This window comes from Giraffa tippelskirchi, chromosome 9 (assembly GCF_054371585.1).
Source record: "Giraffa tippelskirchi isolate mGirTip1 chromosome 9, T2T-mGirTip1v1.2.pri, whole genome shotgun sequence".
Taxonomy (NCBI): Eukaryota; Metazoa; Chordata; class Mammalia; order Artiodactyla; family Giraffidae; genus Giraffa; species Giraffa tippelskirchi.
Window position 1 is genome coordinate 150,138,987 of NC_137283.1, and position 123,500 is coordinate 150,262,486.

General features: G+C 48.4%; 5 protein-coding genes, 3 long non-coding RNA genes and 5 pseudogenes across 23 annotated transcripts; 5 read left to right on the forward strand and 8 right to left on the reverse strand.

Moving 5' to 3' along the window:
* Positions 1-371: 371 nt before the first annotated feature.
* Positions 372-2,596, reverse strand: LOC145521410 (UL16-binding protein 1-like; the record flags this gene model as incomplete). The annotated part of the gene is made up of 3 exons (XM_081529981.1): positions 372-1,230; positions 1,623-1,886; positions 2,569-2,596. Coding segments are annotated over 3 exons (594 nt in total), but the record flags the coding sequence as incomplete, so codon positions are not given.
* Positions 2,597-10,642: 8,046 nt separating this feature from the next.
* On the reverse strand, positions 10,643-19,997 carry LOC145521408 (UL16-binding protein 1-like). Of its 2 annotated transcripts, XM_081529979.1 has the most exons (5): positions 19,814-19,895; positions 14,866-15,129; positions 14,197-14,472; positions 12,958-13,090; positions 10,643-11,862 (listed from the first exon to the last, which is right to left on the reverse strand). In XM_081529979.1, exons 1-4 carry the CDS (start codon positions 19,884-19,886, stop codon positions 12,975-12,977), a joined length of 729 nt encoding a protein of 242 aa, XP_081386105.1. In that variant the 5' UTR covers positions 19,887-19,895; the 3' UTR covers positions 10,643-11,862; positions 12,958-12,974. The 2 variants fall into 2 exon arrangements, with proteins under 2 accessions (XP_081386105.1, XP_081386104.1); XM_081529978.1 differs by lacking the exon at positions 10,643-11,862 and having other exon boundaries at positions 12,896-13,090; positions 19,814-19,997.
* LOC145520861 (tyrosine-protein kinase RYK-like) lies at positions 17,644-19,137 on the reverse strand (annotated as a pseudogene).
* LOC145521411 (uncharacterized) lies at positions 19,142-38,790 on the forward strand. The gene is made up of 8 exons (XR_014065371.1): positions 19,142-19,342; positions 20,706-20,922; positions 21,385-21,576; positions 21,701-21,807; positions 22,541-22,602; positions 26,658-26,804; positions 37,432-38,236; positions 38,322-38,790. It is a non-coding gene; the product is annotated as an uncharacterized LOC145521411 (long non-coding RNA).
* LOC145521409 (retinoic acid early transcript 1E-like) lies at positions 24,898-31,404 on the reverse strand. The gene is made up of 5 exons (XM_081529980.1): positions 31,350-31,404; positions 30,285-30,465; positions 29,231-29,494; positions 28,698-28,979; positions 24,898-27,846 (listed from the first exon to the last, which is right to left on the reverse strand). The coding sequence occupies exons 2-4, from the start codon at positions 30,355-30,357 to the stop codon at positions 28,750-28,752; spliced, it is 567 nt and encodes a 188-aa protein (XP_081386106.1). The 5' UTR covers positions 30,358-30,465; positions 31,350-31,404; the 3' UTR covers positions 24,898-27,846; positions 28,698-28,749.
* A 16,070-nt stretch (positions 38,791-54,860) lies between the features above and the next one.
* Positions 54,861-71,078, reverse strand: LOC145521417 (UL16-binding protein 3-like). 6 transcript variants are annotated; one of them, XR_014065376.1, is made up of 7 exons: positions 66,105-66,300; positions 61,136-61,399; positions 60,469-60,744; positions 59,232-59,364; positions 58,232-58,358; positions 57,974-58,072; positions 54,861-57,662 (listed from the first exon to the last, which is right to left on the reverse strand). XR_014065376.1 is itself a non-coding variant. In XM_081529990.1 (7 exons), exons 2-6 carry the CDS (start codon positions 61,707-61,709, stop codon positions 58,012-58,014), a joined length of 762 nt encoding a protein of 253 aa, XP_081386116.1. In that variant the 5' UTR covers positions 61,710-62,172; positions 70,461-71,078; the 3' UTR covers positions 54,861-57,662; positions 57,974-58,011. The 6 variants fall into 6 exon arrangements, 5 of the variants coding, with proteins under 5 accessions (XP_081386116.1, XP_081386113.1, XP_081386114.1 ...); XM_081529990.1 differs by lacking the exons at positions 58,232-58,358; positions 66,105-66,300 and adding exons at positions 61,682-62,172; positions 70,461-71,078; XM_081529987.1 differs by having other exon boundaries at positions 58,232-58,280; positions 59,251-59,364.
* Positions 64,014-64,861, reverse strand: LOC145521423 (tyrosine-protein kinase RYK-like; annotated as a pseudogene). The gene is made up of 2 exons (XR_014065378.1): positions 64,259-64,861; positions 64,014-64,164 (listed from the first exon to the last, which is right to left on the reverse strand). The product of XR_014065378.1 is annotated as a tyrosine-protein kinase RYK-like (transcript).
* LOC145521427 (uncharacterized) lies at positions 65,413-102,933 on the forward strand. 2 transcript variants are annotated; one of them, XR_014065380.1, is made up of 7 exons: positions 65,413-67,218; positions 67,681-68,117; positions 68,311-68,508; positions 68,825-68,880; positions 69,180-69,345; positions 86,663-90,897; positions 95,597-102,933. It is a non-coding gene; the product is annotated as an uncharacterized LOC145521427 (long non-coding RNA). The 2 variants fall into 2 exon arrangements; XR_014065379.1 differs by lacking the exons at positions 65,413-67,218; positions 67,681-68,117; positions 68,311-68,508; positions 69,180-69,345 and having other exon boundaries at positions 68,619-68,880; positions 90,085-90,897.
* On the forward strand, positions 72,960-75,885 carry LOC145520862 (methylosome subunit pICln pseudogene; annotated as a pseudogene). The gene is made up of 2 exons (XR_014064851.1): positions 72,960-72,972; positions 73,197-75,885. The product of XR_014064851.1 is annotated as a methylosome subunit pICln pseudogene (transcript).
* LOC145521414 (UL16-binding protein 6-like) lies at positions 80,986-94,455 on the reverse strand. 5 transcript variants are annotated; one of them, XM_081529984.1, is made up of 10 exons: positions 94,343-94,455; positions 91,375-91,592; positions 90,616-90,879; positions 89,947-90,222; positions 88,706-88,838; positions 86,142-86,323; positions 85,259-85,522; positions 84,725-85,006; positions 83,734-83,873; positions 80,986-83,127 (listed from the first exon to the last, which is right to left on the reverse strand). In XM_081529984.1, exons 3-9 carry the CDS (start codon positions 90,755-90,757, stop codon positions 83,764-83,766), a joined length of 1,389 nt encoding a protein of 462 aa, XP_081386110.1. In that variant the 5' UTR covers positions 90,758-90,879; positions 91,375-91,592; positions 94,343-94,455; the 3' UTR covers positions 80,986-83,127; positions 83,734-83,763. The 5 variants fall into 5 exon arrangements, with proteins under 5 accessions (XP_081386110.1, XP_081386109.1, XP_081386108.1 ...); XM_081529983.1 differs by lacking the exon at positions 91,375-91,592 and having other exon boundaries at positions 80,986-82,070; XM_081529982.1 differs by lacking the exon at positions 91,375-91,592.
* Positions 102,934-108,780: 5,847 nt separating the features above from the next.
* LOC145520863 (tyrosine-protein kinase RYK-like) lies at positions 108,781-110,760 on the reverse strand (annotated as a pseudogene). The gene is made up of 2 exons (XR_014064852.1): positions 109,611-110,760; positions 108,781-109,516 (listed from the first exon to the last, which is right to left on the reverse strand). The product of XR_014064852.1 is annotated as a tyrosine-protein kinase RYK-like (transcript).
* Positions 110,761-110,764: 4 nt separating this feature from the next.
* On the forward strand, positions 110,765-118,153 carry LOC145521431 (uncharacterized). Its single transcript, XR_014065384.1, has 6 exons — positions 110,765-111,277; positions 112,337-112,553; positions 113,016-113,203; positions 113,332-113,438; positions 114,163-114,224; positions 117,613-118,153. It is a non-coding gene; the product is annotated as an uncharacterized LOC145521431 (long non-coding RNA).
* A 133-nt stretch (positions 118,154-118,286) lies between these two features.
* On the forward strand, positions 118,287-120,744 carry LOC145521935 (methylosome subunit pICln pseudogene; annotated as a pseudogene). The gene is made up of 2 exons (XR_014065762.1): positions 118,287-118,299; positions 118,532-120,744. The product of XR_014065762.1 is annotated as a methylosome subunit pICln pseudogene (transcript).
* Positions 120,745-123,500: the final 2,756 nt, after the last annotated feature.

A 123,500-nucleotide genomic window follows, 5' to 3' on the forward strand; every position in this document is an offset into this window, starting at 1 on the left:
GCAGCACACACAGCTCTCAGGACCAGGGTCCCTGCCCCCATCACTTCCTGGTACAGCCCAGCTGGGCGCCGCCACCCCAGAGATGGTGACATGAGGATGGAGTCCTCAGGAGCTGACAGCAGAGGTGGTATTGACAGATTTCCAGGGGTACAATTGGTGATATTTAAAAGAAGATTCCGGAAAGAGGGTACAGTGAGAAATAAATCCCAGAAATCCAAATGATGTCTACAGGATTGGGATCAGCAAAAATCCATGTTCTTTCATGTAAAGGCCTGTGCTGTGAGGAGAGACGTCAGGAGGTGGAAGAGAAAGGAGGATGCCAGAGCACCCCTGGGTCATTGTTCTCCCAGGACAACTCACTTTTTAAATTATTTTTTTACATTCATTTTATTTTTATTCACACCAAAAACATTGTTAATTGGGGTATAGCCATTAACAATGTTACGATAGTTTCAGGTGAACAGTGACGGGATTCAGCCATAGATATACATGTACACCTTTTCCTCTAAACCCCTCTCCCGTCCAGGCTGGCCCATAACTTGAGGAGAGTTCCATGTGCTATACAGGGGGAGCTTGCTGGTTATCCATTTGACACAGAGCGGTGTGTACATGACCTTCCCAAAGTCCCTACCTATCCCTTCCCCCGGGGAACCACAAGCTTGTTTTCTAAGTCTGTGAATCTCTTTCTGTTTTGTAAGTTCCTTTGTACTATTTCTTTTTAGATTCCACATATACGGCGTGTCATATGATATTTCTCCATCTCTTTCTGACTTACGTGACTCAGTATGACACTCTCTAGGTCCATTCATGTTTCAGGAACAGCTCATGTTCGATGGATCACTTTGCCAACACACACACACACACACACAGACACACAGACACACACAGGCACACACGGGGGGGGGATGTCCATATCACATTGAGTGGACTACCACTTCCTTATACTTGTCTCATCTGCGCTCTTCAACATTTCCTCCCAGCGCACCATAAAATCCTGAAGCCAGGCCCAACAATCTCCCATGCAGACCTTCTTGAAGAAGTCGGTCACAGCTCTGTCATTCTCCCACTTCTCCTTCATGTGTCTCCCTCCAGAATGAACCACTGTCCAGTGCCCATTCTCTGAATCAAAGAGGAGGCACATTTGTCCATTGAAGCCGAACTGCCAGGATCCACTGATGTGTCCATTCTCTTCACACCAGCAGATCATCCTGGCCTGCAGCATCAGAGGGCCTGACCCCACCGAGGAAAAGAAAGAGCTCAGGCTCTGGACTTGACAAATTCTTTGCCTCACCTTGGTCCACCTCCCCTGGGCTCAGCTAATCTGGCCCTGTTCTCTCCTCCAAGGCTCCCTCCTTCGCTGGATTACTAGGGAAGGACCAATGTCCAGTTGAATTTTTTACCCACAAACAATGGATGCAGCTAAGCCCCCAGTGTGCTTCTTCAGTATTTGGATTTCCTAACTCACCCTTAGACTCGATGAACATGAGTTTGACTTGATGGACATGAGCTTGAGCAACCTCTGGGAGTTGGTGAAGGACAGGGAAGCCTGGCATGCTGCAGTCCATGGGGTTGCAAAGAGTGGGACACGGCTGAGCGACTGAACTGATCTGAACTGAACTCACCTCTGGCCGTAAGTTTCTCCGGTATAATGTCAGGCAATTGCTCCTTAAGGAAGTCCCCGATGTCTCTGAGTGTTTCTGTCTGTGTTTCCCAAGTGTTTGTAGTTTTCACCTCCTCTCCCAAAGGACTTGTGGATTGCATCATGGCACCACCACAGTCATAGGAGAGAAAAACATTCCCATCTACCTGGCCTTGAACCACACACCGTGGCTCTCCAGGACTGGGCTGAGGATCGACGGTGAAGTTGTAGCAAAGAGAGTGAGCGTCTGTGAAGGAAAACGCAGGGGAGGGCAGGGTTGGGAGAGCAAGACCCATTACCTCCTCCCCCACTTATGTGAGTGCAAAGTAAAGCTGCAGGGCTGGGTAGGCAGAGCAGGAAGGCCTCCCTTCCCCCCAACACCAGCTACAGGCTGAGCAAGCAGTGAAACCGCATAACATTATCTCTACTCTGCTCCTAAGGCCAACACAGAACCCAAAGCTGCAGAAAGGAGAATTCACAATTAGAGGTCACAGGACTTAGCAAGGCCAGGAGATGCTGCTGATCTACCACTTTGATGGGTCTTGGAATCCTGGAGAAGGCCTGACCCACATGGCATGAAAGAGAAAATCCACAACTTCCGAGGCAGGTGGTAGAGGAGGGGATCAAAGGCTCAGAGAAGTGAATCTGCCAGGGTGGACATGCTATGAAAGGGCAGGAAAGTGTGCAGTCCACCAGGTTCTATGGAGCCCAAGAGGAAAAAATGGATGAGAAGCATCTCCAATAGCTCACGGATAACTTTTGCTGAAGGTCAGTGATAGTGGTACGAGATGGTATTCCTATGGGCTTCCAGCAGGAATAAAGATGGAGAAGGTGGAAGGAGCTGATGCCAGGTGGAGTGCTCTATTTCAGAAACAAAGTTGATGCAGTGGTCAAAGTGTCTAGAGAGTCCCACTGCAGCCAGGCCTGACTGCAGAGAGTTCGATGTTGGCTCATAGCACAGGGTCATCCTAGAGGCAAACAGATGAGCAGTGAGCCCTGTTAAAAACTACACGATTGAAAGGGAAAATTAAAAAAACAACAAAAAAAAAACAAGACAAACACAAGGCAAGATGATGAGGAAGCTGAATGCAGACATCCTAACAAAATGTCCAGATCCTTTGTGCAGCATCCAGCACTGAGTCAGGTCTTATATTCAGAACCGATTACTAGAGACAGAGATGCCAGGCGTCAGCAAGGAGGGCCCTCTTATCACCACAGCAGGTGCAGAAGTCCTTCTGGCCTTTGGAAGCCACATGGCCATTGACTGGGGTAAGTGTACACTTGGCAGAGAAGCCACCCCCACATTCATAAGGACCTAGAGTGGTACTGACATCATGTCCAGCAATCTGAAACATCATCATGGCCTGCCTGTTATCACTGTGGTGCTGAGATCTGTGATAAGGAACACACATCTGTCCCACGTCCTGCCCACAGCAGTGTCACCCATTCACTGATCCTCATAGTGCTCCTTTCACATCCATTGCATTTGCGATATGAATGAAAAATCTTGATAGTAAATTACCGTGGGGTGAGGGCTACCATAGAAGCCATTTCCAAGTTCACACTTCTGACACTGACCTTCATCCCCCAGTAGTATGTGTAAACAATATCATATCCTGGAGAAAATGACAGAGTACCAACCTACAACCTCTCCAGGCCTGCAGGAGTGTCGTCCCTATCCTATCTCCATTTAACTCCCAGTGTGGCCCATAGATTTCTATAATTGTACATATGACATATTTCAAGTAAGGGTCTAGGTGGAGTCTGCCACTTGGGCGGAAGGGAGGCGGCAGTGCAGGAGGGAGGGTGGATGATGACTCCTTCAGTTTTCTAGTAGCTTCTGTCCCAGAGTAGTCCTAGACCTTTTGTGGGCCAAAGTAACTGCTCATTAGAAAAAGTTTGAGGACTGAGGCCTAACCTAAATTTGCAGGTTCCACGTGGAGAGGGGGATCCAGGGCTGCCACCGGGCGCCACCTGGAGGTCTCTTCTGGCTGCTTGTTCTATACTGGTAGCCTGTGTGATCCATTTTCAATGCGTCCAGCCAGCATTGAACGTAACACTTTCACATCTCAGGGCTATCCGCTGATGAAGAGTTAGATGATCCGTCACTCTTTGGGACTGAAAAGACCTCCTAATTCTGGGGAAGTAGGTCTATCAGTGACATTGAGAGATCAACGTCTGTGACAGAGGGCTCGGTCTCTCTGTTATTACGGGGCTCCTGGCCTTTGCTAGCTTCCGGGGTGACTGAGCCCTGACCTCGGAGGGTTGCGCTGACCCGCGGGGCTCAGCACCTGGGGTGCTGAGGGTTGCACCTCAGCACGGGCAGTGCTCCATTTCATGTCTTCTCACTGAGAGAGGCCTGGTTCCCTATTTATAGATTTGGAAAAGGATGTGAGTAGAATTGTAAGGAAGTAGCAAGAGCAATCAAGTGGAGATTCATGTTCTTGGAAGTATGCTTGTTGTCGACACTCATTAAAATCACCTCCCAGTTGATTCCAGTCCCATCTGGGGTCAACTCTGAGTCCAGGTGCCAGGAGCATGCACAGGAGGGGGTGGCCAGGCCTGTCCAGAGAGGCCCATCTTCTCCCACCTGGCTGTCCTGACCAGGACTCTAACGCTGTCCTTCTGTCTTTCTCCTGCTCTCCCAGTCACTTGCCTCTTCACCAGCCTCTTCCACTGGGGCTTCGTGGTCGCCGTGTTGTCTCTTGCCAGAAATTAAACCCAGGGCCCTCTCCCCCAGGCCTATGCATGAGAGTCTTCCCCTGACACATCGATCACCTGAACCCACCAATAGAGGAAAGACAATAGAAATAAATCCACCAATAGAAATAAACCCACCAATAGAGGAAAGACAATAGAAATAAATCAAATTTCTTAATTGAAAGAAATTGAGGCAAGGCTTTATTGGGGCTCCTGCTGCAGCAGAGGGGAGCAAGAACAAATGACAGGTTCCCTGCTTACTCACTCCCCGAGGTGGTGGGGCGAGCTGGTCCCTTCTATGGGGTGAGGGGAGGGGTGTGTCCAGGGGTCAGTCAGAGGGGTGGCGTAGGTGACTGGCTGAACCCTTAAGTGTTGTTGTGTGCTAGGGGCATGTGAGGCATCCTGCTTTTGCTCTGGGCTCTTCAAAAGTGGCAGTTGGGTTTTTCATCTCTTTGTATCTTTTTTCCAGAATAGCTTCAACTACTCCAACTAAAAAACAGTCTATTTTTAAAAACCTTTTTATGTTGTATTGGGTATAGCTGATTTACAAACAGTGTTGGGATAGTTTCAGGTGAACAGCTAAGGGGCTCACCCATACACATACGTGTATCCATTCTCCCTACACTCCCATCCTGACAGGGCAGTCACATAACATTGAGCAGAGTTGTAGGTTCGTTCCTTGGGCTGGGAAGATTCCCTGGAGAAGGAAAGAGCAACCCACTCCAGTATTCTTGCCTGGAAAATGCCATGGACAGAAGAGCTGGCAGGCTACAGTCCATGAGGAAAGAAAGAGTTGGACACCCAGAAAGAGTACACACACACAGACACACCATGTGCCATACTTAGGCCCTTAATGGGCATCCATTTCAAATAGAGCAGGGTGTACATGACCTTTCCATACTCCCTCATGGTCTCTTTCCCCCATCCTGCCCCCAGCAACCAGAAGTTTGTTCTCTAACTAAGTCTGTGAGTCTCTTTCTGAGAATGCAAAACATCCTTATTGCTGATATGAAGAAAGTTTTATAGCTTTGGATAGAAGATCCAACCAGCCACAACATTTTCTGAAGCCAAAGCCTAATCAAGTTCAAAGCTCTAACTCTCTTCGTTTCTATGAAGGCCAAGAGAGGTGAAAAAGCTGCAGAAGAAAAATTTGAAGCCAGCAGTGGGTGGTTGATGAAGTTTAAGGAAAGAAGGCATCCCCATAACATAAAGTGCAGAGTGTAGTAACTAGACCTGATGTAGAAGCTGCTGCAAGTTTTCCAAAAGATTTAGCTAAGATAATCTATGAAGGTGGCTCCACTGAATCAGAGATTTCCAGTGTAGACAAAATATCCATCTATTGGAAGAATACGCCCACCAGGATTTTGATACCTGGAGAGGAGTAGTCAATGCCTGCCTTCAAAGATTCCAAGAACAGACTGATACTCTTGATAAGGACTAATGCAGCAGATTTTTGGAAGTCGATGGTCATTTACCACTTGGAAAATTTCTATGGCCCTTTCGAATTAGGCTGATTCTGTTCTGCCTGTGCTCCGTAAATGAAACAATGAAGCCTGGATGACAGCATAACTGTTTACAACATTGGTGGCCAAGTGTTTTAAGTCCAATGTTGAGACCAACTGCTCAGAAAGAAAGATTCCTTTCAAAATATTACCGCTGATTGACAAAGCATCCAAGAATGTGATGGAGAAGTACAATGAGATTCATGTTATTTTCATGGCTGCCAACACAACATCCATTCCGAAGCACATGGATCATGGAGTAATTATCATGTTCAACTCATAGTATTTAGGAAGTACACTATAGGCTATAGCTGCATAGATAGTTATTCCTCTGTTGGATCTGGGCAAAGTCAACTGAAAAATTCCTGCACTGAATCCATTTTTTTTTTTTTAAAAAAAACGGTATATAGTCTTTTTAAAAAACATTTGCTAATTTAGTTTTTTTGGTTGCATTGGTCTTAATTGAGGCATGGGGGATCTTTGTTGGATCTTGCAGGATCCTTGATCGCAGCACACAGATGCTCTAGTCGTGTGCCTGGGCTCAGTAGTTGCAATACATGGGCTTAGCTGTATGGCGACGTGGGATCTGAGGTCTCTGAACAGGAAGCTCTTTGAACAGGTATCAAGCCACTATTCCTTGCATTGCAAGGGGGATTCTTCATCACTGGACCACCAGGGAAGTCCCTTTATAGTGGATTCATGATTATAGATTCCACTGAAAACACTGAATCATGGGAATATGTTGAAATATCAACATTAATGCGAGTTTGGGAGAAGTAGATTTCTATCTTCACAGATGACTTTGAGGGGTTCAAGATTTCACTGGAGAAAGTAACTGCAGATGCAGTGGAAATGACAAGGAAGCTAGAGTTAGAAGCAGAACCTGAAGATATGGCTGAATTGCTACAATTTCATCATAAAGCTGAAATGAATGAGAGTTCATTTTCATTCTTATGCATGAGCAAAGAAAGTGGCTTCTTGAGACAGAACCTGCTCAAGAACTTCTACTGTGGGTAAAAACACTGTTAAAGGGCACTGCACGCTACAGAGAAATCTGTGAAAGGAAGAGTCAGACAGTGTGGCAAATTTCATCGCTGTCTTCTTTTCAGAAATTGCCCTGCCCACACCAACCTTTAGCAACCACCACCCTGATCAGTCAGCAGCCATAGACCCTGAGACAAGACCCTCCACCAGTAAAAAAGATTTTGACTCTTGAAGGCACAGATGATGCTGAAACTACTTTATTTTAGAAACACAGTGTTGTTAATTAAACTCTGTATATTATTTATTTAGTCATAAATCTATTGCACACGTAGACTTCAGACAGTGTCAACAAAACTATATACATAGCGGGAAATGAAAAACTTGTGTGATTCACTATTATAATATTCAATTTATGGCCCTGGTCTTGATCCCAACCTGGAATATCTCTGAGGTTTTGCAGTATCTACATGGCTTTACATGGCTGTATCTACACAGCTTCACATTTTCTATCTGGAACTAACGCTGGGTTCATTGTGTAGTAGGATGGACAACGATCTACTGTTGAGATACAGTGAAATATACATCTCAAGACAGGATTCCATTTTATTCCTACAAACAATGTAAGAAAACTCCTGTAGTTGCATTTCCTGTACCACTTGATCCTGACTTATTTAAAAGCTGTCAGTTATATGAATATGTGAGGGTATTCCAGCATTTTTTTTGTCAGGTTGATTTTTCAGGATATGTTCAAACTTTTCCCAGGTTTACAGTTGTATGAAGACCTCCATGACCTTCTAGAACTAACACCAAAAAAGATGAGGTTTTCATCATAGGGGATTGGAATGAAAAGTAGGAAGTCCAGAGATTCCTGAGTAACAGGCAAGTTTGGCCTTGGAGTATAAAATAAAGGTGGGAAAAGGCTATTTTGAGCTTTGCCAAAACTCATAGCGAAAACACTCTTCCAACAAAACAAGAGAAAACGCTACACATGGACATTATCAGATGGTCAGTACTGAAATCAGATAGGTTATACTCCTATAGCCAAAGGTGGAGAACCTCTATACAGTCAGCAAAAGCAAGACTGGGAGCTGACTGAGGCTCAGATCATGAGATCTTTATTGTAAAATTCAGACTTAAATTGAAGAAAGTAGGAAAAACCACTAGGCCATTCAGCTATGACCTAAATCAAATCTCTTATATTATACAGTGGAAGTGACAAATAGATTCAAGGGATTAAATATGGTACACAGAGTGCCTGAAGAACTGTGGACAGAGGTTCATGAAATGGTACAGAAAGTGCTGACCAAAACTATCCCCAAGAAAATGAAATGCAAGAAGACAAAATGATTGTCTGAAGAGGCCTTAGAAATAGCTGAGACAAGAAGAAACGTTAAAGGAAAAGGAGAAAAGGAAAGATATATCCATCTGAATGCCGAATTCCCAAGAATAGCAAGGAGAGATAAGAAAGGCTTCCTAAAAAAAAAAAAAAAAAAAAAGAAAGGCTTCTTAGATGATCAAAGCAAATAGAGGAAAACAATAGAAAGGGAAAGACTAGAGATCTCTTCAAGAAAATTCAAGATACAAAGGGAACATTTTATGCAAAGATGGACTCAATAAAGTAGAGACTCGGGAAGGACCTAACAGAAGCAGAAGAGATGAAAAAGGGGTGGCAAAAATAGACAGAGGTCTTAAAGAAGGTCTTAGTGACCTGGAAAATCACGATGGTCTGGTCACTCATCTAGAGCCAGATATCTTGGAGTGTGAAGTGGGCCTTAGGAAGAATTACTAAGAACATAGCTAGTGGAGGTGTTGGAATTCCAGCTGAGCAATTTAAAATCCTAAACGATGATGTTGTTAAAATGCTGCACTCAATATGCCAGCATATTTGGAAAACTCCACAATGGTCACAGGACTGGAAAAGGTCGGTTTTCATTCCAATATCAAAGAATGTTCAAACTCTCATACCATCGCACACATTTCACATGCTAGCAAGGTCATGCTAAAAATCCTTCAAGCTAGGCCTCAGGAGTAGGTGAACCGAGAACTTCCCAACGTACACGCTGGATTTACAAAAGACAGAGGAAGCAGAGATCAAATTGCCAACACCCACTGGATCACAGAATAAGGGAATTCCAGAAAAACATCTACTTCTGCTTCATTGACTATGCTAGACCTTTGACTGTGTGGATCACAACGAACTGTGGAAAATTCTTAAAGAGATGGGAATACCGGACCACCCTACCTGTCTCCTGAGAAGCCTGTATGCAGGACAAGAAGCAATAGTCAGAATTGGACATGGAACAATGGAGTGGTTCAAATTGGGAGAGGGGCATGTCAGGGCTGTATGTTGTCACTCTGCTTATTTAACTTCTATGCAGAGTACATCATGTGAAACGCTGGGCTGGATGAATCGCAAGCTGGAATCAAGATTGCTGGGAGAAATATCAACAACCTCAGATGTCTAGATGATACCACCTGAATGGCAAAAAGTGAAGACGAACTAAAGAGCCTCTTGGGGAAGGTGAAGGAGGAGAGTGAAAACACTGGCTTAAAACTGAACATTCTAAAAACTAAGATTTTGGCATCTGGAGCCATCACTTCATGGCAATAATATGGGAAAAAAGTGGAAACACAGGCAGATTTTTTTCTTGTGCTCCAAAATCACGGTGGAAGGTGACTGCAGCCATTAAATTAAAATTAATTTTAATTAACAAATGAAAAATGCTTGCTCCTGAAAGAAGAGCTAAAGAAAAAAAAATAAACTTACAGTTGCCTCTACATGTCCGAGTGAGAGGAAGAATCACACATCCGTCACTTTAAATCAAAGGGTAGAAGTAGTTAAGCTTTAAGAAATACTTAAGGCCAGAAGCCAGGCCTTTTACACCAAACAGTTGGTCAAGTTGTGAACGCAAAGGAAAAGTACTTAAGGGAAATTAAAAGTGGTCTTCCAGTGAACACATGTATGATAAGAAAGAAAAACTGACCATCAAGGTCAAGTGGTAAAATTGGTTTGAGAAGAAACTAGAAAGATGCTGAGTAGGATGTGCAATGCAAAGACATTACTTTGCAACAAAGCTCTGTCCAGTCAAAGCTATGGATTTTCCAGCAGTGATGCACTAATGTGAGAGTTGGACCATAAAGAAGGCTGAGTGCTGAAGAACTGATGCTTTTGAATTGTGGTGCTAGATAAGACTCTTGAGAGTCGCTTGGACTGCAAGATCAAACCAGTCAATCCTGAAGGAAATGAGTCCTGAATATTCATTGGAAGGACTGTGGCTGAAGATGAAACTCTAATACTTTGCCTTCCTGATGTGAAGAGCCAAGTCATTGGAAAAGACCCTGAGGCTGGGAAAGATTGAGGGCCGGAGGAGAATGGGGCAACAGAGGATGAGATGGTTGGGTGGCATCAGCGACTCAATGGACATGAGTTTGAGCAACTCCGGGAGATAGTGAGAGACAGGGAAGCCTGGCATGGTATAGTCCATGGGGTCACAGAGTTGGACATGACTTAGCGACTGAATATTTCACGTATGTGAACTGCTCAATCAGTTGCCAAAAAGTTACAATTTATCTTATTTATTTGCAGGCATTCATTATCTATTCTGAATATGATCCTCTGTCAATGGGGAAATAAATCTACTTTTCAAAACAGACATAGTTTGTGTGGTGAAGTCCGGCTTCTCCTTCGAGAGGGGGAGGCATAGAGGAACACAGGAGAGTCACCACTGAGGGTGTGGATCTTGATGAAATAGAAAACGATATTATTGCACAAGTTCCAGAATACATCTTTGGATCTGGGTTATCAGGATACTGTTTGGGATCGATAGCTAGCCTGTATGTTACTTTAAGAGCATTCTTTTTATTCTCTGCTTCCACAATAAATGTAGCCGAATCATCAGTTCTATTTAATCCCATAAGGTGGAAAAAGGGTGAAATGTCCTGAGTTCCCTCCTTGATTAGAAAAAGAAACTTGAAGTATTTATGTTTTTTGCAATAGCGAGATACTGACTCAAATATTACCATTACAAATAAAATGACTAAAAGAGACATTCAGACATATTTTGTTCTCTTGAAAATACTCTGAAGTTGTTTCTCTGAACATAGAAAGAATCCCTGAATCCTATAATAGAAGATGGTATTTTTCTCGCATTATCATTTGTAACAATGAGATTGCCCTACTGAGAAGTATCTGATTTTTCACAAACTAAAAGAAGACAGAAAAAAGCAGAGACATTACTTTGTCAACAAAGGTCCGTCTAATCAAGGCTGTGGTTCTTCCGGTGGTCATGTACGGATGTGAGAGTTGGAGTATAAAGAAAGCTGAGCGTCGAAGAATTGATGCTTTTGAACTGTGGTGTTGGAGAAGACTCTTGAGAGTCCCTTGGACTGCAAGGAGATCCAACCAGTCCATCCTAAAGGAGATCAGTCCTGGCTGTTCATTGGAAGGACTGATGTTGACGCTGAAACTCCAATACTTTGGCCACCTGATGCGAAGAGCTGACTCATTTGAAAAGACCCTGATGCTGGGAAAGATTGAGGGCAGGAGGAGAAGGGAACGACAGAGAATGAGATGGTTGGATGGCATCACCAACACAATGGACATGGGTTTGGGTGGACTCTTGGAGTAGGTGATGGACAGGGAGGCCTGTCGTGCTGCGGTTCTTGGGGTCGCAAAGATTCGGACATGACTGAGTGACTGAACTGAACTGAGAAGAAGACAGAAAGTGTGCTATTTGTGGAGATTACTTGTGCAAGTAGTTGAATATTTCATTGCAGGGATTCCATCAATTAGCACTAATAGAAAGAGGTAAAATAGGTTGGGGGAAAAAAAAGAGACTGAGGAGGCTGTTCACCAGATGTGACAAGAGACATGAGACAATGCAGCCACCTTGTCATCATAACTGGAAGGCCGACTCCGAATTCCTGGGTCTGATCTCCTGGATCTAAAGTGAAGAGAAGGAGAACAAAGGCAGCCAATCAAAGACCGAGTCCTGAGGCCAACAGAGCACCTGTCAGGCTTCCTGGGAGCAGCAGCATCTGCAGAAAAGAAAGAGGCGTTGGTCCAGGAGGGTGAGGAACTCCTGTCACTTTCCTGGGGCTGCCCCTCTCTAGTTCCCCCAGCCCCGCCCTCAATGAGGAGCTCCTATGTCCTCTACCCCCTCGCCAGGCCCTGACACCTCCTGCTTAGGCTCAGGACTGGAGCCAGTGAGAAATCAATCTGCTCCTTTTACTCAGGTCCGGATCCTCCCCCTGGGGGGCCTAAAGGAGCAGGGAGCAGGTCCCCGGAGGAGGAGTCTTACTTCCTGACAGCCTTGGGGGCTGCAGGCAAACCTCCTTCCTTCACTCCCCTCCAGCTTCTGAGCCAGCACCACACACAGCTCTCAGGACCAGGGTCCCTGCCAAACATCTCTTCCTGTGCAGCCCAGCTGGGCGGCTCCACCCCAGCTCAGGCCCACCCATCCCCAGGCACCTCTGCTCAAGGCAGGACAGCTCAGTGATGCAGGCTCTGGGTCCCCAGGAGGCCACAGGCTGAGGCAGAACTGCTGCTGCTCCAGGAGCACAAGCCTGGCCTCACTGCTTCCCACAGTCTCTGCTGTGGGGCTCCTCCCTTGCCTGCTTGAACCAAGCCACTTCCTGTGAGAACAGGCCTTTGGAGTTGGGTCTGCAAAGGCTTTCCCACCCCTTCCTCCTGGGATGAGAGCCCAGCTCCTTTCACCTTGGGTCCCCTCCCCGCTGACACATCATGTGGAGCCCCCATGCTGCTCTCGGCCCCCGTGAGTCCTGCCGTTGCCCCGAGTGCCTGCTGTTCTCACACCACCTACCCTGGGCCCTGCCAGCCAGCAGTTTGTGCTCACTCAGGGGGATTTGGTTAAACCCTTTAAGCATCAATAGGCCCTCAGCCTAGTGAAGCCCCCTCCCTTTTCACAATGTTGCCTGACAGTGGGGACTTTTCAGGACTCAGGGCTGAGCTTGTCGGAGTTCTGCTCTCAGGTGATATTGGGTCTTATTCACCTGGTTCATTTCCAGGATGAGGAGTTTCAGTGAGGGGCAGGGCTTGGCTGGGATTCACCTTCCCCGTCCTCACACCAGGCCCTGTGCCCCTGCCTTCCCTCTGAATTCTGCCCTCAGTACCTCTTCCTTGAAAGGACTCAGCTCAGGAAGATAGTCATGATGAAAGTGGCGAGGACCATGGGGAGGATCCAGACTTTGGACTTGATGCCTGTGGCCGTGGACTGGACTGTAGAGGGGCCCGTGGTCGGTGATGCTGCAAGGAGAGTAAGAGTGAAGCCCTTGTCCAGACTCCAAACTCAGCAGATGCCTCCTCACCCCTCTGGCCCAGGTACCCCTAATGTGCAGACAGCTTGCACCCATCACATGGAGGCCCCAGTGACAGATCCTCAGGTGAGATGGGGGCAGGGAGCAGCCTAGTCCTCACAGGGCTCTGACAGCTAATGGGGGAGCAAGGTTTCCAACACAGCCACTCAGTCCTGCTGTGACACAGAGATGGTGACATGAGGATGGAGTCCTCAGGAGCTGACAGCAGAGGTGGTATTGACAGATTTCCAGAAGTAGGATTGGTGACATTTAAAAGAAGATTCTGGAAAGAGGGTACAGTGAGAAATAAATCCCAGAAATCAAAAAGATGTCTACAGGATTGGGATCAGCAAAAATCCATGTTCTATCATGGAAAGGCCTGTGCTGTGAGGAGAGATGTCAGGAGGTGGAAGAGGAAGGAGGATGCCAGAGCACCCCCGGGTCACTGTTCTCCCAGGACAACTCACTTTTTAAATTTTTTTTTTTACATTCTTTTATTTTTATTCACACCCAAAACATTGTTAATTGGGGTATAGCCATTAACAATGTTAAGATAGTTTCAGGTGAACAGTGACAGGATTCAGCCATAGATATACATGTACCCCTTCTCCCCTAAACCCCTCTCCCGTCCAGGCTGGCCCATAACATTGAGGAGAGTTCCATGTGCTATACAGGGGGAGCTTGCTGGTTATCCATTTGACACAGAGCGGTGTGTACATGACCTTCCCAAAGTCCCTACCTATCCCTTCCCCTGGGGAACCATAGGCTTGTTTTCTAAGTCTGTGAGTCTCTTTCTCTTTTGTAAATCCTTTTGTATCATTTCTTTTTAGATTCCACATATAAGGCGTGTCATATGATATTTCTCCATCTCTTTCTGACTTACATGACTCAGTATGACACTCTCTAGGTCCATCCATGTTTCAGGAACAGCTCACTTTCGATGGATCACTTTGCCAAAACACACACACACACAGACACACAGACACACACATGCACACACAGAGGGGGGGTCCATATCACACTGAGTGGACTACCACTTCCTTATACTTGTCTCACCTGCGCTCTTCAACATTTCCTCCCAGGACACCATAAAATCCTGAAGCCAGGCCTGACAGTGTTGCATGGAGACCTCCTTCAAGAAGTCGCTCACAGCTCTGTCATTCTCCCACTTCTGCTTCATGTGTCTCCCTCCAGAATGAACCACGGTCCAGTGTCCATTCTCTGAATCAAAGAGGAGGCACATTTGTCCATTGAAGCCGAACTGCCAGGATCCACTGCAGTGTCCATCTTCTTCACACCAGCACGTCATCCTGGCCTGCAGCATCAGAGGGCCTGACCCCACCGAGGAAAAGAAAGAGCTCAGGCTCTGGACTTGACAAATTCTTTGCCTCACCTTGGTCCACCTCCCTTGGGCTCAGCTAATCTGGCCCTGTTCTCTCCTCCAAGGCTCCCTCCTTCCGCTGGATTACGAGGGAAGGACCAAACTCCAGTTGAATTTTTTACCCATAAACAATGGATGCAGCTAAGCCCCCACTGTGCTTCTTCAGTATTTGGATTTCCTAACTCACCCTTAGACTCGAAGAACATGAGTTGGACTTGATGGACATGAGTTTGAGCAACCTCTGGGAGTTGGTGAAGGACAGGGAAGCCTGGCATGCTGCAGTCCATGGGGTTGCAAAGAGTGGGACACAACTGAGCGACTGAACTGAACTGAATTGAACTCACCCCTGGTCATGTGTTTCTCTGGTATAATGTCAGGCAGTTGTCCCTCAAGAAAGTCCCCGATGTCTCTGAGTGTTTCTGTCTGTGTTTCCCAAGTGTTCGTAGTTTTCACCTCCTCTCCCAATGGACTTGTGGATTGGATCTTGTCGCCACCACAGTCATAGAAGAGAAAAACATTCCCATCTACGTGGCCTTGAACCACACACCATGGCTCTCCAGCGTTGGAGTGAGGATTGACGGTGAAGTTGTAGCAAAGAGAGGTAGCATCTGTGAAGGAAAACGCAGGTGAGGGCGGGGTTTGGAGAAGAAGACCCAATACCTCTTCCCCCTACTTATGTGAGAGCAGAGTAAAGCTGCAGGGCTGGGTTGGCAGAGCAGGAAGGCCCGCCTTCCCCCCAACACCAGCTACAGGCTGAGAAAGCAGAGAAACCACATAACATTATCTCTACTATGCTCATAAGGCCAACACAGAACCCAAAGCTGCAGAAAGGAGAATTCACAATTAGGGGTCAGAGGACTTAGGAAGGCCAAGAAATGCTGCTTATCTACCACTTTGATGGGTCTTCGAATCCCACATGGCATGAAAGAGAAAATCCAGAGCTTCCGAGGCAGGTGGTAGAGGAGGGGATCCAAGGCTCAGAGAAGTGAATCTGCCAGGGCAGACATGGTATGAAAGGGCAGGAAAGTGTGCAGTCCACCAGCTCCATGGGAAAGCCTGATGGACTCTATGGAGCCCGAGAGGAAAGCATGGCTGAGAAGCACCTCCAATAGCTCAAGGATGACTTTTGCAGAAGGTCAGGGATGGTGGTAGGACATGGTGTTTTGTGGGCTTCTATCAGGAACAGGGATGGAAGTTGTGGAAAAATCAGATTCCAGGTGGGGGTGCTCTAGGTCAGCAGAAAAGTAGGTGCAGTGGTCAAAGTGATTAGAGAGTCTCATTGCAGCCAGGGCCGGACAGCCGAGAATATGATGCTGGCTCATAGCACAGGGTGATCCTAAAGGCAAACAGATGGGCAGGAACCTAGATACAAACTGTACCACTGAAAGAGAGAAAGAGAGACAGAACACGAGGCTGGATGATGAGGAAGCCAAAGGTAGCCATCCCTACCAAACATCTGATCCAGGCCCATTTTCCAGATCTGAGCCACTTCTCAGAGCACAGGCACCAAAGACAGAAGCCACAATCTAAAGAAGAGGGCCCTTTCATCACCACATCTAGTGCAAAAGTCCTTCCATTCTTTCCCAAAGAGCCACAGGGTTATTTACTGGGGTAAGTGAACCTGCAGAAGCAGAAACTACTCTCACATTCACACTGCACCTAGTGTGTTTCTAACATCATGCACAGGAACCGTAGTATCATCCTGACGCTCCAATTGTTGCAGTGATGCGCAGGGTACCAGGCCATCAATGGACAGCAGTCCAGGTTCTTCTTACAGTGGTTATCACCGGGTCCACAGACCATACAGCTGTCATTTCACATGCCCTGGACTTGTGACATGCATGGAGACCTGAGTAGCCAGTAAATGATCGTGGGGTGAAGGCTACCGTATTAGTGAATTCCAGATTCAGACTCCAGACCCTACCTCCCCATCCCCCAATAGTATGTGTACACAATATCCTGGAGGAAATACAGAGACAAGTACCAATCTACAATCTCTCGAGGGCTGCAGGGGTGTGGTCCCTATCCTATCTCCATTTAACTACCACTGTGGCCTTAGGTTTCCTGGAATGGTACAGAAGAAATAGTTTAGGCTTCGCAGACTCTAGGTCTCTGCTGCCACCTGCTGTCCCAGCACTAAAGCAGTCACAATTGGTGAATGATGAGCATGGCTGGAGCTGCTTCTTGGGCAGATGACCCAGCAGAACCGGTGACATCAGAGGTATCTGTGGTCAGAAAGGTGCTACATGCCATCTTCTACTTGAAAGCTCACAACACAGACCCTGAGTGTCCTGAAGCTAGGCCATGCCACTTGCAGTGGGGAAAGTCACACCATGTAAACGTGGCTCCCGGTGTGGTCCTGGGGCCTGGCAGAGATGAGGCCTCTGGTCATGGACTGGGGTTGCCCATCGTCATGTGTGCTCATCAACCCCTAATCATTAGTTCAGCTAGGCCAGCCGTCATAGGATAGAAGTGGTTATGTGTTTTGACATAAGCAGGGCCACAGGGAACGAACAAGACCCACCAGCAGCTGGCCTACAGGTGACACTAGAGCTGTTAGACGGCCACTACCCTCTGCTCACGCCTGTGGATTCCCGTATGGCGCTTGGGACCAAGGTAGCTACTCTGTAATAAAGGAGTGGGGGGCATTAGCCCATAACTGCCGGACGGTTTCTGTTTTCCTAAGAAAAGTACTGCATGTTGAAGACAAATCATTCCTAAAACTAGTGAAAAAAAAGCAAAACTTTAAAGGTGAATCAACTGCATTACCTTGTAGAAGTTAAGAAAAGAAAAAGCAGTTGGTAGTAAGATCGTTAGTTCAAATATGTGTGTTTAAACAATTTTAAAACTCTTTTGTAAGAATATACCTATACCTCAAAGGCAACTATGCGTAAAAAATTTACACAAACATTTTCAGCTAAACCTAATAAAAGTGATATTGAGAAAGTATTCCACATCATTAAATATGTCTTAGAAAGTTGAGATGCTAAAGCATTCCTAAGGCACATGTTCTGGAAGACACATGTGCTTCTGTGATGCTGGGTGATGTATGTGACTGGCTGGCTCCAAGTGGGCCTCGACAGGCACCTTCCTCCTGACCCTGGGGGACTGAGAGAGGAGAGTCAGACACAGGCCCCCAGAGCTGCATGGACCTCTGTGAGACACCGGGCCCTTTGCTGGAACTGCACCTCTCCTCTGGATCGAAGGCCCAGCACAAGCCATCACATAAATGGTTCATCAGGACAGTTGAGAGTCTGGGGTATTTGGTAACCCTCTTTCAGGTACTCGGCCACATCAAACCGGTAGATGTCCACTGAAGGGCGTTTGGCCAGAGTCATAAACACGTGGGCTCTTTTAGTAGTAGCATGCTGACTTCTCAGTTGCGACATACAGGATCCAGTTCCCCCACCAGGCATTGAACCCAGGCCCCTGTAGTGGGAGTGTGGAGTCTTAGCCACTGGATCACCAGGGAAGGCTGGAGAACTCATTATTAACCAGACTTTCAAAAGCCATCCATCGATCCTGTGTTTTTGTTGTTCCCTAGACAGTGAGAGTCCAAGGGGAACAAGACTCTGGAGAGGGATTGGCTTTGCTCTTAACTTGAAGTTGTCATCAGTGATAGAGCTCCTAGCTACCAGGTCTTTGTGGAGGACTTCTCTTCTGACCAGGTAGCTCATTCCACAGGCAATCTGAGCAGCCATGTGAACTAGGTTTTGTTGAGAAGTTGCCTGCAGACTATTGGCCTCTATATATTTGCGCTGCCATAAAAACAATTTAAGATAACCCCAGTTCATGCAAGGCAATCCACCATGGGCTTTTCCCCTTCTTCTGTTCACACATGGGTAATAGGAAGATTTCTGTGATGAAGATCTCGTAGCCTACAACTTTCAGGGAGCATCGTTGTCACCTGAATTTCAGAAGCTTGATCTCTAACTGTTTTTACAAATGCTTGTTGCTCTTTATCTGGATCTTTTTCATCTACATAAATCCCATAGAAAGTACACCAAAAGGCACCTTCTTAGAGTACATCTTTTGAGTTCCTCTCCCTGGATAGGTATTTTGATATCATTCACCTTAGCTCTGGCCTCCAAAAGAGTGATACTTCACAAGCCCTACTCCTGTACCCACGAGGTAGGATAACTGGAGATGGGGGTTGTATTGTTGGGTGTGTTGCCTCTCACATACTGAGACATCTGGGAACTACTGGGACTGAGACAGCCCTTGGGAACTACTGCTGGTGCCGATGTCATGTTCCAGTTCAATCCTTTTCATACTATGAAGATGCAAAACAGCTAATACTAGTACTACAAGAAATATAACTGGACAGCAAATCCCTAGGCTGATATAAAACACACGTGCAGACAACGGCTGGAGCTGCAAGTACAGGATCATAAATGGGTTCCTCTGCTGGCCCTTTTGTCCAAGGCTGAAGTTTTACTTCCTCAATTTCTGGATGGCAACTTTTCCTTCGTTTCAACTCGAAGACTGTGAAGCTTTTTGAAGTTACTGTCAAGTTGAGCTGCATTTAGTATCATAACTTCAGAATCTACTTTGCCAGGACAGGACAGCTCGAGCCCAAACACTGATACAGTACGTTGGAGTTCCGGGGGCAGGGGGCCCGGGGCGGAAGGCAGCCTAACTGACCCGAGCGGTACCGGCGGCGGCCGTCAAGATGCGCGTCCCGGGAGACGGGCCCGCACGTCCGTCCGGCTCGGAGCTCCCGCCTCCACCGCCCAGGAGAAGCTCGGCCACCCGCCGCGGGCCACCCCTTTCCGAACCCCGGACGGCCGCCGAGCTCTCCTCGCCCCGGCCGCCCTGCAGGTGCTAACTGATCGGTGATAAAGAGCGCTGGTCCTTCAAGGGCCGACATCAGTAGGGACCAGAAAGGGCGCTGCGCGCAGATCGCGGACTTGCGCTTTTTGGGACAGTTCTGGGTCCCTTCCCCGCGGGGAGGCCGACGGGTCCCAGCCCGCCGGGATCCAGGACTCCCACTTCCAAGGGGCGGGCTGGGCCCTGGGGGGCCTCAACAGCATTCCCTGTAGCGGTTTGGCCCCCTCTTCTCCTAGCGTCACCTCTCAAACTCCCCGCATTACTGCTTCACCCAAGGCACCCCTGTTCTGCCCCGGAGAGCAGGCAAGTAGCTCGGGGGAGGAGCAAAGGACCCAGGGGAAGGAAAAGAGGAGGGGGCGGCGGCGCCACCCCGAAGAAGTTTCGCGAATCCTCGCGCAGGCCGCCCGCCCTGTTCAGGTCGTAACTTCCCCGCGCCGCCCGCGGTTTCATCCCCCAACTCACCACCGGGCGTCCCGCTGAACCAGACAATCAGAAGCGGGACCAAGAAGGCAAGACAGGTCTCGGGGCCACCCATCTCTCCCTTTGCCACCTGGATCCCAGTTTTGCAGGTGTGAAGGATGCCAGGTCAGAGGAGTGGATGCTTTCCTTTGAGGCAGGCTCAGCAAGCACTTCTCTGGCCCCCGGCGTTCCTCCACGCGGAGGTCCCGCCCAGGGCCAGTTCGTCACAGCCGGGGCTTTTGGTACTCATTCCTCCCACTCCTTGGAAGTGTACTTGAGCTGTGCTTGGGCTGATAGCCAGAATCTTCCTAGTTAGATCATTTTGTCATTTTGGTGTCCCTAATTAATAGAAATTGATCAGAGGTCAGGGAAGAGTTTCTGGCAAGAAGGTCATGGAGGGGAGAGCTCAAGGCTTCCTACTTCCCCATCTTGAGCTTGCCTTGGATGATCACTGACCTTTTCATTGTAATGAGTTTCCTTAGGGTTTTCCATACCATCTTATGAAAACTTGAAGGAACTTTTCAGCCAACCCAGTTATTGTTTCCGGTGCCAGTTCGGGTGGGAAACTTAACTGATAAATGTCCTCTGTGTGCTGACTGTTCCACTGACCTGCCCTTCTCTCATTACTCTCCCTCTCCTCGGGCTTCCTGAGTCGCAGAAACACAGCAGTATTGAAATTAGACCAGCATATCACTTGCAAATTTGCTTCGGTCCCATTTGTTTATTTTTCCTTCAAAATTTCAATGCCAATGCATTTTGAAGGATTGTGTGTAATTCGACACTTTGCCTTTCCTTTTTTTTTGTATAATGTACAATCTTTGAAAATTACAGAAGTTATAATGATCCAGTATTATTTGTCATTCAAAAAAAAAAAAAAACTTTCTCTTCCTCCCAGAACCATCCTGGAGAAATTAAAGTTCATGAAAGAAGGCCAATTCAAGATGGCTTCAACTCTGGTAGAAACAGAAAGCAAAAAGCTGAGAAAAAGCAATAAAGAAATGGGGCCTCATCAAACTTATATACTTTTGCACAGCAAAGGAAACCATAAGCAAAACAAAACAGGCAAACTGTAGACTGGGAGAAAAGATTTGCAAATGTTGTCACCCTTGCAGGTAACAAGGGCTTAATTTCCAAATATATGAAAAGCTCTTACAATTCAATAATAAAAACAGGGAGCCCAATCAAAGAATGGGCAGAACATCTAAATAGACATTTCTCCAAAGAAGGCTTACACATGACCAATAGGCACGTGAGAAGTGGCTCAATATCAATATTTATTATTTTTAATTAATTAACATTTTTTATTTTATATTGGAATATATAGTTGATGAAAAATGTGTGTTAGTTTCAGGTGTACAGCAAAGTGATTCAATTATACATACACATGTATCTATTTTTTTTTTTTACAAGTTCCTTTCCCATTTATGCTATTACAGAATATCGAGCAGATTTTCCTATGCCACACAATAAGTCCTTGTTGGTTATCTATTTGAAGTATAGTAGTGTGTATATGTCAATCCTGACCTCCCAGTTTATCTCTCTCCATCACCTATCACCTCTGGATATATGCCCAGGAGTGGGATTGCTGTATCATATGGTAGCTCTGTACCTGCCTGCAATGCAGGAGACCTGGGTTTAATCCCTGGGTCAGGAAGATCCCCTGGAGAAGGAAATGGCAACCCAGTTTACTATTCTTGCCTGGAGAATTCCATGGATGGAGGAGCCTGGCGGGCAACAGTCCCTCGGGTGGATTTCACAGGAGGCAGGTCAGGTGGTCTGGTATTCCCATCTCTTTAAGAATTTACCAGTTTGTTGTGATCCACACAGTCAAAATAATGGGTCAGAGCCATTATAGAAAATGACCCTGTGTTCCCTCCACCCTTCCATAAGGTGAGCGCACCGTGAGAAGACAGCCCTCTGTGAACCAGACATCTTCCAGTGCTTTGCTCTCGGACTTGCCAGATTCCAGAACCATGGGGAAAAGGTTCCTGTTGTTTGTAAGCCATGCAATGTATGGTTACTTGTTATAGCAGTCCCATGGGACTCAGACAGGGAGGAAGGGAGCTCTCAAAAGGCTGGTGTCTAAGACACAGGGTTCAAGTCCCCTGAAAGGCAGGACAGGCAGAGGGGACCCCAGACTTGGTGTCCTTCCACCCTTCCCCCATCCTCACTGGTGTCTCCATTTAACCCCTGATGTTCTGTAGACACTATGGCTGAGGACTTCCCCAGGGTACATGCGGATGCCAGTATAGTAGCCCTAACACACACTGGGGAGAGGAATCAGCTATATGGGAAGGAGAGTGCCAAGGGCAGGACATGTGAAAAAGAAATGTGATCCTGTCTGAATCCCGCAGTTATCAACCTAGCTGAAAAAACAAACCATCCCTTGGAAAGTAGTCGTAGTATTAGGGTGACCTCTTCAGGACAGCAGGGAGGATTTGGCAAGGTGGGCATTGGCTCCAGGGTTTCCTGGAGGGGGGACAAGGGGTAGTGTGGGAGGGGTGGGGTGGAGTGTGGTTGGGTTGGAGAGGGAAAGGGAAAGGGAGGGGGAGGGCGGGGGGAGGGACCGTAGGTTGTATTTGAAAGCTGCTGGGGAGTAGTCTCCAAGGTCACAGCTCAGGCTCCCAAGTCCCCACTTTTCTGTCGAAACTGCTTCTGCTCCTGCTGGACAGAGTCCAGGACACACGGGCCGTAAGTGTCTAAGGGTGGATCTGGGGTCTTGCCATGCAGGCTCCTGGCTTCCCACCTGAGCTGCTGGACAGACCTGGGAACACCTGCGATGAGGATGAGCGGTAAGAGATGAGGGAAGGTGGGGAGAAGGGCAAGGTGGGGAGGAAGGAGTTGGGGGACAGTGAGGGGTCTGGGCCTGGAGAGGTGGGAAGGGCACGGTGGAGAGGGTTGGGTCCCCTCCTCCACCTGTTGCACCCCCCACAGGAGTTCCTCCCCCTGAGCTTAGTAGGCAGGAGGGGATTGAAGGGAATTCTATTGCTCAGAGGCTCCAAAATGGAAGTCACTCAGTCGGGTCCAACTATACAGTCCCTGGAATTCTCCAGGCCAGAATCCTGGAGTAGGTAGCATTTCTTTTCTCCAGGGGATCGTCCCAACCAAGGAATCGAATCCAGGTCTCCCACGTTGCAGGCGGATTCTTTACCAGCTGAGCCACCAGGGAAGCCCAAGAATACTGGAGTGGGTAGCCTATCCCTTCTCCAGGGGATCTTCCTGACTCAGGAATCGAACCTGGGTCTCCTGCACTGCAGGTGGATTCTTTACTAACTGAGCTGTCAGGGAAGCCCCAGGGTGACTAGAAACTGAGGGAGGGAATGCAGTTCAGCCCCTGGGCCTGGGGGAGGCATCAGCTGGTGAAGGCAGGTGACCCCAGTTGACACCTGTCACAAGGCCCATATTTTAGTGTGGTGTTTCAACCTAAAAAAAGAAAGTAAATGACGGCTTCTTCCCTGTCCCTGCCAGTTTTGGCTCCCTTGGAACCTCGGGGTCCAGGCCAGAGGGTCCAGGCCCAGAGAAGGGAGAAGTTGGGGAGCCAGTCACCACTGAGGCCTCTTCAGCAACAGTCCTGACACACTGCTCACCCCACACTCTCCATGCACACCTGTCTCCCCACACTTCAGCCCCCAGAGTTACACACACAAGCCCCCTCACCGTCCACACTGCCCTCCATCACCCACAGCCCACCCTGACTCTCCAGCTTCCCACACAGCCCCCCACACATACACCTGTTCCCCACATATGCTTCATGGTCCTCACTTATATCCTTCTACCCTTGTGCACGTCACCCTGAAATTTTCCATGCAGGTCTCCTCACACCCCCTTCCCACTGTGCACACCCCATCCCCCACCCACCACACACTTTCTTTCACACACAAGGGCCTGCTTGCCTGCCCCACTCGCTCTCCACTCTCTGCAAAGCCACAGCGGGCTCCCCTCCCACAGGGACCCTGGCTTCCTCACAGTCTGTACACCCTCCTTCACACAAAGTTCCACACAGAAGGCTCCCATCTACTTCCACTGCCATCGAGAAACTTTCCCCTCACAGCCATTTCCCTTCACTCTCTTCCTCCTCTCTGGGTCCCCCAGGGCATCCCCTACTCGGCCCTCTGCATACGTATACTGTCCACTCCCCTTCTGTGCCAGGCTCACCTGTCCACAGTCACACACACAAACACACACACATACCAAGGTTCCCAACATTCTCACACACTAGTTGTGGCTGCTCCCCGCATATCCAACACACTCTTTCCAGCATTCCCTCACTCTCTTCCCGTTCACCTTCCTATCACAAATTAGTGTCACTGCCCCACACACCTAAGTAGGAAATGGCAACCCACTCCAGTATTCTTGCCTGGAGAATCCCGTGGACAGAGGAGCCTGGAGGGCTACAGTGCACAGGGTCACAAAGAGTCAGACATGACTGAGCAACTAACACAATCACTCCTCTCTTCTGCCCTCCTCCTCTCACGCATACCCTCTTTCTCCGTCTCTCTCTCTCTCACAAACACACAGTCACACTGGCCAGTTCTCCCCAAGATACTGGGCCTTCCAGCTGCCTCAAAGCCACACACAGCTCGGGGTGGTTCTGGGAAGGGGCTGGCTGCCAGGACTTTGTCCCAGGGCTTAGCCAGGAATTTTAGATTTCTGTCTGGGTTCTACCTGGAAACGTGCCTTCTCTTTTTTAATGCCCCAGCCCCATATCTAAAACTACTCACCAAACGTGCTCCTACTGGCTAATAGCCCTGAGTGCCCACGAACAGTCGCCTTCATGCATTAATCAACCTAAAATGAACGTTTGTGTATTGTGCTAAATAGAAATCCTCTTTTAGTTACAGGATTAGCCAGTTCTCCTGTTGTCATGTATTGATCAGTGTTCCCTTCGCTGGTATTTCTTACCTCTTCTAGTAGGTGTCATGTTTCTAGACGTCCTTGGGTCTGTTTCTTGGCTCTTTTCTAAAACTGCTCTCTTGGCCTTCCTTCTTGCTCACCAGTTCCCTTTGCCCTGGGAATGCAGCCTAAGCCCCTGCAAGCTTGGTTGGGACAGTGAAGTCTTCATAAAAAATTACCACAAACGCTATGGCTTGAAACAACCAAGATTTATTCTTTCAAGATTGTGAGGTTTAGAAGTCCAAAATCAAGCTGTCAGTAGGGCCCTCTCTGAAGGCTCAAAGGGAGGCTCCATCTTTTCTCTTCCTGACTACTGGTGGTTGCATGGAGAAGGAAATGGCAGCCCACTCCAGTATTCTTGCTTGGAGAATCCCCATGGACAGAGGAGCCTGGTGGGCTGCAGTCCATGACACGTAGTACCCAGACACGACTGAGGTACTACGCACAGCACTGGTGGTTGCCAGAAACCCTTGGCATTGCGTAGCTCCAGTGTCTGTTTCTGTCCTTCCATGACATTCTTCTCGTATGTCTTGTTTTCCTATATCCATCTCTTCTTGGCTTGTCCACATTTCTTTACCAGGCGTGCCTCCTGGTAAAGGCACCAGTCACTGGATTAGAGCCAACCCTAATCCACCCTGACCTTGGTTGGATTACATCTGCATACACCCTATTTCCAGGTGAGGTCTCCTTCACCTAATAAGGACTTCAACACATTTGAGCCCCTAAAATAAAGCAGTTTCAATAAACATTCATGTGATTCTCATTGGGCAAAAAAGGTACAATGTATAATTGAATTCTCTGCATCACTGAATATATTCCTGAGAGGAGAAAACTTCAAGTTTGTCTAGACATTAGTGAAAACTGAAAGGTTAAAATTTTTTCTGATGCTCTCTTCTTCTCATCCTGGTATGAATGTATGAGCTCAAACATCCTGTTTGTTTGAGCATTGTTTTTAGGTGTTTCTGAGGTCAGCAGTGTTCTCTGTTAGCCAGTTCAATGCAGTCACCCTTTCTACGTGGGAAATATTAATCCAGGAGCTAATTCTCTTCAGTTTTGTTGTGCATGAGCTAGTTTAGACCACCTGATAAGGATCCATCTAGGTTGTGGATAGTCTTTAAATAATATCTTTTCCAGTATGCATAATTTCCTGGTTGCAAGTCATGCAACATCTAATCTTCATCCATACATTATTGAGATAAGATTTAGAATTAAGCTTAGAATGTCTTTTTAATAATTTGGTGAGGGGCTTCCCTGGTGGCTCATTGGTAATGAATCTGCCTGCCAATGCAGGAGACACGAGTTCAGTCCCTGTCCCGGAAGATCCCTCATGCTGCGAAACAACTAAGGTCACGGGCCACAAATACTGAGGCTGTGCTCTGGAGCGTGGGAGCTGCAACTACTGAGCCTGTGTGCCCCAACTACTGAAGCCCGCAGCCTAGAGCCTGCGCTCTGCTATGAGAAAAGCCATCACTATGAGCTGCTCCTGCACCGTAACTAGAGAGCAGCAGCTAGAGAAAGCCCACACACAGCAATGAAGGCCCAGCACAACCAAAAATAAATACATGTTAAAAAAAACAATCCAGTTAAACCTCACAATAATGTAACACAACACAAAGGAGCACCACAGAGTATATATTCTTTTGTGTCCAGCACTTGCCTCTCAAATCCTTTTTATGAGGCATCTATGTTTTTACTGTAGTAATTTATTCTTTATTTATTGGGTTATAGTGTTCCATTTATGGCTATATCACACTTTATCCTTTCTTCTGTTCTGGATACATTTTTATGCGTTAACATGTCAGTATGTTAATACATATATTAATCTACATGATAATTCAACTGGTAGCCTCACATTTTTGTGTCATGACATCTAAGCAGTTAGCACTTGACTGTGGTTTCTGCATATGTATTAGTCTGCTAGGTCTCTAAAGAAACGCTATTTTTCTATCCTCAGAACACCAAATATGACACCAAAATGTGGGTTTTAGAAACTGTTCCAGGAACCAGGACTTTGACCAAACGTATACTTCCTATTGTATCACAACACAGACTGTGTAACCACACACCACCGACTGAGTGGTTTCAACAAGTCTTCCTGGAGGTAAGGATTTTATCACATGAATTAAGAAGAACACATTCAGCCCATAAAAGCATGCGGTAACTTAACTATACATGTAAGTGAGTGTGAACACATAAATTATGTCTCATTAATCACCTAAGTATAGCCCTAATGCATTATCTTCTCAACAGAATTTTAAAAATGCCAACCTCCGCCCCCTCACCCCGATTCCACCTCATATGAAGGCAAGTCTGATGGAAAGAATAGAACTGGAAGCCTTAACTGATTGTGAGCAAATATTTGACTTTTGCAAACCCTCAAAATGACCAAGTCAATACATCTTAAGGGCCCATCAACAGTTGTGGAAAGTGAAGGAATTCTTAAGCATGAGCTTCTTTAGCTTCTTGTTAAATCCCACTCTGAGTAGAAGGTAGTATATTAGATAAACTGCCAGACTGTCATCAGGGTCAGTTTTTGCCACCCAGAGTCAGTTTAACACTGTACCTTCTCATAGTCCAGGGAGAAACATCCAGATGATGGAATAGCTATTAGGACATTGGGGAAAATGTGGAGCTAGATAACGCTATCATCAGAGAACAAAAGGTTTTTTTTCATCAAAGGACTGGGAAAGCCTGAGTAAGATCTCAGGACAACACCCCACCCCACCATGTCTACATCTTATACCCGGTGCCCCCAAAGGAGAAGACACTTGTCTTCATCCCCACTCCCACTGCACTGTCCTGCTGCCCACACCAGCCTCTTCTACCCCAACAACAGAGTGGTTCCCAACCTACAGGGAAGTGTGGAGGCCCAAGACCAAGAAAGGACATCATGTAGGTAAAGATGGATCCAGTGGAGGGGCTTGGTGAGACCCGAGGCTCACCTCTCCCAAGTCCTGACCAGATCAAACCTGCCCAGGAGCTAGAGGCCAGCCGGCTTCTCACCTGCTGTGGTCCCTGATTTCTTCATAAGATTCATGACGATGAAGCAATTAGAACTAACTGGGTGATGATCAATAGGATAATGCGAGCGACCAACCGGATGGATGCAGACTGGCCGATATCTGGGGCCATTATTAGTGGTTCTAAAATGAAAAAGCAAAAGCCTTGTCAACTCTCAGAATACACCTTCCTCAGCACTTGCTGTCCTTAGATAGCACATGTTCTCCATATAGTTACTGACTCTTGTGTAGCCACGCTTCAGGTCCGGATGTGGAACGATGAATGGGCTTGTGCTGTGTCTTTGCGGAGCTAATATTTCTACTGAGTTGTGTAGTCACTCAGCCATGTCCGACTCTTCGCAATCTCATGGAGTGTAGCCCAACAGGCTGCTCTGTCCATGGGATTCTCCAAGCAAGAATACTGGAGTGGGTTGCCATTTCCTACTTCAGGGAATCTTCCCTACCAAGGATCGAACCCTGGTCTCTTGCCTTGCAGGAAGATTCCTTGCCATCTGATTCACTGAGATAGCAAATGTTGATCTGATTATCTTTCCAGTGGACATGTTTACTGTGAGGAGTCCTTTTTGAGGAGGACACAATTGGGGATCCTTAATTCTGTCTGGGAAGGGATAAGGGCTTCATTAAGTGACATTAGAGTTGGTTAAAGGATCAGTACAACAGAGGGGAGAGAAGGCCTGGAAACATAATGCATATGTAGATTTGGGGACCATCTAGCAGTGCCAGGGGACTGGGTCATTGGTTAATGAGGAAGGGGGCTCCTGTGCTGAGGGTGGTGGGCTGGGAAAGGAGGATGTTGGGAAATCCTATGCAACGCCCATCACTGACTCTCCAGACAGGAAGTCCACCAAGAGATCAGTCACTCCATCCATCCATCATATTTTCAATTGCACAAACATATGTGCTAGGCATGAAGGCACTAGACCTTCGAAGGAAGCTACCACCTCCCCTGCCTCCCACACACCCTACTCAGTTACCTGTGGGCTCTGGGAGCAGCAGGTTCTCCCAGTGTTCCAGGAATTGCCTAAGTCAATAACTGTAGTCTCCCACTGAGATCTTCCTGAAATACTCCGCCAGTTCCTGGTTGTTCTCCCACTCCTCTTTGATCCCTGTGGCTCCAGGATCAATGACTGTCCAGACTATGCTCATGGTGTCAAGTAGGAGGGCTGTCTGTCCATTGAGGCTGAAGTGCAAGGATGCACCAGAGCATTGATCGGCTTCATGCTGACAACACAGCCTGACCTGCAGGGTGGGAGGACCTGTGCACCCCCCACACAAGGAATCTTTCTGGACTGTCCACAGTCCATCCTCCCCAGTCACTCAAGTGTGTCTGCACATCTAGGGGCCCATGATCTTCTGACCATGACTTGCCCCCTCTTACCCATCAGGTCCACCAGGTCTCTAAGGCTGGATCGTGTTCAGTCTTTTCACAGGAAGGACCTCCCCGCATGCACTCCGCCCCTACCCCTCTCTTGCTGTCTCCAGCTCCCCATTCCCTTCCCATACTTACCTCTCATCTCCTTTTTGTCCAGTTTGATGACAGACAGGACCATCCTGAGCTCTCTTCCTGCTTCTCCCAGCGTTTGGCTCAATTCAGTCCACGCTTTCGTGTCATTTACCTCCTTCCCCAGGACACCCAAAGGTTTGACCTTGTTGCTGTCACTGTCATACTGGAGGAAAGGCTTTGTGTCCACGGAGCCGTGGACTTGACACCAGGGCTGTCTAGGTCTGGACTGAGGTTTGACAGTGAGATCAAGGCACAGAGAGTGGGCATCTGTGAGAGAAAACCACAGGCATGGCTAGGAGTTTCCTCCTCCAGGGCCTGGTTGCAGAGGGAGGGGTCTCTATCCCAGACCCCCTCCTCTGCTGCATCCTCAGTCCTGCCACACCTTAAAGTATCTGAGCTTTAGATAAACACTTTGATGCCACTTTGGATCTTTTCCGTCCATATACCATCAGCAGGAAGATTTATCTGATATATGGTGGCTCAGGCAGTAAAGAATCTGCCTGCAATGCAGGAGAATGGGTTTGATCCCCTAAAGATGGAAATGGGAACCCACTCCAGTATTCTTGTGTGGAGAATGGACAGAGGAGCCTGGCAGACTACATTCCAGCGTAGGGTGGCAAAGAGTCAGACACACCTAAGTGACTAAGCAGGCACACGCCAGCTTCTGAGGAAGCAAAAACAGAAGACAATGTCTGCTTTCTAGGGACTTAAAATCTATCTCAAGAGACAAGACTTTCAATAAAATGGGAAGAAAGATGCCATAGGACACAGGCCACATTCATGATGGGTCCCTAGGCATCCGGAAAGTTTTACTGGAGTAGGAGGTGGGACTTGCCAGGAGAGGAAAAGTTGCTACAGGAGCACAGGCCCAGGCACCCTGCCTTGGGCGGGGTCCCGGAAGGCAGGGTGTCACCTCCTGGGCAGCCAGTCCAGCTAAACCACACCCTCACCATTCTAAGAGCAGGTGCACAGCTGCCCACCAGGGTGGAGCCCCTTCCCTCCCCATTTTCTCATGTCCCCCACTCCCCCACCAGAGCCCCAGATCCAGGACACTCACTGCCCAGAGTCTTCCCGGGTTCTATCAGCAGCAGTATCAGCAAAAGATGACCTGTGGTGTGAGCCAGTGACATTCCTCCCCGCAGTTTTAGGAGACTGACCGGCAAAAGGTAGCCTGGGGTGTGTCTATACCTCTTCCTCCTGGCACTGCCCAAAGTCTTCAGTCCTAGACTGAGGAAGCCCTGTTGAAAAACAAGAAAAATAACACTTATATCCAGGAAGTATTTCTTAAGTTTCAAATGTAATTACTCATTTAAAAAAAATAATCATGACATTACAAAGCCAAATTCACTTTGAACAACTATCCTCCCTCCAAAAAAGCCCTTTTCTGGTGAGAGCAAGGAAAGCCCACGTTTTGTTGGCTCTTCTGCTCATTCCATGAGCCACTACCTCCTCTGATCTTTCTTTGAACTCACTTCCTCCCTCACCCCCACCCCACCGCCGCTGCCATCTCCTGCTCAGTTATCCCTTCTTTTCTCCTACATCCACTTTCCATCCTAACTTTCTCTGTAATGAATACCATTCACTACATGTTAGTCACTCAGTCGTGTCCAACTCTTTGCGACCTGCTACTGCTGCTAAGTCGCTTCAGTCGTGTCTGACTCTGTGCGACCCCATAGACAGCAGCCCACCAGGCTCCGCAGTCCCTGGGATTCTCCAGGCAAGAATATTGGAGTGGGTTGCCATTCCCTTCTGTTAATCAAACTAGCAGCGGCCGACCCCACCAGGTCTGTCATATCGGAGGAGGGTGTACAACAGAGTCCAACGGTCCTGTTGGAGCCCAGCTCTAGAACAGCCGGGAATTTATTATCGTTTGTTCACCCGCAAGTTGCAAAGTCCTCCTAGCGCTCCGGAGGAGCAAGCTCACCGCAAAACATTTAGGGATTCTCCCGTGTCCCAGCAGCGGCCTCCTCGGGCCTTTCCCAGCCCCCTCCCCTGCGCTACCCGTCTCCCGCAGGATGTCAGCCAGGCAGGTGGCTCAACCCCGCGGTCTCCAGGCTGGTGGCTCCGGGGTGGCGGGAGAAGACAGAACATTTGGGGGGACGCGTCCTGGGTTCGTACTCACCGCCCGCTCCTTCTCCGCACCCGGTTCCTGCGATCGGCGGGGCGCGGTCCTCGCCTGCCGGGTCCAGCCAAGGTCACTTTCGCTCAGGTTGAGACTGTCTGTCGAGTTCGCAACCACAAAAGCAGTTCCGAAACTCTCTTCGGGGTTTTCAGTTTAAATCGCTCTTGCTCTTTCGAATCTCGGCTCCACGCCCCGCGGCCCCAGCTCGGGGGGTTGGGGGGTGGTGGTGATGAAGAGGCTCCTTCCGGTTGTCAGTCTGGGCGCCGCCGGGGTGACTTCGGGGACCCGGGACCTGGGACGGGGGCCTGCCAAGGAGCCACGGACGACTTCTGGGTCCTCCGGCCGAGTTTCCCAACGCTCAGGCTCCGCCCCTCTCTTCTCTACCACCCTCTCCTGAGTTTCCTAAAGCGATTCTCCCCCGGCCACCTGACCAGCTTCCGCAAGTCAGTCATTCTTGGATAGCATTCCTTAAGGGACTAAATAAAGAGATGAGCTAACTAAGATACATGGCAGCAGGCTGTTCTGGAGAAGGAAATGGCAACCCACTCCAGTGTTCTTGTGGGCAAGCCCTTTTATAGACAGAGGGAGGGGGCTGCCTGCAGAAACAGCAGTCAGCTCCGACAGTCATCTCCAGATTGGTCATGGATGGTCTGACCAGGGTCATCTTGATTGTTTCAAGTACAATTAATCTTTGGTTCCATGGTTCCATGGTTGGTTTGTTCTCATCTCCTGGAGGACAGTTCTTGGAATTGCGGCAGTTTATATCATGGCTACAGTCTGATGATCTTGTAGCTAACTTCTAACTGGTGGGAGTTTATGTATCTATAAGACAGCTCACAGGATAGAGCTCAGAATATTATCAATAGCCCTTGAGAAGGACCTAAGAGTCCTTGACTATGGTTAATGACTACATTATTATTATTTGGTCTCCTTTGACTATTTTCCTTAGTTTTTCATTTTCTCACTTCTCTGATTCAGCTTAGTGTGTGGCTAAAGCTTTTCCACAGACACAAGGCAGGCTGAGGACATGGTGGGGCAAGGGCCATAGGGTCCTGCTCTGTTTCATTGGAATTCTTGCTACAGTTCTAGGGAAGGGAAACAAATTCCCTCGCTCGATCCTGAGGGGGAGAAGCTGGTCCCTTATGTGGGGTGAGGGTGGGGGTGGATCCGTGGGTCAGGCAGGAGGGGTGGCTTAGGTGGTCTGCCCACCCCCTTGGTGGTGCTGTGTGTCGGCTTATACTCAGTACCTTGCTTTTGCTCCCAACACCTCAGTAGTGGCAGTTGAGGTTTGATCTTTTTGTATCTTGTTGCTCATAATTTGTCTCAACTGTGCATGCATGTAGCACTTTTTCACCCTTCATAGTGTCTTTGCATTTTGAAGCTTGATGAGACCTTTGTCCAGGTCCCAGCCTGTCTCAGGAGTGACAGAAGCCGGAGGAGAAGAGGGAATTCTGGATTGGGACTCCCCGGTCTTAAACTTTCCCTTGGTCTATACTCAACACCTAGAAAATGATTTCTCAAAATAACTGAACCCCTTCCGTCTGATTTCAGCAATCTAGTTAATTGGAAGAACTGCTGTATGGAGTTAATTTCACAGTGTGTAGTGAATTAACTTCTCATCCAGACATCTAAAAATGGTTCTGGCCACATGCCATCCTTGTGGGATGAATTGAGGAAATAGTCACTGAACTCAATTACTGTGCTCCATGGTTCAGATGGAGAGTGTGGTTGACACAGAAAGAGATCCTGGTCACAGTGTGTGAGGAGATGGTCAACAGGGGCGGCTGCTGTCTCGATGTCTGCCAAGTTCCCATTTCTCAGCAAGAGTCCAATAAATATTTGTTGAATGAATACATGTTCAGTTACTGCTTGTTTTCTAGTGTTAATGAAAATGTTATCAGTCCAGGATCATCAATAGATGGTAAAATTATGGGCTGAAATGTTGTCAGGGAACAGAATATTCCTGTTTTATAATAGAGAATAGAGAGAGAATATAATAGAGAATAGCAAATATAACCGTATTCCTATTATTATTACTGTTTTATAATAGAGGAATATCCCTCTATTCCAACACAGAAATGAAGTTTCAACCCACATTTTTTTGTCTGTGCAAATGTCAGAATCAAACCCACCTTTCGTTTTTATCATCATCATCATCATCATCACTCTCTAGTCTTTGTATCTTATTGACATTCTGGAGACTTTGGCTTGACCTCCTTTATCCTGACTATTGAAGACTTCTTCTTCCTATGCAAGTTGCTTTGTGGTTTCACTGGTTCTATTTTGAGAAGTGTGACCACCAGGGAAGCCTCCTGACACATCATGTTTATATTCTCAGTAAGAGATAAATGACCTCTAAAGGAGCTTCCCCACCCATATGACTAATATAAATTGAAGAGCTGTGGTCCGTGGAAGGAAAGGAAGAAAGAACGTAAGACAAAAATAGACATCAGGAATCAAAACAGACTTTCATCATCATCCTTTTGTTGTTGTTGTCATTAAGGGTAACCTTAATGTTTCTTTTAGCTGGACTAAACTTGAAATGAAACCTGACCTCATTCCAGGCTCCAGGCCCCTGACTTCCCTTTTCTTAGACTACTTTATTTCAAAATCTTGCCCTTGTCATTTTTTTCTCTTACCAGTTTTACACCTCAGGAGTATGTTCTCAAGGCCCTGGGAGGAATCACTTTCTTTCTTTCTCTTAAGGTGACTTATTAAGGCCATTTATTACTTAAATGTGCTAGCATACTCTATGACCAACCCCACCCAGATGAAAGGAAGAATGAGAACCTAAGACAAGCTACACACCTAGTGGAAAAGGAATCAGTGAAGGATAGTAATTTGCCAGTCTATGTGACATGAGCTTTTCTACTGTGTATTATCTGATAAGGTATAACTTCCTTTGTTGCTGTTGCTGCTGTTTAGTCCCTAAGTCATGTCCAACTCTTCGAGACCTCATGGGCTGTAGCCAGCCAGGCTCCTATGTCCATGGGATTTCCCAGGGAAGAATACTGGAGTGGCATCTGTTTACAGATGTTTTGTTTTTTGATTGCCCTGGGTCTACATTTCTGCGTGCAGGCTTTCTCCAGCTGCAGCTAGCAAGGGCTACTCTCTAGTTGTGGTGCTCCGGCTTCTCATTGAGGTGGCTTCTCTTGTTTTGGAGCACTGACTTTAGGCGTGTGGGGTTCAGTAGTTGTGGTATGGCCTGCAGGCTCTAGAGCGTAGGCCTTGGGAGCCATCTCTTTGAATCTGAAGTATTAAAGGAGATAGTGCTGGCATCTCCCAGTCTCTGTAGGAGGGTAGGAGCCTATATTTGGCTCTCCAAGTAGCTCAGCTGGTAAAGAATCCGCCTGCAATGTGGGAGACCCAGGTTCGATCCTTGGGTTGGGAAGATCCTGTGGAGGAGGGCCTGGCAACTCAATCCAGTATTCTTGCCTGGAGAATCCCTGTGGACAGAGGAGCCTGGAGGGCTATAGTACATGGAGTCACAAAGAGTCAGACAGGACTGAGCAACTGAGCACAGCACAGCACAGGAGCCTGTAGTAGTCAGCTGGTTCTGCCACACAGAGGACCCCAGACTGGATGGCTTAAACAACAAACACAGGTTTTCCTACAGTTCTGGAGGTAGGAAGTCCAAAGATCATGGTGCTGGAGGGTTTGTATCTTCATAAGATCAATGTATCTTATTTTTTGATGCATTTCAAACTTGAAGACAATACAACATTTGCCTCAAACACTTCATCATGTATTTCAGTAACTAATGGTCTTGTCTGCCTTTGAATCTGTACTCTTGTTTCCCCATGTCACCTTGAACTTCCAATTTAATGACTATTGCTGCATTTTCTTTGGTGTACTATATTAATTTTTTAGTTTTAATATTTAAAGTTTAAGGTTTAAAATATAGTTTCCCCAGATAGAAAGTAAGATGCATTATTTTTATTTTTTGGCTGTGCCATGAGGCATGTAAGATCTTGTTCCTTAACCAGGGATCAAACCCCTGCCCCTGACAGTCGAAGCATGGAATTTTAACCACCCAGCCACCAGGGAAGCCCCCTGACACATCAGTTTTATATTCTCAGTAAGAGATAAGTGACCACTAAAGGAGCCTCCTCAACCGCATGAACAGTATAAACTGAAGAGCTCTGGTCCATGGAAGGAAATGAAGAAAGAACATAAGACAAAAATAGACATCAGGAATCAAAGCAGACTTTCATTATCGTCCCTTTTTGTTGTTGTTGTTAGTGTTAGTCCTGTTCAGAACGATCATCTCCAATACATTTTTTAGGGGATATATCAACCAGGCTCCCCTCTAATTTTCAGAAAACGACAGGGACCTCAGCTCCAGAATTTAGCTAGAATGTAGGGGAAAAGTGCAAAAAGGCTAAGCAGGTATTGGCTAACCAAGATTAACTCTGAGCACCTGTGAGAGAACACCTGAGACAGCAGTTGGGGAAGACAAGAATGGAGTGGCCGTGTCTTTCACACAGGAGTCCCGAGCCTGCCCTGCCTGGCCTCTGATCTCAGAGCAAGGATCCAGACTGTTTATGTCTTATCATCATCTCCAGCTCGGTTTTCGCCTCACATTCAAAGGTGGCTGTCTGTATTTCAGTTTTCTGGAAGAAGATTAAGAAAGGGTGAAAGGGCTTAGAGGAGATATCTTTTTAAATGGTCCCTTGCCACACTTCCTTTTTCAAGCCTTTGATGGGAAACTAGTTCGATGGCCACCTGCAGGGAAATAGAGGGGTAGGGGTGTGTGTTTGTAGGAAACAAGATTTTAATCATGCAAGGTCCAGTATCCCACCCCAAACCTGAGCTGTATTACCGAAAAGGAGTGGAAGTCAAATGGTGGGTGGACAACCAGCATTTATAGCAGTGCTTTGCTGTTTTCCAGAGCTGAGATCTAGTGTTTATTTCAGATCCAGACCTAAGAGTGGCAGGGCTGAGAGGTCAAACATCTTAGAAAAGAAAATGAGGGAAAACACTGGCTCCAATCTTTTTTCCTCGCATGGGAGGAACTGTAAAGTGAGAAGTTGGATTTTTGAGTGGCCTGGAGGGTGAAGGATGGAAGCAGCCTCTTAGCCCTGTGGCATGGATTGGAGCATGCTGTTGTGGGGCTGTGTTCCTCTGCCCACAATGGATCCGATTACATGCCTGTAGCTTCCTTAGTGGTAGGAAGCTGGGTAAGAACTCACGGGGTGCCTAGGACACCAGAGGTTAGACTTTTCTAGGAGCAACTTTCACTTGGGGTAAAAATGGCCCCTGAAGGAGTCATTGAACCCTTTGATAATCAGATTATCATAAATCATTAACATCCACAGTTAATAGCAACATATCCACCACTGAATGGGTCTTCCCAGGTGGTGCTAATGGTAAAGAACCCACCACCAGTGCGGAAGAGATGCCAGTTTGATCCCTGGGTGAGGTAGATCCCTTGGAGGAGGGCACGGCAACCCACTCCAGTATTCTTGCCTGGAGAATCCCATGGACAGAGGAGCCTGGTGGGCTGTGGTCCATAGGGTGGCAAAGAGTCAGACACGACTGAAATGACTCAATACGCACGCATACACATCCACCACTGAATATGAACTAATGCTAGTATATTGCTTCCAAGCGTACTGAGCTCTTTCTAATTTCATGCTCACGGTGTTTCTGTGTAGACACACGCCCCAGTGCCGGCCTCTGCAGTTTTGGAAGAAATGGTTGTGAAGAGGGGTCAGGCTCCTGTGCTTCCCTACAGGAGGTGCAGGGTGAGCCGGTGGAGGGTAGCACATCATATACCTGCTCCTCCCCAGGCCTTGGACATCAGATCACGGCTTCTGAGGCCTGCAGACCTGGGCCAGGCACACACCACCACCTCCCCTGGATGGCATGCCTTCAGGTTTGGCCTGGAACCATATCACTGGCTTTCTCGGGCCTTCAGCTTACAGACAGCCGATTGTGACCTCTCCGCCTTCTTAATCATGTAAACCAAGCCCTCAGAGTAGTTGTCCAGATCTATCTCTACCTCTACATATTCTCATGACTTTTGGTTCTCAGGAGAACCCAGAATAATACAGTCTTCTTCGCTTGGTCTCACTTCCAGGATGAGAAGGTCAGATGATGGAGCAGGAGTCAGCTGGGAATTCACCTTTCCCATCCTCACACCAGCCTCCCTGGCCCAGACCTGATACTCTAAAGGATGCGCCTTGGATGAGAAGGGGAAGAGAGCAAGTCAGAACACTGCAGAAGACCCAGGAGCCAGGTGTGATGGCTGTGGCCTTGGGTTGAGAGGTGCCGGGGCCATGGTTGGTGGTGCTGAAAAGGAGATGCAGGAATGAAAGCCCTTGTCCAGACCCCAAGTCTGAAGAGATGCCACCTTCCTCCTACTGCCTCAGGTTATCTTGTGGCGCAGGTGTTTCCTGCCCCTTGACTTTGTGCCAGGTGCACGGCCCTGGGATTGGAACCGAGACAGGGTTTGGGCCCTGACCTCAAGGAGCTCAGAGGGGTAATGGGGGGAGCAGGGGTTACAAAATGACCACTCACTTCTGCTGTGACAAGGAGGAGGTGACACGAATGGGTACAGTGAAGTCTTCTCAGGAGCTGACATTTGAGGTGTTATGAAGAATTTAAATAAATAGGCCAGGTGAGATGAGAAAAAGGTTCTCAGAATGAGAAACAGTGATAAGTCAGTCTCTGGAAACAGAATGATGCCCTCGTGTACACGATGAGCAAGAAAGAAATCCATAGTGAGTGGACCAAGTTAGACACGGCGAGGAGGAGACGCAGGGTGTGAGAAGACAAAGGATGGATGGAGGAACATCCCTGGGGTCGTTGTTCTCCCCAGACACAGTCACCATGGATGGATCACTTTCTCAATGCTTCCTCCTACCCCTCCGCAATACACAGAGGTGGGTAGGTCAGTCTCATTCTCAGAGAACTACCACTTCCTGCCCCTCTTCTCAGTTCCCTGTTATCTCTAGCATTGTCTTCCAGGTCACCACAACTTGCTCAATCCAGACCTTCCAGTCTCCCTTTGGAATCCTTGGGAGGAAACCAGTCACGTCTCTGTCAGTGTCTGTCTATGGAAGTCAGTCTGCCAGGATCCACCCATGTGTTCATCGTCTTCACACCAGCACGTCATCCTGCCCTGCAGGGCCAGAGGGTCTGACCCCACCATGCGAAAGAAAGAGCTCAGCCTCTGGGCCTGACGGAATCTTTGCCCCACCGGGGTCCACCTCCCCTGGGCCCAGCTAATCTGGACCTGTGCTCTTCAAGGCCTGCTCCTTCCACTGGACTATAAGAGAAGGACAATATGCAACTTTATTTTTTTATCCAAATACAGTGAATCTAGCTAAGCCCCCAGTCTACTCCTCCTGCATTTGGACTTTCTCACTCACACCGGCTGTGTGTTTCCCCAGTGTAACGTCAGGCAACTGCTCCTTGAGCAAATACCCAATGTCTCTGAGTGTTTCGGTCTGTGATTTCGAGATATTCATGGTTTGTTTACTTCTTCTCCCAGGGGACGCATGAACATGATGTTAGCATGACCACAATCATAGGAGAGAAAAACCTCTCCGTCCACGTGGCCTTGAACCTCACACCATGGGTGTCCAGGACTGGGCTGAGGATTAACGGTGAAATTATAGGAAAGGGAGTGAGCACGTGTGAAGGCAAAACACAGTGAGGGTGAGGTTGGGAGAAGAAGACCATAGGCCTCCTCCCCCAGTTCTGTGAGAGCAGAGTAAGGCTGCAGGGCTGGGCTGACAGAGAAGGATGGCTCCGCCTGCCCCCCGCAGCCCCCAAACACACCTCAGTTACTGGCTGAGGAAGAGGAGGAAGCCTTGATCAGGCCAAAAACCGCATGGCCCTGGATATGTCTATCTCCTCTCTGTTCAAAAGCTCCACACCTAGCATGAAACGACACAATTTTTTCCAGAGATGGGCCAGGCCAGCTCAAAAGGAGAGGCCTAAATACAGAGGACTGTGAGAATGTCTCCGAGTGTCCTGAGGAGAGATGGGGAGCTTTTAGGGGTTACTCCTGAGGAAGCAGGATCACAGTGGGGGAGGATGAGCACAGAACCCAAAGCTGGAGAAGGGAGAGTTCACAATTAGGGGTCACAGGACTTAGCAAGGCTGGGAGATGCTGCTGATCTCACGCTAGGATGGGTCTTGGAAGCCTGGAGAAAGGCCTGGCCCACATGCCATGAAAGAGAAAATCCAGAAATTCCTGAGTCAGGTGGTAGACGAGGGGATCAAAGGTTCAGAGAAGTGAATCTGCCAGCGCAGACCACCTAAGCCATCTCTCAGGTCCGAACCCTTGACCCACCCTTAACCTCACCCTATATAAGCGACCAGTCTGCCTCCCCCCACTGCCCCCAACCCAAGGGAATGAGCAAAGAAAGTTGTTGCTTGTGCTTGCTCCCTCACACTGCAGCACGTGTCCTAGTGAATCCTTGCCTGAATTTCTCATCTGGCCCCTTATCCACTTCTATTGATTAAGGAGGCTGAGAAGCCTGGTCACTAACATACTCTGTGGCAACCATGAAGGGCTATTGTTACCTTTCTGGGAGAGTATCTGTGCATCTCTGTGGTCTCGGGGTGCCACTTCCCTGTTGTCACAAGTGGCCACATAAACCTAGGCTCAGAGTCACCAGGTTTGGTAAGTCTGCCTTCCTGGCCCCTGGGCCCCTCATTCAGGCATCGCTCTCCCCCTCCCCCTTGGTCCCTTTCCCTCCTCTATTATCTCTCCCCTTCTCCTCTCTCTGGCCTCTTCTATCTCTGTCCTCTCCTTCTGAGAGAGTGGCCCTCAGCAAGGACAGCATCACTCCTCTCGACTTAGGAGACAAAGCCCCTCTGGCTGTCAATGGCTCACCTTGATGAGAGAGACCCACTTCATACCCCGCAGGTCTTGATCCAGCAGGTTCTGCCTCACAGGAGATTTGTGAGAATGATAGAGGTTCAAACCTCTTATTAGGTAGTGGCCACAAGTCTGATCATACCAGTAGTCTCACTTCTATTTTCCTGTTGCCAAGAGAAGCTCCGTGGCAGATTTCTATATGCTAGTTTAGTCATGGGTGAGAATCCCACCTCTGGGCTTCAGTCCCACAGCTGATGTACAAGGGGCTGGTTTCTGGGCTTGATCACCCCAGTGGCCAGTGGACAGGGTGCTCCCTCCTTCACTGGCCCTTTCTGGAAGCCTGCAGGTTGGGGCCTGAAGAAATAGACACCCGCAGGGTACAGGGGTTGAAAAGGCAATGGCTCCCTTTCAGTTTTTCAGTCTTTTCTGTCTCTCCTCCCTTTTGCTCTCCCTTGGTCCTCATACCTACACTCTTGTCCTTTTACATCCAAGAGACTCCCTGTTGGCTCACCTTTTTCACCACCACTTGTTTGTTTTGTGTTCCCACCTCAGGCTTGAGGTTCCCACTGGCCCCCTTGCAGAAGGGCCAGTTGAGACATGAGTTGGGCTGGGCTGGACAAAGTGCCCCAGAGGCCACTTCCCAGTAAGACCCTCTCTTTGTTTCTTGTTTGTTAATTTCCTGTCATTGTTAGGTTCTCTCAGTCAGTGAATTCAAAAGCATCTTTGTTTTATGTACTTTTGTCTGTCCAAATGCTCCTGCAAAGCTCTGCTACAATTGTGGGCATGGGTTACTTGTTGTTCAGTCACTCAGTCATGTCTGACTCTTTGCGACCCCATGGACTGCAGCAAACCAGGCTTCCTTGCCCTTCACCATCTCCTGGAGCTTGCTCACATTCATGTCCATTGAGTCAGTGATGCCATCCAACCATCTCGCCCCCTGTCATCCCCTTCTCCTCCTGCCTTCAATCTTTCCCAGGTCTTTTCCAATGAGTTGGCTCTTCACATCAGGTGGCCAAAGTATTGGAGCTTCAACTTCAGCATCAGTCTTTCCAATGAATATTCAGGACTGATTTCCTTTAGGATTGACTGGTTTGATTTCCTTGCTGTCCAAGGGACTCTCAAGAGTCTTCTCCAACACCACAGCTCAAAAGCATCAATTCTTCAGTGCTCAGCCTTATTTATGGTCCAACTCTCACATCCATACATGACTACTGAAAAAACCATAGCTTTGACTATAGGGACCTTTGTTGGGAACGTGATGTCTCTGCTTTTTAATATGCTGTCTAGGTTTGTCATAGCTTTTCTTCCAAGGAGCAAGCATCTTTTAATTTCATGGCTGCAGTCTCTGTTCACAATCATTTTGGAAGACTTGAAAAACAAAACAAACAAAAAAGGGAGCTTGCATTTTTCCCCTCCAAAAATGTAAGTCTTTCACCTGGGTTCTCAGGAACCATCTGGTCCATCTGTGGTCCCCCAGAGTGAGGGAAAAAAATTAGCATTTTTAAAACCAAAGCAGTAAAACAAGGAGATCTCTGGTTCTGTCTTTACATGGAAATGAATTTGTAATTGAGCTGGATTTAATTGGGTTAAGGGAGAGTAAGCACTATATAAATAAACTCTCAGAAATATCAATAAAGCTCACCAGAACACATTTCTGACACCAGGAAGGACCGAGAGTTGGAATGATTGGCCAGAGATAACCCAGAAACTAACTCCATCACCAAAGAACCTGAGACTACAAGCCATGAGGCAGAGCAGTTCTCCTGGGTTCCCTTACCCTGCTGCTCTCCGCCCTGTACCCCCTTCCCAAAAAAGCCTCTTGATTTGTCAGCATGTGTGTCTCATGGAACAATTCATTTCCCACTGTTAGACAAAAGCCCACTCTCTGACCCTGCAAGGAGTCCCCCTTTCTGTAACAGATGGCGACTCTGGTGGGATTTCGTCACTGCGACTGATGCCCTGACCATTCAGGTACTTAGGGACAAGCTTGTCCGCTGACTGACCCGACCCAGTGGCCCGAACAGGGATTTTCTTTTGTCCCTTGTCACCTCCCGACTCCGACAACTGGCCTGAGTGCCCCGATCTGTTAAGGAACAAGAGACTTAAGACTGATAAGGAACAAGGGGAGGAACAAGAGCCTACAGTTCTCGCTCAGTCGTGTTCGACTCTTTGCGACCCCATGGACTGCAAGACCAACACCAACTCCAGGAGTTTACTCAAACTCATGTCCATCAAGTCGGTGATGCCTTCCAACCATCTTATCCTCTGTCGTCCCCTTCTCCTACCGCCTTCAATCTTTCCCAGCATCAGGGTCTTTTGCAGTGAGTCAGTTCTTCGCATCGAGTGGTCAAAGTATTGGAGTTGCAGCTTCAGCAACAAGAACCTGGCGGTCTCCTATCACCGGCGCAAGTGGAGGCACCGCGTAAGCACGAGTGCAGACGAGTACAGACAGAAACCCCCGCCCCCGCGAGTGAGTGAGCTGGCTTGAGAGCCCCGCCCAAGCCCCGTCAGCCGAGGGGCGGGCCAGGCACTCTGCGTATGAGCGGAGGTCCAGACAGTATTGTGGCCTCACGGGAGAGGATCGCCCATTCTGACTTGGCAGCCTCGCACTCCTGCAAATTTGAGATCCAGGTGGCAAAGGGAGAGATGGGTGGCTCCAAGACCAGTCTTCGCTTCCTCGTTTTGCTTCTAGTTTTCTTCTTCAGCGGGACGTCCAGCGGTGAGTTCGGGGATGACCCTGCGCGGGGCGTGGCGGGGGTACGCGAGGAGGTTGGATGGGTTATGACCCGAAAAGGAGATGGGGGTGGTGTCCGCGGGGGTTCGCGAAACTTCTTGCAGGGTAGCGCCGCCGCCCCCACCTCTTTCCCTTCCCTCGGCCCGTTTGGTCCTCGGAGGCTCCTCCTGGCTTCTTGCCGGCTCTCCGGGTCAGAACAGGGGTGACCTGGGTGAAGTAGTAATGCCAGGAATTTGGGAGGTGACGATGGGAGAAGAGGGGGCCGAGACGCGGCAGGAAATAGGGTTGAAACCCCCAAGGGTCCAGACTGCCCCTGGGAAGTGGGAGCCCTGAAGCCGGGCGGTTTGGCACCAGTCGGCCATCCCGCGTAGAAGAGACCCAGACCCGCCCCGAAAAGCACACCCTCCCGCCCCGACCTGTGCCAAAGAGACCCTTCTGGTCCCTACATCTCCGGCCCTTGAAGGACCAGCGCCCTTTCCTGGCCGTAAGTTATAAACGCAGAGCGGACCCGGGTGCCCAGGAGGCGGCGGCGGCTCGCTTCCTGCTGAAAGGTTCTTGCCTTGCTCTTTTTGAGCCGCAGCTGCTGGCTTAACCCCAGGCTCCCGGGCCCCGGGGCGCGGCTCCACCCGGATCTCTCCCGGTGCGAACCTCTTCCTGAGCGGGGAACCGGTGCGCCGGCTCAGTGGTCTAGATGCAGATTTTTTTGTGTTAGAGAAGTGACCTTATTAGGCACTACGTCTATCCTTTAACCTGTTAGTACCCAGCGAAACAGATGTCCTGCCTTTCACTTGGCTTGCAGAGTCCAAGTTGAATATAAGCAGGTTTCCAAGTAGACAATTTCGTAGACCTGCCCCAGGTCAACATTTCTGCTTGGTGGGGGTGGGGGGTGCGGGATGCACGGGGTAGGGGGATTTCCACGCACTATATCGGCTGTAGCTTTCCTTTTCTGCAAAGTAGATGATGAGGTTATGATACTAAATGCAGCTCAACTTGACAGTAAATTCTTCAAAAACTTCCCTTCTTCAAAAATGTGAAAGGAAGGAAAATGTGCTACAAAAAAGTTGAAATAAAAACTTCGGTCTTGGACAAAGCCACTAGCAGAACTATCTATGATCCTGTTCATGCAACTCCAGCTACTTCTACCCGTGTGTTTTATATCAGCACAGGGGTTTGCTGTGCAGTTATATTTCTTGTAGTAATAATATTAGCTATTTTGCACCTTCATCAGTTCAGTTCAGTTCAGTCGCTCAGTCGTGTCCGACTCTTTGCGACCCCATGAATCGCAGCACGCCAGGCCTCCCTGTCCATCACCAACTCCCGGAGTTTACCCAAACCCATGTCCATCGAATCAGTGATGCCATCCAATCATCTCATCCTCTGTCGTCCCCTTCTCCTCCTGCCCCCAATCCTACCCAGCATTAGGGTCTTTTCCAATGAGTCAGCTCTTCTCATGAGGTGGCCAAAGTATTGGAGTTTCAGCTTCAAAATCAGGCCTTCCAACGAACACCCAGGGTTGATCTCCTTTAGGATGGATTGATTGGATCTCCTTGCAGTCCAAGGGACTCTCAAGAGTCTCCTCCAACACCACGGTTGAAAAGCATCAATTCTTCGGCGCTCAGCTTTCTTCACCGTCCAACTCTCACATCCATACATGACCACTGGAAAAACCATAGCCTTGACTAGACGGACTTTTGTTGGCAAAGTAATGTCTCTGCGTTAAAATATGCTATCTAGGTCAGCCATAACCTTCCTTCCAAGGAGTAAGCGTCTTTTAATTTCATGGCTGCAATCACCATCAGCAGTGATTTTGGATCCCCCAAAAATAAAGTCTGACACTGTTTCCACTGTTTCCCCATCTATTTCCCATGAAGTGATGGGACCAGATGCCATGATCTTAGTTTTCTGAATGTTGAGCTTTAAGCCAACTTTTTCACACTCCTCTTTCACTTTCATCAAGAGGCTCTTTAGCTCTTTTTCACTTTGTGCCATAAGGGTGGTGTCATCTGCATATCTGAGGTTATTGATATTTTTCCCATCAATCTTGATTCCAGCTTGGGTCTCTTCCAGCCCAGCGTTTCTCATGATGTCATCTGCATATAAGTTAAATAAGCAGGGTGACAACATACAGCCTTGACATACTCCTTTTCCTATTTGGAACCAGTCTGTTGTTCCATGTCCAGTTCTAACTGTTGCTTCCTGACCTGCATAAAGGTTTCTCAAGAGACAGGTCAGATGGTCTGGTATTCCCATCTCTTTCAGAATTTTCCACAGTTTATTGTGATCCACACAGTCAAAGGCTTTGGCATAGTCAATAAAGCAGAAATAGATGTTTTTCTGGAACTCTTTTGCTTTTTCGATGATCCAGCGGATGTTGGCAATTTGATCTCTGTTTCCTCTGCCTTTTCTAAAACCAGCTTGAACATCCGGAAGTTCACGGTTCACATATTGCTGAAGCCTGGCTTGGAGAATTTTGAGCATTACTTTACTAGCATGTGAGATGAGTGCAATTGTGCAGTAGTTGGAGCATTCTTTGGCATTGCCTTTCTTTGAGATTGGAACGAAAACTGACCTTTTCCAGTCCTCAGCCACAGCTGAGTTTTCCAGATTTGCTGGCATATCGACTGCAGCACTTTCACAGCATCATCTTTGAGGATTTGAAATAGCTCAACTGGAATTCCATCACCTCCACTAGCTTTGTTCGTAGTGATGCTTTCTAAGGCCCACTTGACTTCACATTCCAGGATATCTGGCTCTAGGTGAGTGATCACACCATTGTGATTATCTGGGTCATGAAGATCTTTTTTGTACAGTTCTTCTGTGTATTCTTACCACCTTTTCTTAATATCTTCTGCTTCTGTTAGGTCCATACCATCTCTGTCCTTTATCGAGCCCATCTTTGCATGAAATGTTCCCTTGGTATCTCTAATTTTCTTGAAGAGATCTCTAGTCTTTCCCAATCTGTTGTTTTCCTCTATTTCTTTGCATTGATCACCGAGGAAGGCTTTCTTATCCCTCCTTGCTATTCTTTGGAACTCTGCATTCAGATGGGGATATCTTTCCTTTTCTCCTTTGCTTTTCGCTTCTCTTCTTTTCCCAGCTATTTGTAAGGCCTCCTCAGACAGCCATTTTGCTTTTTTGCATTTCTTTTCCATGGGGATGGTCTTGATACCTGTATTCCGTAGGATTATATAACAATAATGTATCCTGCCTGAGGACAGTCTCTGGATTAAACCTTCTGGCTAATCCTGTTATCTTAGAGTATATAACTCCACTGCTAACACTAGCAGCTGGGTATCCTTTCTGCCCCCTTCTGATGCCTATGTCAGAAGCTTTCTCTATTTATACTTTCTATTTATATTTAAAGCTTTCTCCTTTATACTTCAATAAAACTTTATTACACAAAAGCTCTGAGCGATCAAGCCTCGTCTCTGGCCCCGGGTTGAATTCTTTTCCTCCGGAGTCCAAGAATCCCGACGTCTTTACGTGGTTCAGCAACAAAACTTTCAGAGAAGCTGAAACACCTTTCGACATCCCTTACATGCGGAATCCAAAAAGTCGTGATACAAGTGCTCTTACTTACAAACCAGAAAGACTCACAGTCTTAGAGAATGAATTTATGGTTGCCAGGGGCAAAGGACGGGGGGAAGGGATTGTTAGGGAGTCTGGGGTCAACATGCATACACTGATTTATTTAAAATGGATAACCAACAAGGACCTACTGTATAGCACATAGAACTCTGCTCAATGTTATGTAGCAGTCTGGGTGGGGATAGGAGGGGCATTGGGGAAGAATAGATGCATGTGTGAAAGTGAAAGGGAAAGAAAGTTACACAATCATGTCCGACTCTTTGGGATCCCAAGGACTGTAACCTGTCAGCTCCTCTGTTCATGGAAATCTTCAGGCAAGGGAGTGCTGGAGTGGGTTGCCATTTTCTTCTCCAGGGGATCTTCCTGACCCAGGGATCGAACCCATGTCTCCTGTGTCTCCTGCGTTGGCAGGCCGATTCTTTACCACCAGCACCACCTGGGAAGCCTTTATAGTGATCCTGAAATCAACATCTCTATATTGCAAAAAAGTTAAGTATTTCATGCCTGTTTTCTAATCCAGGAGAAAAGTCGTGGTATTTCACCATTCCTCCACATGATGGGATTAAATAAAACCAATGATAATGCTTTATTTCTTGTGGAAACAGAGAATTTAAGGATCACTCCTAAAGTAACATGCAGTCCAGCTGTGAAGTGATCCTTAAATTCTTTGAATTTTTAAATGTATATTTCACCATATCCCAACAGTAGGTCATATGTTTACCCTACTACGCAACCATCCCGATGTTAGTTCTAGGCTGGAAAACCTGGACTAAAAGCCATGTAGATACAGGCTGCCCTCAGGGAGATTGTAGGCTGGGTTCCAGACCAGAGCAATAAAGTGAATTTCACAATGAGGGGAATCACACAAATTTTTCATTTCCACTGCATATAATGTTATATTGACGTGGAAGTCTGTTAAGTGTGCAGTACCTTTATGTCTAAATAAATAATGTACAGGCCTTAATATACAACACTTTGTGTCTAAAATAAAATATGTTGAGCATCATCTGAGCCTCCAGGGAGTCACCATCTTTTTGCTGGTGGAGGGTCTTGTTTCAATGTATATGGCTGCTGACTGATCAGGGTGGTGGTTGCTGAAGGTTGGGGTGGGTAGTGCAATTTCTGAAAATAAGACAACAATGAACTTTGCCACATTGTTTGACTCTACCTTTCACAGAAGATTTCTCTTAGCATGCAATGCTCTTTGACAGCGTTTTACCCACACTAGAACTTTTTTCAAAATTAGACTTAATCCTCTCCAACCCTCCTGCTGCCTTTTCAACTAAATTTATTCTAAACTTATAATATTCTAAGTCCCTTGTTGTCATTTCAACAATCTTCACAGAATCTTCACCAGGAGTAGATTCCATATTAAGAAACCACTTTCTTTGCTCATACATTAGAGTCACCTCTCATTTATTCCAATTTTATCATGAGATTGTAACAATCAATCCCATCTTCACATTAGGCTCCACTTCTCATTCTAGCTCTCTTGCTATTTCCACCACATCTGTAATTACTTCTTCCAGTGAACTCTTGAACCCCTCAAAGACATCTCAGAAGGTTAAAATCAACTTCTTCAAATTCCTATTAATGTTGTTATTTCAACCTCTCCTCATGAATCACAAATGTTTTGGGTGGAACTTATCATCGTGAATTCACTCTAGAAAGTTTTCAATTGACTTTGCCCAGACCCATCAGAGGAATCACTATTTGTGGCAGCTATAGCCTTCCAGAAACTATTTCCTAAATACCAGGACTTGAACATCGTGACTACCCCTTGATCTGTGGGCCGCAGAACGGATTCTGTGTTAGCAGGTGTGAAAACAACATGAATCTCATTGTACTTCTCCATCAGGGCCCTTGGGTGCTTTCTCAATGAGCAGTGATATCTTGAAAGGAATCTTTTTTTGTGAGCAGTAGGTCTCAACATTGGATTTAATGTTTTTGGTAATCAGTGTTGTAAAGAGATATGCTGTCATCTAGACTTTGTTGTTCCATTTGCAGAGCACAGGCAAAGTAGATTTAGCATAATTCTGAAAGTCCCTAGGATTTTCAGAAGGTAAGTGAGGCTTGGCTTCAACTTCAAGTCACCAGCTGCATTAGCCCCGAACAAGAGGGTCAGCCTATCCTTTGAATCTTTGAAGCCAGGCACTGACTTCTCCTTGCTAGCTATGCAAGTCCTCGGGGGCATCTTCTTCCAATAGAACACTGTTTTCTCTACACTGGAAAGCTCTAATTTAGGACAGCTGTCTTCAGAGATTATTTTATTAGATCTTCTGGATGACTTGCTGCAGCTTCTGCATCAACTCTCAACGTTCCACTCTGCGCTCTATGTTAGGAAGGTGGCTTCTTTCCTTAAACCTCATGAACCAATCTCTACTGGCTTTCAACTTTTTTTCTGCGCTTCCTCACCTCTTTCAGCCTTCATAGAATTGAAGAGAGCTAGGGCCTTGCTCTAGATTAGGCTTTGGCCTAAAGCAGTGTTGTGATCTTTCGTCCAGTCCACTGAAAGATTCTCCGTATCAGCAGTAAGGCTGTTTTGCTATCTTCTCATTCGTGAGTTCACTGGAGGAGCACTTTTGATTTCCTTTAAGAACTTTTCCTTCGTGTTCACAACTTGACTAACTATTTGGGGCAAGAGGCCTAGTTTCTGGCCCATCTTGGCTTTGACATGCCTTCTTCAAAAGCTTCACCATTTCTGTCTTTGGATTTAAAGTGAGAGAAGCGTGATTCTTCCTGTCAATGGGACATGTAGAGGTAAGGTTATTAATTGTTATTAATTGGCCTAAGTTTGATATTGTTGTGTCTCAGGGACTCAGGAGTCTCAGGAGAGAGATGGACGGGTCAATGGAGCAGTCAGGACACACACACATATCAGATGGCAATGTGCACATGGTTCCTGGCACCCCAAAACAATTACAATACTAACATGAAAGATCATTGATCGCACAAAGGCAAAATCAAGATGGCCAAGTAGGAAGCCCTGAGCTCCGCTCTCCCACGAACACACCAAAACTACAACCACATACACAACAGCTCTCTTTCTGAGAAAATGACCTGAAACCGGCAGAACATCCCCTCTACAAACAACATAGAGAAGGAACCACACTGAGAAGAGCAGGAGCAGAAAAGAAGGGATCTAGTTGGGACCCTTTGGCCAGGTACTCTGAAATGGAGGAGTCATCACAAACTGGGGCATTCTGCCTAAGGAGCAGGAGGTTTGTGCCCTATATCAGGCACCCCAGCGCTTGTGCAGCACTGGGAGAAGCAGCCCCACGCCCACTCCTGTTTTGGAAATGAAGAGGGTTTATGATCTGGAGCACTGGAGGACTGTGGGAAATGGAGACTCCACTCTTAGAGACCATGGGCACAGAATTACTTGCCCACTCCCTGTCCCAGCAGAGTCAGCAAAGTGTCTGGTGCTCTGGTCAACATTTGAAGACCATGCCTTGCATCAGCCAGCAGCGCTCCAGACAGGAGACTCCCAACAACCATCCCTCCCCCCAACATGTGCACACACACACACACGCACGCACATGGAGGACCCAAAGCTTGGCTCTAGATGATCTCTCAGCTCTGCTCCACCTCCACGTGACCCCAGCCCAGGCTAAGACAATCACTGCAGGTCCTTGGGATCCTGATGAGTTGTGTGACTGCGTTGCCACACGCAGGCTTATCTGGTAGAAGCCCTGACTCACACCCAGTCCAGCACCATGCTCTACCTTGGGGCACCCAGCTGCTACCCACGGAGAGCAGCAAACTCTGAATCAACAAGTGCAAAGGAGATAAGAATGTTCTCAACTGACTCACTAGTCTCTGTGTGGGAGGGACCTGTGCTGGGGGGCTGGTTGGAAGACAAGAGACCCACAAGGGTGGGCAGGACTCAGGGTTGTGTGGGATAAGAGCTTGGTGGGGCCAGGTGACCTGTGTGGGGATAGACTCCCTTATGAAGGGCTGGGTGTGGGAGCCCAGGTTGAATCCCCCGGAGGAGGCAACCTGGAAGCCCCTGATAGACTCAGACCACAGGGAGGAAGGACTGGGAGAACAGGAGGAAGTCAGAAGGCTGCCGTCAGAGATGGGCCAGGTCGGCCCGGCATGAGGATCATGGGCCCCGGGGACCTGGGCAACCAGACTCACCCCAGGCATGCCCCTGAACCCCGGCCTCACACCAGATCCCCAGGCTTGAGATTAGAGGTGGAGGGCTGGGGAGGTTGGAATTAACACCTGAAGCAGTTTCACGGATGTGGACTATAGATACCTCCAGAAACGGGAATCTGGACGCAATTCAGACTGTGCTAGGTTCTTCATCTCGCCATGCCTCAATTTACACATTTGTAAATGGAAATGCTACCTAAGGGAAGGAATAGAGGCTAAATATTCATTTAGGACCTCCAGAAACGGGAATCTGGACGCAATTCAGACTGTGCTAGGTTCTTCATCTCGCCATGCCTCAATTTACACATTTGTAAATGGAAATGCTACCTAAGGGAAGGAATAGAGGCTAAATATTCATTTAGGACCTGAGGAGATCATGCAGGTAATCCTAATTTGTATATGCTGAGGACTCACCAACCCCTGTCTCAGGAGTTGTTGTTTTGTCACTAAGTCTTATCTCTGTGATCCTGTGGACTGTAGCCCGCTAGCCTCCTCTGTCCATGGGATTTCCTCAGGCAAGAATATTGGAGTGGGTTGCCATTTCCTCCTCCAGGGGATCTTCCCCATCCAGGGATGGAACAGACATCTCCCACATTGACAGGCGGATTCTTCACCGCTGAGCCACCTGGGAAGCCCCATTATCAGGTGTTAGTGCCACTAAAAAAACACAAGGAACATGGGGATCCAGAGAAGGGGATGGATAGAAGAAAGGTGAGGGAGAGATAATTGAAATTTTGAGGAACAACAGTCCCACAGAGGGTGTGGGGAGCCTGGGGGGAGCCACCAGGAGAGACTCCAGTGGGAGGACTCTGGGGACTCATTCCCTTCTGGCCAACCAGGCTCCTACTCACGGCTGGGTCACCCCAGGACTCCAGGTGGCAAGGGCTGCTGGCTCCAACTTCAGTCTTGCCATCCTGGTCCTGCTTCTGCTGCCCAACTGTGTCCACGATGCGCAGGGTGGTGAGCTCCTGGTGAACCTGCTGGCAGAAGGCGGGGATGATGCATTATAACCAGAGAGCAGGACCTAAGCTGGCCTTGGGTAGAGAGCCTATGGGCGCGGTGTTGCCTCTGCCTCCTCCCTCAATCCCTAGGTGAGCTCCTTTCCTTGTTGGCAGCTGCTGGGCTGGTTGGCCACTTTCAGGCCAGCAAAAGGGCAAGTTGGTTGAAAAAGTAATGCTCAGACAATGGGAGGTGGGGAGGCGAGAGGACAAGGAGAGAGCACGGCAGGAAACACTGCTATCCCTAAGCTCCCAGCCCCTTACTCATCCTTCCAGGAGTGGGGGTCCCCGTGGCAGGGCTGGGACAGGCGACTTCCTGTGAGGAGGAACCCAGACACCCTCTGAAAAGCACACACCACTGATCTCATTGGTTCACACAAACCCTTCTCCTCCACACGACCCCCTGCTCTTGAACTCCCAGGCCACTTTACCAGGCATACACCGTTTGAGCCGCCCTAGGCTCTCACTTCCCCAGATATATCCCCTTAGTGGTCAGAGCTCTTCCCCTGCAGCTCACTAAGTTCATTCCACATCTTGGCATCCCGAGAAGCCCAGGGCCTCCAGTACCTTCCCACCTGTGAAGGGACCCAAATCACACTCTCAACTGGCATCTTATCCCCTTGCGTGAGGACTCACCCCAACAAAATCCACTCAGCCTGGTCCCCAAGAGGGACGGGAGCCCAGTCCCCCAAAGTGTGACATGGGACCTGAGGGTGAGAAGGGGCACCCCCACTTCTACTCTTTGGTCCCACATTCATATCGTCCACAGACTGTGGAGATGGCAGCCTATAATGGTTATTGATTAAAGCAGGATTTGGGGAAATCTTCTATGGAAGACAATAAATCTCTTCAGGCCATTTGGCATCTGTCTCTGTGAAACTCCAGGTTCGTGGTGCGACAACAGGCAAAGATAACGTGAAAAACCAAAGGAAACCTTTGACCCCTGCGCTGGTTTGCGAACCCCAGCACCAGGGGACTCATCATTATCCAGGGGCTGCCTCGGCTGCCTGTTTGTGAATCACCACCCTGCCCGGTCCTGCCTTGTAGCCTCTGGAGGTGGGAATGTGATAGGAGGGTGGGTCCTGCAGTTACAGGCTAACGCCCCCTGCTCTGCTGTAGAGTGGCTTCCTCGGTCCGAGGGGCCACAGGGGACACTGTGTGAAGCCACAGAGGTGAGCAGAGGACAGGGGAGGCACAACAATCCTGGTGTCAGGTCTTGGTCCCCTGCTGGTCATCTTATTTGTTCCCTGAGGCCCTGCTTATGCCAAACCACACAACCACTTCTATCCTATGATAGCTGGCCTCTCAGGAACGATTACCGAGTGGATGAGCCTAGTTCATCAAGACCGGTGGTCCCTTCTCTACCAGACTCAGGACCATATCAGTTCAGTTCAGTTCAGTCGCTCAGTCGTGTCCGACTCTTTGCGACCCCATGAATTGCAGCACACCAGGCCTCCCTGACCATCACCAACTCCCGGAGTTTACCCAAACCCATGTCCATCGAGTTAGTGATGCCATGCAACCATCTCATCCTCTGTCGTCCCTTTCTCCTCCTGCCCCCAATCCTTCCCAGCATTAGGGTCTTTTCCCATATCAGTAGCCATGTTTAAACGATAGGCTTTCCCCACTACAAGTGCCGTGGCCATGCCTCTGACACTATGGGGCTGGGTTGTAATGCTCTGATTAGGATGTCACAAGCTGTCCTTGGGGGAGGGCATGTCAACCCAAACTGTTATTCTTGACCGGAGAATCCCATGGACAGAGGTACCTCGTGGGCTACAGTCCATAGGGTCGCAAAGAGTCAGACATGACTGAAGTGACTTAGCAGGCAGGAAGGTTACCCCTGGCACGATTTTCCCCGCTGATGGACTTCTGTCTCATGGATGCTGCAGGGTTCTAGGGTCCTAGTGGCAGTTCCCGCCACACTCATTCCTTCACGTCCTTTCCATGAACACCTTCCACAGCTGAGCTGAGCAGTTGCAGAGGCTTCTGGTCTGCAAATTCTGAAATATTTAGTGTCCAGCCATCAATAGAAATGCTTTAGGCCAGGCAGATATAAAAAGGAGATGTGAAGGGATCACAGCCGTGCATGCTTTCAGGCTATGATTGTCACTAATCTCTGTCCTTTTACCCAGAAAAAGGTGGTCTTGCAACATTCTATTTGTAGCAAAGGAAAGACAATATGAGAATGTACTCATACTTTTCAACTATGGCAGCCTTCACCCCATTCTTAACTACAGAGACTTTTCCATCACTGGTTCAAATCCGGAGAATGTGAAATAACCACTGTGTAGGTCTTACATATCGTGATACCCCTGTAAGCAGGATGCACGACGGTTATGTATTCAATACCCTGCATCTCATGCATCACATTAATAACAGCGGGGCTGTGATGACGCTTCAGATCCCTGGACATGATGTGAGTCACACATTGGGTCCATATGAACATGGGGGTGGCTTCTGCTTCCCAGTGTGCACTTACCTGAGTCAATGGCCATGTGGCTTCCACGGATGGGGAAGGCCGGAGGACTGCTGTACTGCGCTTGCCATGGTGATAAGAGGGCCCTCCTGCTGGAAACTGGCACTCTCTTTATAATGGATTATCAGTTCTGATAACTGGCTCAGTTCTAGAAACTGGGCAAAGTATCCAGACAAGCTGTTGCAATGGCTGTTTTCAGCGCCCTGATCATCCAGCTTGTGTTTTACTTTCTTTTCATTTCTTGGGGTTTTTGTTTTTTGGTCGGCTGCCTGGCTTTTGGGATCTTAGTTCCCTGACCAGTGATTAAACCCAGGCACCTGGCAGTGAAAGCCGGGAGTCCTAACCAGTGGACCACCAGGGAATCCCTTTGTTTCATTCCTTTCAATCTTGCAGTTTGTATCTAGGTTGGCCGCCCATCCAGGTTGTTTGCCTCTAGGATCGCCCTGTGCTATGAACCAGCATCATACTCTCTGCAGTCAGGACCTGGCTGGCCTTCCCATCTCTCTACTCATATCAACCATTGCACCTGCTTTATTCCTGACACAGTGCACCCCCACCTGGAATCTGCATATGTTCAATCCCTGTTTCTGCTGGAAGTCCACTGGAGACACCAGCTCTGAGCAGCATTCCTGACCTTCAGGATAAATCCTCCTGTGTTACCGACCAGGGTTCTTGGACTTGATCAATAGAAGCTGGTAAAAGGCCAGACACAAATTCAGGGGGAAAAAGCTTTATTTGGATGCATGAGGGAGCAAAAACAAGTAACATGTTCACTTGCTGGCTCCAGAGGGTGGGGTCCCACATATGAGATGAGGGTGGGGGAAGGTCCTGGGTTCAGACCAGAGGGGTGACCTGGGTGGTTTGTTCCCCCTTGGTGGTGCTGTGTGCAGGGATCATGACCAAGCACCTGCTTTTGCTCCTGGCTGCTCTGAAATCACCTTGCGTTTTTGGTCGTTTTGTGTCTTGTTGTTGATTATTTGCCCCAACTGCACATGCATGCAATTACTTTTAGCCCCTTATACTTTCTTTGTATTTTGATGCTTGATGTGACTTTTGTCCAGGTACACTCACTGCACAAACTGTCCCAGCCTGGCTCATTACCCACCGGGGGTTCTACACCCTTATTCTTAACAGTTAAGGGGCCCAAGCATTCTTCTATCAAAACTTCTCCCTGCTGGACAGGGATCACTGAACTGAGCCTCCCCTCAAGGTGCAGAAGTCCCTCACAAGGACCTACATGGGTCTGGGCCACCCTCCACCGGAACGGGCTATATTCCTTGAGCCACCATGAGTGTTATTTCAAACTGGTAGATCCTACAGACACAAAGTCAATCAAAAGGTTAGATAAACAGAGACTAGAAAGGAAAGAACAACAATAGCCATTAAAAGGCCTAGAGAGGGAAGGAACCAGGTCAGCTTTGGGAGGACTTTCTTTCTTTTTAAACTCTTGGCAGAGGCGAGATCTCCCAGGACAAACTTGTGAAGCCCCTCTACCTGGATATTTAAGATGCATATTTACACCTTAATATAAGGTATAGTAATATAAGGTGTATATTTCCTTAATATTGATCTCAGAGAGATAGCAGTCAGCGGTGCTAAAGAGGGATCTTAGTTTCCTGCCCAGGAATTGAACCTGGGTAGCTTGGTGTAAAATGAGGAATTCTAGACACTAAACACCAGGGGCAAGATGCAAAGTTCCCTGGGCTCTTACCGTCTTTGAAAGCAAGAATGTTTCAAGGAGGCAAAAACTGTAAAAGCAGGTACCAAAGTTATTACTGGAGACATACAGAGAAACAGTTTGTTTATTTAAGATGGAAGCAAGGCGGAAATATATACCCAGAGAGGAGTGCAGGCGTCCTGAATGAGCAGCACAAAGAAGCTAGGCTGGGATTTAACATACACATACGTGTCTCTATCCACCCTGGTGGCTCCGTTGGTACAGAATTTGCCTTCAATGCAAGAGACCTGGGTTCGATACCCGGGTCGGGAAGATCCCCTGGAGAAGAAAATGGCAACCCACTCCAGTGCTCTCTTGCCTGAAGATTTCCATGAACAGAGGAGCTGGCAGGTTAAAGTCCATGGGATCTCAAAGAGTCAGACATGACTGTGCAACTAATCTTCTTTCACTTTCACTTCCATACCTGCATCTATTCCTCCCCAACTCCCATCCCATCCCCACCCAGGCTGCCACATAACATTGAGCAGAGTTCTATGTGCTACACAGTTGGTCCTTGTTGGTTATCCATTTTAAATAAATCAGTGTCTACATGTTGATCCCAGACTCCCTAACTAACCCTTCCCCTCATCCTTTCCCCCTGGCAACCATAAATTCATTCTCTAAGTCTGTGAGTCTCTTTCTGTTTTGTAAGTAAGAGCACTTGTATCACGACTTTTTAGATTCCACATACAAGGGATGTCAAAAGGTGTTTCTGCTTCTCTGACTTTGTTGTTCTATATGACAATCTCCAGGTCCATCCATGTTGCTACATATGGCATTATTTCATTCTTTTTGACGGCTGAGTAATATTGCACTGTGTATATGTCCTGCATCTTCCTTATCCATTCCTCTGTCTGTGGCCATTTAGGTTGCTTCCAGTTCTCGGCTACTCTGAATGGCGCTGCAATGAATACAGGGTGCGTGGACCCTCTCAGACCATGTTCCCTCGGAATCACCAGTTACATTTAATCCCGTAAGATGGAGAAATGGTGAAACATCACGACTTCTCTCGTGAGAGAGAAACTTAAATACTTCAAGTTTTCTGGAGTACTGGGATTTTGATTTAAATAGCAGTAGCGTAATAAATGGGCTTCCCCAGTGGCTCAGATGGTAAAGAATCTGCCTGTCAACACAGGAGACACAGGAGACGCAGGAGACGCAGGTTCAGTCCCTGAGTTGGAGAGGTCCACTGGAGAAGGAAATAGCAGCCCACTTCAGTGTTCTTGCCTGGAGCATCCCAGGGACATAAGAGCCTGGCGGGCTACAGTCCATGGGGTCACAAAGAGTTGGACAGAACTGAGTGACTAACACTTTCACTTTCAGTATAATAAATGATTAAGGGAAACAGCCATGACTAAAACGTCGCTCTACTGAAAATAGGCTACGGTAGTTTCTCCAGACACAGAATGAATCCCTGAGTCCTATAATAGCAGATGGTATTTTTCTTGCAATATCATTTGCAAGAACGAGGTCACGAGTCACAGAAGACTCTAATTATCTACAAACTAGAACAAGATGAAAAATGTCCTGTTTGTGGAGATTTCTGCAAGTACTTGAATATTTCAGTGTAGAAATTCCACCACTTAGCACCAAGAGATAGTGGCAAAATTGTTTCTGTCCTTCTTAAAGATGCTGAGTAGGATTTCACCAAATGTGATAAAGGCCATGAGATGATGCATCTACTGCGTCACAGTAACCGGAAAAAAGACTCAGGATTCATGGGGTCTGATCTTCTGGATCTAAAGTGAAGAGCGGGAGAAAGGCAGACAGAGCACCTGTCAGGCTTCTTGGGAGCACCATCTCCTGCAGAAAAGAAAGAGACATTGGTTCAGGAGGCTGAGGAACTCCTGTCACATTCCTGGGGCTGCCCCTCCCCAGCGCCCCACTCCAGCCCCAGCCTCACTGCTGCGGCTACTGCTAAGTCGCTTCAGTCGCGTCCGACTTTGTGCGACCCCACAGACGGCAGCCCACCAGGCTCCGCCATCCCTGGGATTCTCCAGGCAAAAACACTGGAGTGGGTTGCCATTTCCTTCTCCAATGCATGAAAGTGAAAAGTGAAAATGAAGTCGCTCAGTCCTGTCCGACTCTTCGCGACCCCATGGACTGCAGCCTACCAGGCTCCTCCATCCATGGGATTTTCCAGCCAAGAGTGCTAGAGTAGGGTGCCATTGCCTTCTCCGATGCTGTCAGGGGCTTCCTGGGAGCACCGTCTCCTGCAGAAAAGAAAGAGGCCTTGGTCCAGGAGGCTGAGGAACTCCGGTCACGTTCCTGGGGCTGCCCCTCCCCAGACCCCCCTCCAGCCCCGCCCTCACTGAGCGGCTCCTACGTCCTCCACTCCCACACCCACCCCAGGCCCAGCAGCGTCTTGTCACCTCCTCATTCCTTCCTGCATCACAGAGTCAGCCCAGGCCCTGACATCCCCTGCTTAGGTTCAGGACTGCAGCCAGTGAGGAATCAATCTGCTCCCTTTACTCAGGTCTGGATCCTCCCGAGGCGAGCCTAAAGGACCAGGGAGCAGGTCTCCGGAGGGGCCTTGCTTTCTGACAGCCTTAGGGGGCTGCAGGCAAACCTCCTTCCTTCGCTCCCCTCCAGCCTCTGAGCCAGCAGCACACACAGCTCTCAGGACCAGGGTCCCTGCCCCCCATCTCTTCCTGATCCCACCCAGCTTGGCGACTCCACCCCAGCTCAGGCCCACCATCCCCAGGCACTTCTGCTCAAGGCAAGACCGCTCAGTGATGGAGGCTCTGGGTCCCCAGGAGGCCACAGGCTGAGGCAGAACTGCTGCTGCTCCAGGAGCACAGGCCTGGCCTCACCCCTTCCCACAGTCTCTCCTGTGGGGCTCCTCCCTTGCCTGCTTGACCCAAGCCACTTCCTGTGAGAACAGGCCTTTGGAGTTGGGTCTGCAAAGGCCTTCCCACCCCTTCCTCCTGGGATGAGAGGCCAGCTCCTTTCACCTTGGGTCCCCTCCCTGATGACACATCATGTGGAGCCCCCATGCTGCTCTCAGCCCGCGTGAGTCCTGCCCTCGCCCCGAGTGCCTGCTGTTCTCACACCACATACCCTGGGCCCTGCCAGCCAGCAGTCTGTGCTCAGTCAGGGGACTTGGCTAAACCCTTTTAACTTCAACAGGCCCTCAGCCTTCCTGTGCCTCAGCCACCCCTCACTTCCCATTGTCACGTGACAGTGAGGACCTTTCAGAACTGAGGCCTGAGCTTGTCCGAGTTCTGCTCTCAGGTTATATGAGGTTTTATTCCCCTGGTTCATTTCCAGGATGAGGTTGAGTGAGGGGCAGGGATTGGCTGGGATTCAACTTCCCCGTCCTCACACCAGGCCCTGTGCCCCTGCCTTCCCTCTGAATTCTGCCCTCAGTACCTCCTCCTGTAAAGGATACAGGCTATTATGCCCACTATGATGAAACTGGTGAGAACCCCGGTGGTGATCCAGGTGATGCGATTGATGTCTGGGGCCGTGGGCTGCACTGTAGAGGGTCCTGTGGTCGGTGATGCTGCAAGGAGAGTAAGAGTGAAGCCCTTGTCCAGACTCCTAACTCGGCAGATGCCTCCTCGCCCCCCTGACCCAAGTACCCCTACTGTGCAGTTTGCACCCATCACATGCGGGCCCCTGTGATAGATCCCCAGGAGAGATAGGGGGAAGGGAGGAGCCCAGTCCTCAGGGGGCTCCGACAGCTAATGGGGGAGCAAGGTTTCCAACACAGCCACTCAGACCTGCTGTGACACAGAGATGGTGACATGAGGATGGAGTCCTCAGGAGCTGAGAGCAGAGGTGATATTGACAGATTTCCAGAAGTAGGATTGGTGACAATTAAAAGAAGATTCTGGAAAGAGGGTACAGTGAGAAATAAATCCCAGAAATCAAAAAGATGTCTACAGGATTGGGATCAGCAAAAATCCATGTTAAGTCGCCCAAAGGCCTCTGCTGTGAGGAGAGAAGTCAGGAGGTGGAAGAGGAAGAAGGATGCCAGAGCACCCCCGGGTCACTGTTCTCCCAGTACAACTCACTTTTAAAATTTTTTTTTTTCACATTCTTTTATTTTATTTTTATTCACACCAAAAACATTGTTAATTGGGGTATAGCCGTTAACAATGTTACGATAGATTCAGGTGAACAGTGACGGGATTCAGCAATAGATATACATGTACCCCTTCTCCCCTAAACCCCTCTCCCATCCAGGCTGGCCCATAACATTGAGGAGAGTTCCATGTGCTATGCAGGGGGAGCTTGCTGGTTATCCATTTGTCACAGAGAGGTGTGTACATGACCTTCCCAAAGTCCCTACCTGTCCCTTCCCCTGGGGAACCATAAGCTTGTTTCTAAGTCTGTGAGTCTCTTTCTGTTTTGCAAGTGCCTTTGTACTGTTTCTTTTTAGATTCCATATATAAGACGTGTCCTGTGATATTTCTCCTTCTCTTTCTGACTGACATGGCTCAGTATGACACTCTCTAGGTCCATCCATGTTTCAGGAACAGCTCGCTTTCGATGGATCACTTTGCCAACACACACACACAGACACAAAGACACACACATGTACACACAGAGGGGGGATCCATATCACACTGAGTGGACTACCTCTTCCTTATACTTGTCTCACCTGTGCTCTTCAACATTTCCTCCCAGGGCACCATAAAATCCTGAAGCCAGATCCGGCAGTGTAGCATGGAGACCACCTTCAAGAAGTCGCTCACAGCTCTGTCATTCTCCCACTTCTCCTTCAGGTGTCTCCCTCCAGAATGAACCATGGTCCAGTGGCCATTCTCTGAATCAAAGCGGAGGCACATTTGTCCATTGAAGCCAAACTCCCAGGATCCACTGATGTGTCCATCCTCTTCACACCAGCACGTCATCCTGGCCTGCAGCATCAGAGGGCCTGACCCCACCGAGGAAAAGAAAGAGCTCAGGCTCGACTTGACAAATTCTTTGCCTCACCTTGGTCCACCTTCCCTGGGCTCAGCTAATCTGGCCCTGTTCTCTCCTCCAAGGCTCCCTCCTTCCGCTGGATTACTAGGGAAGGACCAAGATCCAGTTAAATTTTTTACCCATAAGCAATGGATGCAGCTAAGCCCCCACTGTGCTTCTTCAGTATTTGGATTTCCTAACTCACCTCTGGACTCGATGGACATGAGTTTGACTTGATGGACATGAGTTTGAGCAACCTCTGGGAGTTGGTGAAGGACAGGGAAGCCTGGCATGCTGCAGTCCATGGGGTTGCAAAGAGTGGGACACAACTGAGCGACTGAACTGAACTGAATTGAACTCACCTCTGGCCGTGGGTTTCTCCGCTATAACGTCAGGCAATTGCATCATGAGCAAGTCCCCGATGTGTCTGAGTGTTTCTGTCTGTGTTTCCCAAGTGTTCGTAGTTTTCACCTCCTCTCCCAGTGGACTTGTGGATTGGATCTTGGCGCCACCACAGTCATAGGAGAGAAAAACATTCCCATCTACGTGGCCTTGAACCACACACCACGGCTCTCCAGGATTGGGCTGAAGGTTGACAGTGAAGTTGTAGCAAAGAGAGTGAGCGGCTGTGAAGGAAAACGCAGGTGAGGGCAGGGTTGGGAGAACAAAACCGATTACCTCCTCCCCCAACTTATGAGAGAGCAGAGTAAAGCTGCAGGGCTGGGTTGGCAGAGCAGGAAGGCCCCCCTTCCCCCCAACACCAGCTACAGGCTGAGCAAGCAGAGAAACCACATAACATTATCTCTACTCTGCTCATAAGGCCAACAAAGAACCCAAAGCTGCAGAAAGGAGAATTCACAATTAGGGGTCAGAGGACTTAGGAAGGCCAGGAAATGCTGCTGATCTACCACTTTGATGGGTCTTCGAATCCCACATGGCATGAAAGAGAAAATCCAGAGCTTCCGAGGCAGGTGGTAGAGGAGGGGATCCAAGGCTCAGAGAAGTGAATCTGCCAGGGCGGACATGGTATGAAAGGGCGGGAAAGTGTGCAGTCCACCAGCTCTATGGGAAAGGCTGATGGACTCTGTGGAGCCCGAGAGGAAAGCATGGCTGAGAAGCACCTCCAATAGCTCAAGGATGACTTTTGCAGAAGGTCAGGGATGGTGGTAGGACATGGTGCTCTGTGGGCTTCTATCAGGAACAGGGATGGAAGTTGTGGAAAAATCAGATTCCAGGTGGGGGTGCTCTAGGTCAGCAGAAAAGTAGGTGCAGTTGTCAAAGTGATTAGAGAGTCTCAATGCCAGCCAGGGCCGGACTGCCGAGCATATGATGCTGGCTCATAGCACAGGTGATCCTAAAGGCAAACAGATGGGCAGGAACCTAGATACAAACTGTACCACTGAAAGAGAGAAAGAGAGACAGAACACGAGGCTGGATGATCAGGAAGCCAAAGGCAGCCATCCCTACCAAACATCTGATCCAGGCCCATTTTCCGGATCTGAGCCACTTCTCAGATCACAGCCACTAAAGATAGAAGCCACAATCTAAAGAGGAGGGCCCTTTCATCACCACATCTAGTGCAAAAGTCCTTCCATTCTTTCCCAAAGAGCCACATGGTTATTTACTGGGGTAAGTGAACCTGCAGAAGCAGAAACTACTCTCACATTCACATTGCACCGAGTGTGTTTCTAACATCATGCACAGGAACCGTAGTATCATTCTGACGCCCCAATTGTTGCAGTGATGCGCAGGGTACCAGGCCATCAATGGACAGCAGTCCAGGTTCTGCTTACAGTGGTTATCACCAGGTCCACAGACCATACAGCTGTCATTTCACATGCCCTGGACTTGTGACATGCATGGAGACCTGAGTAGCCAGTAAATGATCGTGGGGTGAAGGCTATCGTATTAGTGAATTCCAGATTCAGACTCCAGACCCTACCTCCCCATCCCCCAATAGTACGTGTACACAATATCCTGGAGGAAATACAGAGACAAGTACCAATCTACAATCTCTCGAGGGCTGCAGGGGTGTGGTCCCTATCCTATCTCCATTTAACTACCACTGTGGCCTTAGGTTTCCTGGAACAGTACAGAAGAAATAGTTTAGGCTTCGCAGGCTCTAGGTCTCTGCTGCCACCTGCTGTCCCAGCACAAAAGCAGTCACAATTGGTGAACGATGAGCATGGCTGGAGCTGCTTCTTGGGCAGATGACCCAGCAGAACCGGTGACATCAGAGGTATCTGTGGTCAGAAAGGTGCTACATGCCATCTTCTACTTGAAAGCTCACAACACAGACCCTGAGTGTCCTGAAGCTAGGCCATGCCACTTGCAGTGGGGAAAGTCACACCATGTAAACGTGGCTCCTGGTGTGGTCCTGGGGCCTGGCAGAGATGAGGCCTCTGGTCATGGACTGGGGTTGCCCATCGTCATGTGTGCTCATCAACCCCTAATCATTAGTTCAGCTAGGCCAGCCGTCATAGGATAGAAGTGGTTATGTGTTTTGACATAAGCAGGGCCACAGGGAACGAACAAGACCCACCAGCAGCTGGCCTACAGGTGACACTAGAGCTGTTAGATGGCCACTACCCTCTGCTCACACCTGTGGATTCCCGTATGGCGCTTGGGACCAAGGTAGCTACTCTGTAATAAAGGAGTGGGGGGCATTAGCCCATAACTGCCGGACGGTTTCTATTTTCCTAAGAAAAAGTACAGCATGTTGAAGACAAATCATTCCTAAAACTAGTGAAAAAAAAGCAAAACTTTAAAGGTGAATCAACTGCATTACCTTGTAGAAGTTAAGAAAAGAAAAAGCAGTTGGTAGTAAGATCGTTAGTTCAAATATGCATGTTTAAACAATTTTAAAGCTCTTTTGTAAGGATATACCTATACCTCTAAGGCAACTATGTGTAAAATATTTACACAAACATTTTCAGTTAAACCTAATGAAAATGATATTGAGAAAGTATTCCACATCAGTAAGTCTGTCTTCGAAAGTTGAGATGCTAAAGCATTCCTAAGGCACATGTTCTGGAAGACACATGTGCTTCTGTGATGCTGGGTGATGTATGTGACTGGCTGGCTCCAAGTGGGCCTCGACAGGCACCTTCCTCCTGACCCTGGGGGAATGAGAGAGGAGAGTCAGACACAGGCCGCCAGGGCTGTACAGACCTCTGTGAGACACCGGGCCCTTTGCTGGAACTGCACCTCTCCTCTGGATCGAAGACCCAGAACAAGCCATCACATAAATGGTTCATCAGGACAGTTGAGAGTCTGGGCTATTTGGTAACCCTCTTTCAGGTACTCGGCCACATCAAACCGGTAGATGTCCACTGAAGGGCGTTTGGCCAGAGTCATAAACACGTGGGCTCTTTTAGTAGCAGCATGCTGACTTCTCAGTTGTGGCATGCAGGATCCAGTTCCCCCACCAGGGATTGAACCCAGGCCCCTGCAGTGGGAGTGTGGAGTCTTAGCCACTGGATCACCATGGAAGGCTGGAGAACTCATTATTAACCAGACTTTCAAAAGCCATCCATCGATCCTGTGTTTTTGTTGTTCCCCAGACAGTGAGAGTCCAAGGGGAACAAGACTCTGGAGAGGGATTGGCTTTGCTCTTAACTTGAAGTTGTCATCAGTGATAGAGCTCCTAGCTACCAGGTCTTTGTGGAGGACTTCTCTTCTGACCAGGTAGCTCCTTCCACAGGCAATCTGAGCAGCCATGTGAACTAGGTTTTGTTGAGAAGTTGCCTGCAGACTATTGGCCTCTATATATTTGCACTGTCATAAAAACAATTTAAGATAACCCCAGTTCATGTAAGGCAATCCACCATGGGCTTTTCCCCTTCTTCTGTTCACACATGGGTAATAGGAAGATTTCTGTGATGAAGATCTCGTAGCCTACAACTTTCAGGGAGCATCGTTGTCACCTGAATTTCAGAAGCTTGATCTCTAACTGTTTTTACAAATGCTTGTTGCTCTTTATCTGGATCTTTTTCATCTACATAAATCCCATAGAAAGTACACCAAAAGGCACCTTCTTAGAGTACATCTTTTGACTTCCTCTCCCTGGATAGGTATTTTGATATCATTCACCTTAGCTTTGGCCTCCAAAAGAGTGACACTTCTCAAGTCCTACTCCTCTACCCACGAGGTAGGATAACTGGAGATAGGAGTTGTATTGTTGGGTGTGTTGCCTCTCACCTAGTGAGACATCTGGGAACTACTGGGACTGAGACAGCCCTTGGGAACTACTGCTGGCACTGATGCTACGTTCCAGTTCAATCCTTTTCATACTATGAAGATGCAAAACAGCTAATACTAGTACTACAAGAAATATAACTGGACAGCAAATCCCTAGGCTGATATAAAACACACGTGTAGACACGGCTGGAGTTGCATGTACAGGATCATAAATGGGTTCCCCTGCTGGTCCTTTTGTCCAAGGCTGAAGTTTTACTTCCTCAATTTCTGGATGGCAACTTTTCCTTCCTTTCAACTCTAAGACTGTGAAGTTTTTTGAAGTTACTGTCAAGTTGAGCTGCATTTAGTATCATAACTTCAGAATCTACTTTGCCAGGACAGGACAGCTCGAGCCCAAACACTGATACAGCGCGTGGGAGTTCCGGGGGCAGGGAGGGCCGGGGCGGAAGGCAGCCTAACTGACCCGAGCGGTACCGGCGGCGGCCGTCAAGATGCGCGTCCCGGGAGACGGGCCCGCACATCCGTCCGGCTCGGAGCTCCCGCCTCCACCGCCCAGGAGAAGCTCGGCCACCCGCCGCGGACCACCGCTGCCCGAGCCCCGGCCGCCGAGCTCTCCGAGCCCCGGCCGCCCTGCAGGTGCTAACTGATCGGTGATAAAGATCCCTGGTCATTCAACGGCCAACAGCAGTAGCGACCAGAAGGGGCGCTGCGCGCAGATCGCGGACTTGGCGCTTTTCGGGACAGTTCTGGGTCCCTTCCCCGCGGGGAGGCCGACGGGTCCCAGCCCGCCGGGCTCCAGGATTCCCACTTCCAAGGGGCGGGCTGGGCCCTGGGGGGCCTCAACAGCATTCCCTGTAGCGGTTTGGCCCCCTCTTCTCCTAGCGTCACCTCTCAAACTCCCCGCATTACTGCTTCACCCAAGGCACCCCTGTTCTGCCCCGGAGAGCAGGCAAGTAGCTCGGGGGAGCCACCGAGGAGCAAAGGACCCAGGGGAAGGGAAAGAGGAGGGGGCGGCGGCGCCTCCCCGCAAGAAGTTTCGCGAATCCCCGCGCAGGCCACCACCCTTGCTCAGGTCATAACTCACCAAACTTCCGCGTGCCCCACCCCCGCAGGTTCCCCGCCCGAACTCACCACCGGGCGTCCCGCTGAACCAGACAGTCAGAAGCGGGACCAAGAAGGCAAGACAGGTCTCGGGGCCACCCATCTCTCCCTTTGCCACCTGGATCCCAGTTTTGCAGGAGTGAAGGATGCCAGGTCAGAGGAGTGGATGCTTTCCTTTGAGGCAGGCTCAGCAAGCACACCTGTGGCCGCCGGCGTTCTTCTGCGCGGAGGTCCCGCCCAGCGCCAGTTCGTCACAGCCGGGGCTGTTGGTGCTCACTCCTCCCACTCCTGGGAAGTGTACTTGAGCTGTGCTTGGGCTGATAGCCAGAACCTTCCGAGTTAGATCATTTTGTCATTTTGGTCTCCCTAATTAATAGACATTGATCAGAGGTCAGGGAAGAATTTCTGGCAAGAAGGTCATGGAGGGGAGAGCTCAGGGCTTCCTACTTCCCCATCTTGAGCTTGCCTTGGATGATCATTGACCTTTTCATTGTATTGAGTTTCCTTAGGGTTTTCCATACCATCTTTTGAAAACTTGAAGGAACTTTTCAGCCAACCCAGTTATTGTTTCCGGTGCCGGTTCGGGTGGCAAACTTAACTGATAAATGTTGTCTATGTTCTGACCGTTCCACTGACCTGCCCTTCTCTCATCTCTTTCCCTCTCCTCGGGCTTCCTGAGTCCCAGAGACACAGCAGTATTGAAATTAGGCCAGCTCATCACTTGCAAATTTGCTTCGGTCCCATTTGTTTATTTTTCCTTCAAAATTTCAATGCCAATGCATTTTGAAGAAGGATTATGTGTAATTCGACACCTTGCCCCTCCCTTTTTTTTTGTATAATTGTACATCCTTTGAAAATTACAGAAGTTATAATGATCCAGTATTATTTGTCATTCAAAAAAAAAACAACTTTCTCTTCCTCCCAGCAACCATCCAGGAGAAATTAAAAGTTCCTGAAAGAAGGCCAATTCAAGATGGCTTCTACTCTGGTAGAAACAGAAAGCAAAAAGCTGAGAAAAAGCAATAAAGAAATGGGGCCTCATCAAACTTATATACTTTTGCACAACAAAGGAAACCATAAGCAAAACAAAACAGGCAAACTACAGACTGGGAGAAAAGATTTGCAAATGTTGTCACCCTTGCAGGTAACAAGGGCTTAATTTCCAAATATATGAAAAGCTCTTACAATTCAATAATAAAAGCAGGGAGCCCAATCAAAGAATGGGCAGAAGATCTAAATAGACATTTCTCCAAAGAAGGCTTACACATGACCAACAGGCACGTGAGAAGATGCTCAATATCAATATTTATTATTTTTAATTAATTAAAAATTTTTATTTTATATTGGAATATATAGTTGATGAAAAATGTGTGTTAGTTTCAGGTGTACAGCAAAGTGATTCAATTATACATATACATGCATCTATTTTTTTTTTTTACAAATTCCTTTCCCATTTATGCTATTACAGAATATTGAGCAGATTTTCCTATGCCACACAATAAGTCCTTGTTGGTTATCTATTTGAAGTATAGCAGTGTGTATATGTCAATCCTGACCTCCCAGTTTATCTCTCTCCATCACCTATCACCTCTGGATATATGCCCAGGAGTGGGATTGCTGTATCATATGGTAGCTCTGAACCTGCCTGCAATGCAGGAGACCTGGGTTTAATCCCTGGGTCAGGAAGATCCCCTGGAGAAGGAAATGGCAACCCAGTTTACTATTCTTGCCTGGAGAATTCCATGGATGGAGGAGCCTGGCGGGCAACAGTCCCTCGGGTGGATTTCACAGGAGGCAGGTCAGGTGGTCTGGTATTCCCATCTCTTTAAGAATTTACCAGTTTGTTGTGATGCACACAGTCAAAATAATGGGTCAGAGCCATTATAGAAAATGACCCTGTGTTCCCTCCACCCTTCCATAAGGTGAGTGCACCGTGAGAAGACAGCCCTCTGTGAACCAGACATCTTCCAGTGCTTTGCTCTCGGACTTGGCAGATTCCAGAACCATGGGGAAAACGTTCCTGTTGTTCGTAAGCCACCCAATGTACGGTTACTTGTTATAGCAGTCCCATGGGACTCAGACAGGGAGGAAGGGAGCTCTCAAAAGCCTGGTGTCTGAGACACAGGGTTCAAGTCCCCTGAAAGGCAGGACAGGCAGAGGGAACCCCAGACTTGGTGTCCTTCCACCCTTCCCCCATCCTCACTGGTGTCTCCATTTAACCCCTGATGTTCTGTAGACACTATGGCTGAGGACTTCCCCAGGGTACATGCGGATGCCAGTACAGTAGCCCTAACACACACTGGGGAGAGGAATCAGCTACATGGAAAGGAGAGTGTCAAGGGCAGGACATGTGGAAAAAATAAATGTGATCCTGTCTGAATCCCGCAGTTATCAACCTAGCTGAGAAAAACAAACCATCCCGTGGAAAGTAGTGGTAAGTATTAGGGTGACCTCTTCAGGACAGCAGGGAGGACTTGGCAAGGTGGGCATTGGCTCTAGGGTTTCCTGGAGGGGGGCCAAGGGGTGGTGTGGGAGGGGTGGGGTGGAGTGTGGTTGGGTTGGAGCGGGAAAGGGAAAGGGAGGGAGCGTAGGATGTATTTGAAAGCTGCTGGGTAGTAGTCTCCAAGGTCACAGCTCAGGCTCCCAAGTCCCCACTTTTCTGTCGAAGCTGCTTCTGCTCCCGCTGGACAGAGTCCAGGACACACGGGCCGTGAGTGTCTAAGGGTGGGTCCTGGGGTCTTGCCATGCAGGCTCCTGGCTTCCCACCTGAGCTGCTGGACAGACCTGGGAACACCTGCGATGAGCGGTAAGAGATGAGGGAAGGTGGGGAGAAGGGCAAGGTGGGGAGGAAGGAGTTGGGGGACAGTGAGGGGTCTGGGCCTGGAGAGGTGGGAAGGGCGCGGTGGAGAGGGTTGGGTCCCCTCCTCCACCTGTTGCACCCCCCACAGGAGTTCCTCCCCCTGAGCTTAGTAGGCAGGAGGGGATTGAAGGGAATCCTATTGCTCAGAGGCTCCAAAAGGAAAGTCACTCAGTCGGGTCCAACTATACAGTCCCTGGAATTCTCCAGGCCAGAATACTGGAGTAGGTAGCCTTTCCCTTCCCCAGGGGATCGTCCCAACCAAGGAATCGAATCCAGGTCTCCCTCATTGCAGGCGGATTCTTTACCAGCTGAGCCACCAGGGAAGCCCAAGAATACTGGAGTGGGTAGCCTATCCCTTCTCCAGGGGATCTTCCTGACTCAGGAATCGAACCTGGGTCTCCTGCACTGCAGGTAGATTCTTTACTAAATGAGCTGTCAAGGAAGCTCCGGGGTGACTAGAAACTGAGGGAGGGAATGCAGTTCAGCCCCTGGGCCTGGGGGGAGGCATCAGCTGGTGAAGGCAGGTGACCCCAGTTGACACCTGTCACAAGGCAGATATTTTAGTGTCGTGTTTCAAGCTAAAAAAAGAAAGTAAATGACGGCTTCTTCCCTGTCCCTGCCAGTTTTGGCTCCCTTGGAACCTCGGGGTCCAGGCCAGAGGGTCCAGGCCCAGAGAAGGGAGAAGTTGGGGAGCCGGTCACCACTGAGGCCTCTTCAGCCACAGTCCTGACACACTGCTCACCCCACACTCTCCATGCACACCTGTCTCCCCACACTTCAGCCCCCAGAGTTACACACACAAGCCCCCTTACCGTCCACACTGCCCTCCATCACCCACAGCCCACCCTGACTCTCCAGCTTCCCACACAGCCCCCCACACATACACCTGTTCCCCACATATGCTTCATGGTCCTCACTTATATCCTTCTACCCTTGTGCACGTCACCCTGAAATTTTCCATGCAGGTCTCCTCACACCCCCTTCCCACTGTGCACACCCCATCCCCCACCCACCACACACTTTCTTTCACACACAAGGGCCTGCTTGCCTGCCCCACTCGCTCTCCACTCTCTGCAAAGCCACAGCGGGCTCCCCTCCCACAGGGACCCTGGCTTCCTCACAGTCTGTACACCCTCCTTCACACAAAGTTCCACACAGAAGGCTCCCATCTACTTCCACTGCCATCGAGAAACTTTCCCCTCACAGCCATTTCCCTTCACTCTCTTCCTCCTCTTTGGGTCCCCCAGGGGATCCCTTACCTGGCCCTCTGCATACGTATACTGTCCACTCCCCTTCTGTGCCAGGCTCACCTGTCCACAGTCACACACACAAACACACACACATACCAAGGTTCCCAACATTCTCACACACTAGTTGTGGCTGCTCCCCGCATATCCAACACACTCTTTCCAGCATTCCCTCACTCTCTTCACGTTCACCTTCCTATCACAAATTAGTGTCACTGCCCCAGACACCTAAGTAAATGTGCAACCCACATTAATGGCAACCCACTCCAGTATTCTTACCTGGAAAATCCCGTGGACAGAGGAGCCTGAATGGCTACAGTGCACAAGGTCGCAAAGAGTCAGACATGACTGAGCAACTAACACAATCACTCCTCTCTTCTGCCCTCCTCCTCTCACGCATACCCTCTCTCTCCATCTCTCTCTCTCTCACAAACACACACTCACACTGACCAGTTCTCCCCAAGATACTGGGCCTTCCAGCTGCCTCAAAGCCACACACAGCTCGGGGTGGTTCTGGGAAGGGGCTGGCTGCCAGGACTTCATCCCAGGACTTAGCCAGGAATTTTAGATTTCTGTCTGGGTTCTACCTGGAAACGTGCCTTCTCCTTTTTAATGCCCCAGCCCCATGTCTGAAACTACTCACTAAACGTGCTCCTACTGGCGTATAGCCCTGAGTCCCCACGAACAGTCGCCTTCAGGCATTAATCAACCTAAAATGAACGTTTGTGTATTGTGCTAAATAGAAATCCTCTTTTAGTTACAGGATTAGCCAGTTTTCCTGTTGTCATGTATTGATCAGTGTTCCCTTCGCTGGTATTTCTTACCTTGTCTACTAGGTGTCACGTTTCTAGACGTCCTTGGGTCTGTTTCTTGGCTCTTTTCTAAAACTGCTCTCTTGCGTTCCTTCTTGCTCACCAGTTCCCTTTGCGCTGGGAATGTAGCCTAAGACCCCGCAAACTTGGTTGGGACAGTGAAGTCTTCACAAAAAATTACCGGAAACTCTATGGCTTGAAACAACCAAAATTTACTCTTTCAAGACTGTGAGGGTTAGAAGTCTGAAATCAAGCTGTCAGTAGGGCCCTCTCTGTAGGCTCTAAGGGAGGCTCCATCTTTTCTCTTCCTGACTACTGGTGGTTGCATGGAGAAGGAAATGGCAGCCCACTCCAGTGTTCTTGCTTGGAGAATCCCCATGGACAGAGGAACCTGGTGGGCTGCAGTCCATGAGGTCGCAAAGATTCGGACACGACTGAGGTACTACGCACAGCACTGGTGGTTGCCAGAAACCCTTGGCATTGCGTAGCTCCAGTGTCTGTTTCTGTCCTTCCATGACATTCTTCTCATATGTCTTGTTTTCCTATATCCATCTTTTCTTGGCATGTCCACGTTTCTTTACCAGGCGTGCCTCCTGGTAAAGGCACCAGTCACTGGATTAGAGCCAACCCGAATCCACCCTGACCTTGGTTGGATTACATCTGCACACATCCTATTTCCAGGTGAGATCTCCTTCACCTAATAAGGACTGCAACACATTTGAGCCCCTAAAATAAAGCAGTTTCAATAAACATTCATGTGATTCTCATTGGGCAAAAAAGGTACAATGTATAATTGAATTCTCTGCATCACTGAATATATTCCTGAGAGGAGAAAACTTCAAGTTTGTCTAGACATTAGTGAAAACTGAAAGGTTAAAATTTTTTCCAGTGTTCTCTTCTTCTTATCCTGGTATGAATGTATGAGCTCAAACATCCTGTTTGTTTGAGCATTGTTTTTAGGTGTTTCTGAGGTCAGCAGTGTTCTCTGTTAGCAAGTTCAATGCAGTCGCCCTTTCTAAGTGGGAAATATTAATCGAAGAGCTAATTCTCTTCAGTTTTGTTGTGCATGAGCTAGTTTCGAGCACCTGATAAGGATCCATCTAGGTTGTGGATACTCCTTTAAATAATAACTTTTCCAGTATGCATAATTTCCTGGTTGCAAGTCACGGAACATCTAATCTTCATCCATAAATTATTGAGATAAGATTTAGAATTAAGCTTAGAATGTCTTTTTAATAATTTGGTGAGGGGCTTCCCTGGTGGCTCATTGGTAATGAATCTGCCTGCCAATGCAGGAGACACGAGTTCAGTCCCTGTCCCGGAAGATCCCACATGCTGCGAAACAACTAAGGTCATGGGCCACAAATACTGAGGCTGTGTTCTGGAGCCTGGGAGCTGCAACTACTGAGCCTGTGTGCCCCAGCTACTGAAGCCCGCAGCCCAGAGCCTGCGCTCTGCTACGAGAAAAGCCATGACTGTGAGCTGCTCCTGCACCGTAACTAGAGAGCAGCTAGAGAAAGCCCACACACAGCAATGAAGACCCAGCAGAACCAAAAATAAATATGTCTTAAAACAAACAACTCAGTTAAACTTCACAATAATGTAACACAACGAAAAGAAGTACCACAGAGTATATATTCTTTTGTGTCCAGCACTTGCCTCTCAAATCCTTTTTATGAGGCATCTATGTTTTTACTGCAGTAATTTATTCTTTATTTATTGAGTTATAGTGTTCCATTTATGGCTATATCACACTCTGTCCTTTCTTCTATTCTGGATACATCTTTATGCGTTAACATGTCAGTATGTTAATACATATATTAATCTACATGATAATTCAACTGGTAGCCTCACACTTTTGTGTCATGACATCTAAGCAGTTAGCACTTGACTGTGGTTTCTGCATATGTATTAGTCTGCTAGGTCTCTAAAGAAAAGCTATTTTTCTATCCTCAGAACACCAAGTATGACACCAAAATGTGGGTTTTAGAAACTGTTCCAGGAACCAGGACTTTGACCAAACGTATACTTCCTACTGTATCGCAACACAGACTGTGTAACCATACACCACCGACTGAGTGGTTTCAACAAGTCTTCCTGGAAGTGAAGATTTTATCACATGAATTAAGAACACATTCAGGGGGCGGGACGCAGCAAGAGGGGTTTGCGGTGCCTCAGCCAGGTGTCTCAGCGCTCCTTGCAGTAACGAGCTTCCTCAGAAGTTTCCCGCCGCCCGGTCGGCTGAGGGCCTATGGCAGCAGCAACCAGACACCGAGGCTGTGCTGAATGGGAAGGGCCTCGGCACCGGCACCCTTTACATCGCTGAAAGCCACATGTCTTGGTAAGATGGCTCTGGATTAGGCTTCTCCCTGGAATACCCCACCATTAGTTTGCATGCAGTATCCAGGGACCTAAACGCCTATCCACGAGAGCATCTGTATGTTATGGTGAATGCCAAATTTGGAGAAGAATCAAAAGAATCAGTTGCTGATGAAGAAGAGGAAGATTGTGATGATGACATTGAACCTATTGCTGAATTTAGATTTGTGCCTAGTGATAAATCAGTATTGGAGGCAATGTTCACGGCAATGTGTGAATGCCAGGCTTTGCATCCAGATCCTGAGGATGAAGATTCAGATGATTACAATGGAGACGAATATGATGTGGAAGCCCATGAACAAGGGCAGGGGGACATCCCTACATTTTACACCTATGAAGAAGGATTATCCCATTTAACAGCAGAAGGCCAAGCCACACTGGAGAGATTGGAAGGAATGCTTTCTCAGTCTGTGAGCAGCCAGTATAACACGGCTGGAGTCCGGACAGTAGATTCAGTAAGAGATTATGAAGATGGGATGGAGGTAGATACTACACCAACAGTTGCTGGACAGTTTGAGGATGCAGATGTTGATCACTGAAAATGATGGGCGCTGCTTTAGGGTTCTGCTCATGACTGTAGGAGAGAACTTGGCGCCTCTTCCACTGTGGAGTGGGTGTTGATGAAAGTCTTTTTCTTTCTCCAAAACTTACCTGAACCAGTTCTTTCTTGAGACAGAGTATACTGAGACAAGAAGTTGTCAGCAGCACAAGAAACTATGACCTTTATTAACAAAGGTGAATTAACTTAACCAGGAGGGTATTTGTAGTTTATGATTTACCCCAAACCTTTGGGTCTAGGTGTACCCTCTGAGGAGGCCTATAATTCCCACCTTCACTATAAGCATCCTGAAACCCTAGCAGGACTAAGTGGTGGTGTTATAGCCACGCTCTCTGGGAAACAAGCTCACTCAGAAGGACGATGTAGACAGTGAAGTGCAGTTTATTACACTGGCGGGCCCAAGGCAGAGTCTCCTCTTAGCCAAGGACCCCGACCAGCATTTGTGAAAATCTTTTATACCCCATGTATACGTGTCTGAACTCACCACCTCAATTTCTTTGTGACTTACATAAACAAAGGAAAGGTAAATACAATCACAATAACCCCATGTTCAAACAATCAATTATCAATAAGCCCGAGGTGACAGAAAAAAATCTGTGACCTGTCCGGAGGTAGGGGGATTAGTGTATGTTTTTTCTTAGGTGATGAGTAACCTGGATACAATCTTCAAGATTCTCCTGTCCGAAGGGGGTCTTATCCTTCTATTGTCGTTTCCACAGGCACTAAGCACAGAGTTCAGAGTCCATTAGAGAGGTGGCCGAACATGATCAGCACGAACAGGCCTAAGATGGAGTCCAGGCCCCATGAATTCCTTTTTCATTCCCCCCTCTTGATGCTCCTAGTTTTCGTAAGGAGCATCATTTATTGTGATATATTGTACTTTAGCCCTCTGGCCACCCACATGAGAGAACGCTATCAACCTCTGGGTTACAAAGTTCACAAGATATTGTAAGAAGCAGGGCCCACAAAGCAGTATGATTAGAACTATTATGACAACAGTAACAATAGTTTTCCACCAATCTCCCTTTACCCAGGACAGGACCGAAGTCCAAAAGGGAATATTTTCATCAGACATGGCTTTTACTTGATTTTGCATATCTTCCAAGGCAGTAGATACATTTTTAGACAGGTCAGGGGTGTATACACAACATTCGACTTTAATTATGGCACAAGTTCCTCCCTGGGCTGCTGTGAGTATGTCTAATGCCATCCAATTTTGAATTACTGCCTTCCTCATTTGAATTTGTTTTTTGTTTAAGGCTTGAATGGCTTTTGTATTGTCTAAGAGGGCCTGTTTAGTGAAATTAGTTAAGGCCTCCACCTTAATCATGATATCCTTTGTCCCTACAGAGGGTACAAACAAGGCAGCAAGATAGTCATACCATTGGAACACAGATCTTGTCCATCTTGCATGCAGATAGGGCAGGTTTACTGGAGGTTGGTGTAGGCTAGGCTTAATATTGCCATGGGTGAAAGCAAATCCCAGTGTGCAACACCCTACCCAGCCAACATGGTAGCCATGGCCATAAGTTAAGCCCACAGAGCCACTGGGTCCCATTGGGGGCTATCCAACGGATTCCAGGATTATATTTTCAGTCGGAACCGGGCCACTGAACTGACTGATTGGGGTGATAGGTAACTTTTATGATTTGTTTACATTGTTCAGGAGACAACCCATATATTTTAATTTTGGGGGGTCTAGGTGCCGGTCTCCAAATCCAACTTTGTGTTCTTTTTGTTCCCAGCAAATAGTAGCGGGAGCAATCAACTGTCCTTTCTCAGGAGTCATCCAGAAATATTTATCCCAGACCTGGTAATATTGCTCAAGGTACCGGGAGGCCTGTCTCTCTTTTGTAAGGGAGCCCTTCTCTTTTTTATTTTTCATATATGAGGTATAAGCTCTTGTTACCTCCGTAAGACTAGTGTTCATATTAAATGTAACCCCATGTCCCTGGCCCATTGATGGCTTTTTCTTACACCAGGAGAGCAAAGAAAGGTTATGATTGGTGAGAGAAAGGAAAGTTCCCTTTTGTTGTTCCAAGAAGGAGCACAGTGGTATAAAGTCTCCATAACGAAGAGGCAACACCCACTAGGGGAGTCCGTCCATAATTGACAGGGGCATAGCCCCACATACCCAACAATCGGAGGAGTTGTGGAAGTCTGCGTAGGAATGTGTCCATGAGATGAAGACGTTGTCTTGTGCAGGAACAGTGGTCAGGTTCAGAACCGCGTTGGTGAGGCCGAGTAGCAGGAGTCGTTTACCCAGCTCCATCTTAGAGAGGGCTCGTCAGGGACCTCGTTTTTTTTTTCCTCTTCAGAATGATCTTGGTTTCCCGTGGGTCGGTGGGGTCTTTCTGGGTGGTCCACTCTGCGTCTTCCGAGTCAGCGTGGTATGCCTTTTTCACTCTGGTGTGATGGATCCAAGGAGCAATGCCTACAACTTTAACTGCGGTAGGGGTGGTTAAAACAACAGTGTAAGGACCTTTCCATCGGGGGGGCAGTGAGTCATGTTTCCAGTCTTTCACCCATATCTGGTCCCCTGGTATAAACTCATGCATCTGCTCCCCAAAGGGGAACGGTATTTTTTTTTTTTTTTTTTGCACAAACTTAGTTACTTGATTAATTACCTTACCTAGTTGTTCCATCTGCTGTGATATCCCATCTCCCCTTACCTGGAGTATATTAGTTGTTACTTGTCTTATTATGGGAGGAGGCCTCCCATACACAATTTCGTAGGGAGAGTAGCTGTGGGACCGTGGGGTCATCCCGAGTTTGAGCAAGGCCGTGGGAAGTAAATCTACCCAGGAACAGTCAGTTTCTATAATCCATTTAGAAAGTGTCTCCTTTAGTGTCCGGTTAGTTTGTTCTACCATTCCGGAGCTCTGAGGCCGGTAGGCAGTGTGTAACTTTCATTTTATATTTATGGCTTTGCTTACTTGTTGTAAAATTCACTATTTTTAGTATTATATTCATTTTCTAGGGCTGCCATAACAAGATACCACAAACCAAGTGGCTTAAAGAATAGAAATTTATTGTCTCATAGTTTCAGAGGCTTAAAGTCCAAGATCAGGGTGTTGGTAGTATTAGTTCCTTCTGAGGGCTGTTAGAGAAAATCCATAACATGCCTTTTGCCTAGCTTCTGTTAGTTTTCTGGCAGTCTTTTTTGTTCCTTAACTTGTAGAAGCATCACCCCAGCCTCTTTACATCTCCCTGTGTATGTCTGTGTCTATCTCCAGATTTCCTCTTTTTATAATGACACCAATCATACTGAATTAGGGCCCTCCCTAATGACCTCATTTTAACTTGATTAATTTGTGAAGACTCTCTCTACAAGTAAGGTCAGATGCTGAGGTTCTGAGGGTTAGGACTTAACATATGAACTCTTGGGGGACACAGTTCATCCCATAACTAGTTTATATTAATAGTTCTATCAGTATTGACAAACGTTACTGTCCTGTAACTACCACCATGATCGAGGTATAGAACAGCTCCATCACCCAGCAACATTCTTCTGTGCCTTTGCGGTCAACTTTCCTTCAAACCTGGTACCTGGCATCTACTGATGTGTTTTTCTCCTCATAATTTTACCTTTTCCAAAATTTCGTAAAACTGTATACAAGAGTATGTAACCTTTTGAGTCAGCTTTCTTTTGCTTATACGTAATACACATGGAGAGGGCATATCAGCAAAAGAAAGTTGACTCAAAAGGTTACATACTATTGTATACTGGCACCCCACTCCAGTACTCTTGTGTGGAAAATCCCATGGACGGAGGAGCCTGATAGGCTGCAGTCCATGGGGTCGCGAAGAGCTGGACACAACTCAGCGACTTCACTTTCACTTTTCACTTTCATGCATTGGAGAAGGAAATGGCAACCCACTCCAGTGTTCTTGCCTGGAGAATCCCAGGGATGGCAGAGCCTGGTGGGCTGCCATCTATGGGGTCGCACAGAGTCGGACACGACTGAAGCGACTTAGCAGTAGCAGTTACTTGTTGTATCAGATCTGATATGAAGGCTGGGCCGTTATCTGATCCTGTGCTGGTGGGGAATCCAAATCGGGGTACTATTTCCCTAAGCAGGCTTCGAGCTACTTTTGATGCTCTCTCAGTTCGGGTGGGGAAGGCCTCCACCCATCTCGAGAATGTACATACCAGGACCAACAGGTAGCGAAAATGGCGATATGGATTCATCTCAGTGAAGTCCACTTCCAGACGTTCAAAAGGAAGAGTACCTTTTAATTGGATACCTGGAGGTTTTGGCCTGCACCCTGGAGTGGCGTTTTTCTGAGAGCAGGCGTTGCAATTTTGGGATTTCATTCTACACAGAGAGGAGAGGCGAGGAACCAGAAAATATCTTCGGATCAATTTCTCTAATTTGTCATGTCCCAGGTGAGTCATGCGGTGAGCTTGGCTCACCAGAGAGGGGGCCATCTTTTCAGGCACTAGTAGCTTACCATCCGGTAGTTCCCACCATCTTTTTTTTTGTCTTGGTGGCTCCCTCTGCTTCAGCCAGTTGGTTTTGAGCCTCAGTGTATGTTGGGGAGTCTAGGGCCAGCTCCGGTAGCTCAGCTAGGACAAAAGTTTTCATGGGGATTTCTCCAGATTCCTTTTTGTCTTCAGTTGCTCGTCTGGCGGTGTCGTCAGCCAGCCTATTCCCTCGAGCCTGTGGGGTGTCTTCCTTTTGGTGCCCACGGCAGTGGATGACTGCTACCTCCGTGGGACTCCAGACAGCGTCTAGCAGAGTCAGGATCTCCTCCTTATTTTTAATGTGCTTTCCATTGGCTGTTAAAAGGCCTCTCTCTCGGTATAGCGCCCCATGTACCTGGAGCGTAGCAAAAGCATACCGGGAGTCGGTGTAGACGTTCACCTTTTTACCCTTTGACAATTGCAGTGCCCGGACTAAGGCCCATAATTCAGCTCGTTGGGCTGACCAGTGCTGTGGTAAGGAGCCGGCCTCAATAACAGTCTTTTTTGTGACTACAGCATAGCCTGACATTCGCTGTCCTAGCTTTACCAGGCTGATGCCATCAGTATACAGAGTCCAGTCAGGTTTTGAAATTGGCCTGTCTCGGAGGTCTGGATGGCTAGCATAGACCTCCTCTAAGACTTCTATGTAATCGTGAGTGGGTCCACCTTCTCCTGTTGGGAGGAGTGTTGCCGGGTTTAAACCCTGGCAAGGCTCGATACGGAGGTTGGGGTTTTTACATAGCAGTTCCTGGTATTGAATAATCCGGGAATTGGACAGCCATTTGTGGGGATCTCCTCAAAGGAGGGTGTTGACTTCATGTGGGACCTTTACGATCAGGTCCTGGCCGAAAGTTAATTTTGTGGCTTCACGTACCAGTAAGGCGACCGCGGCTACTGCCCGCAGACAGCTAGGCCAGCCGGTGGCAACGTTATCAAGCCGCTTTGAAAGGTAAACAATCGGCCTGTCCCACGTTCCCAAGGTTTGAGTCAAAACCCCCATGGCTGTTTTATCCTTTTCAGTCACCTATAAGGTGAATGGTTTGGTGAGGTCTGGCAATCCCAAGGCGGGGGCGGAGGTGATTGCTAGTCTTAGCCCCTCAAAAGCTTTTTGTTGTTTTTTAGTCCAACTTATTGGATTTTTTTCAGGCCCTGTCAGGAGCTCATATAGGGGTTGGGCTATTTGAGAATACTTTGGAATCCAAATCCTGCAGAATCCAGAGGCCCCTAGGAACTCCCTGACTTGTCGCCACGTCTTAGGCAAGGGGAATCTCAGAATTACTTACTTCCTAGATTGATCTAGCAATCTTGTGCCTTCTCTTAAGATAAACTCCAAATACCTTACCTCCTCCTTGCAGATTTGTGAGAGGCAGCATCCAGGATGGTAGAGTCTGGTGGGCTCATTGTCCCTCCAGCTGAGGCTGGAGCCTGCCGAGTGGGCGGCTCTACAACCTGTGGAGCTGTTGGGACTGCTGAGGAGTCCGGGAGGCTTACCGGTCTCGGGCTGGTTCCTCCGGTTGGGCCTCCAGCGGCCGCGGTGATACTAGTTGGCGGGACCATCATCTAATACGGCAGTGGGGGAAGTTCATCTTTCTCAGGGTCTTGTAAAATTTCCTCCTCGTCTTTGGTTACCTTTTGAACCATCAAGATTTTTCTTTTTCCGCCATGAGCATAAAAACGGGCCCATTTTGGGAGGGTCTTGGGCTATTCCCAGCCAAGAGTCTATGTACGGGAACTGATCGGGGTGTCCGGGCTTTCCCGTAACTATAGCATAGTCTGTCTTTGTGAGATTTAAGTCCATAGCTCCCTCTGGTGGCCAGCCAACTCCCACGGAAGGCCATTCGACTTCACAAAGGGTACGGAGCTGGCTGGGTGTCATTTTCTTCCCATAGTCTCCATCGAACCCTTTCTTAAAATTCTTAATCATATTCTCCAATACAGTGGCCTTAGATCCGCTTCCTCCCATTTTTTTACCTCTGGATTTCCCTGTCCCAGGGCCTTCCCGAGAAGCCAATCTACCTGTTTCCACTGGTAGGGATGATGGGTCACACAGCAGATGGGTACCTCTTGGGGGAGGGCAGAATACGAGCACACGGAATTTAATATCTCCTTCCTAAAACCCTGTGGCGACCGTTCAGCACATTCCCTAAGACAGCGTGGACACACCTCCTAACTGGCTTTTTTAAACCCTAAGTTCTCATTCTTTATCTTTGGCACAGCCGTCAACCCGAGTGCCGAGTAGCTATTGTCGCCAACGTAAACCAGTTTCTTATGTGTCTCCCTTCTGGTCCCTCCCAGGGGGGTGATCAGGCCCCCTCTTCCACCCTACCGGGTGGGTTTCTCCCTACTTGAGCGCTCAGTTTCCTTGTTGCCATTCACTACCTGCCAAAGCGAAGAAACCGGGTGTTGAAAGGCCGAGTTCTTCCAGAGGGGCGAGGCGCCTTCCCCCCTCTAGGAGATTCAAGCTACAAAGCCTCGGGGTGGCCTCAAACAAGACTTGTCTCCTCAAAGTGAGGAGTTTCCCGGCCAACCCACCAAATGTTATAGCCATGCTCTCTGGGAAACAAGCTCACTCAGAAGGACAATGTAGACAGTGAAGTGAAGTTTATTACACCGGCGGGCCCAAGGCAGAGTATCCTCTTAGCCAACAACCCCGACCAGCATTTGTGAAAATCTTTTATACCCCATGTGTACGTGTCTGAACCCACCACCCCAATTTCTTTGTGACTTACATAAACAAAGGAAAGGTAAATACAATCACAATAACCCCATGTTCAAACAATCAATTATCAATAAGCCCGAGGTGACAGAAAAACATCTGTGACCTGTCTGGAGGTAGGGGGATTAGTGTATGTTTTCTCTTGCTACTGCTAAGTCGCTTCAGTCGTGTCCGACTCTGTGCGACCCTATAGACGGCAGCCCACCAGGCTCTGCCGTCCCTAGGATTTTCCAGGCAAGAATACTGGAGTGGGTTGCCATTTCCTTCTCCAGTGCATAAAAGGGAAAAGTGAAAGTGAAGTCGCTTAGTCGTGTCCGACCCTTAGCGAACCCATGGACTGCAGCCTACCAGGCTCCTCTGTCCATGGGATTTTCCAGGCAAGAGTACTGGAGTGGGTTGCCATTTCCTTCTCCGATGTTTTCTCTTAGGTGATGAGTAATCTGGATACAATCTTCAAGATTCCCCTGTCCGGAGGGGGTCTTATCCTTCTATTGTCGTTTCCACAGGCACTAAGCACAGAGTTCAGAGTCCATTAGAGAGGTGGCCGAGCATGATCATCACGAACAGGCCTAAGATGGAGTCCAGGCCCCATGAATTCCTTTTTCAGTGGAAATGCACTGGTGTTTGAAGGTGTAGGTAGACTGCCTGGGAAAGAGAGGCTGAATCTAAGCTATACTCCGTAGGGCCTAAGGATACCCTTAACTCCTTAAAAAAGGGAAACAGAGGTCTCAGAGAAATCCTGATCTCTGCACTTTCCACAGGGATAAAGGTCTTTTTACTAATTGGGAACCCAGGTCAGTTAACTCTAGGGAGCCTCTTCAGAAACAGCCCAGCCACACGTACTACCACTAACGCAAGTGCTCCTGCCTAGCCTTTGCTCCTTTTACCATGTTTCATCAGCCTGTTCTAACTGCTTAGGTTGTATCCTTTCATTTCCAGCCTCTCAGGTCAGTTTCTGTAAAAGAACAAGTGAAATTGGGATGAAGTTCTCAAAGTATTTCAGATAATTGTTTCGTCTTTGTGATAGCTTAACAGATAAATTTAGGTTTTCTAAAAAAAAAAAAAAAAAAAGAACACATTCAGCCCCTAAAAGCATGCGGTAACTTAACTATACATGAAAGTGAGTGTGAACATAAAAATTACGTCTCGTTAATCACATAAGTATATCCCTAATGCATTATCTTCTTAACAGAATTTTAAAAATGCCAACCTCCACCCCCTCACGCCGATTCCACCCCACATGAAGGGAAGTCTGATGGAAAGAACAGAACTGGAAGTCTTAATTGACTGTGAGCAAATATTTGACTTTTGCAAATCCTCAAAATGACCAAGTCAATACATCTTAAGGGCCCATCAACAGTCGTGGAAAGTGAAGGAATTCTTAAACATGAGCTTCTTTAGCTTCTTGTTAAATCCCACTCTGAGTAGAAGGTAGTATATTAGATCAACAGCCAGACTGTCATCAAGGGTCAGTTTTTGCCACCCAGAGTCGGTTTAACACTGTACCTTCTTATAGTCCAGGGAGAAACATCCAGATGATGGAATAGCTATTAGAACATTGGGGAAAATGTGGAGCTAGATAATGCTATCATCAGAGAACAAAAGGTTTTTTTCATCAAAGGACTGGGAAAGCCTGAGTAAGATCTCAGGACAACACCCCACCCCACCACGTCTACATCTTCTACCTGGTGCCCCCAAAGGAGAAGACACTTGTCTTCATCCCCACTCCCACTGCACTGTCCTGCTGCCCACACCAGCCTCTTCTACCCCAACAACAGAGTGGTTCCCTGTTGTGGTCCTTTAATGGACGCAACTTGGGGGTACAGAGTCGACCGATAAGAAAAGAAGGAAGAAAAGAGGCTGGTATTCCCTGGTTTACACAGTATGCCAATATAACTCTAGGACAAAGACCTAGCACCATCTACGTAGGCTCAGGGCGTCCTCTCGAAGAGGTCTTGAAAGCCTGGGCAAATAAGTAGACACAATGGACACCTGTGCTCCGTGGAGGCAGCCTGAAACGGAGAGAGGGAGAGAGCAAGAGAAAGAGAGAGAGAGAGACAGAAAATGAGGAAAGACATGGTGACCAGTGCTCTGGTGGAACAAAGGCATTTATTTAACATATTGTGGGCATATATATACTCTCTTACCAGATAGCCCTTTTTAGCAGAGATAGGGATCAAAAATCTAACAAGTCATCTAGAAAGCTGGAGGCTAGAATTATTCTCTAGAGAGGGGGTTGTAAAAGTAACTTTACATATCAGAAAGGAGACTTGTAAATGGCTGCTGTTCACCGTATGGAATTTCCAAACGAATGAGATACATGAATTTCTATTGTCCCCAAAAGCCGGCTTGCCAGCTCTCTGGCACCTGTATTCAGGTGCTGTTAAAGAACATAGAATTCATGCAAGACTGAAAACAGCACACAGGAAGCCTCCTGTTAAATGTATCCTGACAGTTCCCAACCCTACAGGGAAGTGTGGGGGCCCAAGACGAAGAAAGAACATCATGTAGGTAAAGATGGGTCCAGTGGAGAGGCTTGGGGAGACCCGAGGCTCACCTCTCCCAAGTCCTGACCAGAACAAACCTGCCCAGGAGCTAGAGGCCAGCCGGCTTCTCACCTGCTGTGGTCCCTGATTTCTTCATAAGATTCATGACGATGAAGCAATTAGAACTAACTGGGTGATGATCAATAGGACAATGCAAGCGACCAACCGGATGGATGCAGAGTGGCTGATATCTGGGGCCATTATTAGTGGTTCTAAAATGAAAAAGCAAAAGCCTTGTCAACTCGCAGAATACACCTTCCTCAACACCTGCTGTCCTTAGATAGCACATGTTCCCCATATAGTTACTGACTCCTGTGTAGCCACGCTTCAGGTCCGGATGTGGAAAGATGAATGGGCTTGTGCTGTGTCTTTGAGGAGCTAATATTTCTACTGAGTTGTGTTAGTCACTCAGCAATGTCCGACTCTTTGTGATCTCATTGACTGTAGCCCAACAGGCTGCTCTGTCCATGGGATTCTCCGGGCAAGAATACCGGAGTGCGTTGCCATTTCCTACTTGAGGGAATCTTCCCAACCGAGGGATCGAACCCAGGTCTCCTGCCTTGCAGGCAGATTCTTTACCATCTGAGTCACTGAGATAGCAAATGTTGATCTGATTATCTTTCCGGTGGACATGTTTACTGTGAGGAGTCCTTTTTGAGGAGGACACAACTGGGGGTACTTAATTCTGTCTGGGAAGGGATAAGGGCTTCATTAAGTGACATTAGAGTTGGTTAAAGGATCAGTACAACAGAGGGGAGAGAAGGCCTGGAAACATAATGCATATATAGATTTGGGGACCATCTAGCAGTGCCAGGGGACTGGGTCATTGGTTAATGAGGAAGGGGGCTCCTGTGCTGAGGGAGGTGGGCTGGGAAAGGAGGATGTTGGGAAATCCTATGCAATGCCCATCACTGACTCTCTAGACAGGAAGTCCACCAAGGGATCAATCACTCCATCCATCCATCATATTTTCAATTGCACAAACATATGTGCTAGGCATGAAGGCACTAGACCTTCGAAGGAAGCTACCACCTCCCCTACCTCCCCCACCCCACTCAGTTACCTGTGGGCTCTGGGAGCAGCATGTTCTCCCAGTGTTCCAGGAATTCCCTAAGCCAATAACTGCAGTCTCCCGTTGAGATCTTTCTTAAATACTCCACCAGTTCCTGGTTGTTCTCCCACTCCTCTTTGATCCCTGTGGCTCCAGGATCAATGACTGTCCAGACTATGCTCATGGTGTCAAGGAGGAGGGCTGTCCGTCCATTGAGGCTGAAGTGCAAGGATGCACCAGAGCATTGCTTGGCTTCACGCTGACAACACAGCCTGACCTGCAGGGTAGGAGGACCTGTGCCCCCCCCCACACAAGGAATCTTTCTGGACTGTCCACAGTCCATCCTCCCCAGTCACTCAAGTGTGTCTGCACATCTAGGGGCCAATGATCTTCTGACCATGACCTGCCCCCTCTTACCCATCAGGTCCACCAGGTCTCTAAGGCTGGATCGTGTTCAGTCTTTTCACAGGAAGGACCTCCCCGCATGCACTCCGCCCCTACCCCTCTCTTGCTGTCTCCAGCTCCCCATCCCCTACCCATACTCACCCTTCATATCCTTTTTGTCCAGTTTGATGACAGGCAGGACCATCCTGAGCTCTCTTCCTGCTTCTCCCAGCGTTTGGCTCAGTTCAGTCCACGCTTTCGTGTCATTTACCTCCTTCCCCAGGACACCCAAAGGTTTGACCTTGTTGCTGTCACTGTCATACTGGAGGAAAGGCTTTGTGTCCACGGAGCCCTGGACTTGACACCAGGGCTGGCCAGGTCTGGACTGAGATTTGACAGTGAGGTCGAAGCACAGAGAGTGGGCATCTGTGAGAGAAAACCACAGATGTGTCTGGGAGATTTCCCTCCAGGGCCTGGTTGCAGAGGGAGGGGTCTCTATCCCAGACCCCCTCCCTCCACTGCATCCTCAGTCCTGCCTCACCTTTAACTGTCAGGTTTAATCTCTTTGATGCCACTGTGGATCCCTTGGGTAGAATACTGTTGGCAGGAAGATTTATCTGACACATTTTTACCATCATGTACCAACATCTGAGGCAGCAAAAACAGAAGACAATGTCTGCCTTCTAGTGACTTAAAAATCCATCTGAGCAAACAGGACTTTCAACAGGAATGGGAAAAAAAAAGACCATAGAACACAGGCTACATTCACAATGGGCCCCTAGTCATCGGAAAGGTTTTTACTGCAGTAGGAGGTGGGGCTTGGCAGGAGAGGGAAAGCTGCTACAGGAGCACAGGCACAGGCACCCTGTCTTGGGCGGGGTCCCAGAAGGCAGGGTGTCACCTCCTGGGCAGCCAGTCCAGCTAAACCACACCCTCACCATCCTAAGAGCTGAAAGACAGGCCCCCACCAGCATGGAGCTCCTTCCTTTCCCCTCCTCCCATGCTCCACCTCCCCTGCCAGAGCCCCAGATCCCAGGACACTCACTGCCCAGAGTCTTCCTGGGTTCTATGAGCAGCAGTATCAGCAAAAGATGGCCTGCGGTGTGAGCTAGAGACATTCTTTCCAGCAGTTTTAGAAGATTAAGGGGCAAATCGTAGCCTGGAATGTGTCTATACCTCTGGCTTCGCCCACTGCCCAAAGTCTTCAGTCCTGAGGCTGAGGAAGCCCTGTTGAAAAACAATGCAAAGAATAATTATACCAAGGAAATATCTGCAATATTCAAATGTTATTCCTCATTAAAAACAGCAACAACAACCACCAAAAAACAGCGGTGACATTAAAAAGCAAAATTCACTTTAAATACCCCACCCTCAAAGACCCCTTAACTTTTGTGAACAAAATGCCCCAGGTTGTGTTGGCTTCTCCCCTCCTTCCCACAAGGGCTCCCCCCACCCCAGTCCACCTCCCAGCTGCCTCTGTTGCTTCCTTTTCCGTCTTCTGTTTAGTCATCCTGCATTTTTTTCCTACTTCTTTCTCCATCCTAACCTGTCGGACTTTGTCTTCAGTGATCAAGATTCACTCTTACCCAGTGCTCCCCAGTATTAATCCGAAAGGCCACAGGTGACCGTACATGGTCTACAGCGGAAGGCCTGGGTACAAGAGTTGTGTTGGAGCCAAGACTCCAGAGAAGCCGGAAGAAATGACTAAAGAACTGTAGCTAAATGTAGCTAAATGACTTGGCATGCTGCCACCTCGACAGCTAGACCGCATGTTACTTTAAGAGCGTTCTTTTTATTCTCTGCTTCCACAATAAACGTAACCGAATCATCAGTTCTATTTAATCTGATAAGGTGGAAAAAGGGTGAAATGTTCCAAGTTCCCTCCTTGAAGAAAAGAAAGCTGAAGAATTTGGTTTTGCAATAGCAAGATACTGACTTAAGTATTTGTACTAGGAGATAAAATGACTAAAAGAGACATTCAGGCATGATATTTTGTTTTGTTGAAAATACTCCGAAGTTGTTTCTCTGAACATAGAAGGAATCCCTGAGTCCTGTAATAGCAGATGGTATTTTTCTCACATTATCATCATTTGCAACAATGAAATTGCCATACAGAGGAGAGTCTGATTTTTCACAAACTAGAGGAAGACAGAAAGTGTCCTATTTGTGGAGATTTCTTGTTTGAGTAGCTGAACATTTCATTGCAGGGATTCCATCACTTAGCACCAAGAGTTCAAATAGGTTGGAAACAGAAAAAGAGACTAAGGAGGCTGTTCACCAGACGTGACACAACACACGAGACAATGCAGCTACTGCGTCATCGTAACCGGAAGTCAGGCTCGAACTCGTGGCTCTGAATTCCTGGCTCTAAAGTAAACAGACGGAAAACAAAGGCGGCCAAGAAAACATTGAGTGAAAGCAGCACAGCACCTGTCAGGGGCATTCTGGGAACACAGTCTCAGGCAAAAAAGAAAGAGGCCTTGGTCCAGGAGACTGAGGAAATCCTGTCACTTTCCTGGGGCTGCCCCTCTCCAGCCGCTCCTCCAGCCCTGCCCTCACTGAGGGGCTTCTATGTCCTCCGCCCCCACCCCCACCCCAGGCAAGGCAGCTTCTTGTCACCTCCTCCTTCCTTCCTGCATCACAGAGTCACCCAGGCCCTGACACACCCTGCTTAGGCTCAGGACTGGAGCCAGTAAGAAATCAGTCTGCTCCCTTTACTCAGGTCCGGATCCTCCCGAGGCAGGCCTAAAGGACCAGGCAGCCGGTCCCCAGAGGAGGGGCCTTGCCTCCTGACAGCCTTGGGGGGCTGCAGGCAAACCTCCTTCCTTTGCTCCCCTCCAGCCTCTGAGTCAGCAGCACACACAGCTTTCAGGACCAGGGTCCCTGCCCCCATCTCTTCCTGGTACAGACCAGCTGGGCGCCGCCACCCCAGCTCAGGCCCACCATCCTGTCATCTCTGCTCAAGGCAGGACCGCTCAGTGATGGAGGCTCTGGGTCCCCAGGAGGCCACAGACTGAGTTGTAACTGCTGCTGTTCCAGGAGCACAGGCCTGGCCTCACCCCTTCCCACGGTCTCTCCTGTGGGGCTCTTCCCTTGCCTGCTTGACCCAAGCCACTTCCTGTGAGAACAGGCCTTTGGAGCTGGATCTGCAAAGGCCTTCCCCTTCCTCCTGGGATGAGAGCCCAGCTCCTTTCACCTTGGGTCCCCTCCCCGCTGACACATCATGTGGAGCCCCCCATGCTGCTCTCAGCCCCCGTGAGTCCTGCCCTCGCCCTGAGTGCTGGCTGTTCTCACACCACCTACCCTGGGCCCTGCCAGCCAGCATTCTTTGCTCAGTCAGGGTGATGTGGTTAAACCCTTTTAGCATCAGCAGACTCTCAGCCTAGTGAAGGCCCCCCTTTCCCATTGTCACCTGACAGTGGGGACCTTTCAGAATTCAGGGCTGAGCTTGTCTGAGTTCTGCTCTCAGGTGATACGGGGTCTTATCCACCTGCTCATTTTCAGGATGAGGAGGTTCAGTGAGGGTCAGGGGATGGCTGGGATTCACCTTCCCCATCCTCACACCAGGCCGCGTGCCCCAGGCTTCCCTCTGAATTCTGCCCTCAGTACCTGTTCTTGTAAAGGATCCAGGCTACGATGCCCATTATGACGAAACCGGCGAGAACTCCAATGATGATCCCGGTTTTGAGATCGATGGCTGTGGCCATGGGCTGCACTGTAGGGGGGACCGTGGTCGGTGATGCTGCAAGGAGAGTAAGAGTGAAGCCCTTGTCCAGACCCCAAACTCAGCAGATGCCTCCTCACCTCCCTGATCCAGGTACCCCTAATGTGCAGACAGCTTGCACCCATCACGTGGAGGCCCCAGTGATAGGTCCTCAGGTGAGATGGGAGGAGGGAACAGCCCAGTCCTCACAGGGCTCTGACAGCTAATGGGGGAGCAAGGTTTCCAACACAGCCACTCAGTCCTGCTGTGACATAGAGATGGTGACATGAGGATGGAGTCCTCTGGAGCTGACAGCAGAGGTGGTATTGACAGATTTCCAGAAGTAGGATTGGTGACATTTAAAAGAAGATTCTGGAAAGAGGGTACAGAGAGAAATAAATCCCAGAAATCAAAAAGATGTCTACAGGATTGGGATCAGCAAAAATCCATGTTCAGTCGTCCAAAGGCCTGTGCTGTGAGGAGAGACGTCAGGAGGTGGAAGAGAAAGGAGGATGACAGAGCACCCCCAGGTCACTGCTCTCCCAGGACAACTTACTTTTAAAATTTTTTTTTTTACATTCTTTTATTTTTATTCACACCCAAAACATTGTTAATTGGGGTATAGCCATTAACAATGTTACGATAGTTTCAGGTGAACAGTGACGGGATTCAGCCATAGATATACATGTACCCCTTCTCCCCTAAACCCCTCTCCCATCCAGGCTGGCCCATAACATTGAGGAGAGTTCCATGTGCTATACAGGGGGAGCTTGCTGGTTATCCATTTGACACAGGCCTGTGTGTACATGACCTTCCCAAAGTCCCTACCTATCCTTTCCCCCGGGGAACCATAAGCTTGTTTTCTAAGTCTGTGAATCTCTGTCTCTTTTGTAAGTTCCTTTGTACTATTTCTTTTTAGATTCCACATATAAGGCGTGTCATATGATATTTCTCCATCTCTTTCTGACTTACATGACTCAGTATGACACTCTCTAGGTCCATCCATGTTTCAGGAACAGCTCACTTTCGATGGATCACTTTGCCAACACACACACACAGACACAGACACACAGACACACACATGCACACACAGAGGGGGGATCCATATCACATTGAGTGGACTACCACTTCCTTATACTTGTCTCACCTGCGCTCTTCAACATATCCTCCCAGGGCACCATAAAATCCTGAAGCCAGGCCCGACAGTCTCCCATGGAGACCTTCTTCAAGAAGTCGCTCACAGCTCTGTCATTCTCCCACTTCTCCTTCATGTGTCTCCCTCCAGAATGAACCACGGTCCAGTGGCCATTCTCCGAATCAAAGCGGAGGCACATTTGTCCATTGAAGCCGAACTGCCAGGATCCACTGCTGTGTCCATCCTCTTCACACCAGCACGTCATCCTGGCCTGCAGTATCAGAGGGCCTGACCCCACCGAGGAAAAGAAAGAGCTCAGGCTCTGGACTTGACAAATTCTTTGCCTCACCTTGGTCCACCTCCCTTGGGCTCAGCTAATCTGGCCCTGTTCTCTCCTCCAAGGCTCCCTCCTTCCGCTGGATTACTAGGGAAGGACCAAACTCCAGTTGAATTTTTTACCCATAAACAATGGATGCAGCGAAGCCCCCAGTGTGCTTCTTCAGTATTTGGACTTCCTAACTCACCCTTAGACTCGAAGAACATGAGTTTGACTTGATGGACATGAGTTTGAGCAACCTCTGGGAGTTGGTGAAGGACAGGGAAGCCTGGCATGCTGCAGTCCATGGGGTTGCAAAGAGTGGGACACGGCTGAGCGACTGAACTGAACTGAATTGAACTCACCTCTGGCCGTGGGTTTCTCTGGTATAATGTCAGGCAATAGCTCCTTAAGGAAGTCCCCGATGTCTCTGAGTGTTTTTGTCTGTGTTTCCCAAGTGTTTGTAGTTTTCACCTCCTCTCCCAATGGACTTGTGGATTGCATCATGGCACCACCACAGTCATAGGAGAGAAAAACATTCCCATCTACCTGGCCTTGAACCACACACCATGGCTCTCCAGGATTGGGCTGAGGATCGACGGTGAAGTTGTAGCAAAGAGAGTGAGCGTCTGTGAAGGAAAACGCAGGTGAGGGCAGGGTTGGGAGAACAAGACCCATTACCTCCTCCCCACACTTATGTGAGAGCAGAGTAAAGCTGCAGGGCTGGGTTGGCAGAGCAGGAAGGTCCCCCTTGCCCCCAACACCAGCTATAGGCTGAGCAAGCAGAGAAACCACATAACATTATCTCTACTCTGCTCATAAGGCCAACACAGCTGCAGAAAGGAGAATTCACAATTAGGGGTCACAGGACTTGGCAAGGCCAGGAGATGCTGCTAATCTACCACTTTGATGGGTCTTGGAATCCTGGAGAAGGCCTGGCCCACATGGCATGAAAGAGAAAATCCACAACTTCCGACGCAGGTGGTAGAGGAGGGGATCAAAGGCTCAGAAAAGTGAATCTGCCAGGGTGGACATGCTATGAAAGGGCAGGAAAGTGTGCAGTCCACCAGGTGCTATGGAGCCCAAGAGGAAAGAATGGATGAGAAGCATCTCCAATAGCTCACGGATAACTTTTGCTGAAGGTCAGTGATAGTGGTACGAGATGGTATTCCTGTGGGCTTCCAGCAGGAATAAAGATGGAGAAGTTGGAAAGAGATGATGCCAGGTGGAGTGCTCTATTTCCGAAACAAAGTCGATGCAGTGGTCAAAGTGACTAGAGAGTCCCACTGCAGCCAGGCCTCACTGCAGAGAGTTCGATGCTGGCTCATAGCACAGGGTCATCCTAGAGGCAAACAGATGAGCAGTGAGCCCTGTTAAAAACTACACGATTGAAAGGAAAAATTAAAAAAAAAAAAACAGAGACAAACACAAGGCAAGATGATGAGGAAGCTGAATGCAGACATCCTAAAAAAATGTCCAGATCCTTTGTGCAGTATCCAGCATTGAGTCAGGTCTTATATTCAGAACCCATTACTAGAGACAGAGATGCCAGGCATCAGCAAGGAGGGCCCTCTCATCACCACCGCAAGTGCAGAAGTCCTTCTGGCCTTTGGAAGCCACATGGTCATTGACTGGGGTAAGTGTACACTTGGCAGAGAAGCCACCCCCACATTCATAAGGACCTAGAGTGGTACTGACATCATGTCCAGCATCTGAAACATCATCGTGGCCTGCCTGTTATCACTGTGGTGCTGAGATCTGTGGTAAGGAACACACATCTGTCCCACGTCCTGCCCACAGCAGTGTCACCCATTCACTGATCCTCATAGTGCTCCTTTCACATCCATTGCATTTGCAATATGAATGAAAAATCTTGATAGTAAATTACCGTGGAGTGAGGGCTACTATAGAAGCCATTTCCAAGTTCACACTTCTGACACTGACCTTCACCCCCCAGTAGTACGTGTAAACAATATCATATCCTGGAGAAAACGACAGAGTACCAAGCTACAACCTCTCCAGGGCTGCAGGAGTGTTGTCCCTATCCTATCTCCATTTAATTCCCACTGTGGCCCATAGATTTCTATAATTGTACATATGATATATTTCAAGCTCTACAGACCATAGTTTTCTGTTACAACCACTGTCCTAGCACAAAAGCAGTCACAAATGATTGCTGAATGATGACCTGCTTCTTGGGCAGATGACCCAGCAGAACCTGTGACATCAGAGGTATCTGTGGTCGGAAAGGTGCTATGTGCTGTCTATGGCGTTTTACCTGGAGGTTCACAACACACACCCTTTATGTCTTGAAGCAAGGCCATGCGATTTGCAGTGGGGAATACCACACCATATAAATGTGGCTCCTGGTCTGGTCCTCGGGGCTGGTAGAGGTGAGGCCTCTGGTCATGGAATGTCAACATTTTCCATCATGATCTGGGCTCATCAACCCTTAATCATTAGTTCAGATAGACCAGCCATCATAGGATAGAATTGAGGATGTGGTTTTGCATAAGCAGGGCCACAGGGAACAAATAAGATGTATCTGCAGGTGGCCTAGGCCTGACATCAGAATTGTTGTAGGACCACTGTTCTCTGGGGCCTTACCACGTGGCTCAGCAGTAAGGAATCCTCCTGCAATGTAGGAGCTGAAGTAGATGTGGGATCTATCCCTGGGTGAGAGAAGATCCCATGGAGGAGGGCATGGCAACCCACTCCAGTGTTCTTGACTGGAGAACCTCTTGGACCGAGGACCCTGGTGGGCTATAGTCCATAGGGTTGCAAAGAGTTGGACATGACCGAAGCCACTAAGCATGCACATGCCATTCTCTGCTCGTGCCTGAGGCTTCATGCAGTGTCCCTTATATCTCCATGGACCAAGGAAGCCACTCTAGAGCAAAGAGGGTCAGGAGACATTAGCCCATATGTGCTGGACCTACATTCCTTGCACATTCTTGCCAACCAGAACCTATAAGGCAGGACAGAGGAAGTTTCTGGTTCATAAACAGGAAGCTAAGGTACTCCTTGGATGAGTCCCTAGGGTGAGCCATCCATTACTGTGGTGTGACCCAGGGCAGCCACTGGGTTGTTTTGGTTTTTTCCAGTCGTCTTTGCCTGCTCTTGTACCACAAATGTGGAGATGTACAATGCAGACAACCACCAAATGGCCTGTGGAGACCAACAGATTTACTGTCTTTTGAAGAAAAGGTTCTCCAACTCCTGTCTTCATTAATAGCTATTATAGGCCACTGTCTCCATAGTCTTAGGGAATATGAATGTGGGACCGAAGGGTAGAAGTGGGGGTGCCCTGTGTCACACACTTTGGGAAACTCTTCTCCCATCTCTCCTGCTTTATGCCCTTGGGGGCAGGCTGGGAGGCTTTTGCTGGGGTGAATTCTCAGGCAAGAGGATGGGGTGCCAGTTGACAGAGGGCATGTTTAGGATCCCTTCACAGATGGGAAGTTGTTGGAGGCCCTGAGGTTCTTTGGACGGGGAGAGATACAGAAAAATAGTGTTGTAACCAGGCAGGACTCTAAGGAGGCTTCCTAGGACAGACTCCACCCATCTCCCCGCCCCTCCCTCCTGCACTGCCGCCCCCCTTCCGCCCAAGTGGCGGACTCCACCTAGACCCTTGCCCAAGTCCCCCGACCTCCCTGCGGCCAACGCAACTGGTCAGACTCCACCCAGCCTTCCCCGGAACCCCGTGGGTTCCGTTCCTCCGGAGCGGCCGCCACCTGTCCTGCACCGGCTCCAGTGGCTCCGAATTCCCGAGGGGCGGCCCGAGGCTTGCAGCAGCATTTCCTGCCGCCGCTCTTGCTCCCACTTCTCCCTGCTTCCCCTCCCTTGCTGCTGGGATTCCTTTTTCACCCAGATCGTGTCTTTTACATGCCAGGGGGCGGGGGTGGGGGAACGGCAACCAGCCGGGGAGTGGGGGCGGAGGAGCAGGAGCCCAGCGGGAAAGGAGCGCGCGGAGGTCTAAAAGCAGGCAGGCGGCCCCGGCGCGGCGTTCCCCGAACCCCGGCGGACACCCCCATCCCTCTCGGGGTCTTAAGGCCCCGTGTCCGCTCCCCGCAGGTTAATCCCCGAACTCACCGCCTCGCGCCGTGCAGAAGCTGAGAGGCACGAGTAGAAGCAGGGCCGCCAAACTAAGACGCGCTTCGAGGTCAGTGGTCCAGGCCATCAACGCGTACAAAGTGCTTTGATCTGACTACGCGGGGAAAGCGGAGCTATTTATGAGAGCCCGCCCCTTCCTTCCCTCTCCTCCTCGCCCTCGCGTCCAGTCCCGCCACTTCCCCGCCGTGTCACTTCCCCGCCGTGTCAGCTCCTGGGGGAGCCCGGTGTCTCCTTCACCGGCACGGCCCCACCCAGCCGCCCCCGCCTGACTCACTCCTTGCTCCTCCTGTCCCTCAGCGTTTCTTTTCTCCTCCGAATCCTTCTGGCCCCTCAACCTTCCTCCCCTTTCCCGCTTGCAGTCTTCCTGCGGTGGTGGTTGAGTCGCTCAGTCGTGTCCGACTCTTGCGACCCCGTGGACTGCAGCCCGCCGGGCTCCTCTGTCCATGGGGACTCTGCAGGCAAAAGTACTTCAGTGGGTCTCCATGCCCTCCTCCTTGGGATCTTCCTGACCCTGGGATCTGAGCCGGATCTCCTACGTTGCAGGCAGAGGCTTTACCGACTGAGGTAGGAGGGAAGCCCTGCTTTTCTTAAAAGACTCAAGATTTCCACGCCACCACCCCACAACCACCCACACCAAACAACTCTGCGGATCTCTTGAAAGGGCCTGAAACAGCCCTTAACTGCAGTGTCAGTGAAGGAGGATGTGGTTTTGCGTAAGCAGGGCCACAGGTAACAAATAAGATGTATCCGCATGTGGCCTGCGCCTGACATCAGAATTGTTGTAGGACCACTGTTCTCTGGGGCCTTACCACGTGGCTCAGCAGTAAGGAATCCTCCTGCAATGTAGGAGCTGAAGTAGATGTGGGATCTATCCCTGGGTGAGAGAAGATCCCATGCAGGAGGACATGGCAACACACACCAGTGTTCCCTGGAGGGACCGAAGCCATTTCATGTCTTCGCTCCCGAGGGACCGAACCCACGGGGTTCAGGGGAAGGCTAGGTCGAGTCTGACCAGTTGCGTTGGCCACAGGGAGGTCGGGGGACATGGGCAAGGGTCTAGGTGGAGTCCGCCACTTGGGCGGAAGAGGGGCGGCAGTGCAGGAGGGAGGGTGGCTGATGACTCCTTCAGTTTTCTAGTAGCTTCTGTCCCAGAGTAGTCCTAGACCTTTTGTGGGCCAAAGTAACCGCTCATTAGAAAAAGTTTGAGGACTGAGGCCTAACTTAAATTTGCAGGTTCCGCGTGGAGATGGGGATCCAGCGCTGCCACCGGGCGCCACCTGGCGGTCTCTTCCGGCTGCTTGTTCTACACTGGTAGCCTGTGTGATCCATTGTCAATGCGTCCAGCCAACATTGAACATCACACTTTCACATCTCAGGGCTATCCGCTGATGAAGAGTGAGATGATCCGTCACTCTTTGGGACTGACAAGACCTCCTAATTCTTGGGAAGTGGGTCTACCAATGACATTGAGAGATCAACGTCTGTGACAGAGGGCTCGGTCTCTCTGTTATCACGGGGCTCCTGGCCTTTGCTAGCTTCAAGGGTGACTGAGCCCTGACCTCGGAGGGTTGCGCTGACCCGAAGGGGCTGAGCACCCGGGGTGCTGAGGGTTGCACCTCAGCACGGGCAGTGCTCCATTTCATGTCTTCTCACTGAGAGAGGCTGGGTTCCCTATTTATAGATTTGGAAAAGGACGTGAGTAGAATTGTAAGGAAGTAGCAAGAGCAATCAAGTGGAGTTTCATGTTCTTGGAAGTATGCTCGTTGTCGACACTCATTAAAACGACCTCCCAGTTGATTCCAGTCCCATCTGGGGTCAACTCTGTGTCCAGGTGCCAGGAGCATGCACAGGAGTGGGTGTCCAGGCCTGTCCAGAGAGGCCCATCTTCCCCCACCTGGCCTTCCTGACCAGGACTCTGATGCTGACCTTCTGCCTTTCTCCTGCTCTCCCAGTCACTTGCCTCTTCACCAGCCTCCTCCACTGGGGCTACGTGGTCCCCGTGTTGCCTCTTGCCAGAGATTAAACCCAGGGCCCTGTCCCCCAGGCCTATGCATGAGAGTCTTCCCCTGACACATCGATCACCTGAACCCACCAAGCTGGTCCCCACCCAGGCCTGCGTCCTGTCCTCCTCCCAGCCCCCATGTGTCTCTTATCCCCAAATTGTTCACACCAGCCTCTTGGCCTCCTTAATCAATAGAAATCAACTAGAGGAAAGACAATAGAAAGAAATCAAATTTCTTAATCGAAAGAAATTGAGGCAAGGCTTTATTGGGGCTCCTGCTGCAGCAGAGGGGAGCAAGAACAAATGACAGGTTCCTTGCTTGCTCACTCCCCGAGGTGGTGGGGCTCCCCGAGGTGGTGGGGCGAGCTGGTTCTCTCTATGGGGTGAGGGGAGGGGTGTGTCCAGGGGTCAGTCAGAGGGGTGGCGTAGGTGACTGGCTGAACCCTAAAGTGTCGTTGTGTGCTAGGGGCATGTGAGGCATCCTGCTTTTGCTCTGGGCTCTTCAAAAGCGGCAGTTGGGTTTTTCATCTCTTTGTATCTTTTTTCCAGAATAGCTTCAACTACTCCAACTAAAAAACAGTCTATTTTTAAAAATCTTTTTATGCTGTATTGGGTATAGCTGATTTACAAACAGTGTTGGGATAGTTTCAGGTGAACAGCTAAGGGGCTCACCCATACACATACATGTATCCATTCTCCTTACACTCCCATCCTGACAGGGCAGTCACATAACATTGAGCAGAGTTATGGGTTCGTTCCGTGGACTGGGAAAATCCCCTGGAGAAAGAAAGAGCAACCCACTCCAGTATTCTTGCCTGGAAAATGCCATGGACAGAGGAGCTGGCAGGCTACAGTCCATGAGGACAGAAAGAGTTGGACACACCCAGAAAGAGTACACACACGCAGACACACCATGTGCCATACTTAGGCCCTGATGGGTATCTATTTCAAATAGAGCAGGGTGTACATGACCTTTCCATACTCCCTCATGATCTCTTTCCCCCACCTTGCCCCCAGCAACCAGAAGTTTGTTCTCTAACTAAGTCTGTGAGTCTCTTTCTGAGAATGCAAAACATCCTTATTGCTGATATGAAGAAAGTTTTATGGGTTTGGATAGAAGATCCAACCAGCCACAGCATTTTCTGAAGCCAAAGACTAATCGAGTTCAAAGCTCTAACTCGCTTCGTTTCTATGAAGGCCGAGAGAGGTGAAAAAGCTGCAGAAGCAAAGTTTGAAGATAGCAGCGGTGGTTGATGAAGCTTAGGGAAAGAAGGCATCTCCATAACATAAAGTGCAGAGTGTAGTAAATAGACCTGATGTAGAAGCTGCTGCAAGTTTTCTAAAAGATTTAGCTAAGATAATCTATGAAGGTGGCTCCACTGAATCAGAGATTTCCAGTGTAGACAAAATATCCATCTATTGGAAGAAGATGTCCGCCAGGATTTTGATACCTGGAGAGGAGTAGTCAATGCCTGGATTCAAAGATTCCAAGAACAGACTGATTCTCTTGATAAGGACTAATGCAGCAGATTACTGGAAGTCGATGTTCATTTACCACTTGGAAGATTCTAAGGCCCTTTAGAATTAGGCTGAATCTGTCCTGCCTGTGCTCCGTAAATGAAACAATGAAGCCTGGATGACAGCATATCTGTTTACAACATTGGTGGCCAAGTGTTTTAAGTCCAATGTTGAGACTAACTGCTCAGAAAGAAAGATTCCTTTCAAAATATTACCGCTGATTGACAAAGCATCCAAGAATGTGATGGAGAAGTACAATGAATTCATGTTATTTTCATGGCTGCCAACACAACATCCATTCCGAAGCACATGGATCATGGAGTAATTATGATGTTCAACTCAGTATTTAGGAAGTACACTATAGGCTGTAGCTGCATAGATAGTTATTCCTCTGTTGGATCTAGGCAAAGTCAACTGAAAAATTCCTGCACTGAATTAATTAAAAAAAAAAAACAATATATAGTCTTTTTAAAAAACATTTGCTACTTTAGTTTTTTGGTTGCATTGGTCTTAACTGAGGCATGCGGGATCTTTGTCGGGTCTTGCAGGATCCTTGATCGCAGCACACAGATGCTCTAGTCGTGTGCCTGGGCTCAGTAGTTGCAACACATGGGCTTAGCTGTATGGCAATGTGGGATCTGAGGTCTCTGAACAGGAAGCTCTTTGAACAGGTATCAAGCCATTATTCCTTGCATTGCAAGGGGGATTCTTCATCGCTGGACCACCAGGGAAGTCCCTGTATAGTGGATTCATGATTATAGATTCCACTGAAAACACTGAATCATGGGAATATGTTGAAATATCAACATTAATGCGAGTTTGGGAGAAGTAGATTTCTACCTTCACAGATGACTTTGAGGGGTTCAAGATTTCACTGGAGAAAGTAACTGCAGATGCAGTGGAAATAACAAGGAAGCTAGAGTTAGAAGCAGAACCTGAAGATATGGCTGAATTGCTACAATTTCATCATAAAGCTGAAATGAATGAGAGTTCATTTTCATTCTTATGCATGAGCAAAGAAAGTGGCTTCTTAAGACAGAACCTGCTCAAGAACTTCTACTGTGGGTAAAAACACTGTTAAAGGGCACTGCACGCTATAGAGAAATCTGTGAAAGGAAGAGTCAGACGGTGTGGCAAATTTCACCGTTGTCTTCCTTTCAGAAATTGCCCTGCCCACACCAACCTTTAGCAACCACCACCCTGATCAGTCAGCAGCCATAGACCCTGAGACAAGACCCTCCACCGGGAAAAAAGATTTTGACTCATGAAGGCACAGATGATGCTCAAACTACTTTATTTTAGAAACACAGTGTTGTTAATTAAACTCTGTATATTATTTATTTAGTCATAAATCTATTGCACACTTAGACTTCAGACAGAGTCAACAAAACTATATACATAGTGAGAAATGAAAAATTTGTGTGATTCACTATTATGATATTCATTTTACAGCCCTGGTCTGGATCCCAACCTGGAATATCTCTGAGGTTTTGCAGTATCTACCTGGCTTTACATGGCTGTATCTACACGGCTTCACATTTTCTATCTGGAACTAACGTTGGGTTCATTGTGTAGTAGGATGGACAACGATCTACTGCTGAGATACAGTGAAATATACATCTCAAGACAGGATTCCGTTTTATTCCTACAAACAATGTAAGAAAACTCCTGTAATTGCATTTCCTGTACCACTTGATCCTGACTTATTTAAAAGCTGTCAGTTATATGAATATGTGAGGGTATCCTAGCATTTTTTTGGTCAGGTTGATTTTTCAGGATATGTTCAAACTTTTCCCAAGTTTACAGTTGTATGAAGACCTACATGACTTTCTAGAACTAACACCAAAAAAGATGAGCTTTTCATCATAGGGGATTGGAATGAAAAGTAGGAAGTCCAGAGAATCCTGAGTAACAGGCAAGTTTGGCCTTGGAGTATAAAATAAAGGCGGGCAAAGGCTATTTTGAGTTTTGCCAAGAGAATACACTAGTTATAGCAAAAACACTCTTCCAACAAAACAAGAGAAAACTCTACACATGGACATCATCAGATGATCAGTACTGAACTCAGACAGATTATATTCCTTATAGCCAAAGGTGGAGAACCTCTATACAGTCAGCAAAAGCAAGACTGGGAGCTGACTGAGGCTCAGATCATGAGCTCCTTATTGTAAAATTCAGACTTAAATTGAAGAAAGTGGGAAAAACCACTAGGCCATTCAGCCAATCAAATCTCTTATATTATACAGTGGAACTGACAAATAGAGTCAAGGGATTAAATATGGTACACAGAGTGCCTGAAGAACTGTGGACAGAGGTTCATGAAACTGTATAGAAAGTGCTGACCAAAACCATCCCCAAGAAAATGAAATGCAAGAAGACAAAATGATGGTCTGAAGAGGCCTTAGAAATAGCTGAGAAAAGAAGAGACGTTAAAGGAAAAGGAAAAAAGGAAAGATAAATCCATCTGGATGCAGAATTCCAAAGAATAGCAAGGAGAGAGAAGAAAGGCTTCCTAGATGATCAAAGCAAATAGAGGAAAACAATAGAAAGGGAAAGACTAGAGATCTCTTCAAGAAAATTCAAGATACAAAGGGAACATTTTATACAAAGATGGACTCAGTAAAGTAGAGACTCGGGAAGGACCTAACAGAAGCAGAAGAGATGAAAAAGGGGTGGCAAAAATAGATATCTTAAAGAAGGTCTTAGTGACCCGGAAAACCACGATGGTCTGGTCACTCATCTAGAGCCAGATATCTTGGAGTGTGAAGTGGGCCTTAGGAAGAATTACTAAGAACATAGCTAGTGGAGGTGATGGAATTCCAGCTGAGCAATTTAAAATCCTAAACGATGATGTTGTTAAAATGCTGCACTCAATATGCCAGCATACTTGGAAAACTCCACAATGGTCACAGGACTGGAAAAGGTCGGTTTTCATTCCAATATCAAAGAATGTTTAAACTCTCGTACCATCGCACACATTTCACATGCTAGCAAGGTCATGCTCAAAATCCTTCAAGCTAGGCCTCAGCAGTAGGTGAACCAAGAACTTCCCCATGTACATGCTGGATTTACAAAAGACAGAGGAAGCAGAGATCAAATTGCCAACATCCACTGGATCACAGAATAAGGGAATTCCAGAAAAACATCTACTTCTGCTTCATTGTCTATGCTAGACCTTTGACTGTGTGGATCACAACAAACTGTGGAAAATTCTTAAAGAGATGGGAATACCGGACCACCTTACCTGTCTCCTGAGAAGCCTGTATGCAGGACAAGAAGCAATAGTCAGAACTGGACATGGAACAATGGAGTGGTTCAAATTGGGAGAGGAGTATGTCAAGGCTGTATGTTGCCACTCTGCTTATTTAACTTCTATGCAGAGTACATCATGTGAAACGCTGGGCTGGAAGAAACACAAGCTGGAATCAAGATTGCTGGGAGAAATATCAACAACCTCAGATGTGCAAATGATACCACCTGAATGGCAAAAAGTGAAGAGGAACTAAAGAGCCTCTTGGGGAAGGTGAAGGAGGAGAGTGAAAACACTGGCTTAAAACTGAACATTCTAAAAACTAAGGTTTTGGCATCTGGAGCCATCACTTCATGGCAATAATATGGGAAAAAAGTGGAAAACAGGCAGATTTTATTTTCTTGTGCTCCAAAATCACTGTGGAAGGTGACTGCAGCCATCAAATTAAAATTAATTTTAATTAAGAAATGAAAAGACGCTTGCTCCTTGGAAGAAAAGCTAAAGAAAAGAAAAAACTAAACTTACAGTGGCCTCTACATGTCTGAGTGAGAGGAATAATCACACATCCGTCACTTTAAATCCAAGGGTAGAAATAGTTAAACTTTAAGAAATAGTTAAGGCCAGAAGCCAGGCCTTTTACACCAAACAGTTGGTCAAGTCGTGAACGCAAAGGAAAAGTACTTAAAGGAAATTAAAAGTGGTCCTCCAGTGAACACATGCATGATAACAAAGCAAAACTGACCATCGAGGTCAAGTGGTAAAATTGGTTTGAGAAGAAAATAGAAAGATGCTGAGTAGGATGTGCAATGCAAAGACATCACTTTGCCGATAAGGTCCATCCCGTCAAAGCTATGGATTTTCCAGTAGTCATGCACTTATGTGAGAGTCGGACCATAAAGAAGCTTGAGCCCTGAATAAATGATGCTTTTGAATTGTGGCGCTAGATAAGACTGTTGAGAGTTCCTTGGACTGCAAGGAGATCAAACCAGTCCATCCTAAAGGAAATCAACCCTGAATATTCATTGGAAGACTGATGCTGAAGATGAAACTCCAATACTTTGACTTCCTGATGTGAAGAGCCAAGTCATTGGAAAAGACCCTGATGCTGGGAAAGACTGAGGGCAGGAAGAGAAGGGGACGACAGAAGATGAGATGGTTGGATGGCATCAGCAACTCAATGGACATGAGTTTGAGCAAACTCTGGAGATAGTGAGAGACAGGGAAGCCTGGCGTGCTGCAGTTCATGGGGTCACAGAGTTGGACATGACTTAGCGACTGAACAACAATTTACCATATGTGAAGAGCTCGATCAGTGGCCAGAAAGTTACAATTTATCTTATTTATTTGTAGTAATTCATCATCTATTCTGTATATGATCCTCTGTCAATGGGGAAATAAATCTACTTTTCAAAACAGACATAGTTTGTGTGGTGAAGTCTGGCTTCTCCTTCGAGAGGGGGAGGCATAGAGGAACACAGGAGAGTCACCACTGAGGGTGCAGATCTCGATGAAATAAAAAACGATTTCTTTGCACAAGTTCCAGCATATGTCTTTGGATCCAAGTATCAGGATTGGGATCGACAGCTAGACTGCATGTTATTTTAAGAGCGTTCCTTTTATTCACTGCTTCCACAATAAATGTAGCCGAATCATCAGTTTTATTTAATCCCATAGGTGGGAAAAGGGTGAAATGTCCCGAGTTCTCTCCTTGATTAGAAAAAGAAACTTGAAGTATTTATGTTTTTTGCAATAGCGAGATACTGACTTGAATATTTGTATTAGGAAATAAAATGACTAAAAGAGACATTCAGACATAATATTTTGTTTTGCTGAAAATACTCTGAAGTTGTTTCTCTGAACATAGAAAGAATCCCTGAGTCCTGTAATAGCAGATGGTATTTTTCTTGCATTATCATCATTTGCAACAATGAGATTGTCATACAGAGGAGAGTCTGATTTTTCACCAACTAGAGGAAGACAGAAAGTGTCCTATTGGTGGAGATTTCTTGTTCAAGTAGTTGAATATTTAAGTGCATGGATTCAATCACTTAGCACCAAAAGAAAGAGGTAAAATAGGTTGGGGGAAAAAAGGAGACTAGGGAGGCGGTTCACCAGGTGAGACATGAGACAATGCAGCCACCTTGTCATCATAACTGGAAGGCAGCCTCCAAATTCTTGGGTCTGATCTCCTGGCTCTAAGGTAAACAGAAGGAGAACAAAGGTGGCCAAGCAAGGACTAAATCCTGAGGCAGACAGAGCACCTGTCAGGGGCTTTCTGGGAGCACCATCTCCTGCAGAAAAGAAAGAGGCCTTGGTCCAGGAGGCTGAGGAACTCCTGTCACTTTCGGGGGCTGCCCCTCCCCAGGACCCCTCCAGCCCCACCCTCACTGAGGAGCTCCTACGTCCTCCACCGTGGGGGAGGACAGGGCTGGCCCCCACCCCAGGCCCAGCAGCTTCTTGTCACCTCCTCCTTCCTTCCTGCATCACAGAGTCACCCAGGCCCTGACACACCCTGCTTAGGCTCAGGACTGGAGCCACTGAGGAATCAATCTGCTCCCTTTACTCAGGTCCGGATCCTCCCTGAGGAGGCCTAAAGGACCAGGGAGCAGGTCCCCGGAGGAGGGGCCTTGCTTCCTGACAGGCTTGGGGGGCTGCAGGCAAACCTCCTTCCTTCACTCCCCTCCAGGCTCTGAGCCAGCACCACACACAGCTCTCAGGACCAGGGTCCCTGCCCCCATCTCTTCCTGGTCCCGCCCAGCTTGGCGCCTCCACCCCAGCTCAGGCCCACCATCCTGTCACCTCTGCTCAAGGCAGGACCCCTCAGTGATGGAGGCTCTGGGTCCCCAGGAGGCCACAGGCTGAGGCAGAACTGCTGCTGCTCCAGGAGCACAGGGCTGGCCTCACCCCTTCCCACGGTCTCTCCTGTGGGGCTCCTCCCTTGCCTGCTTGACCCACGCCATTCCTGTGAGAACAGGCCTTTGGAGTTGGGTCTGCAAAGGCCTTCCCACCCCTTCCTCCCGGGATTAGAGCCCGGTCCCTCTCATCTTGGCCCCTGGGTGTGTCCCCTCCTCGCTGACACACTGTGTGGAGCCCCCATGCTGCTCTCAGCCCACGCGAGTCCTGCCCTCGCCCTGAGTGCCTGCTGTTCTCACAGCACCTACCCTCTCTGGCTCTCTGCCAGCCAGCAGTCTGTGCTCAGTCAGGGGAACTTGGCTAAACCCTTTTAACTTCCAACAGGCCCCCAGCCACTCCACACTTCCCACTGTCAAGTGACAGTGAGGTGCCATCAGAACTGAGGCCTGAGCTTGTCTGAGTTCTTGCTCTCAGGTTATATGAGGTTTTATTCACCTGGTTCATTTCCAGGATGAGGAGGTTCAGCGAGGGGCAGGGGTTGGCTGGGATTCACCTTCCCCATCCTCACACCAGGCCCTGTGCCCATACCTTCCCTCTGAATTCTGCCCTCAGTACCTGTTCTTGTAAAGGATCCAGGCCACGATGCCCATTATGATGAAACCGGCGAGAACTCCAAGGATGATCCTCGTTTTAAGATCGGTGGCTGTGGCCATGGGCTGCACTGTGGGGGGGACCGTGGTCAATGATGCTGCAAGGAGAGTAAGAGTGAAGCCTTTGCCAGACCCCAAACTCAGCAGATACCTCCTCGCCCCTCTGACCCAGGTACCCCTACTGTGCAGACAGTTTGCATCCATTACATGGAGGCCCCTGTGATAGATCCCCAGGTGAGATAGGGGGAAGGGAGGAGCCCAGTCCTCAGGGGGCTCCGACAGCTAATGGGGGAGCAAGGTTTCGAACACAGCCACTCAGTCCTGCTGTGACACAGAGATGGTGACATGAGGATGGAGTCCTCAGGAGCTGACAGCAGAGTTGGTATTGACAGATTTCCAGAAGTAGGATTGGTGACATTTAAAAGAAAATTCTGGAAAGAGGGTACAGTGAGAAATAAATCCCAGAAATCAAAAAGATGTCTACAGGTTTGGGATCAGGAAAAATCCATGTTCAGTCACCCAAAGGCCTGTGTTGTGAGGAGAGACGTCAGGAGGTGGAAGAGGAAGGAGGATGACAGAGCACCCCCGGGTCACTGTTCTCCCAGAACAACTCACTTTATTTATTTATTTTTTTACATTCTTTTATTTCATTTTTATTCACACCGAAAACATTGTTAGTTGGAGTATAGCCATTAACAATGTTACGATAGTTTCAGGTGAACAGTGACGGGATTCAGCCATAGACATACATGTACCCCTTCTCCCCTAAACCCCTCTCCCGTCCAGGCTGGCCCATAACATTGAGGAGAGTTCCATGTGCTATACAGGGGGAGCTTGCTGGTTATCCATTTGACACAGAGCCACGTGTACATGACCTTCCCAAAGTCCCTACCTGTCCCTTCCCCCGGGGAACCATAAGCTTGTTTTCTAAGCCTGTGAATCTCTTTCTGTTTTGTAAGTTCCTTTGTACTATTTCTTTTTAGATTCCATATATAAGGCGTGTCATATGATATTTCTCCATCTCTTTCTGACTGACATGACTCAGTATGACACTCTCTAGGTCCATCCATGTTTCAGGAACAGCTCACTTTCAATGGATCACTTTGCCAAAACACACACACACACACAGACACACAGACACACACATGCACACACAGAGGGGGGGTCCATATCACACTGAGTGGACTACCACTTCCTTATACTGTCTCACCTGCGCTCTTCAACATTTCCTCCCAGGGCACCATAAAATCCTGAAGCCAGGCCCGACAGTCTCCCATGGAGATGTTCTTCAAGAAGTCGGTCACAGCTCTGTCATTCTCCCACTTCTCCTTCAGGTGTCTCCCTCCAGAATGAACCACGGTCCAGTGGCCATTCTCTGAATCAAAGCGGAGGCACATTTGTCCATTGAAGCCAAACTGCCAGGATCCACTGCTGTGTCCATCCTCTTCACACCAGCACGTCATCCTGGCCTGCAGCATCAGAGGGCCTGACCCCACCGAGGAAAAGAAAGAGCTCAGGCTCTGGACTTGACAAATTCTTTGCCTCACCTTGGTCCACCTCCCTTGGGCTCAGCTAATCTGGCCCTGTTCTCTCCTCCAAGGCTCCCTCCTTCCGCTGGATTACGAGGGAAGGACCAAACTCCAGTTGAATTTTTTACCCATAAACAATGGATGCAGCTAAGCCCCCAGTGTGCTTCTTCAGTATTTGGATTTCCTAACTCACCTCTGGACTTGATGGAGATGAGTTTGAGCAACCTCTGGGAGTTGGTGAAGGACAGGGAAGCCTGGCATGCTGCAGCCCATGGGGTTGCAGAGTGGGACACGACTGAGCGACTGAACTGAACTGAAATGAACTCACCCCTGGTCATGTGTTTCTCTGGTATAATGTCAGGCAGTTGTCCCTCAAGAAAGTCCCCGATGCCTCTGAGTGTTTCTGTCTGTGTTTCCCAAGTGTTCGTAGTTTTCACCTCCTCTCCCAATGGACTTGTGGATTGGATCTTGTCGCCACCACAGTCATAGGAGAGAAAAACATTCCCATCTACGTGGCCTTGAACCACACACCATGGCTCTCCAGCGTTGGAGTGAGGATTGACGGTGAAGTTGTAGCAAAGAGAGGTAGCGTCTGTGAAGGAAAACGCAGGTGAGGGCGGGTTTGGAGAAGAAGACCCAATACCTCTTCCCCCTACTTATGTGAGAGCAGAGTAAAGCTGCAGGGCTGGGTTGGCAGAGCAGGAAGGCCCGCCTTCCCCCCAACACCAGCTATAGGCTGAGAAAGCAGAGAAACCACATAACATTATCTCTACTCTGCTCATAAGGCCAACACAGAACCCAAAGCTGCAGAAAGGAGAATTCACAATTAGGGGTCAGAGGACTTAGGAAGGCCAGGAAATGCTGCTTATCTACCACTTTGATGGGTCTTCGAATCCCACATGGCATGAAAGAGAAAATCCAGAGCTTCCGAGGCAGGTGGTAGAGGAGGGGATCCAAGGCTCAGAGAAGTGAATCTGCCAGGGCGGACATGGTATGAAAGGGCAGGAAAGTGTGCAGTCCACCAGCTCCATGGGAAAGCCTGATGGACTCTATGGAGCCCGAGAGGAAAGCGTGGCTGAGAAGCACCTCCAATAGCTCAAGGATGACTTTTGCAGAAGGTCAGGGATGGTGGTAGGACATGGTGTTTTGTGGGCTTCTATCAGGAACAGGGATGGAAGTTGTGGAAAAATCAGATTCCAGGTGGGGTGCTCTAGGTCAGCAGAAAAGTAGGTGCAGTGGTCAAAGTGATTAGAGAGTCTCAATGCAGCCAGGGCCGGACTGCCGAGAATATGATGCTGGCTCATAGCACAGGGTGATCCTAAAGGCAAACAGATGGGCAGGAACCTAGATACAAAGTGTACCACTGAAAGAGAGAAAGAGAGACAGAACACGAGGCTGGATGATGAGGAAGCCAAAGGTAGCCATCCCTACCAAACATCTGATCCAGGCCCATTTTCCAGATCTGAGCCACTTCTCAGAGCACAGCCACCAAAGACAGAAGCCACAATCTAAAGAAGAGGGCCCTTTCATCACCACATCTAGTGCAAAAGTCCTTCCATTCTTTCCCAAAGAGCCACATGGTTATTCACTGGGGTAAGTGAACCTGCAGAAGCAGAAACTACTCTCACATTCACATTGCACCTAGTGTGTTTCTAACATCATGCACAGGAACCGTAGTATCATCCTGACGCCCCAATTGTTGCAGTGATGCGCAGGGTACCAGGCCATCAATGGACAGCAGTCCAGGTTCTGCTTACAGTGGTTATCACTGGGTCCACACACCATACAGCTGTCATTTCACATGCTCTGGACTTGTGACATGCATGGAGACCTGAGTAGCCAGTAAATGATCGTGGGGTGAAGGCTACCGTATTAGTGAATTCCAGATTCAGACTCCAGACCCTACCTCCCCATCCCCCAATAGTACGTGTACACAATATCCTGGAGGAAATACAGAGACACGTACCAATCTACAATCTCTCGAGGGCTGCAGGGCTGTGGTCCCTATCCTATCTCCATTTAACTACCACTGTGGCCTTAGGTTTCCTGGAATGGTACAGAAGAAATATTTTAGGCTTCACAGACCCTGGGTCTCTGCTGCCACCTGCTGTCCCAGCACAAAAGCAGTCACAATTGGTGAACGATGAGCATGGCTGGAGCTGCTTCTTGGGCAGATGACCCAGCAGAACCGGTGACATCAGAGGTATCTGTGGTCAGAAAGGTGCTACATGCCATCTTCTACTTGAAAGCTCACAACACAGACCCTGAGTGTCCTGAAGCTAGGCCATGCCACTTGCAGTGGGGAAAGTCACACCATGTAAACGTGGCTCCCGGTGTGGTCCTGGGGCCTGGCAGAGATGAGGCCTCTGGTCATGGACTGGGGTTGCCCATCGTCATGTGTGCTCATCAACCCCTAATCATTAGTTCAGCTAGGCCAGCCGTCATAGGATAGAAGTGGTTATGTGTTTTGACATAAGCAGGGCCACAGGGAACGAACAAGACTCACCAGCAGCTGGCCTACAGGTGACACTAGAGCTGTTAAATGGCCACTAACCTCTGCTCACACCTGTGGATTCCCGTATGGCGCTTGGGACCAAGGTAGCTACTCTGTAATAAAGGAGTGGGGGGCATTAGCCCATAACTGCCGGACGGTTTTTATTTTCCTATGAAAAAGTATTGCATGTTGAAGACAAATCACGAAAACTAGTAAAGAAAAGCACAACTTTAAAGGTGAATCAACTGCATTACCTTGTAGAAGTTAAGAAAAGAAAAAGCAGTTGGTAGTAAGATCGTTAGTTCAAATATGTGTGTTTAAACAATTTTAAAACTCTTTTGTAAGAATATACCTATACCTCAAAGGCAACTATGCGTAAAAAATTTACACAAACATTTTCAGCTAAACCTAATAAAAGTGATATTGAGAAAGTATTCCACATCATTAAATCTGTCTTAGAAAGTTGAGATGCCAGAGCATTCCTAAGGCATGTGTTCTGGAAGACACATGTGCTTCTGTGATGCTGGGTGATGTATGTGACTGGCTGGCTCCAAGTGGGCCTCGACAGGCACCTTCCTCCTGACCCTGGGGGACTGAGAGAGGAGAGTCAGACACAGGCCCCCAGGGCTGCATGGACCTCTGTGAGACACCGGGCCCTTTGCTGGAACTGCACCTCTCCTCTGGATCGAAGGCCCAGCACAAGCCGTCACATAAGTGGTTCATCAGGACAGTTGAGAGTCTGGGCTATTTGGTAACCCTCTTTCAGGTACTCAGCCACATCAAACCGGTAGATGTCCACTGAAGGGCGTTTGGCCAGAGTCATAAACACGTGGGCTCTTTTAGCAGCAGCATGCTGACTTCTCAGTTGTGACATACAGGATCCAGTTCCCCCACCAGGCATTGAACCCAGGCCCCTGTAGTGAGAGTGTGGAGTCTTAGCCACTGGATCACCAGGGAAGGCTGGAGAACTCATTATTAACCAGACTTTCAAAAGCCATCCATCGATCCTGTGTTTTTGTTGTTCCCCAGACAGTGAGAGTCCAAGGGGAACAAGACTCTGGAGAGGGATTGGCTTTGCTCTTAACTTGAAGTTGTCATCAGTGATAGAGCTCCTAGCTACCAGGTCTTTGTGGAGGACTTCTCTTCTGACCAGGTAGCTCCTTCCACAGGCAATCTGAGCAGCCATGTGAACTAGGTTTTGTTGAGAAGTTGCCTGCAGACTATTGGCCTCTATATATTTGCACTGTCATAAAAACAATTTAAGATAACCCCAGTTCATGTAAGGCAATCCACCATGGGCTTTTCCCCTTCTTCTGTTCACACATGGGTAATAGGAAGATTTCTGTGATGAAGATCTCGTAGCCTACAACTTTCAGGGAGCATCGTTGTCACCTGAATTTCAGAAGCTTGATCTCTAACTGTTTTTACAAATGCTTGTTGCTCTTTATCTGGATCGTTTTCATCTACATAAACCCCATAGGAAGTACACCAAAAGGCACCTTCTTAGCGTACATCTTTTGAGTTCCTCTCCCTGGATAGGTATTTTGATATCATTCACCTTAGCTTTGGCCTCCAAAAGAGTGATACTTCACAAGCCCTACTCCTGTACCCACGAGGTAGGATAACTGGAGATGGGAGTTGTATTGTTGGGTGTGTTGCCTCTCACATACTGAGACATCTGGGAACTACTGGGACTGAGACAGCCCTTGGGAACTAGTGCTGGTGCCGATGTCATGTTCCAGTTCAATCCTTTTCATACTATGAAGATGCAAAACAGCTAATACTAGTACTACAAGAAATATAACTGGACAGCAAATCCCTAGGCTGATATAAAACACACGTGCAGACAACGGCTGGAGCTGCATGTGCAGGATCATAAATGGGTTCCTCTGCTGGCCCTTTTGTCCAAGGCTGAAGTTTTACTTCCTCAATTTCTGGATGGCAACTTTTCCTTCCTTTCAACTCTAAGACTGTGAAGCTTTTTGAAGTTACTGTCAAGTTGAGCTGCATTTAGTATCATAACTTCAGAATCTACTTTGCCAGGACAGGACAGCTCGAGCCCAAACACTGATACAGTACGTTGGAGTTCCGGGGGCAGGGGGCCCGGGGCAGAAGGCAGCCTAACTGACCTGAGCGGTACCGGCGGCGGCCGTCAAGATGCGCGTCCCGGGAGACGGGCCCGCACGTCCGTCCGGCTCGGAGCTCCCGCCTCCACCGCCCAGGAGAAGCTCGGCCACCCGCCGCGGCCCACCCCTGCCCAAACCCCGGACGGCCGCCGAGCTCTCCTCGCCCCGGCCGCCCTGCAGGTGCTAACTGATCGGTGATAAAGAGCGCTGGTCCTTCAAGGGCCGACAGCAGTAGGGACCAGAAAGGGCGCTGCGCGCAGATCGCGGACTTGCGCTTTTCGGGACAGTTCTGGGTCCCTTCCCCGCGGGGAGGCCGACGGGTCCCAGCCCGCCGGGCTCCAGGACTCCCACTTCCAAGGGGCGGGCTGGGCCCTGGGGGGCCTCAACAGCATTCCCTGTAGCGGTTTGGCCCCCTCTTCTCCTAGCGTCACCTCTCAAACTCCCCGCATTACTGCTTCACCCAAGGCACCCCTGTTCTGCCCCAGAGAGCAGGCAAGTAGCTCGGGGGAGCCACCGAGGAGCAAAGGACCCAGGGGAAGGGAAAGAGGAGGGGGCGGTGGCGCCACCCCGAAGAAGTTTCGCGAATCCTCGCGCAGGCCGCCCGCCCTGTACAGGTCGTAACTTCCCCCCGCCGCCCGCGGTTTCATCCCCGAACTCACCACCGGGTGTCCCGCTGAACCAGACAATCAGAAGCGGGACCAAGATGGCAAGACAGGTCTCGGGGCCACCCATCTCTCCCTTTGCCACCTGGATCCCAGTTTTGCAGGAGTGAAGGATGCCAGGTCAGAGGAGTGGATGCTTTCCTTTGAGGCAGGCTCAGCAAGCACTTCTGTGGCCGCCGGCGTTCCTCCGCGCGGAGGTCCCGCCCAGGGCCAATTCGTCACAGCCGGGGCTGTTGGTACTCATTCCTCCCACTCCTTGGAAGTGTACTTGAGCTGTGCTTGGGCTGATAGCCAGAATCTTCCTAGTTAGATCATTTTGTCATTTTTGTGTCCCTAATTAATAGAAATTGATCAGAGGTCAGGGAAGAATTTCTGGCAAGGTCATGGAGGGGAGAGCTCAGGGCTTCCTACTTCCCCATCTTGAGCTTGCCTTGGATGATCACTGACCTTTTCATTGCATTGAGTTTCCTTAGGGTTTTCCATACCATCTTATGAAAACTTGAAGGAACTTTTCAGCCAACCCAGTTATTGTTTCCGGTGCCAGTTCGGGTGGGAAACTTAACTGATAAATGTCGTCTGTGTGCTGACTGTTCCACTGACCTACCCTTCTCTCATCACTCTCCCTCTCCTCGGGCTTCCTGAGTCCCAGAAACACAGCAGTATTGAAATTAGACCAGCATATCACTTGCAAATTTGCTTCGGTCCCATTTGTTTATTTTTCCTTCAAAATTTCAATGCCAATGCATTTTGAAGGATTGTGTGTAATTCGACACTTTGCCCTTCCTTTTTTTTTTTGTATAATGTACAATCTTTGAAAATTACAGAAGTTATAATGATCCAGTATTATTTGTCATTCAAAAAAAAAAAAAAAACTTTCTCTTCCTCCCAGAACCATCCAGGAGAAATTAAAGTTCCTGAAAGAAGGCCAATTCAAGATGGCTTCTACTCTGGTAGAAACAGAAAGCAAAAAGATGAGAAAAAGCAATAAAGAAATGGGGCCTCATCAAACTTATATACTTTTGCACAGCAAAGGAAACCATAAGCAAAACAAAACATGCAAACTACAGACTGGGAGAAAAGATTTGCAAATGTTGTCACCCTTGCAGGTAACAAGGGCTTAATTTCCAAATATATGAAAAGCTCTTACAATTCAATAATAAAAACAGGGAGCCCAATCAAAGAATGGGCAGAAGATCTAAATAGACATTTCTCCAAAGAAGGCTTACACATGACCAATAGGCACGTGAGAAGATGCTCAATATCAATATTTATTATTTTTAATTAATTAATATTTTTTATTTTATATTGGAATATATAGTTGATGAAAAATGTGTGTTAGTTTCAGGTGTACAGCAAAGTGATTCAATTATACATACACATGTATCTATTTTTTTTTTTTACAAGTTCCTTTCCCATTTATGCTATTACAGAATATTGAGCAGATTTTCCTATGCCACACACTAAGTCCTTGTTGGTTATCTATTTGAAGTATAGCAGTGTGTATATGTCAATCCTGACCTCCCAGTTTATCTCTCTCCATCACCTATCACCTCTGGATATATGCCCAGGAGTGGGATTGCTGTATCATATGGTAGTTCTGAAACTGCCTGCAATGCAGGAGACCCGGGTTTAATCCCTGGGTCAGGAAGATCCCCTGGAGAAGGAAATGGCAACCCAGTTTACTATTCTTGCCTGGAGAATTCCATGGATGGAGGAGCCTGGCGGGCAACAGTCCCTCGGGTGGATTTCACAGGAGGCAGGTCAGGTGGTCTGGTATTCCCATCTCTTTAAGAATTTACCAGTTTGTTGTGATCCACACAGTCAAAATAATGGGTCAGAGCCATTATAGAAAATGACCCTGTGTTCCCTCCACCCTTCCATAAGGTGAGCGCACCGTGAGAAGACAGCCCTCTGTGAACCAGACATCTTCCAGTGCTTTGCTCTTGGACTTGCCAGATTCCAGAACCATGGGGAAAAGGTTCCTGTTGTTTGTAAGCCACCCAATGTACGGTTACTTGTTATAGCAGTCCCATGGGACTCAGACAGGGAGGAAGGGAGCTCTCAAAAGCCTGGTGTCTAAGACACAGGGTTCAAGTCCCCTGAAAGGCAGGACAGGCAGAGGGGACCCCAGACTTGGTGTCCTTCCACCCTTCCCCCATCCTCACTGGTGTCTCCATTTAACCCCTGATGTTCTGTAGACACTATGGCTGAGGACTTCCCCAGGGTACATGCGGATGCCAGTATAGTAGCCCTAACACACACTGGGGAGCGGAATCAGCTACATGGGAAGGAGAGTGCCAAGGGCAGGACATGTGAAAAAGAAATGTGATCCTGTCTGAATCCCGCAGTTATCAACCTAGCTGAAAAAACAAACCATCCCTTGGAAAGTAGTCCTAGTATTAGGGTGACCTCTTCAGGACAGCAGGGAGGATTTGGCAAGGTGGGCATTGGCTCCAGGGTTTCCTGGAGGGGGGCCAAGGGGTGGTGTGGGAGGGGTGGGGTGGAGTGTGGTTGGGTTGGAGAGGGAAAGGGAAAGGGAGGGGGAGGGCGGGGGGAGGGACCGTAGGTTGTATTTGAAAGCTGCTGGGGAGTAGTCTCCAAGGTCACAGCTCAGGCTCCCAAGTCCCCACTTTTCTGTCGAAGCTGCTTCTGCTCCTGTCCAGGACACACGGGCCGTAAGTGTCTAAGGGTGGGTCTGGGGGTCTTGCCATGCAGGCTCCTGGCTTCCCACCTGAGCTGCTGGACAGACCTGGGAACACCTGCGATGAGGATGAGCGGTAAGAGATGAGGGAAGGTGGGGAGAAGGGCAAGGTGGGGAGGAAGGAGTTGGGGGACAGTGAGGGGTCTGGGCCTGGCTAGGTGGGAAGGGCATGGTGGAGAGTGTTGGGTCCCCTCCTCCACCTGTTGCACCCCCCACAGGAGTTCCTCCCCCTGAGCTTAGTAGGCAGGAGGGGATTGAAGGGAATTCTATTGCTCAGAGGCTCCAAAATGAAAGTCACTCAGTCGGGCCCAACTATACAGTCCCTGGAATTCTCCAGGCCAGAATCCTGGAGTAGGTAGCATTTCTTTTCTCCAGGGGATCGTCCCAACCAAGGAATCGAATCCAGGTCTCCCACATTGCAGGCGGATTCTTTACCAGCTGAGCCACCAGGGAAGCCCAAGAATACTGGAGTGGGTAGCCTATCCCTTCTCCAGGGGATCTTCCTGACTCAGGAATCGAACCTGGGTCTCCTGCACTGCAGGTGGATTCTTTACTAACTGAGCTGTCAGGGAAGCCCCAGGGTGACTAGAAACTGAGGGAGGGAATGCAGTTCAGCTCCTGGGCCTGGGGGAGGCATCAGCTGGTGAAGGCAGGTGACCCCAGTTGACACCTGTCACAAGGCCCATATTTTAGTGTGGTGTTTCAAGCTAAAAAAAGAAAGTAAATGACGGCTTCTTCCCTGTCCCTGCCAGTTTTGGCTCCCTTGGAACCTCAGGGTCCAGGCCAGAGGGTCCAGGCCCAGAGAAGGGAGAAGTTGGGGAGCCAGTCACCACTGAGGCCTCTTCAGCAATAGTCCTGACACACTGCTCACCCCACACACTCCATGCACACCTGTCTCCCCACACTTCAGCCCCCAGAGTTACACACACAAGCCCCCTCACCGTCCACACTGCCCTCCATCACCCACAGCCCACCCTGACTCTCCAGCTTCCCACACAGCCCCCCACACATACACCTGTTCCCCACATATGCTTCATGGTCCTCACTTATATCCTTCTACCCTTGGGCACGTCACCCTGAAATTTTCCATGCAGGTCTCCTCACACCCCCTTCCCACTGTGCACACCCCATCCCCCACCCACCACACACTTTCTTTCACACACAAGGGCCTGCTTGCCTGCCCTACTCTCTCTCCACTCTCTGCAAAGCCACAGCGGGCTCCCCTCCCACAGGGACCCTGGCTTCCTCACAGTCTGTACACCCTCCTTCACACAAAGTTCCACACAGAAGGCTCCCATCTACTTCCACTGCCATCGAGAAACTTTCCCCTCACAGCCATTTCCCTTCACTCTCTTCCTCCTCTCTGGGTCCCCCAGGGCATCCCCTACCCGGCCCTCTGCATACGTATACTGTCCACTCCCCTTCTGTGCCAGGCTCACCTGTCCACAGTCACACACACAAACACACACACACACACCAAGGCTCCCAACTTTCTCACACACTGGTTGTGGCTGCTCCCCACACATCCAACACACTCTTTCCAGCATTCCCTCACTCTCTTCACGTTCACCTTCCTATCACAAATTAGTGTCACTGCCCCACACACCTAAGTAGGAAATGGCAACCCACTCCAGTATTCTTGCCTGGAGAATCCCAAGGACAGAGGAGCCTGGAGGGCTACAGTGCACAGGGTCGCAAAGAGTCTGACATGCCTGAGCAACTAACACAATCACTCCTCTCTTCTGCCCACCTCCTCTCACGCATACCCTCTCTGTCTGTCTCTCTCTCACAAACATACAGTCACACTGGCCAGTTCCTCCAAGATACTGGGCCTTCCAGCTGCCGCAAAGCCACACACAGCTCGGGGTGGTTCTGGGAAGGGGCTGGCAGCCAGGACTTCATCCCAGGGCTTAGCCAGGAATTTTAGATTTCTGTCTGGTTTCTACCTGGAAATGTGCCTTCTCCTTTTTAATGCCCCAGCCCCATATCTAAAACTACTCACCAAACGTGCTCCTACTGGCGTATAGCCCTGAGTCCCCACGAACAGTCACCTTCATGCATTAATCAACCTAAAATGAACGTTTGTGTATTGTGCTAAATAGAAATCCTCTTTTAGTTACAGGATTAGCCAGTTCTCCCATTGTCGTGTACTGATCAGTGTTCCCTTCGCTGGTATTTCTTACCTCGTCTACTAGGTGTCACGTTTCTAGACATCCCTTGGTCTGTTTCTTGGCTCTTTTCTAAAACTGCTCTCTTGCGTTCCTTCTTGCTCACCAGTTCCCTTTGCCCTGGGAATGCAGCCTAAGCCCCCACAAGCTTGGTTGGGACAGTGAAGTCTTCATAAAAAACTACCGCAAACTCTATGGCTTGAAATAACCAAAATTTATTCTTTCAAGACTGTTAGGGTTAGAAGTCCGAAATCAAGCTGTCAGTAGGGCCCTCTCTGAAGGCTCTGAGGGAGGCTCCATCTTTTCTCTTCCTGACTACTGGTGGTTGCCTGGAGAAGGAAATGGCAGCCCACTCCAGTATTCTTGCTTGGAGAATCCCCATGGACAGAGGAACCTGGTGGGCTGCAGTCCATGAGGTCGCAAAGAGTCGGACACGACTGAGGTACTACACACAGCACTGGTGGTTGCCAGAAACCCTTGGCATTGCGTAGCTCCAGTGTCTGTTTCTGTCCCTCCATGACATTCTTCTCATATGTCTTGTTTTCCTATATCCATCTCTTCTTGGCGTGTCCACATTTCTTTACCAGGCGTGCCTCCTGGTAAAGGCACCAGTCACTGGATTAGAGCCAACCCTAATCCACCCTGACCTTGGTTGGATTACATCTGCACACATCCTATTTCCAGGTGAGATCTCCTTCACCTAATAAGGACTTCAACACATTTGAGCCCCTAAAATAAAGGAGTTTCAATAAACATTCATGTGATTCTCATTGGGCAAAAAAGGTACAATGTAGAATTGAATTCTCTGCATCACTGAATATATTCCTGAGAGGAGAAAACTTCAAGTTTGTCTAGACATTAGTGAAAACTGAAAGGTTAAAATTTTTTCTGATGCTCTCTTCTTCTCATCCTGGTATGAATGTATGAGCTCAAACATCCTGTTTGTTTGAGCATTGTTTTTAGGTGTTTCTGAGGTCAGCAGTGTTCTGTTAGCCAGTTCAAGGCAGTCGCCCTTTCTAAGTGGGAAATATTAATCCAAGAGCTAATTCTCTTCAGTTTTGTTGTGCATGAGCTAGTTTCGAGCACCTGATAAGGATCCATCTAGGTTGTGGATAGTCCTTTAAATAATATCTTTTCCAGTATGCATAATTTCCTGGTTGCAAGTCATGGAACATCTAATCTTCATCCATAAATTATTGAGATAAGATTTAGAATTAAGCTTAGAATGTCTTGTTAATAATTTGGTTAGGGGCTTCCCTGGTGGCTCATTGGTAATGAACCTGCCTGCCAACGCAGGAGACACGAGTTCAGTCCCTGTCCCGGAAGATCCCTCATGCTGCGAAACAACTAAGGTCATGGGCCACAAATGCTGAGGCTGTGCTCTGGAGCCTGGGAGCTGCAACTACTGAGCCTGTGTGCCCCAGCTACTGAAGCCTGCAGCCCAGAGCCTGCGCTCTGCTACGAGAAAAGCCATCACTGTGAGCTGCTCCTGCACCGTAACTAGAGAGCAGCAACTAGAGAAAGCCCACACACAGCAATGAAGACCCAGCACAACCAAAAATAAATACATCTTAAAAAAAACAATTCAGTTAAACCTCACAATAATGTAACACAACGAAAAGGAGTACCACAGAGTATATATTCTTTTGTGTCCAGCACTGGCCTCTCAAATCCTTTTTATGAGGCATCTGTGTTTTTACTGCAGTGATTTATTCTTTATTTATTGGGTTATAGTGTTCCATTTATGGCTATATCACACTCTATCCTTTCTTCTGTCCTGGATACAGTTTTACCCATTAATGTGTCAGTATGTTAATACATATATTAATCTACATGATAATTCAACTGGTAGTCTCACACTTTTGTGTCATGACATCTAAGCAGTTAGCACTTGACTGTGGTTTCTGCATATGTATTAGTCTGCTAGGTCTCTAAAGAAAAGCTATTTTTCTCTGCTCAGAACACCAAATATGACACCAAAATGTGGGTTTTAGAAAGTGTTTCACGAAGCAGGACTCTGACGACTTGTATACTTCCTACTGTATCACAACACAGACTGTGTAACCACACACCACCGACTGAGTGGTTTCAACAAGTCTTCCTGGAAGTGAAGATTTTATCACATGAATTAAGAACACATTCAGTGGGTGGGACGCAGCAAGAGGGGTTTCCGGTGCCTCCCAGCTCCTGGCCGGTGTCTCAGCGCTCCTTGCAGTAACGAGCTTCCTCAGAAGTTTCCCGCCGCCCGGTCGGCTGAGGGCGCATGGCAGCAGCAACGAGACACCGAGGCTGTGCTGAGCGGGAAGGGCCTCGGCACCGGCACCCTTTACATCGCTGAAAGCCACCTGTCTTGGTTAGATGGCTCTGGATTAGGCTTCTCCCTGGAATACCCCACCATTAGTTTGCATGCAGTATCCAGGGACTTAAACGCCTATCCACGAGAGCATCTGTATGTTATGGTGAATGCCAAATTTGGAGAAGAATCAAAAGAACCGGTTGCTGATGAAGAAGAGGAAGATAGTGATGATGACATTGAACCTATTGCTGAATTTAGATTTGTGCCTAGTGATAAATCAGTATTGGAGGCAATGTTCACGGCAATGTGTGAATGCCAGGCTTTGCATCCAGATCCTGAGGATGAAGATTCAGATGATTACGATGGAGAAGAATATGATGTGGAAGCCCATGAACAACGGCAGGGGGACATCCCTACATTTTATACCTATGAAGAAGGATTATCCCATTTAACAGCAGAAGGCCAAGCCACAGTGGAGAGATTGGAAGGAATGCTTTCTCAGTCTGTGAGCAGCCAGTATAACATAGCTGGAGTCCGGACAGTAGATTCAGTAAGAGATTATGAAGATGGGATGGAGGTAGACACTACACCAACAGTTGCTGGACAGTTTGAGGATGCAGATGTTGATCACTGAAAATGATGGGCGCTGCTTTAGGGTTCTGCTCATGACTGTAGGAGAGAACTTGGTGCCTCTTCCACTGTGGAGTGGGTGTTGATGAAAGTCTTTTTCTTTCTCCAAAACTTACCTGAACCAGTTCTTTCTTGAGACAGAGTATACTGAGACAAGAAGTTGTCAGCAGCACAAGAAACTATGACCTTTATTAACAAAGGTGAATTAACTTAACCAGGAGGGTATTTGTAGTTTATGATTTACCCCAAACCTTTGTGTCTAGGTGTACCCTCTGAGGAGGCCTATAATTCCCACCTTCACCATAAGCATCCTGAAACCCTAGCAGGACTAAGTGGTGGAAATGCACTGGTGTTTGAAGGTGTAGGTAGACTGCGTGGGAAAGAGAGGCTGAATCTAAGCTATACTCCGTAGGGCCTAAGGATACCCTTAACTCCTTAAAAAAGGGAAACAGAGGTCTCAGAGAAATCCTGATCTCTGCACTTTCCACAGGGATAAAGGTCTTTTTACTAATTGGGAACCCAGGTCAGTTAACTCTAGGGAGCCTCTTCAGAAACAGCCCAGCCGCACGTACTACCACTAACACAAGTGCTCCTGCCTAGCCTTTGCTCATTTTACCATGTTTCATCAGCCTGTTCTAACTGCTTAGGTTGTATCCTTTCATTTCCAGCCTCTCAGGTCAGTTTCTGTAAAAGAACAAGCGAAATTGGGATGAAGTTCTCAAAGTATTTCAGATAATTGTTTTGTCTTTGTGATAGCTTAACAGATAAATTTAGGTTTTCTAAAAAAAAAAAGAAGAAGAAGAACACATTCAGCCCCTAAAAGCATGCGGTAACTTAACTATACATGAAAGAGAGTGTGAACACAAAAATTACGTCTCGTTAACCACAAAAGTATATACCTAATGCATTATCTTCTTAACAGAATTTTAAAAATGCCAACCTCCGCCCCCTCACCCCGATTCCACCCCACATGAAGGGAAGTCTGATGGAAAGAACAGAACTGGAAGTCTTAACTGACTGTGAGCAAATATTTGACTTTTGCAAATCCTGAAAATGACCAAGTCAATACATCTTAAGGGCCCATCAACAGTCGTGGAAAGTGAAGGAATTCTTAAACATGAGCTTCTTTAGCTTCTTGTTAAATCCCACTCTGAGTAGAAGGTAGTATATTAGATCAACAGCCAGACTGTCATCAAGGGTCAGTTTTTGCCACCCAGAGTTGGTTTAACACTGTACCTTCTCATAGTCCAAGGAGAAACATCCAGATGATGGAATAGCTATTAGAACATTGGGGGAAATGTGGAGCTAGATAATGCTATCATCAGAGAACAAAAGGTTTTTTTCATCAAAGGACTGGGAAAGCCTGAGTAAGATCTCAGGAGAACACCCCACCCCACCATGTCTACATCTTATACCCGGTGCCTCCAAAGGGGAAGACACTTGTCTTCATCTGCACTCCCACTGCACTGTCCTGCTGCCCACACCAGCCTCTTCTACCCCAACAACAGAGTGGTTCCCAACCCTACAGGGAAGTGTGGAGGCCCAAGACCAAGAAAGAACATCATGTAGGGAAAGATGGGTCCAGTGGAGGGGCTTGGTGAGACCCAAGGCTCACCTCTCCCAAGTCCTGACCAGAACAAACCTGCCCAGGAGCCAGAGGCCAGCCAACTTCTCACCTGCTGTGGTCCCTGATTTCTTCATAAGATTCATGACGATGAAACAATTAGAACTAACTGGGTGATGATCAATAGGACAATGCAAGCGACCAACTGGATGGATGCAGACTGGCCGATATCTGGGGCCATTATTAGTGGTTCTAAAATGAAAAAGCAAAAGCCTTGTCAACTCTCAGAATACACCTTCCTCAGCACCTGCTGTCCTTAGATAGCACATGTTCTCCATATAGTTACTGACTCTTGTGTAGCCACGCTTCAGGTCCTGATGTGGAACGATGAATGGGCTTGTGCTGTGTCTTTGAGGAGCTAATATTTCTACTGAGTTGTGTTAGTCACTCAGCCATGTCCGACTCTTCGCGATCTCATGGACTGTAGCCCAACAGGCTGCTCTGTCCATGGGATTCTCCAGGCAAGAATACTGGAGTGGGTTGCCATTTCCTACTTCAGGGAATCTTCCCAACCAAGGGATCAAACCCGGGTTTCCTGCCTTGCAGGCAGATTCTATACCATCTGAGTCACTGAGACAGCAAATGTCCATTTGATTATCTTTCCGGTGGACATGTTTACTGTGAGGAGTCCTTTTTGAGGAGGACACAATTGGGGGTACTTAATTCTGTCTGGGAAGGGATAAGGGCTTCATTAAGTGACATTAGAGTTGGTTAAAGGATCAGTACAACAGAGGGGAGAGAAGGCCTGGAAACATAATGCATATATAGATTTGAGGACCATCTAGCAGTGCCAGGGGACTGGGTCATTGGTTAATGAGGAACGGGTCTCCTGTGCTGAGGGAGGTGGGCTGGGAAAGGAGGATGTTGGGAAATCCTATGCAACGCCCATCACTGACTCTCCAGACAGGAAGTCCACCAAGGGATCAATCACTCCATCCATCCATCATATTTTCAATTGCACAAACATATGTGCTAGGCATGAAGGCACTAGACCTTTGAAGGAAGCTACCACCTCCCCTACCTCCCCCACACCCTACTCAGTTACCTATGGGCTCTGGGAGCAGCATGTTCTCCCAGTGTTCCAGGAATTCCCTAAGTCAATATCTGTAGTCTCCCACTGAGATCTTCCTGAAATACTCCGCCAGTTCCTGGTTGTTCTCCCACTCCTCTTTGATCCCTGTGGCTCGAGGATCGATGATTGTCCAGATAATGCTCATGGTGTCAAGGAGGAGGGCTGTCCGTCCATTGAGGCTGAAGTGCAAGGATGCACCAGAGCATTATTAGGCTTCACGCTGACAACACAGCCTGACCTGCAGGGTGGGAGGATCTGTGTCGCCCACACAATGAATCTTTCAGGATGGTCCACAGTCCATCCTCCCCAGTCACTCAAGTGTGTCTGCACATCTAGGGGCCAATGATCTTCTGACCATGACCTGCCCCCTCTTACCCATCAGGTCCACCAGGTCTCTAAGGCTGGATCGTGTTCAGTCTTTTCACAGGAAGGACCTCCCCGCATGCACTCCATCCCTACCCCTCTCTTGCTGTCTCCAGCTCCCCATCCCCTTCCCATACTCACCCTTCATCTCCTTTTTGTCCAGTTTGATGACAGGCAGGACCATCCTGAGCTCTCTTCCTGCTTCTCCCAGCGTTTGGCTCAATTCAGTCCACGCTTTCGTGTCGTTTACCTCCTTCCCCAGGACACCCAATGGTTTGACCTTGTTGCTGTCACTGTCATACTGGAGGAAAGGCTTTGTGTCCACGGAGCCCTGGACTTGACACCAGGGCTGGCCAGGTCTGGACTGAGATTTGACAGTGAGGTCGAGGCACAGAGAGTGGGCATCTGTGAGAGAAAACCACAGATGTGTCTGGGAGATTCCCCTCCAGGGCCTGGTTGCAGAGGGAGGGGTCTCTGTCCCAGACCCCCTCCCTCCACTGCATCCTCAGTCCTGCCTCACCTTTAACTGTTAGGTTTAATCTCTTTGATGCCACTGTGGATCCCCTGGGTCGAATACTGTTAGCAGGAAGATTTATCTGACATATTTTTACCATCATGTCCCAACCTCTGAGGCAGCAAAAACAGAAGACAATGTCTGCCTTCTAGTGACTTAAAATCCATCTGAGCAGACAGGTCTTTCAACAGGAATGGGAAAAAAAAGACCACAGAACACAGGCTACATTCAAGATGGGACCCTAGTCATCGGAAAGGTTTTTACTGCAGTAGGAGGTGGGCTTGGCAGGAGAGGGAAAGCTGCTACAGGAGCACAGGCACAGGCACCCTGTCTTGGGCGGGGTCCCGGAAGGCAGGGTGTCACCTCCTGGGCAGCCAGTCCAGCTAAACCACATTCTCACCATCCTAAGAGCTGGAAGACAGGCCCCCACCAGCATGGAGCTCCTTCCTTTCCCCTCCTCCCATGCTCCACCTGCCCTGCCAGAGCCCCAGATCCCAGGACACTCACTGCCCAGAGTCTTCCTGGGTTCTATGAGCAGCAGTATCAGCAAAAGATGGCCTGTGGTGTGAGCTAGAGACATTCTTTCCAGCACTTTTAGAAGATTAAGGGGCAAATCGTAGCCTGGAATGTGTCTATACCTCCGGCTCCGCCCACTGCCCAAAGTCTTCAGTCCTGAGGCTGAGGA

Excerpts from the sequence above, each read along its gene's own strand:
- LOC145521408 (XM_081529979.1), bottom strand. The coding sequence starts at position 19,886 with ATGGGTGGCCCCGAGACCTGTCTTGCCTTCTTGGTCCCGCTTCTGATT. Across the intron at positions 14,473-14,865 it reads AGAGAAACACATGACCAGGG|GCCCTCTGATGCTGCAGGCC; the intron begins GTGAGTTCAATT and ends CGGTGGGGTCAG. Across the intron at positions 13,091-14,196 it reads GGAAATGTTGAAGAGCGCAG|CATCACCGACCACGGGCCCC; the intron begins GTGAGACAAGTA and ends CTCTCCTTGCAG.
- LOC145521409 (XM_081529980.1), bottom strand. The coding sequence starts at position 30,357 with ATGTCACTGGCTCACACCACAGGTCATCTTTTGCTGATACTGCTGCTG. Across the intron at positions 29,495-30,284 it reads ACCCGGGAAGACTCTGGGCA|ATGCCCACTCTCTGTGCCTT; the intron begins GTGAGTGTCCTG and ends TTTCTCTCACAG. Across the intron at positions 28,980-29,230 it reads GGACAAAAAGGAGATGAGAG|GTCCTCCCACCCTGCAGGTC; the intron begins GTAAGTATGGGA and ends GGGGGTGCACAG.
- LOC145521417 (XM_081529987.1), bottom strand. The coding sequence starts at position 66,177 with ATGGGTGGCCCCGAGACCTGTCTTGCCTTCTTGGTCCCGCTTCTGACT. Across the intron at positions 59,365-60,468 it reads GGAAATGTTGAAGAGCACAG|CATCACCGACCACAGGACCC; the intron begins GTGAGACAAGTA and ends CTCTCCTTGCAG. Across the intron at positions 58,073-58,231 it reads ATGCAGGAAGGAATGAGGAG|GAGACGGTGCTCCCAGGAAG; the intron begins GTGACAAGACGC and ends TCTTTTCTGCAG.
- LOC145521414 (XM_081529983.1), bottom strand. The coding sequence starts at position 94,430 with ATGGCCTGGACCACTGACCTCGAAGCGCGTCTTAGTTTGGCGGCCCTG. Across the intron at positions 90,880-94,342 it reads CTTCTGCACGGCGCGAGGCG|ACGCTCACTCTCTTTGCTAC; the intron begins GTGAGTTCGGGG and ends TTTCCTTCACAG. Across the intron at positions 85,007-85,258 it reads GGACAAAAAGGATATGAAGG|GTCCTCCTACCCTGCAGGTC; the intron begins GTGAGTATGGGT and ends GGGGGGGCACAG.